Source organism: Balaenoptera ricei, chromosome X, assembly GCF_028023285.1.
Source record: "Balaenoptera ricei isolate mBalRic1 chromosome X, mBalRic1.hap2, whole genome shotgun sequence".
Lineage (NCBI taxonomy): Eukaryota > Metazoa > Chordata > Mammalia > Artiodactyla > Balaenopteridae > Balaenoptera > Balaenoptera ricei.
The window spans coordinates 20,027,267-20,171,445 of record NC_082660.1 but is presented as its reverse complement, the minus strand read 5'-3'; the positions used below and the strand labels follow the sequence as shown (position 1 = coordinate 20,171,445).

Sequence of the window (144,179 nt, the reverse complement as noted above, 5' to 3'; positions counted from 1 at the left end):
ACCTCGTTTTTTTTTTTTTTTGAATTTTATTTTATTTATTTTTTTATACAGCAGGTTCTTTGGCCCTCTTATCTCTTGCTAGTGTGTTTCATTGGCCAAGCATAGTGGGAAGGATGCTGGCAAGGGGAGCCCAGGGGATGTGGTGTCTAGAGGTCCACTTCTTGAGCACAGAGCAGGGTGGAAAGTGGATCCAGAGGGGTAAATGGGAATATCCAGCATAGCTTCCAGTTCAAATTGTGATTGGCAGAGCCTGGATTATTTAATCATGGCTTGGTTTCTAGGGAACTTGGGGAAGCAAGCCACTGACATTTTCAGAATGCATACTTGGAGTCAGGCTGTATTCAGATGATCAGGGAGAAAGATCAGCCATAAAGAATGACAACTGTCCCCTCAGTGGTCAAGGTTAATGCCCTGGGAAAAAACAAATATTCAGGATAGAGGCATGTAAAGAGCATACTTTGAAAGGCAAGTAAAATGGTGCAGCTAAAGAGGAAGGAAGGAAAACCAGGGAAGACCATAGTCAGATAACCAGAATCACCAGTGTCAGAGGCTCAGAAGGGTTGATTGAAACAAGAGCTGTTTCTCTGGGGTGGTAGGTGTGGAAACTATATCACCAAAAAGTGAATGAGAGGTGATGAGGTGCTGAAAGGGATTGTATATTACTCTCTTTAGAATGTTATGGTTTATGAGGAAAAGGAGAGAGACAAAATAATCACTTGTTTGGGGATGATCATGAATTTGGATGAGGATTTTATTTTTTTAAAGAAGAGAGAACTTGAGTGTTGCTTATGTGTGTGAAAAGAGCTTGTAAAAAGAGTTGGTGGAGGTATACTATGCACTAGCAAGAGAAAGCCCTCTTGCCCTCTTTCTTTTTTCTCATTTGGGTATGCTTTATCTTTCTACCTATCTACCTATCTATGTGTATAAATTTTTAATGGGATTATCCCAACTATGCTATTTATGGTTCATATTTTTTACTTATTTATATAAAAATAACTACATATTGCTACCATAATTTTTCCAACTTATTGAAGGAAAATTGACAAACATATTCGTATTTATTTAAAGTATACAATGTGATTATTTGATATACATTGTGGAATGATTACCAAGACCAAGATAATTAACACATCCATCACCTCACATAGTTACTCTTTTTTTTTTTTCTTTTTTGTGGTGAGAACACTTAAGATCTATTCTGAGCAACTTTTGAGTATACAGTACTGTATTATTTATTAAGTCACCATGGTGTACTTTAGATTCTCAGAACTTACTCTTATAACTGAAAGTTTGTACCCTTTGACTTACATCTCCCCATTTCTTCCTCTGCTCAGCCCCTGGAAACCACTGTTCTATTCTCTGTTTCTATAAAATTGACTTTTTAGAAATCTCCCTCCACCAGTTTTATTGAGATTTAATTGACATATAGCACTGTATAAGTTTAAGGTGTACAGCATAATGATTTGACTTACATACATCATGAAATGATTACTACAATAAGTTTAGTGAACATTCATCATTTCACATATATACAAAATTAACGAAATAGAAAAAATATTTTCTCCTTGTGATGAGAACTCTTGGGATTTACTCTCTTAACAACTTTCATATATAACATACGGCAGTGTTAATTATATTTGTCATGTTGTACATTATATGCCTAATAATTATTTATAACTGGAAGTTTGTACCTTTTGACTGCCTTCATCCAATTTCCCCCTTCCCTTACCTCCCCACTTCTGATAACCACAAATCTGATCTCTTTACCCATGACTTTGTTTGGTTTTGATGTATAGTTGACCTACAACACTACGTTAGTTCTTGTTACTCAATATAGTGATTCAGTATTTCTACACATTTCAAAATGATCACCACAGTAAGTCTACATGGCTCGTTTATTTTGCAGTTGGAAGTTTGTGCCTCTTAATCTCCCTTACCTATTTCTCTCCCTTCCCCCCCTCCCCTCTGGCAAACACCGTTTTGTTCTCTGTATCTATAACTCTCTTTCTGTTTTGTTTTCTTTGTTCCTTTGTTTTGTTTTTTAGAATCCACATATAAGTGAAATCATACAGTATTTGTCTTTCTCTGTCTGACTTATTTCACTTAGCATAATACACTCTAGATCATCCATGTTGTTGCAAATGGAAAGATTTCATTCATTTTTATGGCTGAGTAATATTCCATTGTATACATGTACCACATCTTTATCCATTCATCTATCGATGGACATTTAAGTTGCTTATCTTTTCTTGGCTATTGTAAATAATGCTGCAATGAACATAGGAGTGCATATATCTTTCCTAATTAGTGTTTTTGTTTTCTTCGGATAAATACCCAGGGATGGAATTGATGGATTGTATGGTAGTTCTGTTTTTAATCTTTTGAGGAATCTCCAAAATGTTTTCTTTAGTGGGTATACTAATTTACATTCCCACCAATAGTGCACAAAGATCCCCTTTTCTCCACATCCTTGCCAACATTTGTTATTTGTTGTCTTTTTGATAATAGCCATTCTGACAAGTGCATGGTGTTATCTCATTGTGGTTTTGATTTGCATTTTTCTGATTATAAGTGATGTTCATCATCTTTTCATGTGCCTGCTTGCCATCTGTATGTCTTCTTTGGAAAAATGTCTCTTCAGATCCTCTGCTTATTTTTTAAAGTAAGTATAGTTGATTTACAGTATTGTATTTAATTGGGTTGGTTTTCTTTTATAGAGAGTTGTACAAGTTCTTTGTATATTTTGGATATTAACCCTTTATCAGATGAATCTAAATCATTGCAAGTATCTATCTGGCCTTTATTATGTTGAGGTATGTTCCCTTTATATCCACTTTATGGAGAGTTTTTAACATTAATGGATGTTGAATTTTGTCTGAAGCTTTTTCTGCATCTATTGAGAAGATCATATGATTTTTTTCTTCATTTTTTTAGTGTGGTGTATTACATTGATTTATTTGCAGATATTGAACCATACTTGCATCCCTGGGATAAATCACACTTGATCATGGTGTATGATCTTTTTTAATATATTAAATTCAGTTTGCTAATATTTTGTTGAGGATTTTTGTATCTATGTTCATCAGTGACATTGGCCTGTAATTTTCTTTTTTTGTGGTGTCCTGGTCAGGTTTTGGGATCAGGGTGATCCTGGCCTTGTAGAATGAGTTCCAGAAGCATTCCTTTCTCTGCAGTTTTTTTGGAATAGTTTGAGAAGGATAGGTATTAACTCTTCTGTAAATGTTTGGTACAATTCACCTGTGAAGCCATCTGGTCCTGGACTTCTGATTTTTGGAGTTTTTTAAAATTACTGATTCAGTTTTATTACTGGTAATTTGTCTGGTCATATTTTCTATTTCTTCCTGGTTCAGTCTTGGGAGATTGTACATTTCTAAGAATTTGTCCATTTCTTTTAGGCTGTCCATTTTATTGGTGTATAATTGATCATTTATTGGTGTATAATCTCTCTGGATTTTTTTTTATTGTTATGTTGTCAGTTGTAACTTCTCCATTTTCATTTCTGATTTTATTGATTTGGGCTCTCTCTCTTTTTTTCTTGAAGAGTCCTACTAAAGGTTTATCAATTTTGTTTATCTTTTCAAAGAACCAGCTCTTAGTTTCACTGATGTTTTCTATTGTTTTTTAGTCTCTATTTCCTTTATTTCTCCTCTGATATTTATGATTTCTTTCACTAACTTTGGGTTTTGTTTGTTCTTCTTCTAGTTCCCTTAGGTGTAAGATTAGATTATTTGAGATTTTTCTTGTTTCCTGAGGTAGACTTGTATCACTATAAACTTCCCTCTTAGAAGAGTTTTTGCTGTGTCACATAGATTTTGGATCATTGTGTTTTCATTTTTATTGGTCTCCAGGTATTTTTTATTTCTTCTTTGATTCCTTCACACTCATTGGTTGGTTAGTAACATATTGTTTAGCTTCCATGGTTTGTGTTTTTTGCATTTTTTCACGTCATTGATTTCTAGTCTCATAGTGTTGTATTCAGAAAAGATGCCTGATATGATCTCAGTCTTCTTAAATTGACTGAGACTTGGTTTGTGGCCTAGCATGTGATTTATCCTGGAGAATGTTCCATGTGCACTTGAAAAGAATGTGTATTCTCTTGCTTTTGGATGGAATGTTCTATATATATCTCTTAAGTCCATCTGATCTAATATGTTATTAAAGCCAGTGTTTCCTTATTGATTTTTTGTCTGGTGTTCTGTCTATGCAAGTGGGGTGTTAAAGTCCCCTGCTATTATCGTGCTACTGTCAGTTTCTCCCTTTTTGTCTGTTAATATTTGCTATATGTATTTAGGCACTCCTATGTTGGGTGCATATATGTTTACAATTGTTATATCTTCTTCTTGCATTGATCCCTTAATCATTATATAATGTCCTTCTTTGTCTTTTGTTACAGTCTTTGTTTTAAAGTCCATTTTGTTTGATACAAGTTTTGATATTCTGGCTTTCTTTTTCATTTCCATTTTCATGAAATACCTTTTTCCATCCTCTCACTTTCAATCTGTGTGTGTCTTTGGATCTGAAGTGAGTGTCTTATAGGCAGTATATATATGACTCTTGTTTTTGCATCCATTCAGTCACTCTGTGTCTTTTGGTTGGAGCATTTAGTCCATTGACATTTAAAGTAATTATTGATAGGTATGTACTTTATTGCCATTTAGTTAAATGTTTGGGGTTGTTTTTGTAGTTCTTCGTTCTTCTTCTTTTGCTCTCTTCCCTTGTGATTCGATGACTATCTTTATTGTTATGTTTGGATTCCTTTCTCTTTTTTTTTTGTCTATATCTATTATAGATTTTTGGGTTTTGGTTACCCTGAGGTTTATATATGGGTATCTGTGCATATACATGATTATTTTAAGTTGCTGATCTCTTAAGTTTGAATGCATTTTAACAACTCTGAATTTTTACTCCCCTTGTCCCCCATTTACTGCTCTTGACATCATATTTTACATCTTTTTGTTTTGTGTATCCCTTAACTACTTATTGTGGATATAGATGACTTTGCTGCTTTTGTCTTTTAACCTTTCTATTACCTTTATACACGTTGATTTACTAGCTTTACTCTATATTTGCCTTTACCAATGGGATTTTTCCTTTCGTACTTTTCATATTTCTTGTGGCCTTTTCTTTTTCACTTAGAAAAGTCCCTTTAACATTTCTTGTAAAGCTGGTTTGGTGGTGCTGAACCCCTTTAGTTTTTGCTTGTCTGTAAAACTTCTGATCTCTCCTTCAAATTTGAATGAAAGCCTTTCTGTGTAGAGTATTCTTGGTTGTAGATTTTACCCTTTCATCACTTTATATATATCATTCCACTCCTTTCTGGCCTGCAGAGTTTCTGCTGAAAAGTCAACTGATGAGAGTTCTCTTGTATGTAACTTGTTGCTTTTCCCTTGCTGCTTTTAATATTCTCTCTTTATCTCTAATTTTTGCCATTTTAATTACTGTGTGTCTTTTTAAAAAACATTTATTTATTTATTTATTTATTTTTGGCTGCGTTGGGTCTTTGTTCCTGCACGGGGGCTTTCTTTAGTTGCGGTGAGCGGGGGCTACTCTTCATTGCAGTGCGCAGGCTTCTCATTGCGGTGGCTTCTCTTGTTGTGGAGCATGGGCTCTAGACACGCGGGCTTCAGTAGTTGTGGCACGTGGGCTCAGTAGTTGTGGCTCGCGGGCTCTAGAGTGCAGGCTCAGTAGTTGTGGTGCACAGGCTTAGTTGCTCCGTGGCACGTGAGATCTTCCTGGGCCAGGGTTCAAACGCGTGTCCCCTGCATTTGCAGGTGGATTCTTAACCACTGCGCCACCAGGGAGGTGCCTTACTGTGTGTCTTGATGTGGTTCTTTTGGGGTTGATCCTGTTTGGGACTCTCTGTGCTTCCTGGACCTGGATGTCTGTTTCCTTTCCCAGGTTAGGGAAGTTTTCAGTTATTATGTCTTCAAATAATGTTCTCTGCCCCTTTCTCTCTTCTCCTTCTGAGACCTTTATAATTCAAATGTTAGTATACTTCATGTTGTCCTTGAGTTCTCTTAAACTATCCTCATTTAAAAAAAATTATTTTCTTTTTTCTGTTTGGCTTAAGTGATTTTCACTCTCTCTTACAGTTTGCTGATCTGTTCCTTTTTTTTTTAAAATTTATTTATTTATTTTTGGCTGTGTTGGGTCTTCGTTTCTGTGCGAGGGCTTTCTCCAGTTGCGGCGAGCGGGGGCCACTCTTCATCGCGGTGCGCAGGCCTCTCACTGTCGCGGCCTCTCGTTGCGGAGCACGGCTCCAGATGCGCAGGCTCAGTAGTTGTGGCTCACGGGCCCAGTTGCTCCGCGGCATGTGGGATCCTCCCAGACCAGGGCTCGAACCCATGTCCCCTGCATCGGCAGGCAGACTCTCAACCACTGCGCCACCAGGGAAGCCCTGATCTGTTCCTTTGTATCATCTAGTCTACTATTGATTCCTTCTAGTGTATTTTTGTTTTAGTTATTGTATTCTTCAACTATTTTTAAAAGTGTATTTTCTGTCTCTTTGTTCAAAACTTTTCACTCTGTTCATGCATCCTTTTTCCAAGTTCTTTGAGCATCTTTATGATCATTACCTTGAACTCTTTATCAGGTAGATTTTTTAATCTCCACTTCACTTTGTTTGTTTTCTTGAGTCTTATCTTGTTTATTTGGAACATATTTCTCTATCATTTAATTTTCCCTAATTTGCTGTTTTTCTTTCTGTGTATTTGGTCAATTATGTTTCCTGATCTTGTAGAAGTAGACTTTTTTAGGTGATGTCCTATGAGTCCCAGCAGCTCACTCCCCTTTGGTCACCAGACCTATATGCTCTGGGAGTGCCCTGTATGTGGGTTGCATGTACTCTTCTGGTATACTGGCCTGACTTCTGTGGGTTTTCTGGAAGCCATGGCTGGCCCCTGGTCCAGTTGGTTGCTAGGCTTTGCCTTGTGTGGAGGTTGCCATTCGCTAATGCTAGGGGCTGGGTCATAAGGCAGCTGGACCCCAGCATGGGTCCCGGGGCTAGTGCTGGCTCACTGGTGGGTAGAGCTGGGTTTTGGAATGTGTGGTTTCAGGGCCATTGGTTCCTCATCTAGTGTTGGCCTGCTGGTGGGTGGGGCCAGTTCCTGACATGGCAGGCTGCAGGGTCTGTGGTGGCCCAGAGCTGGAGCCAGCCTGCTGGTGTGTTGGACCTGATCCTGGGGTTGGGTGGCTGAGGTTCACAAGGTGTCTTGGAGGTGGTGTTGGCCTGCTGGTAGGTGTGGCTGGAGCCCAGTGGATCCTGGGGCTGGTGCCCACCCACTGGTAGGTGGAGCCTTGTCCTGGGGCCTCTGTTTGCAGGGCCCTGGGTGTCCCAGAGCTTCTGTTGGCTGGCTGGTGGGTAAGCCTTGTTTCTAATACTGCTCATTGTGGAGTCTGCGATATCCCACAGCTGGTTTTGGTCCACTGGTGGGTGGGGCTGCAACCCAGTGTAGTTGGTTGAGGGTCCCAAGGTGTCCCAGAGCTGGTGTAGGTACACTGGTGGGTGGGGCCAGGTCCCTGGGGGTTCCAGGGCTGGTGCTGGGCTGCTGGTCAGTGGGTTGGGTACTGACATGGCAGGCTGTGGGCTGCAGTGGTCTTGGAGCTGGTGTCCACCGACTGGTGCGTGAGGCCGGGTCCTGGGACTAAGTGTTGGCCCACTGGTAGGCGGAGCCAGGTCCTGGGATCTCTGGCTGCAGGGCCTGGGTATCCTGGAGCTAGTATCAGCCCAGTGGTGGTCACAGCCTGGGCCTAGGGGTTCCTGGGTCTAGTGCCAGCCTCTGGTGGGTGGAACCAGGTCTTGGGGTCTCTGGTTATAGGGCCCTGTGCATTCTGGCATTCGTGTTGGTCTGCTTTTCAGTGAGGCCAGGTCCTGCAGGGGGCAGCTGGGGGCTCAGGGAGTCCTAAGGCAGCTGGTCTTCTGGTGGGTGGGGCATTGTCTCTGCCTGGTTAACTGCTTGGCATGAGGCATCCTGGTATTAGTGCCGACAGGCTGGTGGATGTGGCTGGGTCTGGTGGTAATAAATTAGAGGGAGGATTCCAAAATGGATTCCAGCACCAGTGTTCTCCCCAAAATGGCTGCTGCCAGCATCTATATCCCCAAGGTGAGCTCCAGTTGCCTCCTGCCTCTCCAAGATCAGTAAGTAGGTCTGATCCAGGGTCCTTTCAAGTTATTGCTTCTGCCCTGGATCTTGGAGCATGCGAGATTTTGTGTGTGCCCTTTAAGAGTGAAGTCTCTATTTCCCACAACCCACTGGCTCTCCCAAAAATAAGCCCCTGTGGCCTTCAAAGCCAAATGTTCTGGGGGCATGTCTTCCCAGCGCAGGTCCCCTGGTCTGGGAAACCTGATGTTGGGCTTGGACCACTCACTCCTTAAGGAGAACCCCTGCAATTGTAATTATCCTCCCATTTGTGGGTTGCCCACCTGGGGCTATGGGTCTTGACCACACCCCATCTCTGCTTCTCCTACCCATTTCATTGTGATTCCTTCTTTATATCTTTAGTTGTAGAAGACCTTTGCTGCTAGACTTCAGGTCTTTCTCGTCAATAGTTGCTCTGTGAATAGTTTAATTTTGGTGTGCCTGTGGGAGGAGGTGAGCTCAGGGTTTTCCTACTCTGCCATCTTGGCCACAACCTATGAAATTTACTATAAAAACTGATTCTACATATACGTGATACCAAACAGTATTTGGCTTTCTCTGCCTGGCCTATTTCACTTAGCCTGATGTCCGCCAGGTGCATCCATGTTGTGACAAATGGCAGAATTTTCTTCTTTTGTATGGCTGAATAATATTCCATTGTATCATTATGTACCACATTTTCTTTATCCATTCATCTATTGAAGGACATTTTAGGTTGTTTCTGTATCTTGGCTCTTGTGAATAATGCTACAGTGAACATGGGAGTGCACATACCTCTTTGAGGTACTGATTTCATTTCCTTTGTATATATGCTTGGGAGTGAGATTGCTAAGTCATATAGCAGTTCTAGTTTTAATTTTTTGAAGACCCTCTGTACTGTTTACCATAATCACTGTGCCTATTTACACTCCCACAACAGGGTATAATGGTTCTCCTTTCTCCACATTTTTGCCAACATTGGTTATTTCTTATCTTTTTGGTAATAACAATTCTAACAGGTGTGAGATAGTATTTCATTGTGGTTTTGATCTGCATTTCCCAGATGATTAGTGATGTGAGCACATTTTCATGTACCTTTTAGCCATTTGTATGTCTTCTTTGAAAAAAATATCTATTTGGGTCCTTTGCCCATTTAAAAATTGGATTATTTGCTATTTTGCTATTGAGTTGTGTGATTTCTTTATGTATTTTAGATATTAGCCTTTTATCAGATATATGGTTTGCAAATATTTTCTTCCATTTGATAGGTTGTCTTTTCAGTTTATAGATTGTTTCCTTTTCTGTGCAGAAGTTTTTTAGTTTGATGTACTCCCACTTGTTTATTTTAGCTTTTCTTGATGTGGTTTTGGCGTCTTATCCAAGAAATCATTGTCAAGACCAATGTCAAGGAGCTTTTTCCCTATGTTTTCTTCTAGGAGTTCTATGGTCTCATGTTTTAGACTGCTAAATTTTGGGATAATTTGTTACACAGCAATAGATAACTAAAATAGTGGATTGAAATAGCATGTCCCAGACTTACAAAGGGTGAAACTCATTTTCAAGTGAAATTTATTAACTATTTTAACATTAAAAAGCACCTTAATCTGTTAATTAAAAAAATACTTGATCCCCAAAGCTACTACAGTTTCACAATTGCTTTAAAATGAATATGTGTTTTATTAAACAAACAGTATCTACATATATCTGAAAAATATCTATATGTATGAGACATGTGAAAGTGTTCAGATTTTAAAACTTCATACCTGTTCCTCAGAACCCCAAAGATCTATGGCCCATTAGTCTTAGAGATCAAACTAATTCTACTTGTCTTAGTAGGTGTAAAAAAATTGGATATGATTTGGGAGCTAGTGGAACCAGCCCTTTGAAGCCCATTGATGATTTATCATTGAAAGATTTTTCTCCATAGGCCTAAGTTCATACATTGACTGAAAAACAATTGGTATCTAGGCAATGGGTAAAAAAAAAATACAAATATATATACATATATATTTATATCTCACATATACTTATATTTCATGATGTTCAGAAATGAGCACTGTGATTATTTTCATCTTTATATATTTCCAGGAATTATTTTCTGAATACTCTAGTTTACCACTGAACATACTATAGGTGGTAATAAATTCTCGTAATATCATTTGACCTTTGACACTTGTTTTGATCAAATGTTGCTTTAAAATGTCTCATACTGGAGAATGGGAAGCCTTATCTAGAAAAGTAAGTTAAGGAAAATATTAGGTTTTTTCCTTAAAGGTAGAGTGTCTGATTTTAAGCTAGTTCAGTGTTGTAGTTGCATCTAGTATCAATGTAATTTCTTTCACATTACTCGGTATTATGTGTCTGGTATATTTTCAGAGCAGTTTGGAAAGCAATTGAGTAGACTATGTAAGTGTTCTTTCTACTGAGCATTACCTGGTACGAATGGATTATATAATAAGACCATTTACTTTTGTGGAATTCAGTGTGTGATACATAGATCTACTGAATTTACTCCTGGCCTCCCATACCCCAAAGGAAGTAAACTTAAAACTAGAAGAAAAAGCAATATCCGAGACTAAATTTACTGATGTTGAATCCTTACCTACAAGATGAATGTAGCTAAACATATGAACCTATCTGAAAATAAAAGGAGGATAGCTCATAAAATAGTGTTGGGACATTTGACTGTCCATTGGAAAGAAAAAGTTGGTTTCTTCCTCGTACCATTAGCAATAGTAAGCTCCAGGAGGATTAAATATTTAAATGTGAAAAATAACATCATATAATTATTAGAGGAAAAATTAGGAAATCATTTTCAGTTTTTGGAGGGGGTGAAGGATCTTCTCAGTTTGGCCCCAAGGTTTTACCATATTAAAGAAAAATTGTATCACTTTGACCGTGTAGTAGTAACCATAGTAATAATAATAGTAGTAGTAGTAGTAAAATCATTGACGTGACAACACTAAAACAAATTTTGAAAACCCATAACAAACGAAGATGTCACAGGGTTAAGAACATATTCTTATTATATAAAGATATTTTAGAAATTAATAAAACAGATAAACACTTAAATAGAAAAATGGGCAAAAGATTTAAATAGGCGATTTTCAAAAGTAGAAATTCATATAGAGGCCAATAAATGAGAAGATGCTTAATTTCACAGTAATTAGAGAAGTACAAATTAAAATGGCAATATCGTGGTATTTTGTTCAGGTACCATACTGTCAAAGATGAAAAAGATTGATCATAGCCAGAGTGGATGAAGGTGCCAGGAAACAGGCAATCTCCTGCACTGTGGAGGCAGTCTAAGTTGAGTAACCTTTCTGGAAGGCAAACTTGCATTAAAATTTATTTACCATTTTTCACTGAAGAATTCACTTCTAGGTAATTAGTCTAAAGAGGTAATCATATAAGTATCCCAAAGGTGTTTTATTTCAGTGTTGTATAGAATAGCAAGTTTGGCATGAACCCAAGTGTCCAGCCATACAATAGAAAAATAGGTGTTTATTTTAAACAAATAAACCAGGCTATATTTATAGGCATTGACGTGGGAGTAATACCACAATCTACTTCATAGTTTTTAATTTTTATCTATTTTTAACATCTTTATTGGAGTATAATTGCTTTACAATGGTGTGTTAGTTTCTGCTTTATAACAGAGTGAATCAGCTATATGTATACATATATCCCCATATCCCCTCCCTCTTGCATCTCCCTCCCACCCTCCCTATCCCACCCCTCTAGGTGGTCACACAACACCGAACTGATCTCCCTGTGCTATGCAGCTGCTTCCCACTAGCCATCTATTTTATATTTGGTAGTGTTTGTATGTCCATGCCACTCTCTCACTTCGTCCCAGCTTACCCTTCCCCCTCCCTGTGTCCTCAAGTTCATTTTCTATGTCTGCATCTTTATTCCTGTCCTGGCCCTAGGTTCTTCAGAACCATTTTTTTTTTAGATTCCATATATATGTGTTAGCATACGGTATTTGTTTTTCTCTTTCTGACTTACTTCACTCTGTATGACAGTCTCTAGGTCCATCCACCTCACTACAAATAACTCAGTTTCGTTTCTTTTTATGGCTGAGTAATAGTCCATTGTATATATGTGCCATATCTTCTGTATCCATTCATCTGTCGATGGACACTTAGGTTGCTTCTATGTCCTGGCTATTGTAAATAGAGCTGCAATGAACATTTGTACATTTTTAAAAGGCTACAGAATAGTGTGTATGGAATGAGAACATTTAGTTTACAGGCATATAAAAGTTAGGAAGACTAACAGATAGCAGAGAAGTTTCTCTTGGCAGTGGATGGGGCTTTGCTTTCATTTTTTTTCTTTTTTGTGTTGTTTAATTTTTTGTTTACAGTGAACTCATATTACTTTGAACTATGAAAAGACACTGAAGGTTTGCATTTTGAGTAAAATTGAAAATTAAGAGTAACTTTTCCATAAAGTACCCGCATTTTATATAGTTATCTTGGATCCCTTGGGCCTTGTTTTAATCACTGTAAATAACTAAGGTAGACAAGAAATCCTTAGCCTGAAGAGTCTTCACAGAAAGAAAAATGGGGAAGGACCAAAAATTGTCTGAGTTTAACCCCTTTTGAAGGACACTCAGCTTTGTCCATATCAGATTGGAGTGTTGTACACACACCTTGACAGTGACACTTTTTGGGAGGGGATGTAGCTGAATTCTTTCTTCCCTACTCCTTCCCACTTCCCTGTTTTTCCACTTCTGTTTTTTTGTGCCCTGTTAAACAGTAGCATTATAACAAGAACAGATACTTGAGACCTTCTTCTCAAGGACCTCTGGACAGCACCTTGTTTTGCATATTCAGAGAATCAAAATGAATAAATAACCCATTCCAACTTCAGTTTAAGGCAACTGTAATGACTGCAAACCTCACCTAAAATATTGGTGAGCTGAGGCCTTCAGCAGGTTAGCCTTTGCTGCAGGAAACATTTGTGAATAGCTGCCATTAGAGAAAGGAGGTCACCAAAAGCTTGGCCTTGCCAAGTCCCTCTGTCTCCCTTCACTTCTCCTCTCAGTAAATAATCAGAATGCTGCTTTTTGCTTGGAGGTGTAAGGTCTATGCAGTGGTTCTAAATTAGGGATGCATATCAGAACTTTGGGAAGATTTTTAGAAATAAAGGTGCCTGGGAAGTACCTCTAAGAGATTTGGCTGGATTGCTGGAATCTATTTCACTTTAAACATTCCTTAGGTGATTCTCATGGTCAGCCAGCACTGGGAAACATTGGAAACCGTAGCTTATTGCATACATCTGCAAAGCTTTGAAGACCTGGAGGCTCATTATGCCCTTAGAGATGTCTCAGGAGTCACTTCTTTATAAATCATGTAAAAATTGGCTTTTGGTGTTCTCTCCAGTTAGCAGTGAGCTCTCCCTTCTCTGAGTGCTTATATTAATTCTCGTATGTACTACATTACTCAAATGGTACCCTAATCCAACATTATGTCCCTAATTCATGTATTTAACATACTTATTTAGCACCTACTACATTCCAGGCTCTAGTATAGGGATCATTTCATATTTACTGTTCCTGATTATGTGTTGCATCTATCCCTGTAGGTACTGTGTTCATCTCAAACCATTGTAATAAGGAATTTACATGTCTGTCTGCCCATCCCACTATGGCTGAGTTCAGAGATTGTGTCTTATTTTTAATTGTGTTTCTAGTGTTTAGCGCCTCCCCTGGCACTTAGTGAATGCTCAGTGAATATTAGCTTATGTTATTATCCTTGAGGGAGCTGGGAGAACTGATGGTGTGTTCTAGGACTAACAGGTCAGTGATAACTACTCAGCATGGCTAGTACATAGCAGGCATGGGAAGAGGTGGTGGGAGTAGAGGTTGAATAGGCAGGTAAGATGAGACCATGAAGAGTCTTATATGCTATGTTAAGAAGTTTTGATTTTATATACAATGGTCAGTACTATGATCTGAATGTTTGTCCCTCCAAAATTCATATGTTGAAAACCTAATACCCAAGGTGGTGGTATTAGGAGGTGGAGACTATGGGAGGTGAGATTAGTTTCTTTATAAAAGAGATCCCATAGAGATCCCTTGCCCCTTTCCACCACTTGAGGACACAGTGAGAAGTCAGCAGTCTGCAAACTGGAACAGGGCCTTCACCAGAACCCAACATGCTGGCCCTCTGATTTCGGACTCCCAGCTTCCAGGACTGTGAGAAATGAATTTCTATTGTTTGTAAGCAACTCAGTCTCTGGTATTCTGTTACAGCAGGTTAAACAGACTAAGACAGCAAGTCACTCAAAGTTTTATGCACAGAAGAGGCACGATGAGAGTGCAGCTGGGAGGAGGTTAAGAGGAGAACCAGGAATAGGCCGTGGTTGGTCACTTAGGGTTTATTGCAGTAATCTAGATGAGGTATGATACAGGCCTAAACACAGGCCATAGTGGAGGGATAAAGGAAGAGAGGATAAAATAATTCATGAGGCATTTTCAGTGGGTTGCTGGAGCTGGTTTGTACTAGTTTGTGGTAGCTGATTCTGTACCTCTTTCCCCAACTCCGTGATCCGTGACTTCACATTAGTAGCTTAAAATTGGCCATGGTGGGAGTATTTACACTATGGAAATTGGCAAACACTACAAATCACGGCTTTTGCTTTTTTACCTGGAAAGCCATTTTACCAAGACATCACTGCGTTTACCTTGGTTTAAAGGTCATTTCACCTAGAAAGCCTTACCTTATTGCGGTGCGTGGATAAGGTGCATCCTCTGTGTGCTCTCATAGCATCCTACTCCATGTACGTTAGAATACTCAACACTCTGTAGTTTAATAACCTGTTTACTTATTTGCATATCATGCTGGGGTGTAAGCTTTGTGACAGCAGCAACATGTCTGCCATGTGCACAACTCTACCCCCACGCTTATCATATAAATAAGTGTTCAAAGATAATACTGTGTGAATGAATGTTTTTCCCAGTAGTTAGTGTGGCAGATATGTTTCTACAGCAATTCCAGAACTGATGTATTTTCACAGTTCATACTTTTATTTCTTTAGGATAAGTTGAATGAGTCAAAATTACAATGTAATTATCAAAAAAGCCATATATGTCTTCAGCTCTTGAAAGAGAGTAGAAAGAACATATCATTTCTCTGATCATAACATAAAAGAAGTATTTTAAGAGAGAAATTATTTTTCATTTTGTTTTAATTTTTTCTTCATTGCAGATATGAAGACTACAATTTTCTTTGCATTTTTAAGTGTAGCATGGGAAGAAAGAGACTTTTGAAGATCTAAGCCAGCATTTTATAATAGCTAGGAAAGTACTCTTTCAGTGTTGAGATGTGGAGAAGAAACAAAAGGTATTGGGAAAAAACTGAGACTTTCTTTTGCTTTTTCATGTTGTTAACATTACACCTGTCAAAATAGACAACTTTCTGTCAAAATAGGTATGTACTGTTGCATCACATGTGGCCCTAAAACTTAGTGGCTTGAAACAGTACACATTATTGGACTCAGTTTCTGTGAGTCAGAAATCTGGCAACAGCTTAGCTGTGTGGTTCTGACTTAGGGTCCCTCTTGAGCTTTAAGTCAAGATGTTGATCTGGGCTACGGTCATCTGAAGCCTTGAAAGGAGTTGGATGGAGGATGAACTTCCAAGGTAGCTCAGTTGCATGCGTGGCAGGTTAGTACTGGTTTTGTCAGGAGACTTCTCCATGGGGCTGCCTGAGTGTCCTCATAACATGGCAGCTGACTTCCTCCAGAAAGACTGATGTGAAAGAATGAGCAAAGAGGAAGCCACAGTGCCTTTTATTGACCTAGTCTACACCTTTTGTTGCCATATTCTGTTCCTTGGAAGCAAGTCACTAAATACAGCCTACACTCTCGAGAGAGGGGATGGTCAGGCTCTACTCTTTGAATGGAAGAGTATGAAAGAATTTGTGGACATACTTTAAAACCACCATGATGGCAAAATGGTTGTGTTGTAATTCTGAGTGACAAAAGTCAAATTCACAATTACTTGTGTAATATCAAAATTGGGTTAGAAAAATAGCATAAAAAGTTAGAGATGATACTTATTAATAGACCAATAATCACATAAGAGGTGTTTGAAAAGAGAATAAAAAACTTATGACTAAGAAGGCAAAATAATTGAATCACAGGACTTTAATGGGTTCTTACAAAAGAGTAAGAAAATTTTTTTAATGACTTAGGATAGCAATCAGGGCATGGGGAATGGACAGAATCCAGAGGTGGAGGCAAGATGTGAAGACAGCTGATCAGATTATGGTAAGGAGATCCTGGAACAAAGGCACATTTTGCCCCAGCCAAAAATCTATATGTGCTTTCTTAAGGGCATAGGCTTGTTTCAGAGCAAGCCAAATTAGGAGAAAACAAGGTGAGTTAATTAGCATGGAGGAAGAACTGTGAGTGAGGCTGGAGGTGAGGCCTAATTCTGGTGTTAATGGTTTATCATTAAACAAGGTATCTCCCCTAGGTGTTTGACCTTCCATACCCATCCTGTCTTTATTCCATGTGTATGTATTACATAATGTTTTCATGCTTTCTTCTGCCATATTGAGTATTGATTTTCTGTTAATCAAGTCTCCAGCTTTCCAAAGCTGGACATTCCAGGTGAGGGGATGCAAATATTGCAGGTGAAGGGGAAAAGATAATTGCCCCATGAGGACTCAAATGAAATTAGAGACCGTATTCCTGAGGTATAAATTGGGAACTGATGGCAAACAATGGAATAAAATGACTTAGAGAAATTAGAAATCAGTGCTCTCAACAGTCAAAGCACAGGTCCCAAAGATAGACAGTGACACTTAATGTTCTTTCTGGCAAATTGCTTTGCAGCTTTGAACATTTAGTGTGAGTCTGCTTTTTTGGAATCATGGCACAGAGCATAGCATATTCTTAACATATGCAGACTCATCTAAGTGGCCTCTTAGGAAAAGAAGGAGTCTCTAGAAAGACAAGTTGAGTGGTGTCTTTCCCAATAAGCTCTTGTATGTATTGAAAAGTAGCTTTTCAGTGTAGAAACTGGCTACACCTCAGTGGAGTGGATGCACGTTGCTTTGTTTCTCAGAAGAGTTGGTAGTCTTAAAATATTTCCTTCTCAGATGCTGCAGTGATGTATTCTAGTTCACTTCATAACCTTCTGATGAAGCCAAGATGTTTCCCAGGATTGTCTTCCCTCTGTAGCCATGGTTCTTACTCTCTCCTCTGCCTTTGGGCCTTGCCCCAACCCACCCTGTCCTTCAGTTCTCTCAAAATCTGGCCAAAAACTTACCCCTTCACAGAGTCTTCTGAGATGAACTCCCTCTCTCTTCCATCACTACCAACTTAGAGTTGTAAGTCTCAAGTCTTTAGTTGATGGTGTATTATTAATAACTGGTTGTTTTTAATCATTTCCAAGCTGTGCCCTTTCTATTGTCCAATGTAGTAATATAGTAGTAGTTGAGACCATGGGCCTAGATCCTAAATTGCAGCTCTACCACTTGTTCGTTACCTGTGTGACTTTGGGCAAGTTACTTAACTTCTCAGCATCTCCGTTTTCTCATGTGTAAAATGAGAATAATATTAGTGCCTCTCTTACAGGGTTGTTGTGAGTATTGGAAGATAATACATATCAAATGCTCAGGAAACCCTCAGTAAATATTAGTTATTAATAGTAAGAGAAGCTGTATCAGCAGGGCTAGTATGTGTAGAGGAAAAAGCGTGATATTGTTGAAACCCAGATCTGCAGTTTAGTAGCATACTGACCTTGGGCATGTTATGTAAGCTCTCTGAGCCTTAATTTCCTTGCAGTAAATGGGGAAAATAATAAACACACCTGCTCATGGAATGAACGTAGGGCTGGTACTTAGAGGTGCTAGCAAATGCCTGTGTACTTCCTCAACAATAACAACAACAACAACAACACAACAATTGCTCATTTTAATGAAGCCAAAATCTTATTTCCTCATCACCTCCCCACTCCTGCTGATCAGGTAATTTAGTGGCGCTTTAATGAAGAAAAAAATTAATCAACCTGTATATTCAGCGTCTCAGAGAGTGAACACACAGCTGCTTGAATTTTTCACTCTGCAGCTGGCTGGATTCACATTGCTGGCATTATTGTCTAGGTTTGTTTACTTCTTCCTAGGGAACATTCACATTTCCAGGTAATATTCTTGTGTCCACAGAACTTCCTGCCCTAAATGAAAGAATAGGGATTTGTGAAATGGAGGCAGGAAAGTAGGTAGTCAAAATTGACCTGAACCAAATGGTCAACCCTTTCCTTGGGCCTATAGTATTAACCTAAATAGCTGATTCTGGAACCTGATTTTAGTGTTGCCATTGCTTCCACATCCTCAGTGGATATGGTCATTGTCTCTAGATGCATCCCCTATAGCTCTCATGACAGTGACAATGAGAGCAAATACTGCATTTGCTTTTTTCTTTATCCTTATTATACCCCATGAAAAAACTGTAAGGAGTTTGGGGCTTCATCTTAACACATAATGTAGACCCCAGTTTTGTGAGGAATCCTTTAGAGTCTGTGATCCACGGGCTGACAGCATCGGCATCAACTGGGAGTTTTTAGATATGCAAATTCTTGTGCTGCACCCAGACCTACTGAAGAGTCTTTGGGGGTGAGGGACACCCATCTGTGTTTCGCATCTCTCCAGGTGATTCTTGTGCCAGAGTTTGAGAAAGCCAATAATCCAGAATCTTGCCAAATTTGGGTGACTTGTAACAAAATGCTTTAAAGAAAGAGTCAAACTCTATTAGCCATGAAAACCTAAAGAACGTTGGCCTAGTTTAAATTTGTATTGTTTAATTCTTGAAACTCCGAATCACTGATTCTTCACTTTAGATTTTATGACAATCCTGGAGCTTTCAGTGACCTTGAAGGTTGTCATGGAATTCTAAAAAAATTAAACCTCAAAACAAAATTAATTTTAATATAATTAAATAATCCACTCTGGGCAGATTATGGAGCCATTGGAAAAGAAACAAACAAAAGGATGGCATAACTTTGTAAGTTTTAGAATCACTGTCCTCAGTATTGGCCAGGAATATTTTACGATTATATCACTAATTCATGTAAACATGACTTGTACTGTTGTTTTCACTTTAAACCCATGCTCAATTGTGATCTGTAGAATTATAGTTCTTAATACAAAAACATTTCCTCACAAACCAGACATGATAAATAAGTCTGGATGGGACCACATAAATACACAGCATGCTGGACTTCCACGGTGCAGATCCCTCTTGAATTAGCTTTCACTCCTTTGGAGTAATACATAATATCAGGGCCGCCTGCTGTAATGCAGCCAAAACAAAAACAACCCGTCAGCTGCCAAGCACACCTCTGTTGCAGAGGTGAATGATTCAGGTAGACTTCAGCATTTAATGAAGCCCGTTGTTTCCTATCAATTAACTGAGTGCTATTAAATTTTGCTGATAGAAAATAACTGTTCTGACCATGAGCCCCTCCATTTATCAAGCTTGAAAGACAAACAAGGATCTGGAGTGGCACAGACAAGAGAACATAGAGAAAATCCCCCTAAAGGAAGTAATTCTTTTTATGGCCTTGTAACACGTTGGCCTCCGTATAGAGAGATGCTGTTGGTGATCCTGTCACTGCCCTAGGATAGGTCATGTGAGTAGTTTTTCCAGTGCTAGGACATAGAGTTACAGGCATAAATTATGGCTTGGACATTCACTACCAGCTGGCTTAACTCCTTTCAGAGGGAAGTATTTTGGAAGCAAGGCCTGATGTGCATTGTGGGCACTGGAGAAATGTCCGTCCAGAGCAGAAACCACAAGAGGGGCTGGCTTCCCCCTTCTTGCCAGTGAGGTATTCCTATGACTGGTGTTATAGCTTCTTGCTCCTCGGTAACTTCATCTGTTGATGAAGTGGGACACCTGTAGGTCCTCCAGTTTTTGCTTGAAAAATAAGTACAAGGATTAAAATATCTGGTGAGGCCATGGCTGATGAGAGAGCAGAAGAGCAGTAGGGTGATGCCCGCTCTATTGATGTGGGTGCTCTTGTCCTTCTTGCTGCTGAGAGGTGAAGCCTTCGGAGCAGGAAGTGGGGAGGATGGCAGGGAGGTGGAGGATAGATGACGGCCACAGATGAGAGTGGCGGGCTCCCAGACAAGCAGAGCACTTCGGGAATTACTCTTCAAGGGTGCCTGCCTCCATCCTTTGCTGTGGTACAGAACTCTCCTACGTTCTTGAGTCCTTCGACAGCCGTTCTGCTGGGCAGCTCCTTTCTGTGTGCTCATGGTCCCCAAATCACTGGTGTGTAGAACTGCTTGGTGTGTTGTATGTGTCAATCATAGTCCTGTAGTAGCCACAGCCCCTGCTGACACTGTCTAGCCTGTGACCCACTATTGATTAAGATCATCCAGCTTAAAAAAGTGGCTCATTTTGTTAAACAGGAAAGGAATATTTCTGAACTCAGGCCTGTACGTGCCGTGCCCTCACCCATTTCTTATCTTTCAAAACACAAAACGCCCAATCTGAGCTCTCCTGACGCTTAGGTATGAGGAAAGCAACGAGGAAGGACGAGTGTGGATGGTGGCTTCTCCTCGCAGGAGAAGAGTGCTCCTCTGCGGGCTTCCTTCTTCAGCCTAGTAACCACAAGTGTATTTCCGCAAAGCTTTTGCTCAACCATGAGAGCTTTGGTTCCATTCCCCCAATTGCTTTTGGGGAAACTGACCCTACCCTTGGCACTAGGGGTGAGACCTGTCACTTAGGCCTGAGCTCCTCGGAGTAATCCCATTCCTTGGTCATAGATATTGGTTCACGGGTGGAATTGTGACACAGTAATAGGTATTCCTGGGTAAGCAGCTTCCAGGCCCTTTAGAGCTAGGTTGACTCTCTCCGTATCTTGAAGGGGATGTAGCTTTGGGAGTCACTAGAGTTATCTTGAGACCAGAAAGGGGAAACAGCCTGAATATAAAGTTGACACATGGAGGAAAGAACCTAGGACTTCAGTTTCGCTGTTGAACTGCTGAGCCAAACCTGCCCTGAAACCTACATGCCCTAACACTGAACTTTCAAATTACACAAGCCTTTTATTGTTTAACCTATTTTGAGTTGGCTTTTTGGTTACTTGCAACCTAATTCATCCTAATAATACAATGGGTGGAAATGGGATTTGAGGGGTGTGGTTAAATTAAGACAAATTTCGACTATGCTTCCAAATTAACAGAGGAGATGTCTTGGGAGTGGAAGATTTCAAGGAGGGGAAGGGGCTAGTAGAAGACATTGCAGACATGAGTGAGGCTCTTGGATGCTATTATTGATGTGCATATCCTCTTTTTCTGTCTAGGTATAGGTTCCCCTGTAGGCTGAATGTCTCCCATAGCTACCTATTATTGAGCAGATACTCAATGACTATCATATACAATTACATGAAACCAAAGCTATGCTACTGAGAAAGCATGTACACCTCCTCCATTCACTTCTTGGTTTATTTAGTAGTGTCACAAAAAGGTCATATTTCCACAGTCCATCAGATTCTGAGTCATTTGGACTTTTTAGTGAAGAGTAGATCTTTGGGATTATGGGTGATGACCCTTTGCAGGACACTGAAAACAGATAGTGCCACAGAGCAGAGGAAGGGCAGGCAGCACAAATTAAGCCTTCATTCTTGCTGTAGTTGCCTCCAAAATGTTTTGTCACTCCCTTGCCCTCTTTAATTCTTTTCTGAGCTATATTGACCCCCGCATCTTTCAGTGTCACTTGTACTATATACTCATTATTCCTGAATGAGTGTGTATCAGGGAACTTCCACTTTGTGTAAAACCAGTCAAGAACAAATAACACAGTGTTCACTCCTGTAAGATGCTGATAGTACATACTTGCTGCCAGTAAAATGACTGAGATGTGTTTCTCTTGGGTGAGGGGCTCCCATGTTACCCTTCACACCCTCTTGTCCTCACCATGGGTCCCATCACAGTTCATGCCCACCACAACATAGGGCCAACAGTTGATCCGAGTAGACTTGCCTTTAAAAATAATCTACTTAGTATCTGTTTTTGAAACAAATGGTACAGTAGGCCTCCAAGTTAATGATGCAATGAATGTAATCTATTTTATGGAATTACCAGGTTAGAGGCAAGCAACAATTTTAAGACTTTTAATATATAAAGTATCCAAAATATCCCCGTTTGGTTTGAATTTTTCATAAATTTACTTCTATATAAGACAAACAATTTATAAAATGTAACAGAGAAAGCTTTTATACAAGATTTAAATAAAATTGTTAATGCTTCATTTGTTATAACATTTATTTTGACTTATATTCATAGCTGTATACAAATGTATCAGAAATGATGGCAGAAATGAAAGCTAACATTGCTGTAATCAAATGAGCTAAATTTGGAGTTTTCCAGCAGTGGCAAAAATTTACAAATATCCTTTTCCATGAGATATGAAAACTTCTTTGATTTCAGAGAATTTTCTCACTTTTCATCATCTGAAGCAACTTATTATATTAGTAGTAAATGAGAAGCTAGTATGGGCAGGAGAAATATTTAAACCCCACTTAATTTCCCACTGCATTTTTCTACAAGTCTCGTAGATTCTGAGTATCCTTTGTGTTTTCTTTGGTGAGTGATTTGAGGAAAACTTAGGTGACTTTTATGTAGGAGCTTGGAATGTTTCATGGGTGAGTGGATGCAAGGAGTTTAAGAGGAATTGTTAATTAGTAGTAGCAGAAAATTATGATTTGTGTGCAATAGCTAATAATCAAGTTCATTCCTTAACAGAGGACCACTTTGCCAGACATGCTATTTTTCACATGGACCAATTAAGATGTAAAGCTTGAAATCAGATCAACAAAGTGTTTTTTTTAATCTTCCTGTCAGTTGGGGAAAATAACCTTACTCCATAGAACCTCTCTTTTATAGTGATACATGTTGTGATTCCATTTAACCAAGGGATTCTTTGAAATAGCAGGCTCCCTAGTTCATTAAGGAATTTGTCTGGCAATCATTAGTCAAAAGACTGGTGAGCAGAACAGTTTAAACCCAAGAGGAACTTAATTGAAAATTAATTTGAAATTAAGAAAAAACCTTCTGGGATGATAACATAAATCATTTGGGTTTCAACAGAAAAAAAATCCATTTAGGTATCTTTTTTATTGACGTATAGTTGACTTATAATATTATATTAGTTCCAGGCGTACAACATAGTATTCAATATTTTTATAGATTATATTCATACAAAGTTACTATAAAATATTGACTACATTCCCTGTGCTGCACATTATATCCTTGTAACTGATTTATTTTATACCTAGTAGTTTGTGCCACTTAATTCCCTTCACCTAAAAAAATTAGGTATCTTTTAACAATATTATATGTTTTTTAAAAAGGTATTCTTCCACCATTGACAAGTTCTAGGATAGAGATGACAGCTCCAAACAACCAAACACCTGATGAGAAAAAAATACTGTAAAAAATACTGTGTTAAGGAAATAATGAAGTTTATTTAAATACAGATTAGGCGCTCCACTCTTCCTCTTCCCACCCCCACCCCCTGTCTCATCTCCTTCTTGCCTATCCAGATACTCTAATCCTGTGGTGATTCCTAAGTGACAGCCTGCTATCTTGAATCCTATCACTGTCCCTCAAGTTTAGTTCAGTTTTGAGGTGAAGCTAGGGGTTTAGAAATGTTGCCTTGGGACTTAAGATGCTGGGAAATGTTAAAGCTGACACATTCTTGCTACCTGGAACCAAGAGTGAGTAACAGGGAAAAATATATCAGGCAGTATTTCTCAGTGTTCAAAGGCCAGTTGTTCTTGTCTGATTATTTCTTTGACTAATAAGTACTGTCGGGCTGCTGTGGACAGAAGGATGGGAGAGATGTAGGAGAAAATGAAATATTTTGTAGGTCACAACTTCTCCAAAGGAAAATCTGCCAGGGAATAGTAAAGAAATACTTCTCTTTGAATGCATCTTGAGGAAATGTTGGAACTTAATTGAAAAGTTCTTGTGAATGACATTGCTATTTCCTGCTACTAGGCTTCAGATGAGAGCAGAAAATTATACAAAGAAGTTTAAAATCATAGCCTTGATTAGAGGCTATGATCAAGGGGCAGCTACCATGAAGGGAAGCCCTAGAAAGATAAAGAATTGTGAACTGGATGGTTCCTTCCTCTCCAGGCCTTCCTTGAGATGCCTTCTGAACGCTAGAAATTGCAAAGCAGCAGTGTACAAATAATTGGAACTTTGTAGTCTTTTATCGTATAGTACTCCAATAGACATAATTTAAAAGTTCTTTGTCATAAAACATGGGAACACAAGAATTCAACTCCAGTTTGCCACCTTAGCAGGGGAGAGGTGTGAGGAGAACTTACTGAGGTGCAAAGAAATCTGAAGAGTATATGAGAGGTGTCTTAGTAACTTTAAACTTATGGAAGACCAGAGAAAGACAGAGAAAAGGGAATATTTTACTTTGAAAATAGATCTATCTTGCTTTCTGAATAGAGGAGAAACAACCAAGAAATTGGAACACAATTCAGCATGAATCCGGAACAGAACTGGTATGGCTCTCAGGGAGTTTATAAAAATGTAGAACTTAATAGTTAAAGAAACACAGGTTTTTGGTGATATAAATCACTTGGAAGGCAATAGTTATCTTAAAATGTGAAAGCTGTGGTGAATGCCAGTTAGTGGCATGCAGCCGTTTGAGCCATTGCTTGCTTTTTTTTTTAAAAACCATTTTAAAAATTGAAGTATAGTTAATTTACAATATTGTGTTAGCTTCAGGTGTACAGAAAAGTGATTCATATATATTCTTTTTCAGATTCTTTTCCATTATAGGTTATTATAAGACATTGAAAATTGTTTCCTGTGCTGTACAGTAGGTCCTTGATGTTTATCTGTTTTATATATAGTAGTGTGTATCTGTTAATCTCATACTCCTAATTTATCCTTCCCTCTCCCCCTTTCCCTTTTGGTAACCATAAGTTTGTTTTCTATGTCTGTGAGTCTATTTCTGTTTTGTAACTAAGTTCATTTGTGTCATTTTTTAGATTCCACTTATAAGTGATATCATATGATACTTGTCTTTGTCTAACTTACTTCACTTAGTATGATCATTTCTAGGTCCATCCATGTTGCTGCAAATGGCATTATTTCATTCTTTTTTATGGCTGGGTAATATTCCTTTTATATACACACACACACACACACACACACACACACACACACACACACCATATCTTATTTATTGATTCATCTGTCGATGGGCATTTAGGTTGCTTCCATGTCTTGGCTATTGTAAATAGTACCGCTATGAACATTGGAGTGCATGTATCTTTTCTTTTTAAAAAAAATTATTTATTTATTCATTTTTGGCTGCGTTGGATCTTCGTTGCGGCACGCGGGCTTTCTCTAGTTGTGGCGAGCAGGGGCTACTCTTCGTTGGGGTGCGCGGGCTTCTCATTGCGGTCGCTTCTATTGTTGTGGAGCACGGGCTCTAGAGCGCAGGCTTCAGTAGTTGTGGCATGTGGGCTGTAGTGCGCAGGCTCAGTAGTTGTGGCACACAGGCTTAGTTGCTCCCTGGCATGTGGGATCTCCCCTGAGCAGGGCGCGAACCCGTGTCCCCTGCATTGGCAGGCAGATTCTTAACCACTGCGCCACCAGGGAAGTCCTGGGGTGCATGTATCTTCTCAAATTGGAGTTTTATCTGGATATATGCCCAAGAGTAGGATTGCAGGATCATATGGTAACTCTATTTTTAGTTTTTTAAGGAACCTCCATACTCTTCTCCATAGTGGCTGCACCAATGTACATTCCCACCAACAGTGTAGGAGGGTTCCCTTTTCTCCACACCCTCTCCAGCATTTGTTATTTGTAGACTTTTTAATGATGGCCATTCTAACCAGTGTGAAGTGGTACCTCATTGTAGTTTTGATTTGCATTTCTCTAATAATTAGCGATATTGAGCATCTTTTCATGTGCCTGTTGGCCATTTGTATGTCTTCTTTGGAGAAATGTCTATTTAGGTCTTCTGCCCATTTTTTGATTGGGTTGTTTGTTTTTTTGATATTAAGCTGTATAAGCTGTTTGTATATTTTGGAAATTAATCCCTTGTTGGTACCATTGTTTGCAGATATTTTCTCCCAGTCTGTGGGCTGTCTTTTTGTTTTGTTTATGGTTTCCTTTGCTGTGCAAAAGCTTTTACGTTGACAGTGACTCTGATGGGGGAGAGACAGGAATCCCTGTCCTCTCGGTGAGGTAGAAGCTAGATGTTGTGTGAACTGAACATGTCTCTCAGTTGAATTGCATGTGCAACATTTTGTTCATGGTTTGGGGCAGATACAATCTGCATCAACTACAATATCCAGAAGAGGGCTGTGCACAGGGGTGTGGCAGTAAGAGTTCATTAACTTAAGTACTCATGCCAGTCCCAGGTTCTTCTGCTTTTGGATATGACTATAGTTTGATTTTCTTATAAATACATGGTGCAAATGTTAGGGAACAAGCTATTGGAACAGACATGGAATGAAATAAATACATTATAGATGCCCATGTGCAGGTGGGAGTAAAGGACTGCCACGGTCTGACCCAGAGGCACTTCTGCCAGCATCTTAATTTCAGGCACAAAGGGCTTCAAAGGCTCTAAGGAAGATAACAGTGAAGGGGAATCAGAGAGTACCAAGAGGGCAGTCTCCACTGAGGAACCCCAAAACCCAAATCAATAGTGTCTTCTACCCACAAAGGTACTGAGGTAGTTACAGGATAACCTCTAACTTTAGGATCTGGATATGTTCTAGTGGTTAGCCCTTAGCCCTTCAAACCTCAAACAGTGGCTGGATGTTGGGTGGAGAGCAATACGCAGTGGTGTGCTGGAGCCGGCTCATGCTAGCTTGTGAGACAATTATTAAATTTTTAGGAATTTTTGAGCTAGTTACTAAACTGTGAATAGCTTGAAATTGGCTATGCCCGCCCCCCACCCTGCCCACTTCCCCAGAAAGCCAGTTGTTAAAGTTTTTCAGCACACCACTGGATATGAAACTTCTTGTGTATACAAAGGTAAACCCAGAATTGGAACTCTTCTTGGTCCAAACACTGAAGACCTGGTTTTTCTGGAGTCATCCGGTTTCTTAATTTTGTTCATACTTCATGATGACCTAGCTGCCATGGCACCTGATGGGCCATGATCTTTATCTGCGTTGACCGTGCCTATAGCCTTAGATCTTCCATATCCTTAACCAGTTTTTAGTTTTCCCTTGGTGGTGTTAACTCTGCTGGAGACCTTAACTAGGCCTCAGTTTGCCTGCCTTGAGTCCTGGCTTATGGCACTACAGCTTCAACACCCATGATGTCTCAGAGAATTAAATAAGATTCTGTTCATTATCTGTGTGTATCTTGAAGAATATTCTTCATTGTAGCAGACATTACTGGTGCTCTGTCCATATCCTTTGACACTCACTATTTTAGTGTATGCCAACAGCATCTACAGAGAACACCTGCACTCCAGTGTCTGATGGCAGTTGTAAGGTAAATCCCTCAGCTTCCTCATTTCTCAGGTGGAACAATTCTGGCACATTTTCCACAACTATCTCCCAGAAGTCTCCAGTGGGATTGAGCCCCAGTTGCCCAGAGAGGTAACCGGTTCATTTACATATCCCCTATTATCTTCCTTCCCTATATCACTTTCCCTCTCCCCTGCTGGTGCTCCTGGAATCACCTCCTAAATAAATGACTTGTACCCACATCCTTGTCTCTGGGCCTGATTCTGGGGAAGAACCAGCCTAAGACACTCATCCCCCTCATTTTTATGCCAACAACAGAATGGAAGGCACTTATGAACTACATTCTGAAAAATTCTTGAGTTACAATACCAAGACAAAGAAGATTCTTGATTGGCAGATCACATATTAATAAATGTTCAACTTGGCATCTCCTTATTTTTAATGCTGTGTGATGGTCAAACATTTTTGCAGTGGTGCTTGTTGCTTTCCCTTTGCCATCATCAAAGTGAAGTAAAAGGGACACACACATATTTGTTTTTAGTCCTGTGCTTTATTTTTAATTCTGTATAAATAAATACAAAATGACAAAAAGATATACGTTTACTGAACATTGCATTGATTGTGTGGCATTACACAGTGTGTCACAATATTTCAGCTTATAATTGTGTCCTTTAGCTGTTGATGCATAATTCTATAACTTGTAGGATACAATTCGTCTGGAAGCTTTAGTGGAACCCCTGAGTGCTTACACTTGCAAAAGTTTGTTTGGGGAGTATTTGAGCCACAATGGCTCAAGTCTAGGGATATTTCTGGAACATCTAAAACAGTAAAAGAGTAAGGGATGGAGAGGATATTCTTTTTGCGTTCATGAGAGGCATGCAGGGGTACAAATCTCAGACTACCACACTATAGTTATTTCAAGTTTAAGCATTGGATTCAGTATGTATATTTATAAAAATTATTCAGTAGTACTGATTCTTTCTAAAATTTGCGTTTTAACCATGGGAGGTCAGTTGGCAAGGCCTGTTAACAACATTAGTATTACTTTCAGGGTTTTTTCTTTTTCTTTTTCTTTTTGTCATTTTTCTACAATACAAGGTCAACAAAAGTGAAAGATTAAGTGGGACCCTTTGCCAACAACCTCACATTTCTTAATTCATATAAATGCAGACAGATAAAACAGCCTGGGATCTTTTATTTAATGACCTCCAGTTCATGGGACTCAACATTCTTACAGATTCCACATCTGTGTTCCTGTTCAAGCTGTTGTGATAAGTATTTATTACACATTCTTTTAGGGCTCCCTCTCAGTGGATCCTCTTGAGTTTGGTGAGTTAAGTGCTATGACTCAAGGGAATTTTTTAATATTCTTGTGAATCAGTGATGCCTTCTGCAGAAATGAAGATTTTCATGTAGATGATGAAATGTCATCTCAACGTAATACCCTGGGGAAGATAACACTTGCTCCCAAGAGGGAGGGGCCTGGCATCTTGAGTCATGCCTTGGTGATGAGAATTTTTAGTTTTTCCAACCCTCACTCTTGATTATTTTTTTAATCCTAAGAAATGACTTTTCCATTTTAAAATCATTGCCTACCCCTCCCCCCAGGTTTTGATTACAGACTGTCAGCCCCCTCATCCCTGTATAAGACCACCCATTCAAGTATAAAGCACAAATGAGAATGTGGTGCAGTGAGGTTGAAAACAAAAGTCTCATGTTTAATATCTAACATGAGTTTTGTCCTGATGCCCTGTTGATCTTTGCCAGCTAAAACATACAGCTTTCCATCCTGTTTTGGATTCCAGCAAAAGCTAAATACTTCGTGAGTTACAAAACTCACCACCTTTACTGAGGGCTGTGGTAAAAGAATCTACTTTGAGCTCCAAAATTATCATCTACAATTCATTTTTAAGTGAAATTCTTTAAAAATAAATCCCGTTTTTATCTTTTCCTATGGAAAAAAGACAGAAATGGAAAGTAAAATATTTCCCCTATCAGAAATTGTCCATGTATTGAAGGCGTCCAGGTTGCCTGATGACGTCTTTGCAGGAGTATGGAGAGGGGCAGTACTCGTTCTTCTTCCAACCTTACTGAAAGTTTTAGCAGTGCCCTTTTATAGGCAGCAGCTTGAGTGTTGGTCTATTTTTAAGGGAGATTTGGACTAAGATGGAATCATTTACTAAATATCTGCATAAGTCTGGAATGTGCACATATTTTGCCATTAGGATTGAAACTTAACTAAGTATATGTTGAAATATGAAAATGAGCTCATTCATGTTCGCTTTTCCCTTGGTCCTTATTTTCTGGGCTATTTAGGGAAGTGTCGATGCTTGAGAGTAGAGCAAAGTGGCAAAAATCCAAGGGATTAAATTTAGTTCTTATGTATGTCTTCCTACCATAAAATATTTCCAAGTTAGTTAACTAAATTAATTGAACATGCAGTTATGAAGTGGAATTCTTCAAGGATTTGCTAGTGAAGGCCTGGTTTTCTGACCTAAGTTTTTTTATCTGCATTACAGATTGGCTTCTGAAAAAGGAAGCCGTTCTGGCCTTTCTTCCACTTGTTGGAGAGCTACCACTGATGAGAGAGTGTCCACACAGAAATTAGCCTGTGGATGTTTACACACACACACACACACACACACACACACACACACAGGCACCCACCAAACTCTAGACAGCTTTTTTCCCGTGTGTGTGTGTGTGTGTGTGTGTGTATGTGGGGGATGTGAGAGACAGAGAGACAGAGACAGAGAGAGACAAAGAGAGAGAGAGAGAAACAAAGGGGGTGGGGGCAGAGAGGGAGAGAGAGAGATCTGATTTCAGTTTCCATGGAAATGGGCTAAATAAGGACTTTAACAGACAGGAGTATGAGTGCAACTTCTTTGCTATTCCCAGCTCAGAACTATTGAGAGAAAATCTGAAATCGTTCCAATCCGTTACATTTTTACAAGATCAATATTGTAATTTGGTACCTGTGACATATAATTTTGGATTCAAACTTTCTTTGTGATGGTGAAATCATGCATCCATTCAGTAGGCCCTGTGAAATAAACTAAAATGAAACCCCACCACATCCCCCAACCACTGATTTGACACTGCACGCATATATACTGCTTTGTCACTCCCCTTGCAGGCTTTTCTCCTCCCTCTCCATGTAGGTGTTGACCTACACCGAGCATTTCCTTCTCAACTCTAAATGCCTGTGGGAGATCAGAATTCTATGGAAAAGAGAGGCCACATTTATATTTTTCTTTGGCCTCTGTTGACTTCCTTTAAGCCCAGGCATGTAGGTACATAGGATTCTTCCTGCTACAGTTTTATTCGACTGTTTGTGATCATATGTTAAACTGAGGCCAGGAAATGCGTTTTTCTTTTCTTTCTCCAGAGACAGAGATGTAACATTGTGACCATTAAAGCCAAAGAAGGCACCATATGCAGGGTTTTTATTAAACGACATCTGCTGCTAAACAAACAAAAAACCCAAACCTCTATCTGTAAGACATTAAGTCATATAAACTTCTTTGATTGCTCATCTGGAAAAAACAAAACAACAAAAAAGAACACATACTAACTGCTGTTAAAAAGCACTGAAATATCTGAATGTAAAAAAGAAAGGAAAGGAAAAAAAAGTAAAACTGAAGATATTTCCCTGGCCCACTGCCATTTCTCTCTTTGGTTGTGTCTATCAGAAGATTAGAAACCTGTATGAAAAAGTGAAAGCAATAAGTTTGAAATCTTCTTTACCCTTGGAATTTGCTCTCAAGATTGAAAACAGGATGCTTTATTGGAAGATGGGGTTTTAATATGAAAGGATAGTCAGCTAAGGCCTCAATGTATTTGGCATGAGGCATTTCCCAGGTTTAGTGTGCTAAGTGGCTCGGGGGCTGCTACAGCCTATAAATTCCTTGTGTAAGCCTGAAGTATTGCCCTCTGGTGAAAGCTGGTCAGATGGAGAGGAACTGTGGGATTGCCAATCATCAGTGGGATGGTCTTCCCTGCTGATTTTGTTTTTGTGTAGGTGTGAGATGACGTAAATACATATTTCAGGTGTCAGAGAAACTCAAGTGGTACAGAATATAGGGCATCATTTTTTGTTTCCTGAAGGAGTTGGTCATTTTTTATTCCTAATTTTCTTTAAACATCTTTAACATGCCTTGACTTTAGGTAAAAAATATAGTTGGTTAATTCTCCTTGATAGACAAGTGTTTTAACTCTTTGTGGGAAATTCTTCTGGGCAAGTTTTCAATTAATTCTACCTGAGCAGGTGTTGCCTGCCATGGATCAAAGTGGTGTGACTCACACTTTGTCAAGCGCGGGGTGCAACTGTGGTATTTTTCCCAGTAGGGTTTGATGCTTATCTGTCTCAAATCTGACCAAGCTGAACTAATTATGTGCTCTAGGATTTGAATATTCCTTTTTAATTTAAAACGAATTTAATACTGTCAGAATCACCTACTTTCCTGTTGTGAAGAAACCCAACTAAAATAGTGGGAAACACAAGGTAACACTGGGGTCTCTGTTGAAGAATAGATAAGACTTCTGAAGGCTGAATTTAGTGATTAATCTGACTGACAAGATGTAACCTTCAGATCAATTGCCATGGATACAACTTTAAAGTTCATTGTGATTTAGCCCAAAACTTTACAGAATAATATGCAATTTCAGGAACTTCTTTCATTAGCGATGACAATAAGAGAGGGACCACATTTTGCTATCTAAACTATTTTATGTCTAGGGTGAGGATCTTTCCCAGCATCACTAAATGTTTGACATAGATTCTCTTCCCTTTTGTCACCCACTGAAGTTGGACTGCTAAAGGAACGTTTAGCTGTTATGACTATTTCATTGTTAATAATTGTTGCAGGAGTTACCTTTGATGTTAAAAAAAATGCATGGGCTATCTAGACACCCTTTTTATAGCTTTGAAACATCTGCACATTTAGAGGAATGAGAGAAATTTGGCCAAGGAATTATTAAACCCAAGTTGAAACTGTCCTTGTTTGGGCCTAGCATTCAACAACTCTGCTCACAGCATCTAAGCTGGAGTGTGAATATGTAACTGTGGGTGGGTGAATTATGGGATCACAGACAATAAAAATAGAACCTGAGTGTGTTCTCATAAAGTTACTAAGGAGGAATTATGGATCGAGAAATCAAAAGAAAATGTGGGGTCCTTTTACTTTATTTAAAAAGTATAGATTCAGGCTCCATATCTTTTATCTTATAGAGATTCCTGAACAATTCCATTATTCTCAGCTCATGTTTCTATTCATTGCACACAAATTTGATTCATTTCACCATCCCAACAATTACCTTTTTTCCTGCCACACTCTGTCTAAATCTTAGGAACTGCACTAGGGCTCCTCTCCCCAACTTCTCTTAATGTCCACTCCCTGTGTGTGTGTGTGTGTGTGTGTGTGTGTGTGTATGTATGTGTTTGTGTGTTGTGGGGTGGCTATAAGTTTCTGGTGTTGGATAGTTCTTTCTGTTACTTGTGTGACTTTTCTCCCAAACTGATGTTTCTTATCACTAGGCTTCCCTGGGCGGCACCTCCTTTCCTTGAGGTGGATGAAAGGTACTGGCTTTCCCATCAAACTAATGCTGCAGATAAACGGAAAATGCCCACTCCTTCTTAAGACTGGGAGTTGGCAAAACGGAGTGACCACCCCGTATGTACTTCTTCCTTCCTCTCCACTCCTTTCCTCCTTGTCCGGATTGCAAAGCAAAACTTCTAGGTAAATTTCCACAATTCCAGACTTTGGGAGAGATCTCTGTGGTTTGCGGTCACTGCTGTTCTCACCTATGACTTAGAAAAATTCCATCAAATGCAGTTTTCCACTATATAGCTGTTAGTTAGCACTTTGTAAATTCCAAGAAACATTCACTTCCTTAGGTTTCTTTTTCTTAAAGTGTATTATATGGCTGGTCTCAGACAGGAAACATATAAAAGGGGAAGATAATATTTTTTATGGTTCCCTACAGATAGCTGAAGCCTTTGGCTTGCCAAATCCCACCGAACCACAGGGCTGGGCCTGCTAAAGCATTTTAATGTGCCTCAGATGTGTCAGGTATGTTGTAAAAGGCAGTGTGTATGTGCATGTATGTATTTATATGTGTACATGTGTTATAGGTGTGAGTGTATGTGCATTATGTGTGTGTGGTGTGTGTGTGTGTGTGTGCGTGGTGTGTGTGTGTGTGTGTGTGTGTGTGTGTGTGTGTGTGTGTGTGAAGCAGCGCTAATGGGTCATTACCTATGGTCCTGGGAGGCATCATGGAATTTGCCTTGGTGATTCTGGAAGGGAGCAAAAGCAATTCTGGCAGAACGTTAATTTAAAGAATAAAGATGTGAAAGTCTGAGCCAGACATGTTGAAGTTTCACCCTGGAAATTAAGTACATTGTTTTGCCAAAGAGAATCATATGGGTTTTCCCCAGGATGAGCCTGGAATGGGTGGGTAATAGGAATGGGCCGAGTCTTTGCCATTTTGTGGGAATTAAACGAAGCACTTTATAGATCTCAGTGAGCAAAGTCTTCACACTTCATATCACATGCTACAAAGTGGGGCTCATATTCCTCCACCTCAACAGAAGGCTTCCCTTTTCACGGCTGGGCAGAGGGCTCTGTAAATGGCACGGCTCAGTCACCAGTGTCTCCTTTGCGCTTCAGGGAGGGCTAAGCAGTGCTTCCCCAGCCTTGCCCTTAGGACAACCCAGGTACATTCCTTGTGCCTAAAGTTATGCCAGAGGAAGCACAACTAACAGGTACAAATAGAGTTGTTTATTCTCTAGCTTCCTCCATCCATGTCCACGATATCTAGCTGATGGTTGGGAGTCAAGAGAACCGGGCTTCAATTTGTATATCTGTGTCCAAGACACATCTGTCCTTAAGTGTAACCATATGTCCATGGCCATGATTTCCTATGTGTTCACTACAAATATTACCGAGATGAATGAGACACATTCTCTCCCTCTCTTGAATAGGGATCACTTGGGAACACCCCTTCAAGGATGGCATGCTGCTGCCACAAGCATAGACCTGTAAAGCTTGGAAATAGGCTGCTCTGCTTCTTCTTCTTTAACAGGGCCCATGTCCACATGTCACCTCTGCTGGCTGCCCCCTCTGTGTGTGTCTATGTGTGGGGAGTGGTTACTGTAGTTTGAGGCTATATATTCCTTTGTTGCAACAGTAAGAATGTGGTAGTGGCCTGGCATTCTTTCTGCCAATAAGAGCATGCTGCAGAGGGGTCCTTTCCCCGGTCTTGCCCTGGAGAGTGTGTTTAAGTGGTGCTAGAACATAGATTGGACAGTGAAAACATGTTTGCACATTAAATAAATGAATGAATGAGGAATAAAGGAAGAGTAGTAGGCACTTGGCTGGGCCTGAAGAGACCAATACCTAGAAGCAGTTTTGGCTCCTTGGAGAAAAGATGGTTGAGAAATTCTTGATTGCCCATTAGCCAAAATGAGGACACCAGGATCACACTCCCAATGAGGTCTTTATTAATTGAGGACAGTGGTTCTTCACCCTTTTGGGGTCGCAGACCTCTTTTGAAACCTGATGACAACTATGAACTCTCTTCAGGAAAATGCACATATGGAACATATATACACATTTTTGCGTATAATTCAATTTTCAGGAGTTCAGAGTCCCGCCCTCCCACCAACTCATTCATGGCCCCCAGGTTAAGACCCCGTAATTTAGACACATAGAGTTTGGCAGTAAAGTGGCAGGATGGAGAAAGGACTGAGGCTAGGAGCTAGGAGCCTTCAATCATAGTCCTGTATCTGCTTCTAACTGGCTCTGTGCATGTAATTTCACTTCTCCAGGTTTCCATTTTCCTAAGTGAAAAACAGGAGGGTAAGCTTAATTCTATCCAACGGTTCATCTGGTGTCAACATTCTGGAGGGGGAAGAGGCTGGCGTGTCCCACAGGAACAGCATTCCTTCCACCAAGGGCCCTCTGTGGGTTGCCTCCTTGGTACACCTTGCTTTCTTTGTACTTTGAAAAGAAGCCTCTTTCCCCGGGCCGGCTCCTCCAAACCTTTGCCGTGCTCATTTTAATCTAACCTGAAAATTGACACACAGGCCGTAGCTGTCTGCTCACCTCACTTCCTCTTCCTTGCATGGCGCCCTCACAGATATCAGAGGACTTCAAACACATCACCTGGGCAGAAGGGGGGCAGGTGAGAGGCGGGCTGGGGAGGACAGCCTGACACTGCCTATTCAGGTGAATGGATTTTAGCTCATTCACTTTCCTCTTTGCTTTCTCCTGGACTGGCGTGAAACAGAAATAAACAGTTGTAACCACCACGGGGAGGTACTCTGCAATGTGTTGGCTGAAGCCATTCTCAGTTCTTTGCCAGAGAATCTGGTAGTACTAATTTAATATTTTCCTTCGTGTTGCAGATTTACCATACTTTAAAAAAATAGGAACTTTGTCTTTAAATACCTGGTGCTTTTTATGTAGCACAGACTTAAAAGCAAATTACCCCAAAGGAATGTTCAAATGCCTTCAGACAAGCCGGGCATAGTAATGAAATAAGCGCCCTCCCCTCCCCACTCCATTCCCAACTGCCTATATCCCTTTCTTTCAAGGATTACAATCCAACTCCACCATCTAGGGCTTGTGCCACCTTCACACTCGCCCCACTAAGTGATGATCCAGCCAAATTTTGAATGTCTTAAAATGACCAGGACAACTCTGTATTTTTACATAGCCCTAATCCTGGGCTCTGATCTGCAAAAATCTGCTTCTCTGTAGCTTTACATCCTGAGCTCTAGTGCTACTGTGTGGGATGGGCAAATTACAAATAATAATGTCTTGAGTTCCTTCTCTGTGCCAGGCCTTGCCATGAGTGCCCTCTGAACATCTTCTCATGTTAATCCTTACAGTAAATCCACAATATCACTCAAATGTAGGCTCTCGAGGGCAGATTTTTTTTAATGTGATTTGTTCACTGCTGTCCCCAGTCTCTAGAACAGTATCTGGGTGATATTAGGCACTCAGTAAGTATTTGCTGAATTGAAAGATAGTTACTGTTATTATCGCCATTTTACAGATGAGAAAACAGAGATTCACAGAGATCAAACACTACTATAAGCTGCAGGGCTACTTTAATAGGATCCGAAGGAATAAAAAGCCATTATGAGGAGGATATCATTTGTGTCCAAGAGGCTCTGACTCATGCCACACCCCCAGGGCGGCTGCCCAGCCCACTCGTTCTTGAGACAGACACAGCCACGCTCCATTGCTGGGGCTGGAGGAAAGTGATGTCATGGTCCCAGAATGCCACTTAGAACAATTGGGTGGTGGTTAGTTAAAATAAAAGGGTTATCAAGGGCCTTGTTCAGAGCAGCATATTGCACAAATAACTGTAGCCATGGAGGATGGCATCTGATTATCTCACTTCTGCCTGAAAATTGAGGGGGTAAAAATGGTAGAAAAGGTAGGAGCAAAACAAGCAAACACAAACAAATGTCACAAACCAAAGCAAAGCAAAACCCCAAAACCTAAAACCCCCCAAAGCCAAAACAAAACTTATGAGCTGGAACAACGGCGAAGGAGTTTCATCAGCGATTATCTTACTTTTTCTGTGGAACAAGTATGCTCCTTTTAGCCCGAGGAGCCCTCATGCTATTCATTGGGCCATTGCTATAGGACTTAACAATAATACCCTATTTCAAGTGTCATTTTCTTTCTTGCAAACCCCAAGCTTCTTGTGAATTTACATCTTCTGCTGAGTTTCACTCAATGAGAGAATATCACCCTTACCCTGACTTTTCCTTTTTTCCTTATGAATGGCCAAGAAAGCCCAAGTATCACAGCTTTTTTTTTTTTTTTAGTTGAGCAGGGGAAATATTTTTGATGAATGGAATATTTTCTTTGGTAAACAAACAATAAATACCAACTCAAAACCAACCAAATAAGTTTTTTTGGTAAAGTGGACATTAATGTCTTGGTTGGAATTAATTGAAAAATAAAACTTTTGCAAGTGTTTGCTAGGATCGTTCCTTCCCTCTTTATAGCAATTGAAAAAGTAAAACTTCATGAAGTAAAGACTTAAATTTTGGGGGGATGTGATTCTGAGCTATTTTTAAAATGTCTTCTCCATGGTGGGGCTAAACCAATGCTATCAGAGCAATTATTAATAATGAATATTAACAAATAATAATGATCTAACAATAAATAATAAGTAGTCAGTCTTGGCATGCAGACTCCCCCCAAAATAATTCACTCATTCCGCAGTCAGAATTCCATAAGCTTTGATTTCAAGTGCTGAAAAGAGAAGTTGACAAGTTTGAAAATGCCCTTCATTTAAAAATACAATATCCCAAGGTGTACAGAGACCCAATCAAGAGGGAAAACTACTATCTGTCATAAAATAAAGTTCCACAGTAAGTCATTCTGGTTGACCAAATTGAATGGTTAGATTCTCAACAAAATCCGCTTAATTGGTGTGTGTTGTATCAGTTTTGTGGAGTCACTGTAACCCAAGGTGCTCCACGTGGCCGGCACTAAATCAATGGCTGATTTAGAACACGCTCTTCAGAAAATGATTTAGCAACATATGATTTAAGAATAAAACCAATCCCCTCTTTAGCTGTGTTTTATCAATGATAGCCTAGTTGCAGGTCCCTTGGAGAGAGAATTGATCGCAGATCTATTATGCGAACTTGCCCTTTTTCGAGGAGTGCATTTGTCTTTAGATTAAAGCTCATTATCTCTAGTAGAGTGCATAACACATTGGTATGATCACTTAGTGTGTTTGCAGGAGAGATTGAACAAGTGTGTAATGCACTAGCTATGATCCCCTGCACATATATTTAGAACTGGGTGAACAACAGTACATGAAATAGAAAGCACAGGTTTGCACTTGGTGTAGTTACATCTGAATCATTTGGGCATTTTTGCTGTCTGGAAAGACAATGGTAAACCTAAATCCCAAACAGTACCCAGACATTAAAGAAAAGTCTGCCTTGTGGCCAATAAGTCCTATGTTTCTTCCTTGGAAATGTACTTTGAAGGGAGTAGTAGCCCTCTTATGAGAAGATCTAAAATTGGCCTGCCCTGTCTTAGGCATGCGAAAATGATGGAAACCCTCCGGTGTTGTGACCCTGGGTGAGTCACTTTATTCTCCTAGGTCTCAGTTTCCTCCTCTGCAGGGGATGGGGAAGTTGCACAGTACATCCGCTAAGGTCCAGAAAGGTAAGGTGCTTTGGGGAAATGCTTACCACTACAGATGTCTAAATAAGCTACGTCTCTAAAAGGGAAAAATACTGTAGACGTTTACCTCAAGTGTGACCAGGTTTTAGCTTCATTTTTATAGACTTAAAGAAATGCAGGGGTCGGGGGCAACATACACAGCCTCTTCAGATCAAACCATTTCTGTTTAGATCCTGTAGATACTGCAAGTCAGCAGTATAAACATCTAGGCTCGATAATGTACAGAAGGGCCGTGCAAGGAAGTAGAGGGGTACCAACGAAGGTGGGGGGCGTGGGGACCCGGAAGATGAAAGTGCAGCCAGGTTAGCAGGAAAGCTTGACTGTCATCGTTGATAGATTTATGGTGGTGATTACATCTTCCAGTCATTTCCATTTATCTCACTTTCAGCCCTTTATGTCTGCCTGAAGTTCTCAGTTTCAGGACTTACAAAGTTTCAGGCCTTTTCTCCTCTGTATCTCTGAGCAAGCACGTCTCCTGAGCGAAGGCAGACTGGCACTGCAAGTGGGAAGCTGTGGCAGATAACCGTGTCAGTGTTCATTTCTCCTTCCTCAGCTTAACTCTGCATTGCTGGAGCTGTCATTGGTTTAAAGGTATATTAACCAAACCATACCAGTGTTAAAAGTATATTGATGGTGGGGTGGGTGGGGCGTATGATAAATTCATTCTGGACAACAAAACTGCCTCACCTGGGTGAGTTTAGAGGCGACTCAGTTTCAGCCCATGGGTGATGGCCACCCCGCCATGTGTCTGTTTCTGAGGTTCTGGCTTGCTTTTGGTGGCCAGAACTTTCACAAACATCTCATTGGGGTGTTGGGGAGCTAGATGAGATGGCAAAAACCTTAGACCTTAAACCACAGACCCTGCTTGGAGCTACCGCTCTGCAGAAGTTCTGGAAGCTTTATTGTTTGAGCAATGCTCAAAGCTATTTCCGCCTTGGCAGCTGACCTTTCAATCAGAAGGTTTTTGTCACGATACCAGCAACATCTGCAGTGTGAATAAAAGAGGATTCTGCTTGCTAATAAGCTTTTGCTTATTTGATCTTAGTTTAAGAGACTATGAGTCTCCTAGGGTGTGTGTGTGTGTGTGTGTGTGTGTGTGTGTGTAAATTTTCTCTGATGACAACCTTTTGTTTTAAAGATTGAAAATATGCAATGCCCATTTCCCCACCTTGTCCTTTACTTTTTTTGGCAATGCCTATTTCTTATTCTTAAAAACCAAAGAACAACTTTCAATTTGTTTCCATTAACATCATCCCTTTGCTCTTGATAAGACCTAGGGTGAAAATATAACAAGCAGACGCTATCACACTGTTGTAATTTGGTCAACCACTCTGGTACTATCGATATCCACCATTTCTACACACTCAATTTCCTCCCGATTTTCAGGGTTTTTCTTCTCTTTCCTTTTTTTCTTAGAGGGTGGCAGGAAAGTCAGTATCACAGGTAAAATGGCAAAGCAGTGAAAGAAGGTGACAAATGCTATTAAAAACAAGCACCTGAACAGTGTACAGGTCAGATTTGAAGGCACAGCTGCAAGAGGAATCAGACCAACAAGATAGCAGAGGTAACTCTGTAAAATAGCTACCCCATGCACTTCCAGGGCATTTTTTACCCACTTCGTTCTTGTGAAATCCTTGCCCAGAACAAAGGTGGATAATAGTGGAGCACAGTTGTCAATTGTGTAGTTAATTCCATAAATTAAGCATAGCACAGAGATGCAGTCCAGTTCTACTTTCCATAATGTCATGAAACCTATAACTCCAAACTCCACGGACACAACCGTTAGAGTGAGCCAGACATTAATCAGAGAGTCTGCCACCAGGAATGCCGAGAAGAAGAGCAGGAACAAAGCACTGATGCAGGAGTTGTGCAGGGGGGCTCCCAGAGAGGAGGCGTATCGATCCATGTACACGAAGGACGGATTGAAGACGATGAACTTCACCTTGGAGGTGACAGAAAGTCTCCTCAGGGTCTCCAGGAGATCATAGAGTTCTTCTCTGTTCGTTTCCATGGTCTTGGCCACCAAAAACATTCTGGAGGCCACTACATCAACCTCATCATTGTACTTTTTAGAGAAGATGATGTCCTCTTGAAAATGTGAAAATTGGGGGGCTTTCAGGAAGGAATTTCTCAACATGTCTGTGAAATTTTTCTTAGGCAAGCCAGTGGTCACATTGAGTTTCCGAAGGTAATTTAAATAGCTCTCAAACCAGGATATTCGCACAAACCCCTTGGTGTATTCTAGCACGTCTTCTTGGACACTAGTGTTCCAGTATTCTATAGACTCGTATATGTAAAACCCAATCACCGGACTGTAGTTGCTAAAGTACTTTTGCTGGGCAGTAGTGTACTCAATGGTTTGTGTTGCCGTTGCTACGATGTTACTAAGGTCTGACCCTTCACTGACCTGCAGATAGCCCATTAAGGCAAAGGAAATATAAATAAGGTAAAAGAGAACTACAAAAGGCTTGACATAGGTGTTGGTTATCCAGTCACAGTAATAGCGTTTGAGGAAACATACCAATAGGTGACTCTCGTAAGTGTTCGCCTCCTCGCCGTCAGTTGTGTCCTCGCTGAACCTGGCCGTCAGGAGAAACCTGTACCATGCGGGCTTCTCCTGCAATGCCTCGGGCTTTGGGACTTTCCTACAGAAGATACTATGCTGGTAATTGTTTTCTATGTAGCCAGTGAATACCAGGCTGGAACCATAAAACGAGAGTACATAGAGGTAGTTGAAGAAGATTGCGATACAGGAATTGCAGCAGAAAATCCTGGCTGCCTCAATGTTTGTGAAAGGGCTGGCTCCTATGCCAAAGGTGACCAGGTACATGGCAGTGGTGAGAGAAAAGGAGAGCATTGAGTCTGCATAGACTGCTGCAGTTCTCTCTTTAACGTGTTGGTCTTCTCTAGTTTTCCTCCAGGAGGATAACATTTCAAAAGTCCCATATAATCCATGACCTGAGGGGGCAGAAAAAGACCAGATCAAAAATTTAAAAGGCTACTCTCTCTAAAGAGGGGAAACACCTTGGTCCTGGGGAACTACTGGGTCAAAGGAAGTATAACCCGTCCTAGGGGTGACAGGTGACAGTAAATGTCACTGATTTCTCCTGTGGAGAGAGAAACTCGTGTTTTAGTGAATCATAAATGTTAAGGGATAGAGGGAAGATAGAGGAGCTAAGATCTTCATGCTTCCTTCTGGCTCAAGAAAGCTGGGTGGACTTTTGCCTATAAAAATCTGAGTAGACGTGTGCCTATATCTTTTGGGGATTATGCACATTGATAGTTTAGGGTTGTTGGTGCAGTTTGCAGAGTATTTGTTCGCCTTGGTTGGTGGAACATTCCAGAGAGGATGCCTGGCCACTCATCATTTTGCTTGTCATCCCCACAAGTCTGGCTGGAGGTCAGCACAGACGAAGGCGGTGGGCAGAGGGTTCTGAGTTAACGTCTCATCACCTCATTTAAGTTTGGCCAAGTAGAAGGCTTTAGGGAGAAAGAAGCACTGCATTTAATCTGAGCCTTCACAGGAACCTAAATCACAGCCTCTTTTTTCTTCTTCCCCAAATATCAATGCAAGAAGCAATAAATCTGCGAAACAGAGGAAAGCAAAATAAGTAGAGATAAGTTTCAGTGAACAGGAAGGATGGAAGAAGGAACAAGATTCGCATGAACTCAGTGGATAAAAATGAAAATTCAGGTTGAAGGTTTGTGGCGTGTCTCTTGTCTTCAGGGATGTTTGACCCGTTTTGGTTGTTTATGGATGGCGTCTCAAGCAGGCGGTGGCTCTGCCGGCTTCTCTGCACTCTTTGGCAGTGGCCTCTGAGGGACCGGACCAGATCAGTAACCTCCCTCCCGAACTACTTAGTGCCTTTGGCTCCTTGGTTAGTATTCCAGTAACCTTGGAACAGCACAGGTACAGTAAGTGCCCGTTTTGACTTTATTCTACTGCCTGAAACCAGATCTAGTTAAACTTCTCCCATCTTTCCTAGTTGGAGCCAGACATTTCCTGGACGGGCCTCCCCAGGTTTCCAGGCCGCTGCAACATTGAAAAGACCCACAAAGTGACCTGTTGTGGCTTTCTATCACCCCTGTCTTGGCACTGAGTTCAGCAGATCTCATTTTCTGCTTCTACGCCTTGGCATATTCAATCCCATTATTGAGGATAATAAAATCTTTACCCTGTGGTACAATAGTCTTGTTTTTAAAAATGAATTTAAAATCTCCAGCCAATCGTAATACTGAGTAAAGTGAGTCACTGTTATCTTGTGTTCAGTCATTGAGCGCTCGTCTTCCCTCGTGCCCAGGCTGGTATTTATATATTTATTGTGAAGTCTTGGCCTCAAACCCGAATGCCCATTTCATAGTCACGATATAGGCCTGTTTTCTCAGAGAGATTTGGCATTTATCTTAATTTACTAGGCACTGCTTTATAGCCGCTTTTAGAGGGCAGGTCAAGACTGTCAATTTGAGAACTAGCACCGTGGCCCCTATTAAACTGGAGGCACCTAAACTCCCCAGACATGAAGTAAAAAGTGCACTCGTTGACTGGCATACTGTTGCTAATTATGTTTTAGATAGTTAACGTCTAGTGTTACTAGGGAAAACTATTTATCAAGTTTGTTGCCACTGTGTTCTCAGGAAGGACCAGCTGATCTTTGTTTAAAATAACTGATCCCTTGAAATGAGGGTAAAAAAAGTACCTCCGAGGCATCTGCATCCTGGGGAAACAATACTGACCATTTCATCTGGCGCCATGTAGAATAAGTTCTGGTGGGCAAAACACACTTCAGAGTTTCACTGAAAATGGCAAATGGAATTTTATGTGTTTTCTTGCTAGGAACAAACAAAAAAAAGTTTTAAAACAGGGCTTTGGTACTGAGTCATTAAATATGGTAAGAAAATAAAGATGCATGGAGCAGGATTAGAATTACTCATATAGTAGGATTTGAATTAAATCTGTTTTGCAGTCCTTTTTTACAATTGGTGTGATGTTTTATGATGGCATTATCTGACCCTGATTCTTGTTGGAAAATACAATAAGAATCCTTTTCTTACCTTGCTGTTCGATGATCTTAGAAGCTAATTGACGAAAGGAATTTGAGTTAACAGAGCTATTAGGTGAAAAGAGTAAGGCATTTGAGGGTCCAGAATGAAAATAATCAAACTCAAGGAAAGGTGGAAGTAAGCTGTTCGCCTGTCTCTTGAGATCTGTTGCTGCATTTTAAATGCCTTATCCTTCTATAGTTTGACCATTTTTATTGAGTCCTGACTCCTTTTGCACATCACGTGTTCTTGGTTCTGGGGGCAGTTCCAGAGGATTCTGATTTTATTCATAGGGGCTTATGCTTCTCCTTCATTCCTCTCGCTACAGGGGTGTGCATACAGATACAGAGGCCAGAAGAGGAAGCCCTGAGAAAGAATCTGTTTTACCTGATCACTCAGCATTTGTTGCTAGTCACTGTTGGCCTGGCCTGCAAAGGCTCCCACCGTTATTCCTGATAGGCTAGATTCTTGATTCTCAAGCCACACCCCTCTAGCAGATGCCTACACCCTAAACTCCAAATTGCAGTTGTGCACTGTCTTCAAAGAGCTCTTTGGATTTCAGGGACAACTGCTAACACCATAACTGGGCCTCCTTACTGAAGCTCAGTCAGTCAAGGGAGGGGTGAGTGCCAACATAGCTGCGGGCGCCTCCCAGGGATGAATAGCCTGGACTGCCTAGCTGGCACCAGACCTGATTCACAGCTGGGTATTTATGTCGAAGAGGTTGATCTGTTACCCTAATGGAAAGCTGAACTGTGGAGCCCCTGTTTTCTGGCCTGGACTCAAGGGGAGACATGTTCCAAGAGCCGTAGGACATGAGGAATGCTCTGCCCCCCAAGAATGTCTGCTCTGCCCATCATCACAGCTGAACTCCCTGTGGTTTGGCCTTCAAGGGTATTCTTTTAAATGCAGCCCCCTCTGGAATAGTGTGTCTACTGAAGCAGCTTCCCTTTGGTCTGGGGAATGGGACAGAGAATGGAGATGGGGAGGGAGTGCAGAGGAAATCATAGGTAAGGAGGATCTCACAGAGACTAACTCCTTCCCAGTTTTTCCTCCAGCCAGCCCTGGTCTTTGTTTTTACATCCATTTCAGAAACTGGGCCAGTGAAAACCAAGGAAAGGCAGGGAAGAAAGATTTTGGTACATTCTGTTCCTCTCCACTTTCCTCTCTCAGCAGCTGCCTCCTTTCTTTAGTGTCAACAAATAGATTTAGCCCTTGGTGACCAGAGGCCCTACACGTAATGGGAGCCTGGGCTCATCATCCAAGGGGCAGGTCCAAGACCTGGGGCAGCCTGAGACCTGGAAGTCAAAGACTGCTGTGTGGTAGTGAGCCTGCCAGGAACTGACCAGCATCCTAGCGCGCTCCCTCTCTTACAGTCACAGTGGTTAAGGCTGATGAATTGCCAGAGGGAACTGCTAAACAATACATACTGATTCTATCAAATTCTGAAGATAAAGAAGCTTTTAAAGTATTCACTTAGTCTTTGAAAAGCACATTCAAGATGTTTGTTTCTGTTTTGATTCATCGCATGTCTGTATAGTTACATGCATATGAACACATGCCTATCAGTGTGTCAAGACGCACACACAGGTCCAAGTTCTGATTATTCATGAGTGAATGCTCTGTGGCAGCGTAGGCTTTTAGCCAGGCCCTGGGATAAGGACAGTAGAGCTCTTCACCAGTGTTCAGATACAGTTTATACCAGGAGTGCAATTTAAATTTTATTAGCAGTAGACTTTGGGATTTTCATCTAGTAAAGTCAAATACCGAAGGATTTAGGCTAATCATTTTTCTTCTTTTCCAAAGAATTTTCTATCTTTATGTGCAGTTAACTTGCAGGCTTTGGAGGCAATGAAGAGACAAGGCAGCACAGATGATAAATAACACTAATGGTGGAAAATCCTCCAGTCACTTAGGGTGAGTCTCAGGAATACTCACAGATTAAATCTCACTCTCACCCACACTCTTTTCTGGGACCTGACCCAAGCCTTTGGGATTGTTTACAATCCACTGACGCAGGAATCGACAAGTGAATAGTTGAGAGTTAACCTAACTTTACCCAGTAGATACACTTCCGGAAAGTTGTTCATAAAGTCAGTTATATTTTAAATGTATTTAATGGCTTTGCTATCAGAGGCAGTCTGGGTGATTTGTTTATTTTTTTTTTTTTTGGCCAATGAATATCACAGGCAAATCGATCTACTTTGTCCATTTGGACTTTGTAAGGCAGATTTTTCTTCAGGCCCAGATCCTCCTGCCTTCCCCAGCACACAGACCACAGCTCGGAGGCTGATGCCTTTGGACGCTCCTCGCATTTTAATCCTTTAATCCTAGCAGGATTTCCTCATCCTGAGTTCCTAAAAGTAAGGAATAACTAAGAAGATGGAGGAGGTAAAATGAGATGGCTTTCAGTTTCAATGGGAAAACATTTAATATCAGGAGACAATGAAGCCATTTATAGCATGCCTGGGCAGTGCCAGATTTCATATATGGAAATAAAATGACTACATTCTTCTAGAAAATCCATGGAGTATAATGAATGCATGAGCAAAATCTGCTTAAAACATATTTTATTCTTCGGCAAGTTTCACTAAGTAGCTCATGTTTATAGAAAGCTTTTCCTTCCATGACATCCACATAAATTCATGATTTTTGTTTTTCTGAGAAGAAATTTAAAGTGTATATATGTCTGGCTTGAGTAACATCTGTTTTAAGGGAGAAGTTCATTAATTGGGTTACATTTACACTTTGCCTGTTACAAACATTTACTTTCTATGCTGAATTGTTTGGTTTATCACAGCCTGTTTTGTCTCACAGTTAAGAGTGAGAGTAAAGGTGTACTCTGTTTAAGTTAAGACAGATGCTCACATCAGGGCGAATACACACATCTTACTCTTTCTACCAGAGGCTTGTCACATTTTGGTAATTCTAATCACAGCATTGGGTTTTAAACTGAGAAATGATTTTCCTTCATTTGAGAGCTGCAAATAAGAGTCCAAGAAATGAATTGGCTAATAGCTCTTCCTTGTTTAAAGATAAAGTATTTACATACTCTGTGTGTGTGTGTACGCGCGCGCACGCACTATATAAAATCAGTGTGTACAACTGTGGCCCATAATATATGCTATGGTCATTGTGTAATATCTCTTCATATAGAAGACACATGTAATATATAAATATATGTATATGTGGCATATCTTATTCAAACACATTTTATATATTTACATATAAAATGTGTGAATATATACTATGTAATATAGAGAGAAATATATAGTATTTCTATTCAAACATTTAAACAATATATGTAATGTTATAAACACATAAAAATATATATAAACATGAACTTACTGCATAATATATCATATTACATATGATATATAATATAGGTAATGTGATATATAATATGTATTATGCACCCAGATTACACAGAGACACACACACGTGTACCCATATACACACACACATGCATCCACATACACACAAGATGACTAGTAGGTTGATATGAAATTTATTTTGCTGGTGCTACACCAGTCAGTGCAGCGGAGGGGCTAGAATCCCTCCCTTAGGTTCCATCTACATTTTGGTTCTTGGCTGGTGAAGTAGCCTAGGTGAAATGCAGGGTTTCCTTGACAATGACTATGAATCTGCTGGCGTTGTGAGCTACTGTAGACCCATCTGGTCAACACTGCCGGGCCCCAGCAGTGACTTTCTGAGATGCTAATCCAAATGCAACAACAAGCTAGGTGTCTCTCCTCATGGTCTGTTTTTTTTTTTTTTTTTTAACCAGCTCAGTGTCCTGATGTTGCTTCCAGCTGCCGGACCTCCATGGAATTGGCCACTCTCCTATTCCCTAGACTAGTTGAATTGGCCACTCTCCTATTCCCTAGACTAGTTGGCTAGGCCACCCAGAGGATACCCAAGAGACCTGGGTCAGAGATGAAGCACCCTTGCATTCCTCTGCCTAACTGAGCTCTGCCTTCCTGGACTGTGCCCCGGTTCTTGTCTTCCTTTATGGTTAAGGATAGAACAATAAAACGTGTTTGATCCATCCCCTCAAACCTATTTTTCCCCACCCACCCCTTAACTGTAAGGAGTGGTGGAGCATAAGAATAAAAAGCTGAGAACTAGCCACAAAACTTGCTTACACAGCATCCTTGTAAATTAGTCCCACAGTGAGCACAGGTCATTAGAAAAAAGCTATTCAGGAAAAAACTGTGAAAAATTACTCTCTTATTTCAAATCAGATGTAAACAACAGTGGGAACAACAAAACCCCTATAAATCAATTATTTTTCTAGAAACTACTGAACCTTTTAGTGATTTATATCTACGCAGAGTATTTCCACAGCATTCTAACATACTTCTACTCCATCATGTAGATTGTCCTATTGTTGCAAATAATGGACTTCTACGATAATGTAGTAGGTTGAGCCATAAGAAATGACCACGTCTGCCATTCAAAAATGGTCAGATATTGGTACCAATTTTGTAGGTGAAAAATGGTTGAATATTGACAATTTTGTATTTTATTATTATCTGGCTGATTTTTCCCTCCCACATTTCTCATGACTTTAGAAATATACCAGAATACTCATCAGGAAAGCAAAACTTTGCAGGTTTGCTTAAGTTTAGAGCCAAGATAATTATGAGTTCCAATTTCTCCGTTAGAACGAAATTTCTTGCACAGGAACTTTTACCTCTTTATAAGCCTGAGCTCCATATACTGCATCAGATTCTAGGTGGCAGCAAATAAGAACAAATTCTCAGAGAACTGAACCTGATCTTCTGGTTTCTGCTACACACAGATAATCTTAGAATATATACCTGAACGAAGCCAAACATCCTTGCTATTAGTCTCCTCCTAGCACTTAATCACATCCTTTCTTCCTTTCCTACCCTTGAATTTGAGTGGCCTGGCTGGATAATTTAGAAGGAAGAGGGAACCCTGGATCTGACATTAGACTGTCTCAAAATCCCAAACATGTGAAAGGGCTTGAAGAATATTTTTCTTGAAGAAAAGTTTTTGTCTCAACTGGTCTCTGAGGCTCTTGTATCTTAATAAATGCAAAGCAACCCTTATAAATTAGATTACCACATATAAAGTAATATCCAAAATATCTTTCACCGCAACTTCAATTCTCCCGTTTTAGCTGTACAGAAGGTACATGAAGCACCAAACCTGCCAGATGAAGAAGGAAGAAAACCTTCCTTCTGTTCCCTTCTATATTCTCCAGCATTCCATTCCTTTCCTGATTTGTGTCTGATCAGCAAAGCTGTGGAAATATTAAGCCTGTAAGGAGAGCTTGCATGTACAAAATCTGTGCCAATTTCTTAAATCATACCCAACTGCAGGGCAACGTTGTAAATCCTCATCCTTTAAAGGAAATTCCATAACGGATTAACATGATGAGTGTCAGATGTTTACAAATGGCAGTTCAGGTACCTCAATACCTGGTGTTAACATAGTTTGGAAAGAAAGGATATTACTTTACGCGTAAGGGGTATGGATGAAATAAACTCCTCTCCAAATTATAACAACTAAAAAATGTCAATGAGCATTTATGATACTGTAGACCTTTAAGAATTTCAGCTCTAAATAAACTGATCTGACTCATATGGACAGGGGTTTTGGCAGAAGTGGGGTTGTCTAATATGCATGACACTGATTAAAAACATTCTAAATCCTGATGTATGTATGCTTACATCATTGCCAAAATGATTCATCTGTGTAGGATATATTCTTATTGCCAGAGATGTCACGTATCGTCTTGGCTAGAAACGCACAGTCACATCCCATTATGGTGAACTCTCAGAGTTTATCCAAATTCTTTCCTATTCTGGAATTTTGTCAGGTTAATACTGCTTGACACACATGGTCTTAAAATTTTCCATTCTAAATCTACTGCCATTTTGGCATTTGGCTGGATCTGGCCTTATGTGACTGGCATCACACTGAGACTGTTTAGTTTGTTGAATTTTAAATCTATAATTGTTTACCACATTATAGACCTATTGTCGGCCAAGGAAATGTCTGGAAAGGAAAAAGAGACTTTTTCTAAGATACTTTTCCTTCTAAAGGAGGCCATATATTTTTAAAAGTTTTATTTGATAGTATATTAATATCACAGAAAATCAAGAAGTTTTGCTTAAATCTGCTTAGTTTAGAAACTGGACAAGTTTACTGACTCATAGTGCAAAACGCTTTGCACTGCATTTCTTCTTGGTCATTTGAAATATTTACTGGCATTTTAGGACTGGTCATCAAAAAACCAGAATTAAACATTGGTCCTGAATGCCACATTTATGAGCATGCTCTGGCTTATATTTCATTTTACAATCAAATCTGAGAACGAAGAGTTTATCTGAGAAATACAGAAGGGCAACTATCCTAAATCCAGACGCTGTTGGCTTTACGAGCATATTAAGCATCCATTACGCGATGCAAAGTATTTATTGCAAATGGGCCTTAGCTACTGAAATGCGTAGCTTCCTTTCATGTTGTGACTAAGTAATTTGAGATCTCTTTGAGCTGAAAATGTACAGAAAGGTTGCCTACTGACTGTCAGCAGGGAAAACTGCCATCAAATCAGTGCATGTAACATTCCTCACAAATTACAAGCAAGGGTGTGTGGAGCACTGTGGCGCTTGATCTCTTTCATGACAAATGCCAGATTTTTCTGAATTGAATTCATGTGAAGTTCACTGATACTGGGTCTCCCTTGCTAACAGCATCTTTCCATCTCTTCCATCCCTCCCCACACCAGTACTACCTGCTGTATTCCTTTTTGTGTTGACTTTTACTTACAATATTTAAAACTTAAAAAAGTACAAAAATCAGTTTTAAGAAATTTTAAATATTATAATTTATTTTACTTAATAAAATTCAAGAAGTTTTGAATATTTAATTTCATTTTACTTATAGTGAAATTGATTTTTTAGTGAAATTAATTTGAAGAAGTTTTGAATATTACTGTTTAGTTTTACTTAAAAATTAATTTTAAGGACCTCTAAATATTGTAATTTTGTTTTATGAATGCAGTTCATTTTCAGGAAGTTTTAAATATTGTATCATTCTTTGAGCTCACTGGTAACTACTTAAGAGTGTCATAAGACCAGGAATAATAGTCCTTTTTCTAGCCCTGACATCCTTTTTTCCTCACCTTAGGAACCTGTCTCCCTTCAGTTTCCCATAAACCCTTATCCCCATTTATCTTCCTCCCACAAAAACAATCACAGCAAAAAAAAAAAAAAAAACACTGTATTTTTAAAATGAAAAGCTAAAAAACAAACAAACAAAAAAACCCCCCAAGCATCTGACTAATCATGAGCAGAACATTTTAACTGAAATCTTGACTCAAGCCTCCGTGGAAGCTCCTCATGACCAGTCCTTACTCACGCTTCAAGGAACCGCCCTGTATTCCACAACTGACCCACATTGTCTTGGGGTTACTTAAAGAGGCAAGTGATGCTGCCATCTTAACAGACTGAGTTCAGGAGGAAGTGTAGCAGCCTCCTCCGGTGCTGAGTTCGGCAGTGATGAGTAAACCGAGCTGGTAAATTCGCAGCATGCTCAGTCTCCGCACGGTGCCCCACTTTTCCACAAAGGCTGCTAGTATGTGTTTATTGCCTGGGTCTTGATTCCCACAGGCCGCAGAGCATGGGAGGCCGCCAGCCCCGCACGTTATCATTTAACCATCATGCAGCTGAGATTTCCCGAGTAAATTCCTTTCTTCTCTACTACCCCCAAACGGGACATAAGGCATACTAATGAACTCCACCATAGTTTTTTTCTCAGCCAATGAGAAATGTCACTTCATTTGCCATGTCAGTATCTGATTGCAAATGACATTTTAATTTTGCTAAAGGGATTGATGAGAAGTTGCCAAAGAAGAGGGGGAAGCTAACTGGATCCTTGGCCCACGAGAACTCTGACATCAGGTTTGCTGGGCATGGCACCTTCAAGATCAGATGGACAGAGCAAGTGACATTATGTTATGACCACTATGGCTTTACGTTGACAATTATCTCTATCAGGAAGTTCCTGCAGCCTCCAAGAGAGAACATAGTGGGATTCTCACACTATCATTTTAAAACGTTCTCCTGAGTTCATAGCAAAGACAGGAAAAAGTTACCTTCTTATTTATGTCTCACTTGTTGCCTTCGAAGTTCTCGTACGTTTACCATATCCTTCTGTGTGATGTTCGCATCCCCTCAGTCCATCGGGTAGGGAAACCGAGGCCAGTGGACACTGTTCGTGCCCAACCCGTGCGCCCTCCCGTTCCCCGTGCTTGAGCTCACGGAAGTCTTCTTACTCCAAATACTGGTAGCCTGAGGGATTTCTCCAGCTGCAGGAATGTGCTTGGTCTTCCCTGGGAAGTGCTGGGGAGTAATGACTCGGGGGAGAGCCCTCAGTGAATCATACATAGGGTTTCTGGGTACACTGTGCAGCTTTCAGCCTCCTCACCCCTCAAGGAGACCTCTGAGGTCTCAAAGGTCCCCAGTGGGACTAAGCCACAGGTGCCCACAGCAGTAACCTGCTGATTAACATACCCTGAATTGTCTTCCTTCCCTGTTTCGTGTCCTCACTCCCATGCTGGGGTCTCAAAGTACTTGTATCTAAATCCTTGTCTCAGGGTCTGCTTCTGGGGAAGCCCAACCTAAGGCACTGGAGCACAGAGATTAATATCTGCTAAACACCACGCAGCTAACTTAACGGAGAACCAGGGCTGGAACCCAGGACTTTGGACTTCCGGCACATTTACCAGATAAGGCTGCCTCTTGTGACCCAACACCACCTTATAGAACTGGCCCCAGGGCTTCTGGGCAAGAGGAGGATGCCATAAATGAAACAGACTTGTTAGGCGGCTTCTCCTTGCCTTTTAGGAACCCAGTCACCACCACCAGAAGGAGGAAACAGAAGAACAAAGGGTAGTAATTACCTAGCATGATGAAAGGGACTCCCAGGAAGGTGGAATTGTATTTCCCACCAGTCAGATTGATGATCCCGGCCGCAGTGAGAGTGGCCAGGCTTATGGTCACCAGCCCGAGCAGGCCCAGCCAGGGTTTGCTGCGGACGCAGTCCTGCATAGAGCAGCAGAGGATGGCCATGGTGACCACCAGGATCAAGCTGGTGACCAGGTAACGTTCTGATACGCGGCTGGTCTTCTGGAAATCTTCCCTCAGTGAGGAGGACGTGTAAGGGTACATTTTGACTTTGCTGTTAGATTTCTGGAACAGTCGGACGGTGTCGCAGAAGCTGGACTCCCACCTCTCTGCCACCATGTCGTTGAGACTGTTGATTGACTGCAGGTAGTAGGTGAGCTGGACGGCTTCTGCGGATTTCACTCGGTCCTTGCTGTGCACGGTGACGCCTCCAAGCTGGTGCCCGTTGTAAACTGCCCTCCCGTCCTTTAAGTGAGTGATCGGGTACGTGATAGCAAAATTGGTCCGGTTGGTGGCCCGAGCATTCTTTAGCTCCTCCAGGACATGCACTATGTCGTCCACGATGCAAGTCTTATCGTTATTCAGGATACATATGTGAGCAAATGTGTAATTAAATCCAGGCCTTGGAACCTGGATCCTGGTCACAGCAGCATGCAACTATGGGGAAAAAAATGAGAGTCAGTGTTTATTACCAAAAATAAGACATTACTAAGTGACACTAGCTCTGTGGATTCAAACGTCTCTATTTTTTGTGGCGGAGGGGAAAGGGAGTCACTCATGCCATCTCATCTCTAAGCTAAAGAGTTCACATTAAATGTTATAACCTTACATCAGAAGTGGGAAGTAAGGATGTAAACCACAGATTTGACTAGTGGTCCTCACAGTGTGGTCCCTGGGCCAGCAGCATGGGCACAGCCTGGGAACTTGTCAGAAATGAAAATTCTCAGACCTGGCGAGTCACAGTCTCTGGGGTGGGGTGTGGCCTAGGAATCTGGGTTTTCACAAGCCCTCCGGGGGATTCTGATATAGCTAAAGTTTGAGGAGCACCAGCATTATTGTGTGTTCTTTATGTGTGATTCAGTTGGTCTATAAATATCTGAAAATCTTATATTGGTCCACCCCAGTATAAGGTCTCCCCCTTGAAAATGTAAAGAGTGAACTAAGGTGCAATTCCAAGTGCACAGATCCCCTGTAGGCCCATCCCTTGCTGCCGATTTGTAGGGCAGCTAAATGATTTCCCCATTCAATGTAGTCACTCTGTGACATAAAAGACAAGCGGTTCACCTCGAGGGCCCTTGTATTCTCTGCTTCCGTGGGAAGGGAGCTGTAACTGCAGAGCTAGGCTGGGATACGTGGCAGTCAAGCTCAGGGGACACAGTAGGATTTATTCGGCACACCTTGCCCTGAATCAGATTTGCTGTGCCCGGGTTCTGTATGCCTGTGATCCAAGTGCACATGGGAATACAGACACTCATTTAACAGCCCCGACTGCGTGCCAGGCACAGTTCTAGGCCCTTTATATGGATTAAGTCATTTAATCCTTATAAGAAACTCTAAAGTAGGTACAAATACTAGCCTCATTTTACAGACGAGGAAGCTGAGACACAGAGAAGCCAAGTCACTTGCCCAAGGCCACACAGGGCTGGGCTCTACCAGGCAGTCTGGTTCCAGAACCTGTGCTCCTAGCCCCTCACCATACGCCTCTAGGTTGGCAATACCAGAAGCTAGATGAAGGTTCTTGCTAGCAACTAAATCCTGGTTTTGTGCTTTCACTGCCCCACCTCTAAAAAATTACAAGGGCTCAAGTTCAGATATGTAGGAGCGTGTGTAATCTACAGTCTAAGGTGAGAAAATAAGGCCTTCTCTCTGTGAAATGAGGCCATTAGTGGACATGTAGCTGAGTGTTAAACAAATGAGCACATCTAGGTCCGTGTCTGGCACTGAGAGGGCTCTCCCAAGAGCAGAGCTAGCCATTATTACATACCTGATGAACGAGGAACATTTCACACTTAAAGGGAATAAAAGCCTCATATCCAGAGTTGCCATACTGTTGCTGCGCCATTATAACTCATAACCTTCTGAGCGTCTCCATGACCCTGATAGATTTGCTCTTAAATCTGCTGTAGCTGGATTATTTGCTGAGACATTTTCCTGTGCGTGCATGTGCCAGGGTGAGTGGGATACTTACTATGTTTTTTGAAAATGTCTGAGGGGCACCAGCTGTCAAAGTCCTTTAGTTAGCACAGAGCATGGGTTATTAATCCACATTCTCAGTGCCTCCTTCCTCACATCTCCTCATGGGCCCCAACCCTGAGGTTCAGGAGACACTTCATTGTATTACATTTGGCTGAAATATTTTGAGTCCTTTCCTTCATACACACACACACACACACACACACACACACACACACACACACACGAGTTGATGTCCCAGGGATACCAAGGAGACTGTTTTCACAAAACTCTAACCGTATGCTAAATTTTTGTTTTGGTGCTTTGGGATTGATGAAGAGCAAAATGTCTTGAATGGTTCTAAACACTGAGAGTGTGTTTTCATCCATTCTTCTCTAAGCTTGGCCCAGTGAATTTTGATTAAAAGAACTCCTAACTACAAAAAAAATTCCAAAATATGAAAAGTTACTTTGGAGGAGAGAAGAACCAAGAGGAATTTAAAGACAAGAGAGAGTTAAATGAAAGACTTTGGGGGAAAGATTCAGAATAGGCTAGAAAAGGAGTGGTATTGAAAGCATGCATATGTGTAATATTTAGTGCATTGTTTGTTCCCATGAACAGCCTAATAAATCTCCCTTAGAGTGATTACCAAATATGTCAAGAGAAAAAGATTGCCAAATAAGATGGTGCTAAGCCACAGGGCTGAACCCAGTTATAGCAAGGGGATATTTTCCATCCATTCTCTAAGGCGACCATGCCATGCTGGGTGGGGAGTTGTTAACTATTTAGTGATCTGCCAACTCTGCCGATCTACTGCTGGGACCCCCTGGGACCACAGACCAAAGAAAGCAGACATGCTGTTAACCCCTGTACCACCAGCTCATAGGAGGGAGGCTTGGAAAATAAGAACCTTACTGAAGTTTGAGAGGGAAGATTTCTTAACTCTCAGTACCAGAACTGCTGTGAGATTCACCTGCTTTGAGTTTCCGAAGGGAAGGTGGGTAGAACGTGTGTCACTGTTGCTTCTCAGTGGCGGGGAGATGCTGGGTGAAAAAGCAGCCAGAGAAGGGGTGTTGGCTGAGGCTACCCACCTGGCAGGGGGAGTCTACTGGGATTCTGCTGTGGGATAAGAGGTGAGAGGATAATGAGAGGTATGGGAAAGGAGAATGGAGACTCCCTCCTGAGACTTTTGGGATTACTCAGTTCTGATCTTTGGTTCTTATGCCTACACGTCAAGTACACACACAGTCTACTCTTGGCTCTCCACACTGCACACTGCACGTGCTACTTGGACATCTACCTGTACAGGGTTTTAGAATACCTTGATTTACTTTCCTAAAGGAGCCCCACTCAGGACAGCAGAGGCATTAGTAGGTGATCTTAGATTATATTCACAGGAGAAAACGGAAGCCAGAGATCAAAGCTATGCTTTTTTTTTTGGTTTATACTCACTTTAAATTTCTGCACTGAAAAAGAAAAGGAACGTGAAAACGATGACAAGTTAGTTTACAGTGACTTCATCTTTGCCTTTAAATTAATCTTTGCTCTTAGGGGCAGAAGGGGGAAAGAAAGATAGGAGAACATCATAGCATGATAGTGAGATGGTGACCAAGACACCTCAGTCCACGAAATGGACAATCTCAATCCCTGTAAGCTTATTATTGGTTAGAGACCCTCAGAAAAGAAAAGGAGAGGGAAATGACATAAAGTAATAGTCCTGACCCTTAATATAGTCTGAATCTGTCATGTGAATCAGCATATAATCCACGTTTCTATAACTATGTATAGATTTTGGATTATTCACTCAACACACATTCAATAAGTACTCATCAAATCTACTGTGTTGTCAAAATAGGCTAATTTCCCTGAATTTAGGGTGCTCACACTTACACATGGAAAATCACATAAGAGATCTGACGTCCAAAACAAAGGGACTATCCTAACAGTAGACAATGCCGAGCGCTCTAGTAAAGCCTAATCCAATGTCAGTCTTGATCACAATATGTTTATTATTATTGTATTTGCCGCCAAAGAGGCCAAACTGAATGTTAAATTGAGATTCATTCTAGGGCTCTGAACATACTGTTTAAATTGTTAGATTCTTTTCTCTCATCACCCTTCAGGCTAAGAATGATGACAGTAATAGTAACTAGTCTGCTAAGTACTCTCTATATAGTTTTCAAAATTTATTCAATACAAGACTCTATGGACATGGTTAAATCATTATTCCCGTTTTATAGCTGGAGCAATTGAGGCCTAGAGAGTCTAGACCAGGGCAACTTTAGAACTTTTGGGGAAGAATAAAGAATTGTAAGCCCACCTGGTTCAAATGACCGGCCTTGATGTGACTGAACTGTGGGACGGCCACATTTGGGGATCTGGGGTCCATTAAGAGAGACCAGAAATAATCCAAACAGCCAAACTTCATCTTTAGGCAGCAACGGAACATGGCAATGTTAACAGGTAATGAAGGGGATGGGTTTTGAACTTACTGAATTTTCTTATTCTCCATCCAGCCTCTTTAGTTGCCAAATGAAACTTCTAAAACCGGCTTCCCAAGAAAAAAGACCGGGGGGTATAATGGAATCCAGTAATAAGAAGTTTTGACTTCAAGTCTGGCTTTTGCTGCTTAGGTAGGAGTGTCGGAGACCCTAGGAATGTCACTCTGCCTCTTCATGTCTCAGATTTTTCAGTAAAAAAAGGAGGTTGGTCTAGCTAATCTCCACGGACAATTTGGTTCTAACATGACATGATTTGAAGATGAGTGACACCCACAAAGTATACAATCAGATCCTCAGTGAGAGAAAGTTAACTTCATAAATATCAATTTGAGATTTGTTACAGCTGCTTGAAGTATGCTTTTCCAACACATTGAAGTTCTTTTTAGGTCAGTGACAGATTTGATAGTACATGAAACCCAGAAAGAAAACCACAGGATAGGGAAAATAGGTTTACTGGAAAAAAAAAAAAAGATTCCCTTCTCTGAGTGATTTCCCGTGCTGGGGAGGCACTGGCTCTTATAATCCCCTTCTGCCAGAGCCTGGGACAAAGCCAGTGTGGGCTGCTGGTCACGACAGGCCAGAGTCTAATTTCCTCTCTGCCTCTCCTTGGCACACTCAGATCTTCCTCAGAAGACAGCAGGGGCACCTTGTAGAGGAGAGTACAGAAGGGATCTGGGAGGAAGGAAGTGTCTGCTCCTGAGTGGTAATTAACATAGGAAAAATACCTGTGGGTTCAGAAGAGCTTTTACCATACCTTCCAGCTCTTTTTGTATTTGTTTCTTGTTGAAAAAGGGGAGAGAGAAGGCAGGAAGGCCATTCTGCCAGGCAGGGCAATTAACACCTCAAGCTGTCCCCCAGCAAGCTCAGCTGTGCCGGGAGGCTCAGAGGAGGTGGGTGGTCCCCAGGGGGGATCAGTCTGATGGCACCACCTTTATCAGCTGCCTTCCTTTCCTTATCTCACCTTCCTGCCCCCTCCTTCTGCCACTCCCAAATAAGCTGCACACATGGAAACAGTTTAAAAGGGGAGCTTATTGGTTTGCCTTTCTAACCTATATCATTTGCCCCCAAGTATTACCTTCAAAGTGACGCTAAATCAAAATTGCTTTAAAATGCTTTCAAGGAATATCTGGTTTTCATCCCCGAATGAAGTGTTTTCTTCACTGAGTCCCTCCAAATTCCAGGCCTTGATCAGGGTCTATATTCTGCCACTGTAAGTGGGTAGGAACTGACTGGCAAGGTATCCTCACCCAGGACACAAGAAAGCACCTTGAAGTGGATGGATCTGGTCTCTGCAGTTCATCAATTACTCTAGCTCCCTCGGTGTTATGTTCTGTCTCTGCATGATCTCACTCTCACCCACTCTCTTTCCTCTTCTTTTAATAGAAGTGTATTACATCAGAACATCAGTCGCAAGTTGGGGATTGTTACTGTGATTCATTTGTAGTGCAGCCAAAAGCAAGTTAGTCATGCCTTAATAAGTGGACAGAAATATCATTCTGCCTTTGAAACATAACATGTTCGGAGGACACGGAATTTAAGCTGTGGATATAGCTAAACAAGTGACTATCCACACGCTTCCTTTACACACAGGTGCCTGGTGTCATGCTGGCCTGCTCCAGTGACAAGAAAACCAAATGGTTACCTTTGTCAGTGCTGCAGTGCCAGTGCAGGTCTGGGAGAGTGGAATGTTTCTGTTTTTCTCCTTGCTTCACCAGGGGGTAAACACTGTTTTGCGGGTGCTGACACTAAAAGCCCCACATTATAATTCCCGAAACAGGTTGTTTGTCTTTGCAGCCTTGGCTGAAAAGACATTGCAGCTTTGGATTTGAAGTAAATAAATCTGCGATTTTCGAAACAAAATATAGTAATGACGAAGGAAAAGGCAATTGCAATATCTCATTGCAACTTTTGCCTGATTCCACGTTGGTCTGGATGAGATAGAGTGCAATGAACCACAGGTTCAATACTCTCTTTTTTCCCGTAGTCTGGGAGAAAATTTGACTTGCTCTTGATTACCAAAAAAAAAAAAATCCTTGATATGAAGACTCCTGGAAATCTGTCAAGTTAAACTTTCTGATTAGAGTGGTTATTTTTGAATCCTGCTGTCCTCACTTGACTTTCATGGTCAAGCTTAAACTCTGCTTGAGCAAGTTTGTGGGTCATGAGTTTTGCTAGGTAACTAAGAGAACAGGATGCTCTCAGAAATGGGAGAATATTAAAGCTGACTGGCTAAGAGGCAAAGAGAAGTCCCAAGGAGCCGAATGCCTGGGGAACTGGCGACAACCGTTTTAAGATTTGGTCAGGAGACCACAAATAACTATGCAAGGGGACAGAAAAAATAAAAAAAGGAGACCAAGGACGTCTAGGTCTGGAGAACAACTGTGAACCTAAGTGGGAAAAGCACTGGATCAGGAGTCAGAAGACTTCAATTTGAGTCCTTGTTCTGGGTCTTGCTGGCCACATGAGTTAGAGAAAAATAAAGAATGAACTTTTGAAAACACATACCATGCCACTTCCCTGCCCTAAAGTCTCCAGTGGTTCCTTATCGTGCTGAGAGCAAAAACCCAAGTCCTGACTGTAGCCAACAAGATGACCCATTGCCCTTGGCACTTTCTACGGGTTCATATCTCACCGTGCCCTAGTCACACTGCCCGTCTTTGTCATGGTTCTGCCTGGAATGTCTTTCCTTCAGATAGCCTCACTTCCTTCACTTCCCTGCTCAAATGTAATCATCTTCCCTGACTCCACCCCCAAGTTAAAAAATAGCATCCCTTGTCATCACCATCATCTTTGCTTGTTTTAAGTTTTTCATGGCACCAATTATGATATGGCATTACATTAAATGCAATATATACGTATTTGTTTCTTTATTCTGCTGTCCCCACTAGAATATGTGTTTTACCACGCTGGAGTGTTTGTCTCTTTGGTCTACTTCTATATCTCCATTACTTAGTTCCTGAAACATATACTCAATAGTTATGGAGTAAACACATGACTATAATAATCTTGTGAGTGAATGGATTTTAGTCTGTCTCATGGGCATGATGAGGGCCAATGAGGTGACAGATGTGCATGCATACTGTAGACTCTAGAGGGCTACACAAATGTAGTTCTTATTCAGCAGGGAAGCATGGAGTGGTTAGTATCTTCCAGCTGTCCAGACACAACCCTACAATTGATTCCTGATTCTCCTGGAGCCCGTGATCTTTCCCACGATTTGGCAACATCTTGTGCTGTAGTGGGAGGGACATGGGTTATGAGGTCAGAATGCCACCAGTTCAAATCCTGCTGCTTAGTGCTAGCTTTCAGGGCGTAGATAGCTGCCCCTATCTCCTTACCACTTCAGTGCACACCAGCCCTATTTCCAGCCTGATGTGGAAATAATGAAGCATTAACGTACTATCTCAATCCCAAGCAGCCTGGATCGATGACTAAAAACAGTTTGTGTATAAATAGCCCAGCTCCCTTGTCCCCAAGGTGGGCTGACTCTGCGACATGTGTTCCTCATTGGCTCCTGGAGTTGCCCAGAGGGATTAGGCTTCAGTTGCCCACAGAGTAACCGGCTTGACAATGTCCCCATAACTTACTTCTTCCCTTCCCCGTCTCATGTTGCCATTCTCTTACCAGTGCTTCCTGGGGTTGTCTTCCAAATATACTACTTGCATCAGTTCCTTGACTCTGCGTCAACTTTAGGGGGAACCCAAACTAAGACAGTTACTTCAGGCATTTAATTCAGTTTCATTATCTGTAAAATGGGGATAAACCTGACCTCATAGGGTCATTATGAAGATCAAGTGTGATAACATAAAAAAGGTGTGTGGTCTGGCATTTAATATTGGGTTAAACCATATGAAATTTCCACTTCTATAGGTAAAAGAGTGGTTCAGTATTGGCAATTTTATGTGGATCACCTAACTGACCTTCAGCAAGGGTCTGTTCTTTCCCCTTTTAGCCCCTCCTCCTTTCCAAGAGTCCTGCCAGAACCCCCCCTGGGGGGAGGGGGTCACAGACAATTTTATTTGGTTTCCAAGGACCAGTTTGGTGGTACCAGGACAGGCTTTTAGGAAAAAGACAACAGTTTGGGGCTAGAATATCCACTCATTCCCTTTTCCACGAGCAAAACTGAGACTTGCAGATACTGTGGCCACGAGTCCCTGCATGCAACTGGAATGCACACTTTTAGCAGTTTTCAGCTTAAGGGAAAAAAATGCCATATAACCCACATCACTGAACTCTTTGGAACTGCAAATAATTGATAACAATATTAAATCTACAAAATTATGAACAAGCGTCTTCATCAGATGAGATCTTTGGCAATTTTTTTTCCTTCAGAGGATTCACTAAGTTTGTAATGGGCACTGAGCAAGGAAAAAGTTCCGCCTGATGACATGGCGGCGGCACTCCTGAGTGGTGGACCGTGAGCTTTATAAGAGCGAGTACTTGATTTAATTCATAAAAGAGTGTGTTACCTGATAGTGCATTTTTTTCCTGGAAATTGTTTTTTTTCTGTTTCCCAAACTGCTGACCTTACAGAGCTACTGACCTTAAAAATCACAGGAGTGTCTCAGCTGCTGCCCTCCTTTTCCAGATCGGAAAAGAAGTCTTACAGAGCAAATGGTCAAGGCCATGATAGTTTCTGTGATTCAGCTTGCTAGGGCCTTGACCTTTCTGGGAGGTGCCATTGTTGGTGGCCTCATGTGGCGTGGAGAAGACAGGCTGCCTGGACTCAACTGCCAGCTGTGGCTCTTAGTAGATATGTGATCCTGAACACTAAGCTGTTACTTAATAGCTCTGTGCCTCAGCTTCCTCATCAGTAAAATGGGGTCAATCATAGTACCTATCCCCTTAGGATTGTTGGAGGATAAGTGAGAAATTGAATGGAAACTGCTCGATATAGTCTCTGACACACAAGTGCTACCCAGTAAAGGTCTGTTAGCAAAAAAACCAAAATGAACAAACAGAAAGCCCCCTTTCTAGCCTCTGTTTTGCCTTGTCCCCCTTAATTTTTTTCTTTTACCCATAGAACTTCCTCAGTGTTTCTTGAAAAGTATCTTCAATGAAATGTAAAGGTGACAGATTTTTGCTCACATCTTTACTAGAGACTAAAGGGTAAATGGGGTTAATAGCGTGCATCAATACACATAATTGAAGAGAAGAGCTGGACTGTATGTGTTTACAAGTTGCACTCCCTAATTCCAGGATAAGCTCCCAGCCTGAAACCATTCCGCCTTTTTCAGGTTAGCTGCCCAATTAGATTACCGTGCACATCCGACTAGGAAGGGGACTGTGGTGTGGGCGGAAGAAGGAAACTAAAAGGTGTTAACTGCCTATGAAGGGTTGGGCTTTGTGCAGAGAATGCTGCATCTATCATCTCATTCAATCCTCACAGCAATTCAGAGAGGTCGATGTTACATTGCATTTACAGGGGAGGAAACTGAGCCTCAAGGAACTTAACTTGCCCACGGTCACAAATTTAGTAAGTGGATCAGCCCAGATTTAAATCTTGGGCTCATAAGATTGTCTCCCAATGGGGGTTTTTTGGCACAGTAAAGACTTTACCCCTTCATCTCTGTGCTTTGGCCATTTGGATATTGATAAACTTGTTCTGGGGTGTTAGGCTTAAGCATGGTCAAGCCACAGAATGACATGGTTAGGGGCGGTTATGAATTAAAAGTGGTGATGACGTAGCAAAATCAAGGGGTCAAACGTGACAAAGCAGCCTAGGGGAAGCAGCAAGACTCTGACCTGTACTGAACAGTGAGACCCAGCAAATGCCAGATATCTATGATAGAGACCTCAGAGAGAAGCTACAATCTCATTACTAGTGACAAGCACATGCCACTAGCTGGAGATGCGGAAAACAGATGTATGAAGACAAGCCTTTCATCGGTCCAGATAGCATCCTTTGCATCTTGTATGTTTTCTATGTGACTCTCCCCCCACCCCCTACACACACACGCAGAAGGAAAAAGAAAAAAATACGTTATAGAACATATTTGTGAAAAGGGCTGGCAATTTGGGGATTTATTGCAAAACATCAGATTTAAGTTGGGGCTGTACAGGATTTGGGTATCACTCCTCCACAAAGGCAGTTGAACATTAGAATATAAATGCTCCATGAGGGCAGGGACTCTGTTTCACTCCATCCTGTATGGTACATAGAGGAAGCCCAACAAAGCCGTGCTGACTGAACCTTCAGTGTTTGTTCCTTCTTGCTGATTTATATTTTCTCTGGTAACATTGAATGATACTTCATTTGTACCCAAAGGCTACTGTTCTACCTGCATATCATTTCCATCTTAAATAAACAGATGACATTGAATTTAGTCCTGTCACTTACACACTGCAGACAAATGGCTGACCTCATTAGACAAATGGATATGGTTAGAATATAATCTAAAAAATGTAAGAGCAGAGAAACAATTTAGGTAGGAGATTAGGTACTGAAATAATTATGTGTTATGCTTAATTATGGAGTAGTTTGAATTTTTTCTAGTGTTTTTGTTTGTTGGAGGGGAAAAGTTTTTTTAAATACAGAAAAGTTTAGAGACTAACATAAAAACTCCCATGTACCTATATCCAGTGTCATGTCTGTTTGAAGCTTCTGGCCCTGATGTTAATGCTGTCCATGTAGGTGACCATATAATTTATCATGCAAACTGGAACACTTTTGAGAGTGCAAGAGGGCACTAGTAATTTCACAGGAATACCAGGCATAGAGTGGGACCATCATAAGCAAAGCATAGAGTGGGACCATCATAAGCAAAGCAGGATGTTCTCCCTATCTATGGGGGTCTCAGAGGAGGTAAGCACTGATGTGACTTCATCCATTTATGCCTCACAATGGGCATGAGATGCCAGTCCTTTGGTTTGCAGACCCATCACTGCTGATGGAACCTAGACTATTGCAGGTGATGCTATCCTGTCATCAGACAGGCCTCTGGGAAAGGAATCTGGAGAAACTCCTTCCGTCTCTAACTACTTCCAACCACACCTACCTTCCCACCGTTGCACCTTCCTTCCATGTCAAGGCTCTGATGTTTTGCAAGATTCAGCTCTCACATAGCCTAGTTCTGTTCACTCCTGCAGAGGCGGAGTGCATCCATAGTACCCTTAGAACATTCCATCCTCCTGCCCTGAGCACACTGGCCTTGCTGGAATTGACAGATAGCTTCCCCTTGGTTGTCTTACTGACATGTGGCTTCGTCCAGCCAGGAGCCGAGGTTGCTTTCCATGTCCAAAGGTGTCACTCTGGGTGATTCTATCTTGCTTTAAGGCCGACAGTGGCGCTCAGACTTGGCTGATGAAATTTTTCAAGGCTCGCAGATGTGAAGTCTGTGATGGGTCTCAGGCAGGTGGGAGGCCAGAGCATTTTTGCTTCGTTAGGAGTTAGAGGTCATACAGAGAAAGTCTTAGGCATTTCATCACCAGTTAAAGCAGTGAACCATCTACTCAACATGTACTAGGTGTCTACACTATGCTGGGCATTAATATAAGCCCTGGGGAGATAAAGAATATTGACATAGTTTTACCCTCAATAAACTTAGAGTATTGTAGAGGGACTTTAGGCAGATTGTCAGAATTGGTTAGCACAGGCGAACCACAGAGTGAAGTAAAGTGCTAAAGTTCTATAATAGGAGTAAAGGGGGGGTACAGGGAGTCTAGTATGTTGGTGTGTGTGTGTGTGTGTGTGTGTGTGTGTGTGTGTGTAGCAGTGGGGGGTACAATGAAATACAAAGTTGGAGAGGAGACGGGACAGATGAGGGAGGATTTTCATATTCAACAAATATGTATTAGTAACTATTAGTAAATCTTACATCAAGCCATGTGAACAAGATAGGTATGGCTCTGCCCTCACAGAGCATTCAAACTATGGGAGATACAGACAAGCAAAGAGGCAATTACAAAATCTGCATGGAGTTCTAAGATGGGAGAAATACTGGATATTAAGGGAAGGGCACCTACACCAACCTTGCTGGCACCAGGGAAGTCTTCTTCTTGAGGAAGTGACTTCTAAATTAGCACCTGAAGAATGAGAAGAAATTAACCACAGGCAGAGGCTTGGCATGGGTTATGGAACTGGTGGGGAGAGTATATCAGGTGGAGGCTACAGCATGGGCAAACTCGAGGCACAGAATGGATGTCGGGGAAAAGGACGTGATTCAGGCTGGTCCGGGAACTGAGAGGAAAGCTAAAGAGGCAAGCAAGGTCCAAACCACACGAAGCCTTGTCTGCTGAACCTGGGAGACAGGCTTTGTCCTGTCGGCACTTGGGAGCCAATGAAGGGTTTCAAACAGAGAATGAGGTGACCAGAACTGTGTCTTAGGAAGACCACTCTGTCTGCAACATGGTAGCTGGAATGGGAAAACTGGAGAGTGGAGGTGGGGAACTGGACTAAAATATCAATGCAGTAACTAGGTCATTGGTGAAATGAAGATCTGAACCATAGTGAGTAGTCATACTGGCTTGAAGGAGGCAGAAGGTTGATGTCTCTACCTTTTTACAGATCTGGACAGCTTAGCCCAGGGAGTAAGTCAGGTAGCAGAAGCCGATGACATCTTTTAAATCTGCAGTACTGATTAAACACTTGAACTGCATTTCTTAGGTTTGAGTCTTAATGTGTTGTCTATCAACTGCATGTTTATAGATGTGCAGGTCTAGCCGATGTGTGGCCTTTCACTTTTCTGTGTGTATGATTGTAAAGTGCAGTCATAGACCATACAAGTGCAGAAGTTCTTGGCCAGTTGCTTCAAGTTCCTCTGTAGCAGATGTGCTTGGCACCCTGTTCATATCCTCCAGCCCTTAGCTCTTGAGAACATACCTACCTAACCTTGAATCCCAGTACCCACCCCTCTTTGTCAGAGAGCCCACTTTGCCATCTGCTTGGCAGGCCAAAAGTTCTGGGGAATTAACATCCCCTGGGAGCAGACCTCAAGCAATGACAGATGGGAGTTGGCACAGAAATACCCAGCTCCCTCCCCATGGGTGGGATTACTCATGGGTGAGTGTGTTTTAAACAGGTTCCCAGAGCTTCCCCAGTGGGTTGTGCTCTAGTTGCCCACAGCCTTGGTCTGCTTGATCACATACCCTTTGAGGCTCCTTCCCCTTTGTCTCACTGCCCTGCATCCCTTCTGGTTGCCCTTCAACTCCCAAATAAACTACCTTTACTTGATTTCTTATTTTAAGGTCTGCTTCTGGGGAAACCCAAACTAAGATGTCTAACAACGCTCAGAGCCTCTGGAATTAGAGTTTCCTAGTATCCTCAAAATACTAAACCATTCTAAAACCAACCCCCCAGTTTCTTGTGTATTCAAATAATGGTTATGTCAAAACTCAACCCTTAGGGAGTAAATTTATGATCTTTTGAGCTTCTCTTCATATTGTCTTTTGATGGTGGACACATTTCTTTGATGTTGCCAACTTGCATGCAGTAGGTAAGCAGCAAATATTTCTCAAGTGGCTCTGATGTGTTCATGAATGTAAATGTCCAGATGCTAGCAACAGCACTTCTCCCTCATTTGGGGCATAGTCCATTCTCTTCATTCAGGTTTATAGCTAACCACATGTTGGGTCCAGGGTATACTGGTGACAAGAATGCACGGTAATCCCTCAAGAAAGGATTAGGCCTACGTCCTGCCAGGAATGAACTGTGAGATTACATGACCTCTCATCTTTCTTGCTGATGGTAAAGGAAGCAGGCATTTCTTTGGCTTTTCTTCATTTGAAAAAAAAAAAAAAAAACCACTCAGAGACACAGTCAGCAGCCTCTTTGCATGCTTCTGGAACATCTCAGCAGGTAGGGTCTCAGGCTTCAGTGTTCTCTGTTGACAGCAAGTGCTGGAATATCGCCAATGTTGGATGAGAGTCCCTATCTTTACATTTCTGGATTTCTGCTGTTATGGTGGTAGGTGTGTGGGAGAGACAGCTGATGTGTTCACTGGATTCCTTCCCAGGCAGTGATGTGCCCAGGGAGCATGTGCTGCCAGTACAGGTGTTGCAAGTCTCCATGATGGTGGTGTGTCAGATGTCAGTAGAACTGAGCTGATTTGTCTGCCAAGATTCAGACTGCTTTTCTTCATGTCGGTACTCACCACTGTTGGATGCTCTGCTGGGATGGTGGTCTAACGCTTCCGCCTTATTAACAGGGTCACTGAATAGAATGTGTATGTGTGTACAGTGTTCATTATTGAGGTATAACGTGTATATAGGAAAGTGCACAAATCTTAAGTGTACAGCTCAATGAATTTTATATGTACGTACCTATATAAACATTGCCTGGATCAAGACACAGAACATCTACTGCACCCAGAAGGCCCCCTTGTGTCCTTTCTGGTCAATACCCCTACAACCCCCAGGGGAAGGTTATTCTGACTTCTATCAACATTGATTAGCTTTGCTTATTCTTGAGTTTGCAATAAATGGAATCATGCAGTATGTATAGCTGACCCTTGAACAACACAGGTTTGAACTGTGTGGGTCCACTTACATTCGGGTTTTTTTCAGTAAGTATATTCTACAGTATTACATGATCTGTGGTTGGTTGAATCTGTGGATGTAGAACCACGAATCTGGGGTCCAAACTGTAAAGTTATATATGGATTTTCAATCATGCGGAGGGTCGGCATCCCTAACCCCTGTGTTGTTCAAAGGTCAGCTGTACTCTTTTGTGTCTGCCTTCTTTTACTCAGCCCGTGGCCTCTGAGGTTCATCCCTGTTGTGTTTATCTATAGGTTGTATTTTAATTCTTGCTGCATAGTATTTCATTGCGTGAACATGCCACAGTGTATTTTTTCATTCTCTTATCGGTGGTCCTTTTGGGTTGTTATCAATAAAACTGCGATGGGCATTCTTGTACAAGTCCTTTTGTGGACATCTGTACTCATTTCTCTCAGGTATATGCAGTGGTGTGTTGGTAAATGTGTAACAGTAAGTTCTCTAACAAAAATAGCTCTGACTTGGCCAATTTCAAGCTACCAAGGGGATGTGGGTTAGGAAGAGATGTGCCCAATCAGCTTTCAGGAGCCAGTGGGAGCCAGTTTCAGCATACCACTGGGTACAGAGACCAGGAGTGGAATTTCAGAATCAGAGAGTAGGCATATATTTGGTTTAAGTTTTCCAAAGTGATTGTACAATTTTACATTCCCGCCATCAATGTGTGAGGGTTCCAGTTGCCCCATATCCTCAGCAACACTTGGTATTATCAGTCTTTAAAATTTTTACCATTCTGGTGGGTGTGTACTGGTACCTCATCTTGGTTTAAAGTGCATTTCCATGATGCCTGAAGCTTAGCACCTTTGCATATGCTCGTTAGCCATCTGGCTATCCTCTTTTCCAAAGTGCCTGTCCAAGCTGTTTGTCCCTTTGGTTATTGGGTTGTTGGGTCTTTTCTTTATTGATTTTTAAGAGAATATGTAAGTTCAAGACAAGTGGGGCTGGCTTGTAAAGAAAGCCAAAAAGAAGAGCTCCAGAGGCAGCCTGGCATGCTGAAAAGAGCCTGACATTGGGGTCACACAGACTTGTGATCATATCCAACCAAACTGGTGACTACCTGATAACGTTGAGCATATCCCCTTCCTGAGCTTCAGTTTCCACATCATCAAAATGGGCTTGCTATCTAGAGTGCTGTTGGTTTCTGAATGGGTCAATATAGATGGAATGCCTGGCAGAGGAACACATCACAGGTTCTTAGTAAATGTTGGAGCCTCTCCCCGTAAATGTTGGAGCCTCTCCCCATCTCAGTCAGAATCACCTGTGAGCTTCTGTTCACGAGGCACATGATGGTTTTAATGCCTAGAAATCCCATATTCTTCCTGGCTGTCTAGTGGTGTCTTGTCATAAAGCTACCGCCTGTCTCATGATGTGAGGGCTTTATTCTTTGTGAGAAGTAGCATTTCTCTTTTTGTGGGAGGCACGATGGCAAGGTTTCCTAAGCATGATATTTTGCAGTGCCTTATTTGATGTGAGGCAGGAAGGATCTGCAGGGCACTTTTTAGAGCCATGTTCTCTATTTAGGGGGAGAAGCTGCTGCAGAGCAGGACCAATAAGAAAGTGAGGCTGCTTTGGAAAGGGCTGCAGAGTGAGCAGCCTACTTGTGGTCCCCAGCCCTCCCTTCTGGGAGTTCGGACTTGTGAGGAGCGATGGACTCAGCTCAGGCACCACCCCCTCCAGGAAGCCTGCCCTGGAAATGCAGACAAGGTCCTCTCTGGTCCCCTGCGTGTGGACACATCTGTCTCATCACCTGCCATATTATAAGGACATCTTCTTTCAGCTCTCTGAGTCTTATTCTTTGTTATATCCCCACTCCCAGCACAGTGCAGGCACACAGTACTTAAGACAGAAACGTTCTGGACAAGCCAACACACTCTTGCCCAGTCGCCTTGGCATCACCAGCATGCTTTAAACAGCTTCCACTTGCATGGCCTAAAGCCTAGTTAAATAATGAGAAGTGATCAAGCAAAAGAACTAGGTAGTTCTCAAATACTCGGGGGGGAAAAGCAAAACAAACAAAAAAGCAAACAGACAAGCAAGAGGAACCAGAACACGTGGGGGAATGATGGTCGCTACAATGAGTATATGCACTTTTATGTCAAAAAGTAAAGATGCTGTGACAATTTAAACACAAAACAAAACAGCACTGTAATGCTTTTCCAGCCCAGCTCTCAAGGGAATACACAGGCAGTTATTAATATAGGCAGTTCTAGAAAGAATAGGACATTGGAATTTGGAATAAGGAGATTTTTAAATTCTGAGTCTATTATTTCCTCTCCCCTTTTCCATGCTGAAGTAGCTTTATCAGAATCAATATAAACCAGCCTGCAGATCTCAAAGTTAGTTCGGGTTCATTTAAGAAATGGATGAGCCTAGGCATTACTCTGTTACCTTGTAAATAACATAGCTAGTAGAAAGCTGAGACATAGACACAGAAGTATCCCTGTAAATGTCACCTTAGTGTTTTCCATCTCACATTAACCACTTAACTCATTGTTACACGCTGTAATGTGCTTATTATATGTTATGAGGTGCTTCTGCACTATTATAATGGATATCAGTGAGCTTTGTAACTTCTCTTTTTAAGTTAAAAAAGGGGCAAAAATGTCTTTAATGGGGAAAACAGAAATGCTAAAGAAGAGACCATTTTGAGATGGAAACATCTTCATGGTGCTTTGCACACAGCTTTATGAAGAGAGATCCCAATAGGCAGCAAGCACCTCTCAGTGGGGAAACCCCAGATTGTTTTTACGAGCTGGAGACTGGTGGCATTGGCGGGTCACCCTGAAGAAGATAAACCACTAGCCATCGGCTACTTCTGACTTGAAGCTCTGAGGGCATGGTGCACGGCCCCAGAAGCCCTTCTACGGAATCCGGGGGCTTATTAGCAGTGAGCACTGACTGCGGAGGCTCCGTTGCACCTGCTGGCCTGGTGACCCAGGTGTGGTGGTGGCGGCGAGGGTAGTGGGTGGGCAGGAGCAAGCGTTTGGATGGATTCCAGAAAGCAGCCTCAGCAACCCCAAAGGAAAGACTTGTTCAGAGGAAAACGGGAACAGCATCTGCGTGGATTTGGGAGAAAGGTTGGGAGGGGCTTCCAGAATATGCAGAGGGGCCAACGGCAGTAAAAACAAGGAATTTCACCTTGTTCTCAAAGCATTTAGTCTAGCCTCCTGAAGATTTGTTTGTATAAATCCTTCAAAATTTGGGGTTAACAGAAAGTTGCTGTTGTCGTTGGTTTTTTTTTTTTAATTGAAGTATAGTTGGTTTACAATGTTGTGTTAATTTCTGCTGTCATCATTTTTATTTTTTAATACATTTATTTATTTATTTATTTGTGGCTGCATTGGGTCTCTGTTGCTGCGCGCGGGCTTTCTCTAGTTGCATCAAGTGGGGGCTGCTCATCCTTGCGGTGCGCGGGCTTCTCATTGTGGTGGCTTCTCTTGTGGAGCTCAGGCTCTAGGCGCGCAGGCTTCAGTAGTTGTGGCACACGGGCTCAGTAGCTGTGGCTTGCGGGCTCTGGAGCACAGGCTCAGTAGTTGTGGCTCGCGGGCTCTAGAGTTCAGGCTCAGTAGTTGTGGTGCACGGGCTTAGTTGCTCCGCGGCATATGGGATCTTCCCGGACCAGGGCTTGAACCCGTGTCCCCTGCATTGGCAGGCGGACCCTCAACCACTGCGCCACCAGGGAAGTCCCTGTCATTGTTTTTAAATAAGCTGAAGTTATGTTTGGATGGCACAAACGAACTAAGGTTTTATTTTCATTAAAAAAATATATGTTTAGACAAGCCATGGGAAGACAGCTAGGTTGCAAGGATAATGGCTTTACACATTTTAACTCAGAGTCTTACAGTTTTACTCAATGTACAACAAATGGAAGAGGAAGGGCTACCTCCCTAATTTCTCCTGGCTGCCTGTCTGCTGCCTCCTCGTCATCCTCTGTGGTTCCAGCACGACTGGATTGAAAACCTGTGAGGTTTACCCTGCACTTCCCGCCTCCTCAGTTGGAGCCGGCTGCTTTCAACCCTGCCCATGTGAACCACCTGTGGAACTCTACAAACTCAGCTGCCTGGGCTCCCCCTCACACCTTTAAATCAGAATCCCTTGGCAAGGGCTCAGGTATCTATTTGAAAAAGCTTCCCAGGGGCCTCCACACACAGCCAAGGTTGACAAATCCTTGAATCATTCATCACATCCTGTGGATTTTACCTCCAAAATCTCTCAAATCCACCCTCTTGTGCTCCATTTCCATTGCTCCTGATTTGGTTCTAGCCCTTATAATCCATCTGGATGACAGAAGCAGGTTCCTAACTCATCTTTTTTGTTTTTAGCCATTCCTCCAAACTGCCACCAGATTTATTTTTCTAGAACACAAATCCAAACCTGTCATCCCTCTGCTTTAAATCCTCCAATGGTTCCGCTCCGAATGAATGATGGAGCCTGTTTATTTCTTAGATGATGATGGACAACAGCTGCTCCTCATCCTAGGCAGGTGTTCTCTTAGCTTAAAATGTTTTCTTTTTAACTTTTTAAAGTAATTTAAGACCCACAAGAAGTTGTACATACAGTTCAGAGTTCCCATGTGTCTATCACTCAGCTTCCCCCTAATGATAATATCATACATAACCATAGTACATGATAAAAAGCATGAAACTGACTTGGTACAATCCTATTAACTCAACTACAGGCCTTGTCTGGATTTCACCAGTTTCTACGTGCACTCTTTGTGTATGTGTGTGTGTGTAATACTATGACACTTCATCACATGAGCTTAATTAATACGGTTTCAAAAGGATCTCTTTTTCTATGTAGCAGTGGTTCTCAAGTCTGGTTGCACGTTAGAATTTCCTGGGGGAGTTTTAAAAAGTACCCATGACTGGCCCTGCTCTAGGCCATGCTTTAGTCCAGCATTTCTCAGACTTTAATATGTACACAGATCAACTGGGGATCTTGTAACAATACAGATTCAGATCTTGTAGGTCTGGGTGGAGCCTGGGTGGAGTCTGCCGTCCTAGTGAGGTCCCAGGGGTTGCTGCTGCTGCTGCCAGTGTGAGGACCACATTTGGAGCAGGCCACCCTGTTGTCAGAGCAGTGGGATGAGAATCTATGGGTGTGAGACCTAGGCATGGTATGTTTGAATTCCTCCAGGGATTCTACCATGTACCCAGGGTTGAGGACCACTGAGATATGGGATGGAATTCTAAGGCCATGTTACCCTTGGAGATCACACCATCCCAACCTCTCTTTGAACCATTCTAGGTCATTTCAGTCTCCTCTGATGAGCCATTCAGATGCCAAACAACCCTTGGAGTTAAGAAATCCTTGCTTCTATATAATCCATATTCTTCTGAAATGTAAATGTAGCCAGTGTGAGCTCTCTCAGCTTGCCTCTCACTTCCACTTTAATTTCTTCTCTATACTTTTGCCCATCTTGAGACAAAAGGGAGGAAGAGACTGTCTCTTCACATTCATACCCAAGTTCCAGAGAGATTGTTTCCAGTTTACCACCTAGTCTCTTTATTCCCTTGTCAGTTAGCCTCCAAGCCCATAGATATTATAATGACAAACGCTCACTTTCTTCAGCACTTGACAAGACTTTCAGCTACTGACCTTGTTTTCTATCTTGCAGAGAAAACCCCAAGCCATCAGATGGAAATTACCCTCAACTTGCTGCCACCATATCTCTAAAAATACCCACATCCATTCGTTTCTATCCTCCCCCTCCTGTGAAAATCAAGGCCATGACCCTTCCTCTCTCTAAGATCAATTGCTTCCATTGGGTTCTGGCTTTCCTTTCCTTCTTCCTAGTATTGCTTATCCCCTCTTCTCCCATGTCCTCAAACTTTCTACTAGTTCCTTCCCATGAGCTTTGAAATAGGCTTATGTCTTTCGCATATTAAAAAAGGCCTCATTGACCCCACTTCCCTTCCAACTTCTGCCATAGCTCCCCTTCTTTAAGAAGCTCTTTACATATGCTGTCTCCAACTACACTTGAAAGAGTGTTTCACGCTTGCTAACTTCATTTCCTCACCTCCCACTCACTTCTCAAACCACTCCATTCTGGACTGTATCCCAGCACTCAACCAAAAGTCCACAATGACTTCTAAGCAGGTAAATCCAATGACTACTTTTCAGTCCTCATTTTTTTGAACTCTCAGCAGATTCACACAGTTAAGTCAAAATAGTACTTTAAACATATCTAAGATGGCTAGGCATTTTTGAGATTTTCGTGGGAATCCAATAGGTTCCATTAAGGCATGGGCATGGTTTCTTCACTGCTGCATCCTTGATTATGTGCCTGGCACACAAAGGTGCTCAATATGTGTGGTTTGACCAAAACCCTCTCTCTCTCCCATGGTGAATTCCATGACACAATTTTCTCCTCTCCTCCTACCTCTCAACCTGGTTTTCCAGTGTCTATCTAACCGACTTCTCTACCTTTACCTACCTTGTAAATTTGATACTACTCAAGATTCTATCTCTGGCACTTCTGATCTTGTCACATTCATAAACTCTTCTTGGGCAATGAGTTCCATCTCCATGGTTTGGCTTGTCATTTTTATGCTGACCAATCCCCAGTTCACATCAGTGCTTCACCTCTCTTCCAAACTCCATATCTGAATTTCCATCTGCCTCCTGAAGATTTGCAAATACATATTATGGCAATATTTCAACTGGCATATGTCCAACAGCTGAATCTTTTCTTCCAAATTTGTTCTTCCACCTGTTTCCTGTTATGGTTAACATCCTTCTCCTCTTTCTACTTACCCAGGTGGGCAACTTCTAAGGTGACTTCACCCTTTTCCCTTTGTTTACTCACAGATCCAGGGAAGCTCAAATCCTATTGATACCATCTCCCTATTTTGGGGATAGTATTTTCAGTCTATATTCTGAAGCACATTAGTTCCTTGGGTTGTTAATAAGGGTCATCAAAAAAGTAAAAAGTATTCATGATCAAATGAATTTCAGAAATGCTGAACTGGATAGAGTTAAATAGATTTCTTTACAGAGGAGCTTTTAAAAGCCTTTGATATGCTAATGTGCATTCAATATGGGGCTACTACATGCATTGTTTCCCAAAGTTATTTGGTCACAGAAGCCAATTTTCTTTGCCGCATCACAGGAAATTTTTACTAAAGCACATTTTGGAAAATGGTGGTCTAATTTAGCCCCCATCTTTTCTCCTTCTGCAGCTTTTCTACTCAAAGCCTCTTGCTTACAAACTTACATATGTCTCCTGGGTGGAGGAGGGGATCTCCCCCTCTCCAATATCTTGCCTCTCCAACTTAATCTCTATACTTCTATAAGAACTGTCGTTATAAAATTTGGGTCATGACTCTCCCCAGAGTATTAGACATCCTGGCCCTTACTTCTGTCCATGTCACCCATATCCTTACTGATTTTCTGCCTGCTTGCTCTATCAATTACTAACAGAGGAATGTTGAAGTCTCTAGCTATAATAGTGGGTTTGTCTATTTCTCCTTTCAGTTCTATCAGTTCTTGCCTCCTGTATTTTAATACTCTGTTTGTTAGTTGTATACATGTTTAGGGTTGTTATGTCTTCTTGGAGAATTAATCCTTTTATCATTATGTAATGCCCCTCTTTATTCCTGAGAATTTTCCTTGTTCTGAAGTCAGCCATATCTTAAATTAATAATAGCTTTCTTTTGCTTAGTGTTAGCATGGTACATCTTTCTCTCTCTCTTCATTTTTAACCTATCTGAGTCTTTAGATTTAAAGTGGGTTCCTTGTAGGCAACACAGAGTTGGGTCTTGTTTTCTCTTGATCCACTCTGATAGTCACTGCCTTTTAATTGGTATATACCATTCATGTTTTAAGTAACTATTGATATGGTTGGGTTAATATCTACCATAGTTGTAACTATTCTCTATTTGTTGCATTTGTTCTTTTTCTAAAAAAATTTTAGTGGTTGCCCTAGCACCTACAATATATATCAATACCTAATCTAAGTTCACCTTCAGATAATACTGTAATGCTTCATATGTAGTACAGTTGTTAACACAGTAGTTCCAATTCCTCCCTCCTGTCCCTAGTGACATGGCTGACATTCATTCTACTTATCCATATGTTATAGTCAATCAATATATTGTTACTATTATTGCTTTAAACCGTTATCTTTTGATCAATTAAGAATAAGAAAGCTAAAAAGATTTTACTTTACCTTCATTTATTCCTTCTCTAACACTGTTCTTTATATAGATCGGAGTTTTTGATCTATGTAATTTTCCTTCTGCTGAAGAGAATTTCTTGTAGAACAGGTCTGCAGGCAATGAATTCCATCAGTGTGGTTTTTTTTTTTGGTCTGAGAAAGTTTTTGTATCTCCTTCACTTTGAAGCATAATTTTGTGGAATTACAGAATTTCAGGTTGGTGAGTTTTTTTCCTTTCAACTCATTAAACATTTCATTCCACTATTCCTGCTTGTGTGGTTTTTGATAAGAAGTCTAATGTAGTTCTTACCTTTGTTTCTATATGTAAGGTGTTCCCCCACCCCAATCCCCTGTCTTCTTTCAAGATTTCCTCTTAGTCTTTGGTTTTCTGTAGTTTGAATATGATATGCCTAAGTGTGCTTTTATGGGTACTCGTCCTCCTTGGTGTTCTCTGAGATACCTGGATCTGTAGTTTGGTGTCTATCATTAATTTTAGAAAATTCTTGGCCATTATTATTTCAAACATTTCTTCTGTTGCATTCTCTCTTCTCCTTCTGACATTTTAATTACGTGTATGTTATTTTGATATTGTCCTACAATTCGTGGATGTTCTGGGGTGTTTTCACTCTTTTGTCTCTTTGTGTTTCAATATGTGAAGCTTCTTTCATCCTGTATTTAAGCTCACTGATTCTTTCCTGGGCTGTGTTGAATGTACTGATGATGGTCCATCAAAACCATTCTTCATTTCTGCTACAGTTTTGATTTCTAGCGTTTCCTTTTGATTTATCTGGAGTTTCCATCTCTCTGCTTACATTATCTATCTGTTCTTGATGTTGCCTACTTTTTCCATTAAAGTCAACAACATATTAATCATAGTTACTTTAGATTTCTTGTGTGATAATGCTGACATCTGTGTCATATCTGAGTATGGTTCTCATGCTTCTTTTGTCTCTTCAGACTATGTATTTTTTCTTTTTTGCATGCCTTGTAATTTTTTCTCCAGAGCTGGACATGTTGTATCAGTTAGTAGGAACTGAGGTAAATAGAATTTTATAGTAAGGACTTAGGATTTATTTAATGTTTGTTGTGGCTATAGGTACCAGAAGCTTCAAATTTCTCTATTGTCATTCTTTTTGTCTTTCCTCTTAACTTTGGCTTCCCTAAGTACTCCTCCTCAGAGAGAGTCTGTGTCTTGCAGCTCTTCGGCTATAATCCACTATTATTATATTGGAGCCCTGTTGGTGTGGTGGTAAGGTGATGGGAGGGTAAATGGTATATAATCTTTTGAAGAAATCTCAGTCTTTAAGTGGGCCTGTGCCTTGGGGCTATGACCTTCACAGATATTTCTCCAGTGGTATAGTTTTCTTCCCCTGCCTCCTACTCCCTTTCCTGGCTGCTGCACTCCTAATCTATTTCCTTGAAGCCCTGACACCTGTGGACTCTGCACCCCCAACTTACATGAGACAAAAGCTAAAGGGGGCTCCAGTGGGAAGGAGGAACCTGGGATAAAGTTTCAGAATTGTGCTCTGGCAAAGTCTTCTTCCCTGGAGAGTAGCCCTTCGTTATGGAGAAGACTAGGTGAATTTCAGGAGGATTACTTTTCTTCCACTCCCTGCCAGCAGTATGTCAAAATTACCATTTAAATGTTTCTACCAGAGACATGTGCTCCAGGTCAGCAGATTATTTCCATGCCTCTATGGATTTGGGGATGGCACTTTGCCCTGTGACCTCAGTTCTCTGATGGGCTCGAGAAAAATCACTGATTTTCAGTTCGTCTAGGTTTTTCCTGTTGTAAGGATGGGGATGACAACTTCCAAGCTCTTTACATGTCGAAGCTGAAGCCGAAAGCTCCTCCTTACTCTGTTACTGATTGAAATACTACTTCAAGGGCATCTGGCACCAGGCGCCATGCCTTGCTCATCTATTTCTGTATTTCTTGGGGGCAATGTGGTGGAGTTAATTTTTTACTGATGCTTTAGAAGCCAGATCTGTGTTTCCATCTTGATTCCTCTGCTTATTAGTTAAGCTGTATGATGCATCGGTTATTTATTTGTGAAAAGCAGTGTTGTCGAATAGAACTTTTCTGATGATGAAAATGTTATCTGTTCTGTCCATTACAGGAACATGTGGGGCTATTGAGCACTTGAAAAGTGGCTAGTGCAAGTGAGGAAATGAATTTCTTATTTTAATTAATTTAAATTTAAATCAGATAGCCACATGTGGCTAGTGGCTTTTGAATTGGACAGTGTAGGTCTAAGGCTTTAGAAGTGTAGACGGTAGGTGATCAGATATGCTATTTTAAAATTCTCCTTGAGTAATTCAAAGTAAAAATATAGACTGATGTAATATTACATCATCTGGGAGCACGAGGCCATGTCAACAAAGCTTCTGGTTAGTAAAAGGTAGTCACGGACTGTACAGACACTTTTTATAAAAGGAGACGGTGATTTGGAATGTGTCAACTGAGTGACTAAGGTGGTTAGTCTTCTCCCCTGGGAATCCCCAGGAGGTTGTTCTCTTGCCCCAGACAAACACGTGTGCGTTCAGTGCAGATATTGGGAGGTTTGTGTGGCTTTAGGCATGCTGCACTTTACAAAGTTTGTTTACACACGTTATATCTCCTTCTGTCTTCCAACACCATGATGATGATATTGCTGATCCCATTTTATGGGTGAGGAAATGAAGACCCCAGAGAGGATAAATGACTTTTATCACGGACACTTTGATGGTTCACAGCCTCAAACACAGAACTTTGGGGCTCTGAAACAATGCTAATTCCACTATGCCAAAATCAGTACTCACTGAACTTCACTCCAGTTCGACTTCACCTCTCTCTAACAGAACTGACATCAGTCAGTAGTTGAAACTGAACATTAGCTGCCAGGGTCCTCCCCATGGACACCTCACCTCTGGCAACCACAGAGCTGGGTCCTTGTCTCAGAAACACAACATGTCGCTCCTATTTGTACCTGCTGCGCCTTCTGGTCTGATGTAAATTATGTTTCTGCAAAGGCAAATGGCAGGTGACCCTGTGTGGGAAGTCTTTGGAAGGAAGGAAGCTTTGGCCATCACACAGTGATGGTAGTAACAACATCCACACTGCATGTGTGTGGAGTGGGGGGCTATCTCTCTCCTCCTCATCTCTGAGCATCCTTTCTTCTACTCAGCCCCTTTCTCCTAAACTCCAGCTCCTGGAGACAGGCAGCAGGGGCAGGGCCCTCTGTCCAATATGCTTGCCTTAAACCGCAAACTTAAAGGTTCAGGCTTATGTAGTCTCCTTTGAATGACAGCATCATTCAAAATTAACGGCTGAACAAATAACTTTTTCACCCTGCTGTATCTGTTGTCCAGGTTTCTACAGACAGAGAGAAACTGCATGTTTAGAATTAGTCCTGGCAGCTAATTACTAGGATGCTTTATAGCAGTGGTTCTCAAAGTTTGGTCCCTAGACCAGCAGGAACAGCATCACCTTGGGAGCCTGTTTGAAATGCAAATTCTCAGGCCCCACCCCAGACCTACAGAATTGGAAATTCTGGGGGTGAGATCTGAAATCTGTGTTCGGACAGGCCCTCCAGGGGATACCTACTCAAGGTGGAGAACCACTGCTTTAGCCTATGGAGGCAGTTAAATGGCACTAATTAGTCAGGATATATTATACAAAGGTTCTTCAGGTCCACCAATCCACTGATCTAGTCAGTGCGGTTCTCAGACCAGCAGTAGCAGCAGTAGCCCTGGGAGCTTGTTAGAAATGCGGAAGCTCAGGCCTGCTGTCTCAGACCTATTGAATCAGAATATGAACATTAATAAAATTCCCAGGGAATTCCAAAACATATTCAAATTTGAGAAAAATTGCTAATCTTCACTTAAACTGAGGTTAGTTTTGTTTGAAGAGTTTAGGCATAGAGAACCAGGAAAGTAGAGAAATTTTCTTTGATCCTAAATAATTGTAGATTTCTTTTATAACCCTATGAAAAGAAATTTTAGACAAGGGAAGGTGGAGAAATGCACTGACCTAAATGACTAAAACCCCCAGTCAGCAAAATTTTACATTTCACAGTTTCAAGGGGCTTTATTATCACTTGGCCTGGTTCTCCTGATCTCTGGCAATTCTGACACACTCTTCCCTTTGAAGTGCTTGTGGATCTACTTATGTGGGGAAGATTTCCCAGGGAAACAGTGTAGTCATGTCAATTAAGTGAGAGAGGAGAGTTATCAACTCGCTCACCTAAATTGCTGGAGAATCCCTTTCTGGCATGCTGGGCTGTGAGGAGCGGTGAAGAGAACCTTGAAGCTGGAGCCCACAGACTCCCAGAGCTTTTCATTCCAGAGATACTTCTCGACAAGAAGTGAACGCTTCCTTTGTGTGCAAAGCCCTGTCAAGCATGAAGGTTCTGAGCCTTGCTACTCAAAGTGTGCGCCACTGACCAGCAACATCACCATCATCTGAGAGCCTGTTAGTAATTCAGAATTGCAGGTCCCACCCCAGGCTGAATCAGAATCTGTATTTTCCCGAGATGCCCAGGTGATGTGTGGACATAAAGAGCCTAAGAGCAGTCAGTTTACTGAGCATGACCGCTTGCCTACATGCTATACCAAGACCAGAATAAAAACGAGACAACAGTGCAAAACTCAAAAAATTAAGGTACTGAGTATTACGAAGATTTTTTTTTTGAGCACTTATGCTAGTTGTATAGCAGAGATGCGGTTTTTATTGAGACAACTGGAAGGAATTGACAAAGCCATGGTATTTGACAAATTCGTGGAGCCCATGGAAGAATGAGCAAAGGAATCTCCCCTTTAATGCTGAGAAATTAACAGTTCTAGTGTTTCTGTTAAACTCACCAGAGATACACTGATTTTGTACCAGCATCATTTTCTAAGTTCACCTCTTAGAACAAGTCTTTGTTACCCTGGGCTCCCTCTTGAGAAATTCGAAGCTGAATGACATCAGAATGGTGATCTCTTGAACACTGATGCTACAGCTGGGAAAACCACTCGTCCTTGATTTTTAAAAAATGTGTTTCATGTTTACATTTGAGTATGGGTTAGGCCAATGTTTTGAGACTTTACTTCATGTACATAAGGACACGTGTAGTGGAGAGCTGACTTTGACGGTACTTGCTGGGAACTGCAGAGTGCTCTGCCCTCCCGGATGGGAATGGACCACTGGAGACTGAGGTCAATTTACACCTTTCCAAACTACTTGAACCAAAAGAGGTGGTCAGGCGTTTGGTTTTGGTTTTTCTTTGTATGAGTTTCTCCCCATATAAAGTAAGTATCAACAGATCCTAAGGCAGAATGGATGCTTATTGCGTATCATCAAGTTTGAAACCAAAATTTATCAAGGATGAGAAGTGAAGACAGATCTAAAGAAATCACATGGTCATGCTACCCGGCAAAATTATATTCAAGCAAAATAAATGAATAGGGAAGGCAGAGCGTGTTTTCCATCCTACAAGCCATCAACCAGCGACAATTTATTAAGCACCTGCTGTACATTCCACATTATACTAGTTTCTAGGAGAGATGTGGGAGTATAAGACATTGGTCCTGCCCTTGAAGAGCTTTATGATCTTAAGAGAAAGTATCACATGCCAATAGAGCAAATTATAGAATAGTATCTAGTTAAGCATTAAAGAATGTGGGTACAACTGAAAGCCAGATAGATTTAAGGGAGGGAGGGAGCCATGAATTTGGGAAGGCCTCACAAAGTAGGAGACATGTGAGTCTGACCTCATAGTAAGCAGCGGGTGCACTTCTAGGGGGGGAGAACAACACAGGTAGATGTGTGAAGATGGGGGCTGTGAAAGGGGGGCCTGAAGGCTCCTCCTGTATTCCTGAAGGGAAGAGGGGCTGGACACAGGCCACTCAAATGTGAGGGCTTGATATAAAACCACAAATCCAGGTGGCATCCAGGTCCAGCTTGGAATCATCTTTACCACCATCCAGTGGCAAAAATGAAAATGGCAGTTACTTATCAACTTCAAGAATAACTGAACAGCTATGCTGGGTCATTCTTGCCTGGGTCATGGCCATCTTGTTGAGTGAAGGGATGAACATCCCTTAGCAATGTGGGCCCTAAACTCCTAGAGGTATATCTCTAGATGGGGGTAAGACCCTTAGTGCAGATGCTCTCAGGGCTCCACCTGTATTCTCTCCACTCACACTCACCTCTACATGTCAAGGCTGCTCACCGTGAGCACCTGCAGCTCTTTGCCTGTGGCTTTTATAAAACAACAACGGAAAACAATTCTGATTATGGGAACACATACAGCATCTGGAATTGCTAGAGATTTATTTACTGTGCCGGGCTGCAGCCGGATCAACTAATGATGGCTGGAGACTTGGGAGAAGAATATCCAGGTCCTTCACCCACAGTTGGGATAACTTGGATGGAGGTTATCCAGTGTCTCCCAGAGTTCCCCAGTGAGACTGAGCCCTGGGTGCCCGCAGTGGACACTGGCTTGAGAACACTCCCTTGACTGGCTTCCTGCTACTCCCTATTTCATGTCCTCACTTCCTTACCGATGTTTTTGGATATCATGCCCCAAGGTAACTGCCTGCACTCAAATCCTCATCTCGACTGTACTTGAAGCCCACAAGTTAAACCTAAAGTAGAAGACCTAACAATGGGGATCTTTCAAAATACCAGAAACAATATTCTCAAGAGGATTTCCTGGAGAGCAAGAAGATAAAAATAACTTCCCTGTTCCCTCATTGCCTTCTTTTGTTCAAAATATGACTTCTGAAGTTGAAGGCATGACATATTATTCCCATATGAAATAACAACTGGTGTTGATTTTCCTTTTTTTTTTTTTTTTTTTTTTTGTCTTTTAAAGGTTAGAGATTACTCACCTCCCCTGCTGGTCATTAAATCAGTCTGGCAGGGTACCTCGGAAGTTCTGTGGCCTTCCGGGCATGTGGCAGCAGCACAGGCAGTGTGACTTCAAAGGCCTGCTTCAAGCCTATCTCAGGTATCACTTGGGGCTCATACTGAGCCCCAAAGTCAGGTACCAGATGGCATATACCACAAAGTCAGAGCTGATCAGATCCCCTAGCTCCTGTGCCAAGGGATGCTGCAACCTCTCAGGTAGGAAACAAATAACTTCTTTTAGCTTACTTCTTCTCTTAGTTATCACAAGAAGTCACCGGTTAAATGCTCAGCTGTTGGATGAGGTTTGTAAGTCTGGTGAATTCTGAGAGGTTCAGTCTTTGTGTTTGTTAAAAAAAAATAATCATCCTTCTCCAACTCTAATATGGCATCTGTCAAGATACTCTGAGTCATTAAAAAGGTGGGCTTCCTCTCACACTACAGCTTTATATTTACATTTCAGTTTAAATTAGCAGTTTACCCAAAGTTTGTTCCAAATGCTTATCTACATGGGCAAGTAAAAGATTGCTCCCCAAATCTAAATGAGACAAACAGAGTGGGCATTGGAGGATACTAGTCACACAAATGACATGTGCTTAGAAGTCAGACAACCCTAGAATGATACTGAACTTGGATTATTCAGATGCACCTCCCATGAAATGCAAGGAGAATGAAACGAGATCTCACCCTCTCCTTACTTTGCTCCTAGTGCAAAAATAAAGTGCAAAAGGCAACTGGCTGGTCCAGCAGATGCACGAATGCTGCCCTTTCAGGCCTGGCCTCAATCTTCTCTAAGAGTCCATGCCACTTGGATAACTCATCGAAGTGACAGGACTGCCCAAGGCATCATAGCACCTGTCACCAGACAAAGCACCCTGAGATGCTAAGAGCACATTCCAGTGTCTGCGGAGATGACCTTTAAGGTGCCTTCCAAACCCAAGGGTCTTTGATCCCCTGTCCTTTGGATGCAAGCTCTTCGTTTGTCATTTTATGTCCAGAAAGGCAAAGCAGCTGGACTAGGCAACAGAGCACGGCCTCCTGTCTCCTCGGCAGGTCACTGTTCACAGTGGGGTCTTACGCAGTGTCAGGAGAAGCCCGGCCTAGTGGGTGACTGCTACGGACTGAGGGTCAGGCCTGCCAGTAGTGGGCACTCTGACGAGTCCCAAGGCCAGCAGCAATTCAGCAGCTTTATCATTCAAGCAGTTAGACCGTATTCAGTTTCCTGGGTTCCTCTACATTGGGATTTAGACCATAAAGGACAGAGCTCTAGGCGAGCGAGATAAGTGCATCTTGGCGAAGGTTACGTTGGAAAATCTGGTCTTTGGCCAATTGCCCGAGCGAGCGTCTCCTCACAGGTTGTAGTATTTGTCCCCAGTCAAACTTCTATAAGATTTTTGGATGTGAACTTCTCTTTGGCATTTTTTTATTTTACATAATCAATGCAGATGAAAAAATCCCAGCAAAACAAAAAGAAATACACACATGAACCCTTTCAAGCAGGATTTGGGGCCAGAGAATTCTTTGCTGTATGGGGCTGTCCCGCGCACAGGGGATGTTTAAGAGCGTCCATGACCTCCACCCACTAGATGCCAGTAGCAACTCACCCCTGGTTGTGATGAGCTAAAATGTCTCCAACCATTGCTGAATGTCCCGTGCAGGGCACAATCGCCCCTGATTGAGAACCACTGCCTTAGAGATTACTTAACAGCATTAACTTCCTGAAATTGCTCCGGTAAGGGGGTTTTGGAATATAGTATAGGAACTTCTTTATGTAAAGGACCAAAGAGTAAATATTTTAGGCTTTGAGAGTCTTAGACTATCTCTGTCTCATATTCTTCCTTGTTTTTGTTTTGTTTTGTTACAATCTTTAAAAAATGTAAAAACTCCTACGCTCAAAAATAGGCTGGAATTTGCCGATCCTTAGACTGTAGAGAAAGACATAATGGCGATTCCTGTAATGATTGAAAGTGCTGAGACAGTATTTGGAAAAATTGGGATCTTGATCCAGCTATCAGGTCTTTGTGACCCTGAGCTAGCTGTTGTGCTGCCCTTCGTGGAAAGCTTGAATTAAATAATTCCAAGTTAAATTCTATCAATCTCATTTTGCAACTTAATTCTCCTTAATATAATTAAACATGAAAAGTTTAAATAAAGTAGAAATCAATATTTGAACAAAATGAGATTCCCCAGTAAAAGGAAGAATGTCTGCATAGTGAGTATGTGTCCTTCCCTTGGTTTAGAATAAAACAGCCTATGAGGTCCCCCTGAAAAAGAGGACGTTATGCAAAGGAGACGCCCCTATGCAATTGCAAAACTGAAAAGTGTTTTGATATGACTACAGAGGTGATCTTGGAAAACGAGAAAGGAAGAATGGTATCTTGGAAAAAGAGAAGCCTTAGAATCTGCCTATAAAGTTGTACACATAAAAATGTCATTTTGAAAATACATTTCAGAGTAGTTTCTGTGGAATTTTCTTTGCCCATCACGTAAACGTCTGAGCAAACTAGGGCAGGTCCCTTGGACAGATATTTACTGAAGGTCTACTCTGTGCCAGGAACTGTGTGAGTGAGGCATTGGAGTTGAATTCACCCGGACCTGGCCAACGAACAGCACTCAAACAGGAAATCGCTGCATTCAATCATCCAGAGATTTTTTTTTCCAGCAAAATAGTCTATCTTTCTGTCTTTGTATATTGCTAATTACAAGTATCTTATGCTTTACTTTGGGCATGCAGAGTTTCTGTAAGTGGATTTCCATTGACACTAGGCAGCATCAGTCGAGAGAATGTCCTTATGATCCAACTGCCACTGTTAGAACAACGGTATAGGATGGGGATGAGACTTTGATTGAATATACCTCATTTGGATACCAAAAATGTACATTTAAAATCATTCAAGTAGTTTATCATATGGGAGGCAGTAAATGATAGTGAAAAGAGCACTGGGCGGGGAGTCAAAACCCTGGGTCACAGTCCTGGTTCTGTCCTTGTCTTTTTTTCTATAGATAATTCGGTTAATTTCTAAGGCGCAGTTTTCTCATCGGTAGAATGGAATCACACCATTTCTCCTGCCTACCCTTAGGTGTTTGATGTATTTAAACATACTATATGCTTATAACTTATAAGCTGTTATAAAGGTGATATCATTATTATAAGGAATGGGCTAAATTGGTTCTTTACACAGATGGAACAAATCAAGTATTGTCTTGGTCACAGCCAGATCAGTTATCAACTAAGACCTGCTTACACTTCACTTTGGGTGATCAGGAAGAAACATATCCCTAAAAGCTCGGGAGGCACTACTCTGAAATTTGCTCTGAGATGAACATCATGGATTTTTGTTAAAATATAACAATGAGCTAAATTTAATATTCTAGTGAAATGAAGACTTTTGAAGATCAACATGTATTTAAAGGGGTTCAGAAATTAATGGTTGATCCTTTGCCAGTACCATCAGGCCCCACCTACTTTCACCCAGAATTACATCTTTGCTTCTGCAGCGTTAGAGTCTGAAGCCTCAGAGGAAACCATTGCTAGGGAGAGTCACCTGTCTCATAGTCTGTGGTCAGACTCTAACGCTGCAGAGGTCAGAGTATGGCAATCATGTCACTTGCATGAATTTGAGAAAGCTCCTGCAAAGCAGATCAGCTGGGTTGTCAAGGGTGGATTATTTTTTTCTGTGATACTCTCAATTATGTTTTTGAAAAAAACCAACCTGGATTTTCATTTTTTTGTCATCATCCCTTCCCAGTCTATTTTTGATCAGAAAGTCGTTGGACTAATATTGCCAGGAGGATCGCCTTCACTGAACAGGTACAACCCCGGAGCACTACGAGGAGTGAGTGACACAGCCCTGCAAGTTACTTCCTTCAGTTTTGTCGTGGGGCATGAGAAAGCCTCAAGCCCTGGTTATGCTGTGTCCACTTTACTTCCAGTGCGATGTTATAAAACAGGCAGGGGCTGGCCGGTGTTGGGTACAATGTTAACTGTCAGTGCTCTCCTTGGTGCCAGCAACAAAGTATCAGAATAACACTAGTAAGGGCGGAAACAGTGACTCTTTCACTCCTAACATCTTGTGTAAAGGACAAATCTTTCATGTCTCTAATAGAAAAAAAGAGGAAAAAAGTAAGTGCTTGTTCCCACACTTTACAGTACCATGACTACCGAGGGTCCATTTTTCTGTCCCCCTGCTCCATACCTACCAAATATAGGCGTTGGATATAAGAAGAAAAAGATGGATATATAGAATTGAAGGCAGTTCCCTCAGTTTCATGAGTCTGGGTTTTCATAAGCTCTGTGAATTCATTTTCACCAGAGAGCCATCAGCTAGAAATGAGTTCTGACCACTATGCCACTTGGTTTTGATCTTCCCCAGAAACCTAGAACCTGAAAAACCATCCCATTTCTTAAAACAATTCACTCACAAGACCGCCGTCCTTTAAAGTTACCCTTTAGATATGAAGGCAAAGCCAGCCTCCCTGGCTCTCCAGTCCCAACTTTCTCTTCTAATACGGTTTTCTGTCCTGAACAGATCAAAATCAAATAGGAGAGAAACGGTCCAGTTGAAAAGACATCTTATGTGCCCGTTGATGTCTCATTAACCTTGAGAGTGAGCAGAACTGGTGACTGCCCGTCAGAGTGGCGTGACGGTTTGTTAGGGGGAAAAAACACCCAAAAAACCAGCCAGTGGAAACATCACCTCAAAAAACAAAAAACAAAAAACAAAAACAAAAACAAAGAGAAACATCATTTAGTAGCTCATCTATCAAAAGATGGGGCAGCCTTCTAAATGTCAGGACTGGCTAAATTATAGTTTCCTTAAGCCTATGATGAAACTACTACATGTTTTCTTGGGAAAGCATTTGGAGCAGTATTTATCTGTGTGTCAAAATACGGTAACTAAAGTATCGGGGGGGAAAAAAAAACCACTTCGATGTTGGAAGCATAATCATGAAAAAAGCAAACAACTCAGGATTAATGTTACTAAGGTTCTGTGGTGAGTATGTGTGATGCTGTGTGTGCCATGAAAAATACCACGAGCCACCAATGTGCGAAGGTCTTAACTCCACTGAGTCTCTAGTCAGATTCTGCTCATTACTAATTGCTGATTGATAACATGTCAACAAATACAGGGTGGAAAATTAGCTTGTCTCTAGGGGGTTACCTGTAGAGTAAAAGAGAAGGAAAGAGTCCCCCAGGTTCACTGGCTGACTCCCGGTGGGATAAGTAGACTAGAAATCTAACCAGCCTCCAATCCTGGATCTGGACCAGAGACCCACACAAAACCAGCACCTTCCATCCCTGGGCCCCAGGGCTCCAGCTGGGACTGGTTCCTGTCTGCCCTCCCCAGAGGAGTACCTTAAGTAAACAAGACCCAGAATCCCCACCAGGGCTTGGGTGGAACATTCTCACCTCTTTCTGCTTTTCTCTCCCAAGGTCTCCACTTTTCCAACTCTAGTCCTCACTCCTCTGCTTTCCTTAGGAACTTCCTGAAAGTTATCACCATTAACCTCACTTTTTACATCAAATTCCCACCTCAGGCTGACAGCACAGCCTGTTTCTTTGAGTGTCACCCTCTAAGCAGCTGCTCGGTTTCCTGTGCTCTTCTCAGGGCCACACAGCGTGGCTTCTGTCCTCACCCTTCTGGCTCTGCCCCTCACCCTCACGCCCAAATACACCCAAATGAAAGTGCATCAGTCGAATCCCTCATTTCCCAAAGAACTTTTTGCATTTCAAAGGAGAGGAGCTACTGTGAAAGATGAAACAACTGCGAATTACAAACGTTCTCTCTCACCCTATAAGTCAGAGATGGCTACCTCGCCCGGGGAAGAGGGCAGCAGGGCAGCCCCGGTCCTCTCTCCAGGACCATACTTCTTTCTGGTGGATGGGAGGCATTTCCTTTACCATCCCGCTCACAGCCCCTCCGAGCAGCCTTTTCCAAAACACTCCCGGGTCAGAGGAAGGGAGAAGAAATGAGGACAGGGGAGAGGGGTCTCTGAATCCCCCCAAGATAGTATTTTGTTTTCAAGTAGCAGGACTTTCTAGAATGTCTTCTCTAGTTCGGTTCCTTCTGGCCCAGTTACCCCAAAGCCTCCCCGCCCCCAAGACCACTGCAACCAAAACAAGCGCACGGACCACAGCACCGTGGCCGCCGCCGCCCCAACTGTTGCAGCGGCTGCCGGGGTGGCGGCGACGGCGGCCAGGGCAGGGCCGGGCCCGGACCCGGACGCTCCCCGCCCGGGAGGCTGGGAGGCTCCGGGCGGCCTTCGAGGGGCGCGCGGTGCAGCAGAGCCCCTGCGGCAGTCGCCTGGGATGGGAGAGGCGGCGCTCTCAGCCCGGACCCCCGCGCTCAGTCAGCCCAACCGCGGCAGCGGCGCCCGCAGAGGCTGCCCGTGCCCGCCCCCCTCTCACCTTTAAGATCAGGTCGGTGTGATGCTGGTCCAGCATGTTGGCTTTCTGGAAGGAGGTGACGATGACCCGGCCGTAGCGCCCAGGGGTCTGCAGGTCCGAGTAGAGCCGGTGCTTGGAGCGGTTGACCGGGAAGAGGCTGTTGACGAGGTTGCGCTCGATCTTGGCGAGGCTGTGCTGGGGCGCCAGCAGGTGCTCCACGCTCTCCTCGACCTGGTAGCGGCTGAAGCTGGCGCCGAGCAGGATGGAGATGAGCACCGGCGCCGAGGCGAAGAAGACAGGGTGACTGGCAATGAAGTGGCCGAGCCGGGAGAAACACGTCCTCAAGCCCCTGTGCAGAACCTGCCGCAGCATCCTAGAGCAGAGCGGGCGCGGGAGGAGGGCGAGGCGCACGCTCGGCGCGGGCTCGGGCGGCGGCGGCGGCGGCGGCGGCGGTGGTGGCGCCCGCGGCGGCGGCGGCGACGGCGGCGGCGGCGGCGGCGGCGGAGGCGAGACCCGGTGCTCTCCCGGAGCCGCGGCACCACCATCGGGGAGTCCCGCGCCGCGCCTCGGGAGGGTCCCCTCGGGCCGGAGACACGCCCTCCTGCCCGCGGCCGCGCCGGCCCGGAGAGCCCCCCAGCTTGGCGGCCTCCGCGCCGCCCCCACCCCGCCCTACCCCGTGCGCCCTCCCCACCCCCCGCCGCCTCCCCGCCAGAGGGGCTCGGAGCGGCGGGGCAGCGTCCCGGCTCAGCGCCGGAGGTGCCCGGGGCAGCCCCCGCGGCGCGTCATGACCCCACTCACCCGACCCCCGAGGCCAACGACGGGGTGGCGCGGGGAGTGGCGGCGGCGCTATCGCGGGGAGCTTCTGCGCGCCAGCCTAGGAGCACGAGGACGGAGAATTCCAGGCTACACCCAGTCCCTTCCCCTCCCCGCACTCCCCTCCCCCGGCCCGGCCCGCCGCGCACGCCCTCCCCTCCCCTGTCCTCCTCCGGGGAGACCCAGAGATGAATAAAGAAATGGCCCCGATTTTCCAAACAAAAAGTAAAGAGTTTTCCCGGGGGTCGTCGGGCGGACCCGCTCAGAGCCGAATCCCCCCAGAGGCGGAAAGGAAGAGGCTGAAGACTGCGTGCGCCCAGGCTCTCTCGCCAGGCTCAGGTGGTGGCGCGCACTGGCTGGTGCGGAGAGGGGGTGGGGAGCGAAGACGCTCGAACGTGGAAATCACGCCTCCTCTCAAGTAAGAGCCATTTAAAATATCCCCAACATTGCAGCTTCCGCGGGACCAGAGAGTCCGGGTGTGCGTCTGGGGCACGTCCACTCCAGAGGCGCCTCTGGCGAGTCTTCTCGGTCTCAATTAGGGTCACTCCAGAGTGGGTTGGACAGTTCTGCTGCGCGCCCCTCAACCTCCCCACACCGTCCCCCAGTAATAAAAGTGCTGATAATGATGGTCAGTCGGTGGAGCCGCCGGTCGCCAGGGCTCTGTTGCTCCCGGACTCCCGCCTCTCCGCACTGCCGCCGCCGCCGCCGCCGCCGCCGCCGCCGCCGCCTCCTCCTCCTCCTCCTCCTCCTCCTCCTCTTCCTCCTCCTCCTCTCTCTGTCGTCACTGGCGGGTCTGGGGGACCTGGTGCGGCGGGGCTGGAGCGGGCGCCCCTGCGGGCATAGAGTGTTTGTGAACAGCTGGTTAGGGAGTCTGTAGCGTTACTCCTCTTCTCTCCTCCACCCCGCCCTCTCCTCCTCAAATGGGCGAGTGTGGGAGTGGGGGACACCTTAACTCAGACCTGGAGAGATGTGGTCTCCGAGAGTGCCGAGCCGCAGGGGGCGCGGGGGTACCCGGGGGGCGCCGACGGCTCGGCAAAGTTGGGCGTGTGCTTGTGCGCGCCAGCCGTGAGCTAGAAGGCAGCCACTGTGGTTCCCCTCGCACACCCCCTCCAGAGAATTCCCCGAGAAGGCGGGCGCCGGCTTCGGGCCCGGGATAGACCTGCGGCGGCGGCGGGAACGGCCACGCACAGGTACAATTTAGCGCGGTTCGTTGCGCGCTCCAATCCCCGGGTCCATCCATTGCAACGCAGACCGAGCGGGATCTCGGAGTCTGGGCCGCTGAGGCGCTCCGTCCGGCCAGGGGGGTGGGGACCGGGGCGCGGAGAGGGGTCCCCAGGCTTCGCGCTTTGAGCGCTCGGCCTTCCCATCCCACGCCTCCGGTCGCTCCTGCTTAGCTTTTTAGTGCCAAGGGTCAAGCGAGACGCGGCGGTGACTGGAGGCGCGGTCCCTGGAGTGTGGCCCGCACTACTGAGCATGGGCATGCATATTAATCAAAGCTGAAGGAAGACGGGATAGGGAGAGGGAGAAGAGGAGGAGGAGGAGGAGGAAGAGAGGAAGAGGAGAAGGAGAGGGAGAGGGAGAGGGAGAGGGAGAGGGAGACCGCGACTAAGGGAGGTGTTTCCCTAACGTTCCCAGCCCAGATTCCCCAATGCCAAGCGGCCCTCCACTTCTCAAACTGAACTTGGGAACTTGCACGTCAGAAACAGGAAGTCGTGGGCCGGGAAATCCTCCTTTCTTGGTTCCTCTTCTCCCTTTCCCCACACCAGACCCTCCGTCCTGTATTCCCTCAGCAACACGTGCAGCTGCTGCGCTGCCCACCCCGGGGGCGCACCCTCCGCTCTGCCTGCGCTCCCTAGGTCCTTTTACCCAGCCGTACTCTCGTCCACTTTCAAAGCTCCCCCTCGCTGTTCCCCACACCGCTCTCTATTTCCAAAGACTCCCTCTGGTTCACCAGCAGCTTCCAGCCGACAACGCTCCCCCCCACCCCCTCAGAATTGCCATTCCCGGGAGGGGCTAGAAATTCCCCTGCAACACTCCACTTGTGCCCTTCCCCCGTCATCTTAATTTCTGCTCGCGGAGACGCCGCTGCTCTGCAGCGCTTTGCTGATTCACGATGATCGCGGAGGGAAAAGCCTCATTGACTTGTGCCCCTGCTAGCGGCGACTCGAGCGCGAGCGGCTGCGAGGGCACACGCTTTGGGAAACCACCCACCACTGCGCAGCCGAGGTGCTAAATGGCAGGGTGGATGCCTCGCCTGGCTCTCGGCCGGGGCACACGGAGAGAAGGAAAGGGCCGGCGGAGGGAGGGGGGTACGGTGGCAGTGGGAATTACTGCGAGCACTGTTCTCTGCGGCCGAGCCGGCGGCAGCTGGTGGGTGGGCACCTCTCAGGAGGCCTAAAGTCGGTCTCTGCGCGGGGAGCAAACAAAGATGTTTCCTGTTGCTCTGGTGCCAGCGCAGCGACAGAAGTAAGAGAAGGGAAACCAGCCGACAGGTCTGCTGGGAAGCCTTTAACATTTCGGCAAAGCTCTTTGCATTCTGAAGTCTTTGTCCCTCCAAATGGTTCCCTCCTAACCTTGGTTCGCTCCCGTCCCTAGAATTTTCGGCCTTTTAATACAAGCCTTCACGCGGGCTGAAGAGCTGGCATCCCCGCTCTCAGTGCCTGGGCTGAGTCCTAGAGCGGGACAAACCCGGCGGTGCTCACCGGGCCGGTTGGGGGTGTTTTCTCCCACAAGGAAAGGGCCTTCCCTTTGAGACCGAGGCATTTGCCTCTAGTCCTCCCAACTCGGTTCCTAATTGTTCTTCTGTATGCTGGGGGGAACTTACCCTACCGGCTTTAACTCAGACACACGGACCGGCCTGAGAGTGGGTCTTCCTGCCACTTTTTAATGCGGGAAATCCAGTTAGTATTGTCTAGATTGAGTTGGAGTAAGAGAAAGAGAGCGCGCGCGCAGAGAGGGCGTTGCCTCCTCCCGATTTGATTCGTCTTCTCTTGATTCAGGCGTTCAGGGGAGCGTTGCCACCACCAAAGACTTGAGTTTGCATTAGGACGATGACCTTGGCTTGGGTACAGAGCTGCCATAAGTACATTTGTAAATTATTCCTTTTTCTGATTAAAGATTAATACATATTAATTGTAGAAAATTTAGAAAATAAGAACAAGAAAAAGAAAAAGACACCTGTATCCCTGTACTTTCACCACCTTTCAAAGGTGACCTCTATTAATAATTTATTGTACACATAGACAACATAATGTAGAGGTTAAGGCTATTGGTCTATAGCCACTAAGTTGAATCCTTGCTCTACTACTTTTGTTGGATAAGTAACTTAACCTCTTTATGCCACACTTCTCTCTTCTGGAAAATGGGAATATTGATTGTACTTACTACATAGAGTTGCCATGAAGGTTAAATAGGTTAAAAATGTGGGGCACTTAAAACGGTGCCTGGAATATCACAAACAGTAAATGATATTTGTTACAATTCTAGTTTTCTCTGACTGAATATGTGTGTATGTGAAAAAGAAAGTCAGTCCCTGCCATGCAGAAGCTGGCCTGGTATAATCTGCTGGGACTTGGGGTTGCTAGGACCTGCTCACAACTAAGCTTTGGTGTTCTCCTGTTGAGCAAAAACCATTCCCCCAAACACTAATGGCAGATAAGGTCACTCTGTAACTGTGATGGATCCAGACAAAATTAGGAACACTCCATAATCATGTCTGAACACAGACAAAACAGGAACCTTGTCCAAACCACAAAAATGACCAAACGTGTTCCTACCCTGGCTAATATGAGTGACTGTTGTGGTGTGTTGAAAAACAAATGACAGCTTTAGCCTTGCTCTAGTCTTCTCTCCCTCTAGATGAAGATTTAGTAAGACACAATCAGAAAACTATGCCTGCTTCCCGAGAGCATCCAAACCAGAGCCAGCCCCACTGCTTTAAACCTTACCCCAAATCATTAACACGAGCCCAAATCCTATGATAAGTCCTCTCTAACACCTTCTTATTGAGACGCCCCTCAGTTCTCCATGGTGCGTGTTCTCCCTGGCTGCAATGAAAAATAAAGCCAGCTTGTTCAATTATTGGCATGTTCCTGGTGGTCTTTGGCAGGAGGGCTTTGGCAGTGCATATACAATGTTTATACACTGCCTTTTTCTAAAATTGAGGGTTATAATAAACATTCTCTTTGATAAACATTTTTCCCATTAAATAGATTATGAGCATTTTCTCATGTCAATTAATATTGCTATAAGACATTTTAATGGCTGCATAGAATTCTGTCATATGGCTGAAACTTCAACTTGTACCATATTGCTGGACATTTAGGTTTTTAAAATTTTTACTTTTGTAAATAGCAGTGAGATGAACAGCCTGTAGATAAATGTCTGACTGCATCTCTATTTTCTTAGGGTCAAATATCCATCACTACATTTTAAGTGGACAGCTCCTAACCAATGCCTTTCTGATTATTGTTAAATTGGAAGGGACAAGGGCATTCCTTCACACGGATTAAATTTCTTGGTCAAATAAATGAAGTATTCCTGCTTGGGGGCAGGGGATTTCTATCATCTGTTACATTTGGAATCAGTCTCTTGGCTCAGTATGGCTCAGAGATGCCAGAGGGATTGATCATGGTGTGGAAGGAGTGTGGACCCAAAGGAAAAGCTTATTTGGTTTGAAAAGGTTAGAAACAAGGGTATTCTCTGGTCTAGCAAGTATGTCAAACATTAGCTTTCAATAATCACACCACCATTTTCTGCCTGAGAAACAACAAAATATTTTCATGCATATATCTTAAATCTAAACTGTTCTATATCCACCATGAAATCATTGTACATAGCAGGATCATGCAAAGGAAAGTTGGGTGGCTGCAATTTAGGGTAGTACTTAGCATAGTGTGTTTATCATCACTTTATACTATCCTAATCTCAGTAACCCTGATATATTTCTAAGTGGTGGGTGCTTCTGCCATCCTAAAAGATGCCATCTAGGTAAGATTTCTTGGAGAATGGAAACAGATGCAGGGAAGGGAAAAGTGTAGCAAGCATTTTCCTTTCAGAGTGGGGAGGGTCCCCTGTTTTTTGCAGGGATGCCTCCGTAAAATATCTCCTGGGACTCAGCCCTATTTTGATCAAAAAACCGTTTTATGCAGAGCAACACTGTATTCACAGAAAGTTTACACAAAGGGAGACTTCGACAGATAGTTTGAACTTGCAGTTGAAGAGAGAACACATGTGTGTGGCAAGTCCTAATAGGTTGCTTAAGATAAAGAGGCACGCTGCTGTGTGTAGATGATCCCCTCTGAAAAGTGTGCTGATTGGATATCTGAGTCTTTCAGGATATTCCGCCAACTCAGTAGGCTCTCAATATCATCATGAGTCTTGTAGAAAAATGATCAATCATGACATAAGGAAAAAAGTCATGCAAAATAATTTTCTTGAATAAACATAGGACTCAGGGCTAAGAGAGGGATATTTCATGCATCGATTCAGGGAGAAACATTTTGAAAGACGCTATTTGGGTGTCTGGGCTCACCACGCCACCAGTAGGTTGAGGTGGCCAGGTCCAAATATTTGCTTTGCTTTTTTTCTCCTAAAAAGCAGAAAGCATGGCCTTGCCCTTTCTCCATCTTTCAAAATCCTTCTGTCCTTCAAGGTTCTCTTAAAATCCTAGCTCATATATCTAATAAGCTTTCTCTGACTGCCAAAACAACATTGATTAATTTAACTTGATTGAACAATTTTATTTGAATTATTTCAGTGAGCAAGTTTCTACTGAGGTCAACAACTAGGAGAAATTGAGTGAGGGATTCCCTGCTCTCTAGAAATTTTTAGTCTAATAGATGGATAAATGGATAAATATACTGAGAATTAAAATAGGAACCAGAGTTAAGGGTTAGAGGAGAGGCAACAAAAAAGGCATAGATGATATCTGGTTGGTTTCCAGCCTTAGAATACCTTTAGCCTCGAGTTAGCATCTTGCTGTTTTGAGCTTCTTCGTTAGCTAATGTTATAGATATCTATGCGTTAATGAGATGTAAATATTATGTATCAATTTTTGATAGGCTTTTGACCACTGGGCTGGGCTGATAGAGGTCCCCTTTTCTCTTCCCTTGGGATGGTCCTAAAGTTTTGAGCTTGGTCAAAGATGACCGCTCCTCATTCTGGGAATTCCTGAGTGCCACTTTCTTGAAATCTAAGTGCAGCTCAGGTTTTTCATTAAGTGAAGCTGGCTTTCCTTCCACTGCATCTAAATGAGGAGAGTTTAGGTACTTTATTCACTTTCAGCACCAGGGACAGATCCATTAAAACCTAGTTACTCCTCCCCTTTCCAGCCTCTATCACTTCTAAATTGGTTTTACGGAAATTTTAGAGCTAAAGAGTTTCTTTAAACTAATATAATCAGGGAGTTGATCATTTTTTCTAAGCCAGGTCATTTAAAATGGAAATAAATTTAAACTGGTAGACCACTAAATCCAATATGATCATATTTAAAATTGTGCCCAATAATTTGATGCATTTGTGGTGTGTTTGTATTGGGGGGGGACATTTAAAGGAAAATGTTAGAACTAATTCTAAACTACAATCTCTTGAATTTTAGGAGTGATTGTGCTGAAAACTCACAGGAATGATAGAAAATGAGGAAAAGAATACTCTCATGTGTTTTATGTGCTAAGTTTAGCCTTAGGCACTTTCCCGTATCTTAGCCCATGTAATTTGCAAAATCACTCTGTGGGCTATAGGTATTGTCAAACCCATTTTAAAGAGAGGAAATTGAGGATTAAGATAAACTGTCTTGTTCAGGGTTGCACTGTAATGGAAGTATAAATAGAATCCAGGCCTATCTGATATCAAAATCCATGTTTTCCTGTTCAATCATTCTTTTAAGCAGAAAACTACCTGATTCCTTTTCTAAAATGCCTTGACTGAATATCATAAAGTGTAAAAAAATCATAATCAGCTAATATAATGTGCCATGAATATTATAAACAATTTCATGCTATTTCTGTATTTATTATTCATTTAATAGTGTTGTAAAGTGTCAATATCAATGGCCTATCCATTAGTCAGGTTTTCAGTGTTTGTATTCATTTCTGATGTTGGTATTCCTTAGAGGAGTTCTGTGGACCAACAAAAATATTGTTATGGAACCCAAAGTGTTTGCTGATCTAATCCAACCCACTGTTTTTGCAGATGGCAAAACTTCTGCAGTCCTTGTCTGGATTCTACCAAGAAAAATCCCTCAAAATGTTAAAATGGAAAACTGTCAAGTGGTTCCAAAATACATAGCAGAAAAAGCAACCAAATAGACTCTGACCTTATGCCTGTTGAAATTCTTCCATTTTTTAGTGGTTCACCAGTAGTCATTATACTGCAAAGGAAAGATTCTTTAATTCTCTTCCTTTACTTACTGTGTAAAGTGAACAGAGACCCTTATAATCACCAGATCCATTGTCTTATGTATGAGCATAGGGGACATAAGAAAGCAGGGGGTTTCCTGATACAATTCTTAGCTTCGGGGCAGTCTTTCTTTGATGTTTATATATTTAATCCCTTTAAAAATTGTACTCCAGAGCATAACCTAAGAACAAAGCACTTCATCTCTTCTGTTATTAGAACTGTGTACTTCTTGCTTTGACTTTTAAAAATGACAGAGCTACAAGGCATTCTGTTCCCCATGGCTGATAACTTCCTTCTAGTGAATGGCATTATGTTGGTGAATTAATTAATAGTAAAATCTGATTGACATGTTCACAAATATTAGAATTCTAGAAAAGTTACATCGGAGGCAGCTCCTAAGAGAGTCTAAGTGAGAGAAGAAAAAAAAAATCAAAGAATCCTTTTTCAGAAAAAACACAAGACTTGGCATTTCTGGGGCTGCTTTGCTTCCACCTTCAGGCATCTTCTGAATATTGTAAAGGGGATTATTCTAGTTGTGGAAAAGCTTTTTCTTCCATGAGTTGAAAGGTTTAGCCTCAGGTGAATGCCATTGCCTCCTGTGGTCCGCCTAGCAGCAAAAACTGAAGCAGTTTGGCTACTGGCCTAGCCATCAGCAAATATGGTCCTCCATCTAGCTCTTTCTCATCACCGTATTTCAGATTTCTCTTCATAAAAATCAGAATGATAAAGATGATGATGCTATCTCCCAGGTAAGGAGATTTTCAGGTATAAAACATGATAATGAATGTAAAGTGCTTTGAAACGACCATACCCATTATTGGACTTGATAAGTCCAAGGCATCTTGCTAAATGTGGAGAACGAAGATGTGTAAAGACCTTGCTTTTGAAGTGTCCACAGTGCAGTGGACTGAGGCCACCAAGTGAAACAACAAAGTTGTGTAGTGTGGCAAGGACATTGGTGCTATGAGACCAGTGAGAAGGTTCCTCTAACCCAATCTGAAAAGCAGAGGTAGGGTTTGGAAAGGCTATGAAGGGTATGTGTAGAGGTGCTGTCTGGTGCTCCAACCTTAGCCTCTTGGCCTGCTCTAGAAGTTCACTCGAGGTAGTTCCTATATATGCTGATGGCTTCCTACTTCTCTCTGTCTGAGATATTCTCCGGCCACGGGGGGCAGGCTGGAAGTGCCAGAGAGCTAACAACCCTAGGAGTGACCCTCAGTTAGTGAGGGATACGAAAAAGAAAGAAATACCCAAATTTCTTTGCCTCTCTGTAGGACAACTCAGAGAGATGTTTCACACAGGCTCTCAAAGACACCACAGCAGAGCTGACCCCACTTGTGAACACACCTTTTATTGGCTTTTCTCTCTTCTCTCTCTCCCTTCTCCACTCCCTCACTCTGCTTTCTGGAAATCCCCTCCCAAATAAACTGTTTGTGCCCACATCTTTGTTTCAGTATCTGTCTTTGGGGGAGCCCATCTGAAAACAGGAGATGACATCCAAATGGCATCTCAAAGGTTAGCAGTTAGTCAAGCCTAGTGAATTTAATGGTATGTACATTATACCTCAGTAAATTTGTCTAAAAAAAAAAAAAAAAAAGGAGTTGGCCAACGCATCATGGAGGGAAAGAATATTCCAGGCAGGGAGAATAACGTTTGAGATTATAAAGATGGCCATAGAGAGCTTAGCTTGTTTTGGTAACTACAGATAGTTCAAGATGGATAGACAGTAACTTGAAAAAGTAGACAGGGGCCGTGTTAAAAAGGGACTTATAAGCCTAGATAGAGAGCTGGGTGTTTATTTTGAAGGCGACGGGGAGCCATTTCAAGGCTTTAAACAGGGGAGTTTATGGCCAGGTTTATGTTTTATAAGGTTACTCTAGTGGCTATGTGGAAGGTGGATAAAGGGAGGGCAAGACTAGAGGCAAAGAGACCAGTTAGGAGGTCATGATAACAATTAGAACAAGAAGAGATTAGGGCCTGAAGCAAGGTGGAGGCCAGTGGGATGGAGAGAAAGGGAAGGATTGATACATTTTTGGCGGGGGGGGATAGAATTGACAGGACTGAGATGATTGCAGAATGGAGCTAAGACACTGCATCATGGTTTCTGAAGACACAGTTTCATTGCAAAGAGCTATGCTAAACCATATCCAACCTTAGAGATACTAGTTTATTGTTACCAGATTCTACTGGAGGACAGAGCTTCTTGTCAGGGTGAGGAAGAAGGAAAGATGGACTGTGTAAGCTCTAAGCTACAACAAATGGGGATTGAGTGTAATGGTTTGGACATGAGAGTTGGACAAGAGAGGTCAGTAGCCTGGAGGAGTCCACAATGTGGAGGCTAAAGTCAATTAGGTCTGTAATATGGTGATTCATGTGGATTAATAAATGTCCTTGCTCCCTAGGGAGTTGAGTTATATCTTAAGGCCAGTTGCTTAAATGAGACAACTTCACTGGGGGGAGAAGGAAGAGGAGATAAATGAGGAGGAGGCAGTGGGGAGAGGGGCAGTGGGAGGAAAATGAAATATATGGCCTTCATGGGTGAGATTTCCCAGAAACCTCCCTCTTTGGTTTATCTCAATTCTCTTCATCTTTATAATGCACCCCTGCAAATTTCCCCTCTGATGACCCTCTAGAACCCATCTCCGAAGGTGACCAAAAACCAGACCCTATACATAAGGCCCTCATTCCTTGGCAGAAGCTTATGTTTTTGTTAGGAAGCACACACCCCCATATGCCACATGTGGGTGCTTTAATTTACACAATTAGCAATCACATTGAAGAAAACGGGCACCAGCATTTTATAGTATTAGACACTCATTCTTTCACTGACGCCTATATGGGAGCACTGTAAATATTAGACCATTTTAATGAAATATTTTTAGTCCTATTATGAGTTATGCTGCTATTAACATTTGTGCACAAGTTTTTTGTATGGATATGTGTTTTTATTTCTCTTGGCTATATACCTAGAAATGGAATAGCTGGGTCATGTGGTAACTTTATGCTTAACATTTTGAGGAACTACTGAACTGTTTTCCAAAGGGCCGGAACCATTTTACATTTGCAGGGGCAATGTTTTTTGATTGTTTGCTTGTTTGTTTCAATCATATTTATGCTAGTTTTTTCTCTGCTTATTATTAGATGGTAGTTTCACGAAACCTTTCTGCAATCTCTTTCTGGATTTGTCTATCTTTTATTTATTGGGGTATAGTTGCTTTACAATGTTGTGCTAGCGCCTTCTGCACAGCCAAGTGAACTAGCCATGAGTATACACATGTCCCCTCCTTTTTGGATATCCTTCCCATTTAGGTCACCACAGAGCACCGAGTAGAGTTCCCAGTGCTATATAGCAGGTCCTCATCAGTTACCTATTTTATACCGTGGTGGTGTATATACGTCAATCCCAGTCTCCCAATTCATCCCACCCCCCCCACCCCCCGGATTTGTCTGTCTTTTAAATTCTCCCTTTGTGATGAAAGACATTTTTTTTTACATCTCAAAATGTTACTTGAAAATCCCAATAATATCCTAATAAAAATTCGGATAATGAGATTGTCTGGAAAATATACTTGATTGGACTAGTGTATTACTTAGATACATGTGGAAGCTCATTGTTTGGGGATTTTGAATTTCAGATTGTGATGTCCACATCTTACCAGGGATGCCCAAACCTTCCACAGAATCTCCAATTTGGGGGGGATTTCTTTAAGCCATGGAACAGCAAAGATGGCAGTTGGGGCCACTAGGATGCTCTCTCAGTTTACACTCAGAAGGGGAAAGAAAGGAGAGCGAGGCCAAAAGGAGATGAAAGACTCAGAGAGAGCTGTGGGAAGGCCACAAAGACATAATGTGCCAACTATGGTTTATAGCTCTGAGGGTAGCCAGAGGCGGGTAGAGCCTGAGGTACAATAGTGGGTCTGGTTTGGACCCACTTGGAAGCTTGTCAGATTCACTTTATCCCCTTTCTCCAGTTGAAACTACTCACCCCAGTTTACTCCTTCCAGTTCCACCCTACATTTATCCATCTGGTCCCCGTCAATCTGGCCAGTGGCTGGTGAGGAAAATTAAGGAACGGGGAAAAGAGAACAATAAGAACATATGTATTCATGACCCTTCGCCCACTTCTGCACCTCCCTATTTATTATCAGTCCGGTAGGCGTTCTGTTTAATTTGCCTCACCTGAAGTGATAACACTTTGGTCTCCATAAAGCAGTAGTATCACCTAGGTCATGGTAATGAGGTAATGAACTCCCCTATAAAGAACAATAAAGGTGAAATTAAGTGGTGACAGAATCCCACAGGAAAGACTAACTGTTATTAAGTGATACTTTCTTAGTGAAGGTTCCCTCCACTGTAATATTTCATTATTAATAGTCCTTGGGAATTTAAAGAAAAGAAATACCTTTTTATGTCTCTGGCTTAGTCTCCTGGTACTCATAAAGGAATCCAGGCTATGCTTTATGATGCCAAAACCCACCGCTCAATCCAGTCAATATGGTAATAGAACAACAACCAACCACATGATTCGGCATTATATAGACAAAACAGCTAATTGTTTGACTGAAATATTCACATGCAAATCGGTTATTTTGACATCATATGGGCACAATCCAAGTAAATATTTAAACGGTAATTTAAAAATCATTAATTGGAACCATATTTGTTGATTATCTCATATATACAGGGATTTTTCTCATTTAACAGATGGCTTTGCATCAAGCCCATCTTAGAAATTAGTAAACACAGATTTTTCTAACTGTGGAAAGAAATAAATACGTAAGAAGGGGCCAGAGGCAGAAGGCAACTTAAAGATAACTCTGAAAATGGTGGCAGTGGTAGTTCTCTAGCGGTCGTAAGATAATGTATGGAGGAGCTGGCACTTGGGAACTCAAATATTGGAAGCTTCAGTGATTAATCTGGTGTGTTAGATTCCTGGGGTTGCCATAACAAAATACGCAAAACTGTGTGGCTTGAACAACAGAGATTTACTGTCTCACCGTTCTGGAGGCTGGAAGTCTGAGATCAAGGTGTTGGCAGGGTGGGTTCCTTCTGAGAGCTGTGTGGGAGAATCTGTTCCACGCTCCTTTCCTACCTTCTGGCAGTGTGCTGGCAACCTTTGGCATCCCTTCATGCAGTCTCATCACATTCACAGGGTGTTCTTCCTGGGTGTGTGTGTCTCTAAATTCCTCCTTTTTATAAGGACATCAGTTATATTGAATTAGGGGCCCATTCTACTCTGTATGACCTTATCTTAACTAATTACATCTGCAATGATCCTACTTCCAAGTAAGGTACTAGGGGTTAGGACTTTAATATATGAATTTGGGGAAGGAGGTGGACAATTCAGCCTATCACATCTGGTATAGATTACTGTTCCAGTATAGAGATTAATACCGCCTCCACAGAGGCCCCAGAATTCTCCATAAGCTCTGGCAAGAGTCATCTTTTTTTTTTTTTTTTTTTTTAGTTTATATTGGAGTATAGTTGCTTTACAGTGTTGTGTTAGTTTCTGCTGTACAGCAAAGTGAATCAGCTATACGTATACGTATATCCCCTCCTTTTTCGATTTCTTTCCCATTTAGGTCACCACAGAGCATTGAGTAGAGCTCCCTGTGCCATACCGTAGATTCTCATTAGTTACCTATTTTATACAGCCACTATGGAGACCAATATGGAGGTTCCTTAAAAAACTAAAAATAGAACTACCTTATGACCCAGCAATCCCATTCCTGGGCATATACCCAGAGAAAACCATAATTCCAAAAGATACGTGCACCCCAATGTTCATTGCAGCACTATTTACAATTGCCAGGACATGGAAGCAACCTAAATGTCCATCGACAGAGGAATGGATAAAGAAGATGTGGCACGTATATACAATGGAATATTACTCAGCCATAAGAAGGAACGAAATTGTGCCATTTGCAGAGATGTTGATGGACCTAGTGAACGTCATACAGAGTGAAGTAAGTCAGAAAGAGAAAACAATGATCATATATTAATGCATATATGAGGAGTCATCTTTGATTGGATGTTTTGGGGTAAAGATAAGGGCAAAGTAGAAATCTGCTGCCAACTAGACACTAAGAACATAAAATACTAATTTTTCACTTAATGCCCTCTTGATGCCTCCTCTCCATATTTGAGAGGACTGGCTAACAGATACCTTAAGATTGGGGGTCCAAGAGAAACTTGAACATCGGTGACTCCCATGTTTTTTGAGAGTGCTTTAGGTCTCCCCTTGGCTTGAAGCTTATAATGCAAGAAAATTCCTACTTTGTATGTTTTGTATATTTTCCAGTCCAATTTGAAGTTTTGTGTCAGATGACTCCTGGGTATTTTCCTTTTTTACTTTTTATAAAATTACTCTCTCCAATAAGAGATATTTCCCCCCCATGAATTTTCATATTTTTAATCTAACAATTATGCTTTCAGAGTCTTCCCTTCTACCTTGTTTGAAAACAGTTTACCTGCCAATGTCCCCTTCCTCAGGCAACGCCGTGGCCATCTCTACCCCATCCTCACCCTTGTGTGGCTTTCTATTTGGATTCGGGAGAATCACCTGACAACCATTTCCCACCTGGAAGAAAGGGGATGGAGGTCATCCTTTTAAATATCTTAAACGTCTCGGTTAGAACCATCATGTCTCAGTGGTCAGCCCTTGATGTGAGTGATGGATTATGCTTTGCAAGGTTATCTCTTTCCTGAGAACATCACTAGCAAAGCCCTGGTAGACTTTTTCTGAGTAATGTCACAGGATATTTGTATCAGTGTTAAACTGGCCTTAGAAGGCACCTTGCTCTTACCAGTGATAAACCCTCTTATCTTGCTCTGCTTCATTTGGGAACTTCTTCAGAAGTGGCTCCTTTTAATTGTTGATGATTTTTGTTGCAAAGCTTTTAGTGAGAAAATAATAGAGGCTATGTATGCATGCAGGAAGAACAGTTGGAGGGTTGAGTCAAACCACTAGGCAGTTTGGTGGGGAAAAAGTTGTCAGGCCAAGCTTTCATTTGGCACCTCTTGGCTAAGTGTTGTACATACATATTTCACGGTTACATGTTTGTATATGTGCATATACAAGCAAAATCATGTTCCTTAGTTGTCAAGTAGAAGTTATTGAAGTAAAACATGGTTGTCTATACAAATCAGTGACCAAATATCTATTATAAGCCCACCGTGTGCATCACTAGAGGGGTGGAAGGAGGCAAAAATCTAGATTCCTGTTCTCAGTGAGCTTGATATGTTGGTAGGGAGATGAGATTCTTCATTCATTCAACATAAATTTATTAAGCACCTAATATGTACTGTGTCCAACTTGAGAACTGATAAATGTTGTAAGATAGCATCCCTATCTAAAGAAGGTCATAGTTTACTGGAGGATGTAGAGAAGGTGACAAAAGCCTGGTGAGGACTTTAGTAGAAGAATGCGTAAGGCATTGCAAGAGTTAGTATTAGGGGTGACTAACTCAGACTGAGAGGGTTGGGGAGGCTTGCTGGATGTGGAAGATAATTAAGACCAACGCATAACAGTGCCATAAGTGTTCAGTACTAAATGAGTGGTGCAACTGTTAGTGGCATTCAAAGATGAGGAAGTCACTTCATGTTGGGGTGATGAGGGAGGACTTCATGAAGGAGTGAGGTTTGAGTGAAGATCGATGTCAAGAACTGCACGTACTTGGTCTTTCTGCAACTATGTGCTGTGGAACCTCTTTGTAGGGCGTTGGGTGGTAAGACAAACCCAAGATCTAGTATAGGTTGGAGCTAGATATTATTAACCAGAAGAGAAGGATTTGACATTGAATGTGAACCCAGTTAGTAGTGCTATCCAAGGGTTGTCACCTGTGGCGTCAGTGTTTGGGTAGTCTCGGCGGTTGCTAGGGAGGGGTGGGCCTCACAGTAGATGGGTTTGGGAATGGAGCAGAGCTGTTACTTTGAGTTGATGGATAGATATTGGAAGGAGGAGACTATTCTGGTGTATGAGTTAGGAATGCTTTTGTCCGCAAGTTCCAAAACGCAACTTCGAGTGGCTTTAACAAAAAGGGACTGATTTTTTCCTGCATAATCCAAAATCTAGAGGTAGCCGCTGGGCTTTGGTTCAGTGGCTGAAGAACATTTGAGATGGCATCTCTGCCCTTCTCCTGGCCTTCCCTTTGTGTTTGTTGCCTTATGGTTGAAATATGACTATCACAATTTCATTTCAGGCAGGAAAAGGGGGCAAAGTTATGTCTGTTCCTTTAATAAGGAAAGGGATATTTTCTCCAGAAGACCTGTAGCACATGGCTACTCCTAAAATCAAGAGAGGTTGGGAAAGAGATTAGGGTTTTACGCTTGTCAGAAAAGGGAGAAGGAGGTGGGAAATGTGTGTTGGGAGGACCAAGCAGGAACTAGGGTGTATGTGTGTGTGTCTGTGTCTGCAGGCCTGGGCAGGGCTACCTGTACCCTGGCTGGGGTGCAGGACTAGCTGCAGTACCACTAGTGGCCTAAAGGGGGGACCAAAGAGAAGGACACTCGGCTGGGCCCCCGCACAGTGCTCGTTTCTTGACTGTTTGGGGTGACTCCTCTCCACCGTTGTTGCTTCTGTACTGCTCCCTTGAATCCAAATCCTCGGCCTTCCCTTCAAATGTTGGCTTTCTTTTCGACTCTTGTCATTGGCCCCCTTCTTTTCTCACTCTGCCCACACGTGGAGGGGAGTCAGGAAGCTGACATTGGCAGGGCCTGACTCCTGCCAGACCTAGAGGCTGTGCCAACCATAAGCTCCCTCTGGGTAGGGTTCAGAGTTGCCAAGTCTCACATCCCAGCCAGACAGAGGGAAGTAAAAGAACAGGGGCTTGAGTGCCCCATGATCCATGCCAGGCCAGCCAGTGTGCAGCCAGACTGCACTCACCCTGGGATAAGAAATCTGTTCTGTGAAGACAAGTTTGATTCTGTACGTTCGCATTTTCTACATGGTTTCTACCTTTCTCTTTAGTGTCTTAGTAAACTTTTCCAGAAACCCTACCTTTGTCATCTCAGAACTAAAGCAAAAGAGGAGTTGCCCACATCACACCAATGAGCCCCTCTCCCTTACATCCTGGGCCAGGAATGGGAGAAGCCAGCCTGCGATTCTGGTCGGGGTAGGGTGCTTAGTGAGGTAAATACCTTGGAGAGGGTAGCCAAGGACGGGGTGATCTCTAGGTGTGTGTCCTCTCCCAAGGGCATTCATTTAGAAGGTTGTTGGTGAGATTGGGGAATCAGAAGCTCTGGCAAAGTTGACATGTGATGGTTTAAAACAAAGCAGCACTTTGCCCCACTGAGTGGTTTTTAATCACAGTGTTTAATTTGTTTTGCATTTCAGAGAGCATTTCATTTGCATTTCAGAGACCATCATTAAAGGTGGTCATGAATGTTTATTAAAAGGTGGCATGGCCCACAAAAGCTAACAAACACTGCTAGGGACAGTGACACAGGACAGAGTGGGGTGTGGTGTGGAGACAAGTAAGATAAACTTATCTGCATTGCAAAGTTGCCTAAGGCAAAAACTTCTCTGAAGTATCAGTGGGAGGATTTGGCCACTTTAATATAGGATCTGAGGTGGGAGCTAGGCTTTGGAAGTCTGGCAAAGCTTGTGGCATTCCTCTCAGAAAATGTTCTTAAATACATAAAATAAAATACATATAACAAAGGAAATCAATTATATTGAAATACTGCTGTATGGGAATTCCCTGGTGGTCCAGTGGTTAGGACTCCATGCTCTCACTGCCAAGGGCCTGGGTTCAATTCCTGGTCGGGAAACTAAGATCCCACAAGCCGTGCGGTGTGGCCAGAAAAAAAAAAACAGAAATACTGCTGTCAAAATACTAAAAAAAACCCCCAGATTTGTGCTAGAGTAATATGTGTCCTTCTTTATCAACGTGGGAAATAACAAGATCTAGTGATAGGTCTAATAACTGTTGTAATGTTGAAGTAGTGATGGATGTTCACAGTATTTTGAGCTCTGCAACAACCAAAATGTGATATGACAACAACCTTGAATTTTATTGGTGACAAAGTCACAGGCAGTGCTAGTACTGCTGAGGTTTCCTGCCTATGTTGAGTTGAAGGAAATGCCAAATTTCATTTAGAGAATGAAAACAAAAAGGTAAAAATTTCCCCATTCAAGTCATGGACGCCCTGGGACTTCCCTGGTGGTCCAGTGGCTAGGACTCCATGCTCCCAATGCAGGGGGCCCGGGTTCGATTCCTGGTCAGGGAACTAGATCCCACATGCCTCCACTAAGATCCCGCGAGCTGTAAATAAGACCTGGCACAGCCAAAATAAATACATAAATAAATAAATATTTTTTAAAAAGTCATGGACCCCCTGAAATCTACCCATAGACCTCATGGGGGTCCACACGTTTAGAACTTCTGACCACAAAGAGGAGAATAGCAGGTTAATGTTGCCATTAAGGAGGGCAGACAGAAGCCTAGACACTAACAACGGGGACAGCTTTGTCATTTGTCCCATGCACTATCCACGCTTTCGTGAACGGCCTGGAGTAGAAGCTGTGCTCCATTTTCTGGGCCTGTTTGGACTCTTAGATAATGCCAAGTCCAGGAAATGGTGCTGTTAATGTTTTATTGGCAGTGGACTTGGTTATCTTGCAGGAGATTAATGGATTTAGAGTCTGGTCCAAGCCTGTGGGGATTTCTGGGGACGGTTTGCTCCCAGCCTTCCTGCCCTGACTGAATCTGATGCACGTTCACACAGTGTCAGCCAGTGTAATGTTTATTTGCCTCCTTCCCGAATGTGCTAAATGCAAACAAAAAGCCAACATCAGATGCAAAGGAAAGGTGCAAGATAAAGATTTGGCTTTGGGTCATCCCTCTTTCTGAACGTGGCACTGGGAGTCTGATCGCTGACAGACATTGAGTCCTCAGTCAGAAGGTCGCCTGAAGACTCACGTTAGTCATTATTCTCATTTTGCAAACAGAGAACGAGGCCTGGCGATGAGTTCAACGCTGAAGAGCAGGTCGGGGTGTGATGGATAGAATTTCCAACCAAAGAATCACAATCCTTCTGGCCAAGGACACAGTTACACTTTTAAAAGCATGGCCACCAGTAAGCAAGTGGTGACTGAACGCCGGGCACTTGACCAGCAAGGTGGGGATGGGGGCCTCTTTAGCTCTGGTGGCCAGGTGAGGCCTCCCTGAAGAGGTGACAGTGGAGTTGAGAGCTAAGTGAGGAGAAGCAGAGGGAAGAAACGGCATGCAGGGACACCCCGAGAGGGCAGCAAGCATCGCAGGACAGGTGAACGGCCAGGCAGAGGGAGAGGGATCACTGCAGGAGCTGGAGCTGGAGAAATCAGTGGGCCCAGAGCTTGGAGGGCCCCGAGGTCACGGTGAGGGCTCGAGATTGTGGTCTGGTTGAAATGGGAAGGCCCTGGAGGGTTTGAAAGGGAGCTACCTGCTTGATCAGCACGCTCCGATTTCGATTTCTCTTTCCCACCATAGCTCACACGGTCTCCTGGGAGGGAGTCGGGCCGACTCGGTCTAGGGTTGTAGCTGTGCGGAGAGTGAGAAGTTGCTAGATCCTGGAGATACTTGACGAGCGTAGATAATAGGACTTAACTGATGAATTAGGGACTTCCCTGGTGGTCCAGTGGTTAAGACCCCACGCTTCCACTGCAGGGGGCGAGAGTTTGATCCCTGGTCGGGGAACTAAGATCCCTCATGCCGCGAGCTGTGGCCAAAAATTTAAAAAAATAAAAAAAAAAAGAGTTAGAAAAAACTGATGAATTAGACGAGGGGTGTGAGAGAAAGAGCGAATATCAGGGATGACTCCTCGGTAGCCCAGGGAGAGGTTTCTGAGTCAGGGGAGGCTGCCTAGAGGTCTGCCAGAGCTGGCAGCACTGTCCGTGGGATAAACAGTGACTTATGGAAAGTATGTCTTGTGTCCTCTGATACTTCCCTCCGTGACCCTTCTCAATGCCACCACCTTCTCAGACTCTAATTTCCTTTTTGGCTTCTCAAGGGTCTCAACCATCCACCTCTGTCTTAGAAAGCAGTATGGGGGTAGCAGACAGATGGTAGGATTTGGAACACAAAGGGACTAGAGCTTGAATCCTGCATCTCTCCCCTCATTTACTTGTTGTGTGACCTGGGCAACTTGCTTCTCTGAGTATCAGTTGTTTTTCATGTATGAAATGGGATGAAAAGAGTTGTCTCATCAAATTAAAAAAGAAAATTTTTTTTTTGGCCATGCGGCGCAGCTTGCGGGATCTTAATTCCCCGACCAGGGATTGAACCTGCACCCTCAGCAGTGAAAGCACAGAGTCCTAACCACTGGACCGCCAGGAAATTCCCTTAATTTTTTTTTGAATTTTTTTTGATACTGAATAACACAGTGGGTGAAAAATGCCCAGCCCAAAGCAGGCTCTCAGCAAATTCATCCCAACTTCAATCTGCCCCTCTTGTAACCCATTTGGGCTGGGAACAGACTGGCTAGCTGTTTAGTCATACACTAAATCATGTTAAGATGTCCTGGTTCTCAAAGCTGGACACATATAAAAGAAACTGGGGAGCTTTCAAAAATACTCAGGTTCACACCCTACCTCCTAGGGGCTTTGATTTGATTGGTTGGAGGATGTCAAAGAGTCATTATTTTTTTTTTTGAATTTTTGAATTTTATTTTATTTATTTTTTTATTCAGCAGGTTCTTATTAGTCATCAATTTTATACACATCAGTGTATACATGTCGATCCCAATCGCCCAATTCATCCCACCACCACCCCCACCCCCAGCCGCTTTCCCCCCTTGGTGTCCATACGTTTCTTCTCTACCTCTGTGTCTCTATTTCTGCCCTGCAAACTGGTTCATCTGTACCATTTTTCTAGGTTCCACATATATGCGTTAATATACGATATTTGTTTTTCTCTTTCTGACTTACTTCACTCTGTATGACAGTCTCTAGATCCATCCATGTCTCTACAAATGACCCAAGTTCATTCCTTTTTATGGCTGAGTAATATTCCATTGTATATATGTACCACAACTTCTTTATCCATTCTTCTGTTGATGGGCATTTAGGTTGTTTCCATGACCTGGCTACTGTAAATAGTGCTGCAATGAACATTGGGGCGCATGTGTCTTTTTGAATTATGGTTTTCTCAGGGTATATGCCCAGTAGTGGGATTGCTGGGTCATATGGTAGCTCTATTTTTAGTTTTTTAAGGAACCTCCATACTGTTCTCCATAGTGGCTGTATCAATTCACATTCCCACCAACAGTGCAAGAGTGTTCCCTTTTCTCCACACCCTCTCCAGCATTTGTTGTTTATAGATTTTCTGATGATGCCCATTCTAACTGGTGTGAGGTGATACCTCATTGTAGTTTTGATTTGCATTTCTCTAATAATTAGTAATGTTGAGCAGCTTTTCATGTGCTTCTTGGCCATCTGTATGTGTTCTTTGCAGAAATGTCTATTTAGGTCTTCTGCCCATTTTTGGATTGGGTTGTGTGTTTTTTTAATATTGAGCTGCATGAGCTGTTTATGTACTTTGGAGATTAATCCTTTGTCTGTTGATTCATTTGCAAATCTTTTCTCCCATTCTGAGGGTTGTCTTTTCGTCTTGTTTGTAGTTTCCTTTGCTTTGCAAAAGCTTTGAAGTTTCATTAGGTCCCATTTGTTTATTTTTGTTTTTATTTCCATTACTCTAGGAGGTGGATCAAAAAAGATCTTGCTATGATTTATGTCAAAGAGTGTTCTTCCTGTGTTTTCCTCTAAGAGTTTTGTAGTGTCTGGTCTTACATTTAGGTCTCTAATCCATTTTGAGTTTAATTTTGTGTATGGTGTTAGGGAGTGTTCTAATTTCATTCTTTTACATGTAGGCATTAGTCCAGTTTTCCAAGCACCACTTACTGAAGAGACTGTCTTCTCTCCATTGTATATCCTTGCCTCCTTTGTCATAGATTAATTGACCATATGTGCGTGGGTTTATCTCTGGGCTTTCTATCCTGTTCCATTGATCTGTATTTCTGTTTTTGTGCCAGTACCATATTGTCTGGATTACTGTAGCTTTGTAGTATAGTCTGAAGTCAGGGAGTCTGATTCCTCCAGCTCCATTTTTTCCCCCAAGACCGCTTTGGCTATTCGGGGTCTTTTGTGTCTGCATACAAATCTTAAGATTTTTTTTCTAGTTCTGTAAAAAATGCCATTGGTAATTTGATAGGGATTGCATTGAATCTGTAGATTGCTTTGGGTAGTATAGTCATTTTCACAATATTGATTCTTCCAATCCAAGAACATGGTGTATCTCTCCATCTGTTTGTATCATCTTTAATTTCTTTCATCAGTGTCTTATAGTTTTCTGCATACAGGTCTTTTGTCTCCCTAGGTAGGTTTATTCCTAGGTATTTTATTCTTTTTGTTGCAATGGTAAATGGGAGTGTTTCCTTAATTTCTCTTTCAGATTTTTCATCATTAGTGTATAGGAATGCAAGAGATTTCTGTGCATTAATTTTGTATCCTGCAACTTTACCAAATTCATTGATTAGCTCTAGTAGTTAGGTTTCTGGTGGCATCTTTAGGATTCTCTATGTATAGTATCATGTCATCTGTAAACAGTGACAGTTTTACTTCTTCTTTTCCAATTTGTATTCCTTTTATTTCTTTTTCTTCTCTGATTGCCATGGCTAGGACTTCCAAAACTATGTTGAATAATAGTGGCGAGAGTGGACATCCTTGTCTTGTTCCTGACTTAGAGGAAATGCTTTCAGTTTTTCACCACTGAGAATGATGTTTGCTGTGGGTTTGTCAAATATGGCCTTTATTATGTTGAGGTAGGTTCCCTGTATGCCCACTTTCTGGAGAGGTTTTATCATAAATGGGTGTTGAATTTTGTCAAAAGCTTTTTCTGCATCTGTTGAGATGATCATATGGTTTTTATTCTTCAATTTGTTAATATGGTGTATCACATTGATTGATTCGCGTATATTGAAGAATCCTTGCATCCCTGGGATAAATCCCACTTGATCATGGTGTATGGTCCTTTTAATGTGCTGTTGGATTCTGTTTGCTAGTCTTTTGTTGAGGATTTTTGCATCTATATTCATCAGTGATATTGGTCTCTAATTTTCTTTTTCGTAGTATCTTTGTCTGGTTTTGGTATCAGGGTGATGGTGGCCTCATAGAATGAGTTTGGGAGTGTTCCTTCCTCTGCAATTTTTTGGAAGAGTTTGAGAAGGATGGGTGTTAACTCTTCTCTAAATATTTGGTAGAATTCACCTGTGAAGCCATCTGGTCCTGGACTTTTGTTTGTTGGAAGATTTTTAATCACAGTTTCAATTTCATTACTTGTGATTGTTCTGTTCATATTTTCTATTTCTTCCTGTTTCAGTCTTGGAAGGTTATACCTTTCTAAGAATTTGTCCATTTCTTCCAGGTTGTCCATTTTATTGGCATAGAGTTGCTTGTAGGAGTCTCTTAGGATGCTTTGTATTTCTGCGGTGTCTGTTTTAACCTCTCCTTTTTCATTTCAAATTTTATTGATTTGGGTCCTCTCCCTATTTTTCTTGATGAGTCTGACTAATGGTTTATCAGTTTTCTTTATCTTCTCAAAGAGCCAGCTTTTAGTTTTGTTGATCTTTGCTATTGTTTTCTTTGTTTCTATTTCATTTATTTCTGCTCTGATCTTTATGATTTCTTTCCTTCTACTAACTTTGGGTTTTGTTTGTTCTTCTTTCTCTAGTTCCTTTAGGTGTAAGGTTGGATTGTTTATTTGAGATTTTTCTTGTTTCTTGAGGTAGGCTTGTATTGCTATAAACTTCCCTCTTGGAACTGCTTTTGCTGCATCCCATAGGTTTTGGATTGTCGTGTTTTCATTGTCATTTGTCTCTAGGTATTTTTTGATTTCCTCTTTGATTTCTTCAGTGATCTCTTGGTTATTTAGTAACGTATTGTTTAGCCTCCATGTGTTTGTGTTTTTTGCGTTTTTTCTCTGTAATTGATTTGTAATCTCATAGCGTTGTGGTCACAAAAGATGCTTGATATGATTTCAATTTTCTTAAATTTACTGAGGCTTGATTTGTGACCCCAAATGTGATCTATCCTGGAGAATGTTCCGTGCGCACTGGAGAAGAAAGTGTAACCTGCTGTGTTTGGATGGAATGTCCTATAAATATCAATTAAATCTTTCTGATCTATTGTGTCATTTAAAGCTTGTGTTTCCTTATTAATTTTCTGTTTGGATGATCTGTCCATTGGTATAAGTGAGGTGTTAAAGTCCCCCACTATTATCGTGTTACTGTCGACTTCCTCTTTTATAGCTGTTAGCAGTGGCCTTATGTATTAAGGTGCTCCTATGTTGGGTGCATATATATTTATAATTGCTATATCTTCTTCTTGGATTGATCCCTTGATCATTATGTAGTGTACTTCCTTGTCTCTTGTAACATGCTTTATTTTAAAGTCTATTTTATCTGTTATGAGTATTGCTACTCCAGCTTTCTTTTGATTTCCATTTGCATGGAATATCTTTTTCCATCCCCTCACTTTCAGTCTGTATGTGTCCCTAGGTCTTAAGTGGGTCTCTTGTAGACAGCATATATATGGGTCTCGTTTTCGTATCCATTCCGTGAGCCTGTGTTTTTTGGTTGGAGCATTTAATCCATTCACGTTTAAGGTAATTTTCGATATGTATGTTCCTATGACCATTTTCTTAATTGTTATGGGTTTGTTTTTGTAGGTCCTTTCCTTCTCTTGTATTTCCCACTTAGAGAAGTTCCTTTAGCATTTGTTATAGAGCTGGTTTGGTGGTGCTGAATTCTGTTAGCTTTTGCTTGTCTGTAAAGCTTTTGATTTCTCCCTCGAATCTGAATGAGATCCTTGCCAGGTAGAGTAATCTTGGTTGTAGGTTCTTCCCTTTCATCAGTTTAAATATATCATGCCACTCCCTTCTGGCTTGTAGAGTTTCTGTTGAGAAATCAGCTCTTAACCTTATGGGAGTTCCCTTGTATGTTACTTGTCATTTTTCCTTTGTTGCTTTCAATAATTTTTCTTTGTCTTTAATTTTTGTCAATTTGATTACTGTGTGTCTCGGCGTGTTTCTCCTTGGGTTTATCCTGCCTGGGACTCTCTGCGCTTCCTGGACTTGGGTGGCTATTTCCTTTCCCATGTTAGGGAAGTTTTCGACTATAATCTCTTCAAATATTTTCTCGGGTCCTTTTTCTCTCTCTTCTCCTTCTGAGACCCCTATAATGCAAATATTGTTGCGTTTAATGTTGTCCAGAGGTCTTTTAGGCTGTCTTCATTTCTTTTCATTCTTTTCTCTTTATTCTATCCCATGACAGTGAATCCCACCATTCTATCTTCCAGGTCACTTATCCGTTCTTCTGCCTCAGTTATTCTGGTATTGATTCCTTCTAGTGTATTTTTCATTTCAGTTATTGTATTGTTCCTCTCTGTTTGTTTGTTCTTTAATTCTTCTAGGTCTTTGTTAAACATTTCTTGCATCTTCTCGATCTTTGCCTCCTTTCTTTTTCTGAGGTCCTGGACCATCTTCACTATCATTATTCTGAATTCTTTTTCTGGAAGGTTTCCTATCTCCACTTCATTTGGTTGTTTTTCTGGGGTTTTATCTTGTTCCTTCATCTGGTACATAGCCCTGTGCCTTTTCATCTTGTCTATCTTTCTGTGAATGTGGTTTTTGTTCCACAGGCTGTAGGATTGTAGTTCTTCTTGCTTCTGCTGTCTGCCCTCTGGTGGATGAGGCTATCTAAGAGGCTTGTGCAAGTTTCCTGATGGGTGGGACTGGTGGTGGGTAGAGCTGACTGTTGCTCTGGTGGGCAGAGCTCAGTAAAACTTTAATCCACTTGTCTGCTGATGGGTGGGGCTGAGTTCCCTCCCTGTTGGTTGTTTGGGGTCTGGCGACCCAACACTGGAGCCTACCTGGTGCTTTGGTGGGGTAATGGAGGACTCTGGGAGGGCTCACACCAAGGAGCACTTCCCAGAACTTCTGCTGCCAGTGTCCTTGTCCTCATGGTGAGCCACAGCCATCCCCTGCCTCTGCAGGAGACCCTCCAACACTAGCAGGTAGGTCTGGTTCAGTCTCCTATGGGGTCACTGCTCGTTCCCCTGGGACTCAACGCGCACACTACTTTGTGTGTGCCCTCCAGGAGTAGAGTCTCTGTTTCCCCCAGTCCTGTCGAAGTCCTGCAGTCAAATCCCCCTAGCCTTCAAAGTCTGTTTCTCTAGGAATTCCTCCTCCCATTGCCAGATCCCCAGGTTGGGAAGCCTGACGTGGGGCTCAGAACCTTCACTCCAGTGGGTGGACTTCTGTGGTATAAGTGTTCTCCAGTTTGTGAGTCACCCACCCAGCAGTTATGGGATTTGATTTTATTGTGATTGTGCCCCTCCTACCGTCTCATTGTGGCTTCTCCTTTGTCTTTGGATGTGGGGTATCTTTTTTGGTGAGTTCAGTATCTTCCCGTTGATGATAGTTCGGCAGTTAGTTGTGATTCCAGTACTCTCGCAAGAGGGAGTGAGTGCACGTCCTTCTACTCTGCCATCTTCAAGAGTTATTATTTTGGGCTTCCCTGGTGGCGCAGTGGTTGAGAATTTTCCTGCCAATGCAGGGGACACGGGTTTGAGCCCTGGTCTGGGAAGATCCCACATGCCGCGGAGCAGCTGGGCCCGTGAGCCACAATTACTGAGCCTGTGCGTCTGGAGCCTGTGCTCTGCAACAAGAGAGGCCGCGATAGTGAGAGGCCCGCGCACCACGATGAAGAGTGGCCCCCGCTTGCCACAACTAGAGAAAGCCCTCACACAGAAACGAAGACCCAACACAGCCATAAATAAATAAATAAATAAATAAATAAATAAAGCGTGACACAAATTAAGCAATGTGAATACCATCAAGCTTTCATCATCATTAAAAAAAAAAGTTATTATGTTTAAAAGCTCCCCAGGTAGTTATAATGAGCAGCTAGGTTTGAGATCCCCTGTTAAATTGGTAGACAGTTTTAAGTTAATTAATGACCATCAAGGAGACACTAGTATTTCTAGAAAAATGTTGGGGGTTGTAAAGATTTACCCCAAGATGGAGTTACTTGAGGAGCTGAGGGCTTTTCTATTTAAAGAAAAGTGTCCTTCAATAGCTAATATTTACTGCATACTTACTATGTGTCAGACAGTGTTCTAAATTCCCTTTCTCTCCCTCTCTCTCCCTCCCTTCCTTCCTCTCTCTCTCCCTCTCTCTCTCTCTCTCTCTCTCTCTCTCTCTCTCTCTCTCTCTCTCTCTCTCCCCCTCTCCCTCTCTTTCCCTCTCTCTCATCTACCTGTTTCACTACTGTGGCTCTGTGGCTGACATTGGCGAGGACCCTTTCCTAGACCCTGAATTCCTCTATGTGGAGCTCCCAGTTAAGACCTCTTCAGGTGCTTCCTGTTGGACTTAGGTTGAAGAGCAAAACTTTAATAAGGTTGTTGTCTCTCTCTCTCTCTCTCTCTCTTTCTTTTTCTCCTCACCTTAACTGCATTGGCTTTCTTTCTGTTCCTTAAAAATCCCATCTTCTCTGCCCCCTCAGGACTTTCACACATGCTATTTTCTCCAGCCTGCTTCCTTTACATCCCCTTTGTCCTGAAATTCTGACTTCTGATATTGTTTAGATACACCTTTTGTAGGTATCTACCTGTTTTCCTGCTTGTCTAATATGTGTCTTCCACACTCTACTGTAAGGTCTGCAAAGGCAGGGACACGTCTCTTTTGCTGGCCGTTGAATCCCCAGTACCTCGCCCAGCGCGAGAGTATTTGTTGAGTAAGTGCAATGGTGAATGTGTCTTCCCTAAGTGTTAGACTCAATCAGGAGTGCACTATGGGTGGAGATGGATTCCAGTGCCAGCCTCCCAGGGGACTCCAAGTGACGGTCCTCTTCCAACATGAGTCCTTGCTGCTAAATCCAGTCAAGTGGTCACTCTCGGCCACCCTTCCTTATGACCTCAATGCACTTTTCTGTTATCTGGCCGTGGTGAGGGCCATGAAGTGGCTTCAATCATGTTGAACCTCACACAGAAAGGGTTGGAATCTTAAGCTGTTCTTTCCAAGAGACTCCTCTGCTTCTATGTTAATTCCTAGCTGTGAATTGATCCATGGGCTGAGGAGCGGGGACCATTTGTCCAGCAGTATCACCAGTGTCTTTGCTAGGGCACCTGACTCAACTCTGCCAGTTCAGGCCCTGATTTAGTCAAGGTGTTTCATTATCGAAGGCTTTACTGGCCTATTGGTCAAAAGTGAGGTTATACTGATAGTAATATATAAGATGGTTTTGGTGCCTGCCCATACCTCCTATGGGGGAATGTGTGCTGCATTTAGAAAACAAAGCTCTAAAGTCATTTTTATTCCCCCATTCCCAAATATGAGACCTTTCATTTTTCAAGTCTGTGGGGCAGAAAGACCCATATATATCACTGAAAACATTTGTCGAGTGATTTTAGCAGAGGGTCCCTCATAAGCAGACCTCGAAACAAGATATGGATGCAAGTAGTTTATTTGGGAGCCATCCCAGAAAGCACTGGTAGGAAAGGGGCAGAGTGAGACATGGAAGGGAAGGAAGCCAATACAGAGATGAGCTCACGAGAGCCTTACTGTTGTGGGTGACTGACCATCAGTTCTGTCATGGGCTTCTGCAAGATTGTGTACAACATGCCTCAGAGTTGTTCCACCCAAGGGGTAAGGAAGCTGGGGTGTGTATCCACCCACTCCCATCCTTCATTGGTTGACAGCCACTGGGGGCAGCGTTAACTCCTAGCCCTTCAGGCCTTCCCCATGCGTGGACAGAGCATGCTTCCGTGGCTAGAGAGGCCTTTCAGGCCTTTTACTTGCCTTGAAAGCCACAGGCATGTAAGAGAATAATGGATGGCAAGAGGACGTGGGGAGGGTGCTAACAGCCTCTGCCATATCTGCTATACTGAGGATCTCTCTGTGTGTCATGTTGCGAGGAGTGGCAAAAATAAAAGTTAAATATTTTGCTGGAGGCTCATGGGTTCAAACTGATCATAATTCAGGCAGATATACAGGACGTATCATATAGAGTAAATGTTCAGGACACATGCATATCTTCAGCAAATACAAACAAGTAGATAAATTAAGAAGGAATGTACCCTGAATGCAAATTGAGTCAGCACTAGCTCCCTTCCCTTCTGTAGATAAACTTGCAGGATTTGGGTGGGGGGCAGATTTAAGGAATATCAGAGACATCACAAAACAATTGCCAGAAGGATGTGCATCCTTACATTTATATACTTTACATACAACTTTCCAGCAATTAACAGGGGAAATATGAGTGGATTTAAACTGATAAATTTATCAAAAAATATTTTTTCTTCCTGTTTGCTACAAGTTTAAGAGCTGTCACACTGAATGTAAGTTGTCCTATAAATTAAGGGTTAGCCCTACTTGAAAGACATATAATGAAGAAGAGCTGAGGAGAATACTGGTAAATAATGGAGAAAATATTGATGTGCAGAGCTCTAGATGTGTGAAGATGTGGGTCGTGTGTGGTGGAGGCTAGGTGGGCGTAAAGACTAGAATTGAGGATGAGCCAGCAGCTAGCCTAAGAGATTGGTAAATACAATAGAACTATTGTGAAACATTTGTCTTATCCTCTGTTTCCTTCATATGATTTCATGTGTTTCCCACTCCCCCCCCCCCCCCAACTGAAAGGTAAACGGAAGCAGGGGCTGTTAACTCAAAAAATTATTTATCAGGGTTAAGACCTCATCCTGCCACACAAATGTCAGCTGGAAGTGTAAGGAAAAAAAAACATATTTGCTTTGGCTGCCTTGTATTTTGCTTTGGGTTTGACTGAAAACCATTAGCATTTATTCCCAACTCCCCCCACTGCCTCTAAATCACTGAGCCAAGACTGGTTTTATTTTCTTGAGGTCATATTAGCTCTGGGCATGAGGGGCTCAGTGATGCTCAGAAAGGGAAGCTAAATGCTGCAGTCAACATCTGCCAGAGTTCAGTTTTAAAGTATTCATCTCGATTCATTGCATTAATAATTTCTAGAAGTGATCTTTTTTAAAACCAAAGTTATTTATTTAGGGAATCATCCTCCTACATTTCTTGAAATATTTGTTGGTTAATATTTAATCAAAATACAACACAACCAAAACACTAGAGAAATAAAGATACCCTACAGATACAACAACATAATTATGGCATTCATGTGTAAAAACCAATACTAAAGAGTTTCCAGTTTTCTAAATGATTTTTTAGCTTGAATTTGTTTCTGGGCTATGACCTCTGCTGGGGTGGAAGATGTTTAGTCCGGTTTTGAAAGTACAGTTACTGGTGAGGTTGTTCAATGTCAAGGGTTGGGAACCTTTTCCTAAGCCCTGGGCTAAGGTTCCGTTTACTTAGCTCCTCTGTGGGCTGACTGTGTCCTCATGCCAGAGTATAGGCACAGTTACATGTGTGGCCTCTAATTCTTGTGAGGGTTGGTAGCTCGTGTGCCCCTCCCATGACTGGCTGGGGAGGGCAGCCTTTGAAAGGAATAGTGACAGAAGTATGGTCGTATATGGTCTAGCATCATTACAGATCATCACCACTATTGACACCTGTGTGGTAGGTGGATTGACCAATGGGGTTAATGGGTAAAGGAACTCCTTGAAGACTCCCATAGATCTCTTCCATTGCAGCTACCTTTAGATGCACACAGTATGCCCTTGTAAGACGGCCCAGAAACCACATTACAGTTAAAGGAGGAAGAATGGCAGAAAGAATAATGGTGGGGAATGGCAATATTATCAGAATCACCTCTACAGCTTCCAGAAATAACGTATTGATCCTTTCCCCAATCCCTCACCAGCAATGGAAAACTCCCCTTTCTTTCTTCATTGACGGTCGCTGCCTTGGTGAGAATATCAATTAGGATCTAGTCAAGAAAAACAGAACTACACTAGGAATTTAAATGGAAGGGATTTAATACAGGAATTGGTTACACGGGTGTTGGAAGGCTAGCGAACAAAAGGAGAAGCCTAGGGAGGCCCTAGATGAACAGCTGCAGGAGCAGTTCCCACCCTGGGCTGGGAGGACGAGAGGGGCAAGGGGTGTCTTAGAGCCCAGGGTCTTGGAAAAGGAGCAGGTTGTGACTGGTGCCTGGACCTCCGTGGAGCAGATGCCCTGCTGCTGGTATTGGGGCCAGTAAGGGGGTAATCCAGTGGGTGCTCTGATGGCCTGGGTAGCGTGGCCCAGGGAGTGAGAGAGCACAGATGACTGATTCTCCAGCCGCTCCTGGCCCCTCTCAGGGTGCAGGGTGAGGCTGCTGTTGGAGGGATGCTGACAGAGACTGGGAAAGAAGTAGGGAGTCCCCTTTCCCCTCCTCCCACGTTCCAGTTTTCTCTAGGAGCTTCTCCACGTTCAGTCTCCCCCTGGCAAAACTGGACAGGAAGCCAGCTAGCAAGGGTGCTGGGAAACTGTGGCTTGCAGAGTTCCAGCTCCAGGCTCACAGAGAGGTGATCTTAGAGCTGAGAGGTAATAGGTAAAGGACAGTCACAGTGACCCTCTATCACCAGTAGAAGTGGGCCTTTGTCCTTGACCCTGGTCTCTGCTTTCCATTCCCTCCCTCTATCCTGACCATGAATAACTCCCCAGCCTGGCTTGTCCCTTGCTTGGTTCCCCTGGAAGGATGTTGCACAAAATGAAGATGCAAGGGGCTTTGGTTTCTATTTCATGTCAGCAATATTTTCTCCACTCCTGCACTTCCGGAGGACCTGCCGAAGCTTTGGATGTTTAATTGAATGCAATAGTATCAATTCGATTTGACTTTAAAATATATCATTAATTTGAACAAGATTCAAGAATATTGAGGCTTGAGAGAGACCAGGAATGAAAACAAACACATCAGAAAAGTTCAACTCAAGCAATTGATGAATGCATCTCCCTCATAATCCCTTATAAAGTACTTTGCTGTTTACAAGTCAAAACATTCTTATTCTGATGAATTTGAGGGATTTAATAAGGTCTTAAAATTGTCCTGGTTCATTTTTAAATGAACCAGCAAGCTGTAAGGTTCCCTTTGATCCATGTATGCAAATTGATCTTTGAGGCTGATGCAGGTGACAATGGAATTTTCCAACTGCACAGCAGTATATGCTTAATTATACATGGTATTGTTAGAGACACCCATTTTTCATGGAATTATGAAGGTTTCATAACTTTGGCAAAGTCATTTAGTGAAAGCAGTGCTGAGATTATGGCACTGATATTCTAAGTAACATCTCTAGTCATCAGTGGTTGGGCTTTATGGGGGTTTTAAATTTGTGATAAATAATTCCTTTTATGTCTGAGGGTATGTGCTTTATTAAAAACATTTTCTATTTGTCAGTGAAAGTTTTTGATAAGATAAGCTGACTCAGTGGCTGATGTCATAAGGTACCTTCCAGCAATTAGCATGCTTTACTTTAGGAAATATTTGGAGAAGGAAGGAAAGAAGTAGAGAAAAAGTTTATGGGGAGAAGGATAAGTATTAAGGTTGATTATATGTCTAAACAATTATTTGTGAAGTGCTGGAGCTGGTAAACTCTTTTTTTGTGTGTCTGGAACTCATGGGCATTGATTTCATATCAAGGAAATTGGAACCAACGCCTAAATAAGATCACTCCACGCTCTAATTTTTTAGGCTTATGCCCTGAGTTCCCTCAATCTATATGATTTTTGGAGTGTTTACTCATCTTTCCTTATCCCCTGTCCTGGGCACATGTATTTCTTCAGTATTCTCTTGAATCTGCGAAGACTGTCACTTTTCTGCTGGTCTGGCAAGCATCATTGCTTCTTTTTTCTATTTTAATTGGATTTTCTCAGAATGATGGAAACAATGGTGGCACATGGTTTGGGGTCAGGGTATTCCTCCATTCACTTCAAATTGTCTCAGTACCACAGATTTCCTTGTATATAAATTAGGCACTTCTGAAAACAGGATGCAGTCTTCGAGACCTACGGCTATGCTTAATTATAATACCTTATATTTGCATAATGTTTTAAAGTGCATTGTCTCCTATAAAGGCTCTTAACTCATTATATTTTAATTGTATTGTTTACAGGTCTGTCTCTCTGAAGGCCAGAAATATATGTATTTCTCATGTGGCAGGCCCGGTGCCTGGCACATAATTAGTGCTTTAATAACCATGTGTTGAATACGGGGAACATTTTCTACTAGTTTTACTCACAACATTGTCATGAGGATTAGATGAATCATTAGATGGAAAAACCCTGATCACTGAGCCTGGTACATAGATGGCTCTAAGTAACTGTTTTGGAATTAAGTAATAACTTTGTGATACAGATGGGATACTTGAAAGGGGTGGAGCCCTGGGATGCAAGTCCTCAGCTTCTTAAAGTGAGAAATTTTCCATCCTACCCACAGATTCTCACACAGACCCATAGCCAGAAGAGCGGAGAAAGGCTATTCCATTGGTTCTCTAAATAAATTCAATGATTTACTTGAACGAATATATCTATATGAGACATATGACATATGCATGACAACAGAAGGGGAGCAATGGTGAAAGGATTTCAAAATAATGGATAATCCCTCAAAGCACTTATTCCTCCTAGAAATGCAAGGTAAGATAAGGGTAACAGATTTACCTTTATTGTTAAATTTTGATTATAGTTGAAGCAGACTGCAGTAGAGTCTGTGTGGGTGGATGTTTAATGATCAGTTTTTGACTGTAAGCTCTAGCAGGCCAGCTTCTATCATGATCAGCACTGTTTCCTTTGTGCCTAGCACAGTGCCTGGAATATGGTAGGTACTGTCGTAGACTGCGTTCGTGGGCTCAATTCTTCACTCCTCCCATATCCATATCCTTTGCCATCTGACTTTGCAGTTTGTCCCATTAAAGAGGAGGAATCTATTTTCCTGCCTCTTGGCTTTGAGTTTGGTTATGTGACTTGCTTTGGTCGATGGAATATTCGTGGGTCAAAGGCTTGGAGGGCAGACCAAAAGCTTGGAAAACACTTGAAAATGAGGCTTATCTTCCTGTACCTCTACTATTGCCATGAGAGGTACATGCCTGGGCTCACTGTCCGGCCCCAGGAGGAGGAGGAGGAGAGACGTGGAGAAGGGCTGTACCACCACAGCCAAGCCCCAGCCAGGTCAGCCAGTCCATAGCTGCGACCAGCAGAACTGACCAGCGGAGCCCATCCTGAATTATCTACCCCTCAACCAACACATACATTTGTGAGAGTATAATGACTATTGTTTAAAGCCGCTTAGTTTGGGGTGTTTTTTGTAGTATTTTTGTGGCAATGGCTAACTGATTTGTTGAAAGAATAAATGTATAAGTGATATTGCATGGCCACCTTTTCTTAGGTGCTTACTTTTATCTAGCATCACTCCTCAGAAGAAGCTTTCAGGCAATGAAACATGGAAGAAAGTGCCCAGAACTGTGAATTAGGAGGTCCAGGTTTTAATAGTGGCTCTGCCAACCTTGAGTGGCTTCGCTGAGACAAATCTATAAAGTGAGGATAATTGTGCCAAATACTTCTCTTGGCAATTTCATAGGGAGGGTATGAAGATGAAAAGAGATGGTAGACTTTGAAAAACTGAATGTTCTCTACTACTATTGTTACTGGGTTTTATCATAATGACCAATATATCTGACCTCATCAGAGAATGAGATATTTCACAAAAGAACATTTTTCGGGAAATATAAGTTTACATGTGTAAATGCCATTACATTTATTTTTACTTTTCGTAGCCTTCTTAAACATAGTATTTTGGCATGATCATTACTTCTTCCTAATGACCTGGGATTATAATTTTTAGCAGCAATAGTTTTGTCACTTCATCAACTCCATTGTAAAATAAGGAAGGATCTACGGTGACCTCCAATAACCTCCAGTGTCCTTTCTTGTTCTAATATTGTAATATATTTAGGGGCTATTGAAGCATGGAGGACTCAGATGGTCCATTCACTGAATGTCCACCCTCACCCTATGCTCTGCCTGGACACTTCTACTTCTTCTGCCTGCTCTGCTGATCTCTTGTTTCTTGCCACTGGTAGATTTTCTTTAGCTCTCAATGAGTTCTGTATCTAATCCATTGCTGTTTTTCACACATATGGTTATCTGGAGGAGGCCAGTTATCTGGAGGATACCATAGTGGTATCTGTACATATTTCTAATATTATTAACTTCAAAGCTCTTTGGGACATCTGTGGTGCCCAAATGTCCTTTAAACTAATTTTGAGGTCCCCTGGGTTACAACTGGCTGAGGCTGCTGCAAGTCGGACCTCTGAGTAGGTGAGGTTTTCTTCAACTGTTGGCCTCCCATCCACAGCTGTGCGTCAGTATAGTCTTGAGTGTGTACTCAGTTCATCGATCTCCCTTCACTCCACATTGCTTTATCTGCTTTGTAGGGGAAACAAAGCCAACTTTTCAGATGCCTACTTTGCATCCCTTCTGCCTATTTCCTATTCTGCCTTCAGATGGAGGGCAATGTTTTACATCCCACCTCATGGCGATAAACGTGGACATGTTGATCATGGTGAGGCACTTCTGATGTGTGGCCCAATGAAGGTTCTCCCGCATCAGTTATATCACATGGTGTAGTGGAAAGAATACAAACGTAGATTCAGGTAGACATGGACTCATATATTGACTTTGCCACCTGTTAGCCATTCCATCTTTCCAGGTGCAATGAAAAACCTCTAAGTTGTAGTTTTTCCATCAGTAAAATGAGGTTAATCATAGTTCCTACTTTTTGCTCTGTTTTGAGGTTTAAACAAGGTTTAAGAAAGTAAGAAAGTGTATCACAGTGACGGGCAGATATAAGAATTTAATAAATGGTATCATCGTTCATCTCATTATTAATATATATTAATTGTAGGAATTTGTAAGATATGCAACAGCATAAAGAAAACTTAAAAATAACAGAATTCTACCACTTACAGAACTATTGTTAACATATAGACTTATGTATATTGTGCGTGTATGTGTATGTGGGCGGGGTGTGTTTACCTGTCCCACTCCATGTTACTCTATGAAATGGGCATTTCCCAAAGAAACTCTCATTAGAACCTCAGACTTTTGGACCTCATTTGGGGTTTCCCAGACCTGATTTTGGAGAAAAGTATTGACACATTTTTTAAGCAAGTATCTTCCCAAAGGACTGGAGGGAAGGTTCATAGTAAAATTATACACAGCAATTAAAAGCCTCATTTCTTCCAAATAATTTAGCTCAGTTCAATGACATTTTCTAAGCACGTGCTACATGGAATACACATAGCCATTTCTACGTTTATCCTAGATAAAACATCAAGAGTAAAAATGCTCTAAATTTGCTTTTTGCAGGGCTGTATGTCCAAAGGTCAGTAATTTTCCTGGATGGGATGGTAGGAATTATCTGTACAGAATAGTTAGGCTTTTTGATAAGGGACTGCTATTTTTCCCTCGGAGATACCCCACAGATGAGGCAGCCAGAAATCAAGTTAAATGCTCCAAAATGTCAAAGCTTCAGTTGACAAAGAAATCATTTTAGAGTCATGGTGTGAAGTGCAAAGTAGGCTTTCCGTGTAATTTTGACTAGAGCGCACATCTGAGAACAAAAGGCACCAAGTCCCCTGCGTTTTGAGTTCAGGAAGTTGCCAGTCTGTAGGAACAGTCACCTCCCTCCGGAGTCGCCTGCTAAGAGGCCCCGTTTCAGCAGAACGCGCACCAGCATTCCTTCCCTATTTGCTTGCTTCCCCCTCCATCAGGTAAGATATGGCTGTAGGGTGGGAAGCCATCTTTGGTGGTGGGGGGGTAAGGATTCATGGAGGGCAACCATCCCCTCCCCCTCCGCTCCTGTGGGACATGTAACTTACCCACTCCTTCCACCAGATTGAACCACACAACCTCCTCACCCCGAATCTGACAGTAACATTATCTCCTGTACCAAGATTGCTGAGCCACCAAGCCAGAAGGGTGCTTCACTGGTCTGGGCTGATGCTTCTGGGGCACAGGGTAATGGTAAGGGTGAAAAGTCAGAACTGAGAGGTGGTGCCAGCTGCAGCCAACATTCCCACCCTTTGGTGTGACAAGAATGTGGGACTTCCCTGTGTCTGAGTGGGTACCACGGGAGATGGCTAGAATGTAACCTCTCCTGTTGGTATCCTCCAACAGGGCTGCCAGCTTAGTGAGGAAGTCGCATCAGCAAGTCACCATGGGGAAGTTACCAGGGAGGGGTGAGAAAGAGGCCAACTTCAGCTGGATCTTCCCTCCCTGATAATAAAATGAATGTAAACAAACTAGATGAGAATTTTTAGGTTGGAGAATTGATAGTTTTTTAAAATAGGAACTTTAAAATTTAATCAATAAGTACTGATGTGTGTGTAGGTGTATATATACATATATGTAAAGTTCAAACATTTTATCACTGCTTGACCTATTAATTTAAAATGCACCTTGGATGATATTTAACATGAGTCTACATAGAATTTTTCAAGAACTCAAAAATACCTGCTGGGAAAATTTGTACTAGGCTAAAATATATTTCATGAGAGAAGTCCTCAAGAGGAAAGTGCAAAAGAAATTAGAATAACCAAAGTCTTTAAGAGAAAGGCAATGTCATAAATAGAGATACCACAAAATCTTTTCCTCTTGACTCCCTACTTCTGATTGGCATTTCCCTTTTCTTTACTGCTCTGTCAGTGATTTATTTGAGGCTGAGGGCAGATGCCTGGATGATTTGCGATGCCTACCTAATGCCACGGTGATAGGGATCAATGGTTTGCTCTAAGAAGTAGTAAAATGCATCATCTCTATTGAACAAATGATATTTCTAAAAATATTTTGCTACGCATAGGAGTAAAACTTGAGATTTACTGTCAGGAAAGAAACATTAGAAAGTTAATCCATCTGCCTCATGACACGACTGGCATTTCTCTCAGTCAAACTTTATCTGTTGTCCCCATTGAAAGGAAACAGGTGCCTCCAAAAGATGTTCATTTCTAAACAGTCTTCTTTGGAGGAAGAAGAATTTTGCTCAGTACAGTGCATTTTGCTGTATCACTCCTTTTCAGTATGAAGTTGAGGACAAGAGACTCCTAAGACCAACATGAAGCAAAACCAATTTTTATATGTAATTACATACCAAAAGCTAAGTGGCTAAAAGAAGTACTTTATGTTTAATTCTTTATTTTTTACTTTTTCTCTAATTACAAAATGAACTATGTGGTCCATGCAAAAAACTTGGAAAACCCAAATGAACACAAATCAGAAAGCAATCACACCACCCAAAGACAACCTTCTCATCTGTATTCATTTAGTATATTTTTCTATAGTTCTGCTTTAGTTAAAACATTTACAGGCCATGGATTTCAAACCAGAAGCTGGAAACCTGGAAACTTGATACTACTGGATGAGAGAATGGGGCATAATGAAAATGATAAGAGAAACAAAAATTTAAAGAAATGAATCTGTAGAATTGTGATGAGTGTATTTAAAAAATATTGCAAGTTAAATTTTGGTAGAGTTAATTGATACTTTTGCTCTTCTGGTAAAATACATTCATATTTTATAAATAAAATACATTATAATGCATCTAACTACTATATATAATTAGTGAGTAGGGCTGTGGTAGTCCAGGGAACATTAGCAAGTTGGGAAATTACAATTTTACAAATGCTACACATGGAATATAGAAAGAACTAGTCAAGGTAGGAAAAACTGAAATTACACCGAAAAATGTCTCCTGATTCTTAGGAAGATCTAATGGCTTGAATATACAGTGTTAGCAAGAAATATCTGAAGGGTGGTCATGTAAAAGAGTGATTCAGTTTCATCCTATGAATCCCCAGAAGGACAGGATAGAGACTTTGGAGAGTTCCCTTAATTTAAGAAATCACTTTAGAAAAATAAACATTAAGTTAAATGATAATTAATAGCATCCTACCCTCATGAGAAAATTTCCCTTAAATTTCAGCAATTTTACTTTACTTTGGATGTCCCTCTATTAAAGCCCGGGCAGGGCTTTGGGACCATATTGAGTTGTTTCCCTTTTTGGAAAACATTTTGGTCTCTTCATGTTGAGCATTTCCCCCAAGTCAGCCTGTTAAGATATTTCTTTCATATTTGAGTTAGAAACATTTCCAGCACTTGAAAAGCAAATACAGTATGTTTATGTCATCTAAGAAGCCACTAGCGTTTTGCTTGTCACCCACTGATGTTAAAACTACATAATTTGTAACAGCCCAAAATGGCTGAGATTGCAGAAAGTTGAATTGTCTGTCTTTGAAAATTTAGCATTATTATGATTACAGGGTGTTTAGTTTATTCTCTGTATAAATCAGGGTAGAATAAGTGTCATAACAAACCATTCAAAAAATCTCAGTGGCTTACTACAGCGAGATTTTTATTTCTCACTCATGTCACATTCCAACTCAGGTAGGGGGTGTAGGTGACTCTGCTCCACTCAGTCATTCAGGGATCTAGTCTCCTTCTTTGTTGTGGTGTAGATCACTTCCACTCATATTTCACCAGTGAGAACTCAGTAATACGGTCCCTCCTAACTGTGACCCAGCTATATGCCCAGGAGGAAAAGAAATGATGTTTTGTGAATGCACAGAAGTCTCTGTGTCACCTCTAAAAATTGGAATAGTATGCAATGAAAAGTCTAACCTCTTCTAGATTTTTTCTTAAAATAGGAAATTACCATTAAAATCAGAAGAATGGTTATGTGGTTAACATTTTGGCTTTAAGGTGCCCCCAGTATACTTCTGTGCCTCTCAAGTTGCTTTTAGGGAGACCTGTCTGTTGCTGGACTGTGGGGGGCCTTTACTCATGATCATACATCATCACACGGCATGATAGGGGTCAGTGATTTGTGACCTGGGTTCCCTCACCCGTGAAAATTCTGAAAATGGATCCATGAACCCATATGCAAAACTTATTTTGTAAATAAGCCACTGAACCATGTTAGGGGACATTATATAATGCTCAAGAGTGCCATGCTGTTCTTTGCTAATGATACAGTTCTAAGAATTGAGTTGTATTTTTTGGAGCCTGTTTAAGAGGGCTTATAGCCAACGGAGGGACGTTCAGAGAAGAGTGACTAGGAGAGTGAGGGCATTTCACATCACATCGTTCACTCAACAGTATCGAAGGCTTATCACATCCCATTCACTGTGGTGCTGGACATATGGGGAGAACAACAGAAGCAGTGTTTCTGCCTTCATGGAACTTAATAATAGTAATAATGAAAGAGGAAATAAATGTATGAGCATGTTAAATTTTTTCATGCCTGAAAAAAATAGAGTGATGTGCTAGGTAATATCTAGTAAGGATAGGACTTCATTAGACTGGGTAAGTCAGGGAAAGTCTTTCTGAGGAGGTGGGATATTCTAGTGGAGATCTGAATGATTAGAAGGATCCAGCCACGTAGGGAAGAGCATTCCAGATAAAAGCCGTAAGGTGAAAAGGACTTTGGTGTGTTCAAGTGACAAAAAGGCCAGTGTGAACATTAGGAAGTTGGGAAATTATAATTTTACAGATGCTACACATGGAATATAGAAAGAAATGGATTATTTAGAGGATTACCAAGTATTATAACTTGATAATGGATGTGAGCCCCTGAGCCCCTGAGCAAAGGGGAGGAGCGGCAAAGAAGCAGTGAAAGGGATGGGGAGTGGCCAGATGATGGTGTTTGGATTTTACTCTGTGTGATGAGAAGCCACCAGAGAGATTTCAGTAGGAAAGTGACACGGCTGGGCTTACATTATTAAAATGGCATTCTGGCTGCTGCGTGATGCGTGGAATGTAGGGATGCAAGAGTGGAACCAGAGAGAGCAGCTCTGGGCTGCTGACCACTAGGTGAAGGGTGATGGAGCTTGCAGAAACTGGTAGCAATAAGAAGGCAGAAGAAGTTGATGGATCTCTTTTGGAGGTTAGGTTTTTAGCTTGAACTACCGGCTGGAAATCTTTTTGGAATGTTGAGGGAGGATTCAAGTGTTGGATGGGGAACTTCAGGGTTCCTTAAAACTTAAGGGCCAGTGATATGATGAAAGACAAAACAGGAGCTGGGTGGGGCGTTGACCCTAGTGATAGGGAGACGGTGACCTTGCTCCTGGAGGCTCTGTCCTATAAAGCTTTAACCACAGGCTCCCATAGGTACCATGGGCTCTGCTGCTGCGGTCCTGATCCGTGGGAGGCTGCACTATCCACTGCATTAAAATAGAAAGCGGCCATTTTGTAGACTGGAACGCTCCTTCCATCTTACCCTCCTTCTTTCCTGAGCCATATGGGCTAATTGCCGTTCTTTTTCCTTCGTTAAAAAAGCTTAATCTTATTATGAGAAGTCACATTCTGGCTAAAATACATTGCCAGGTTTGCTTATAGCTAGGGGTGGCCAATGAGATGTAAGCAAAACATGCTGGGCAGGACCTATGAGAAGACTGTAAGAGGGACAGTTCTGCTTGGAACACAGGAGTGATGGTTGCAGATTAAGCAACTGTCTTGGCCTGAAGCAAGCTTGAAGATGGAAACCAGGAATTCAGGGACTCAGAAGAGTAGAGCAGAAAGGTGAAAGGAGCCCAAGTCTCCGATGACGGCATGGAGGCAGCCTATGTTTCTGAACGGCCTATCCCCATGCTTCTTTTATGCAAATGAAAAAGAAATGTTTAGGCCACTATGTTTCAGACCACTTATATTTTAATTACTAGCGGCCAAATACAACTCTAATCGATACACTCCTCCTCCCTAGCTGAAACTACCTTTTAAAACAACCTCTTTGGAGATATGGGGATGTATGTATACGTATAGCTGATTCACTTTGTTCTAGAGGAGAAACTAACACACCGTTGTAAAGCAATTATACTCCAATAAAGATGTTTTTAAAAAAAAAAACAAAACCTCTTCTAACTTCTTTGAGCTGCTCGATGACAGTTTCCTTGGGCCAGTGAGTTTCGTAAATGTTGCGTTTTATTATATATACCCCCTCAGGCCTGCCTTACCCACCCGACTGAAAAATGCACCCCCCTCAAACTGTACTCCTCATCCTCACTTCCTGCTTCATTTTTCTCCATGTGACTTATCATTATCTTACATGTCATGTGATTTATATTTTTTATTTATTGCCTGTCTCTTGCACCTCTTCCCACAACTTAGAAGTAAGCTCTATGAGAATTTTTGTCTGTTCCATTCACTGCTGTATCCTCTGATCTTCTGACTCCTCCCAAACTGTTCAGTTTGTAGAGAAATAAACAGGCAGAGCGACAGTGACAGTGACACTTCTACTCCTCTTTTAGCCTGTATTCTCTCTCTCTCACTGTCACACACATACGCACAAACACACCCATGCTGCATGTGTACATTGTTATAGGTTGGCTTCTGTTCTGTTTGGACCATGTCTTACTGGATTAAAACACATCTTAGTCATCAAGTTAAAAAACTAATTGGCAAGGAGGCGAAAGGACAACGTTCCAGATATTTCCCTGTCTCTTGTTATGCTGCAGCTTCTTGTGTGATGTGAACTTGTTGGGGAATGGTCCCCATGTCCCTGCACTAGGCGCTAATGATGACCTGGTGGATCGTCTTGGTAGAGGTCAAATGATGAGGGGAGATAGGCTCTGTCTGGTGTTCTCTCTCTGAAGGGAGCTGGCAGCCAGTGATGCTGAGATTTGGGGCTGAAATGATTGGAGAAACTCGCAAGGATCTTGTTGTTCGTGCCGCCTGCCCGCAACCCCACGTTAGCTGGTCTTGACGCGTTTTCACTGCTCACACTCACTCTTTGTTGCCTCTTGCCTCTGAAGGGTGTGAATTAACAAGAATGAAGGTTTGCTCGAAAAGACAAGGGGCATTACAGAGATCACAAATGACCCCCGCCAGGGCACTACATCTCCAGCTCCAGGGAAAGGAAGAGATGCTTTCCTGGTCTGGGCATAGTGTGTTCGAGGGCGTGCAGAACTTCAGAACTGCCCCTGTTTGTTAGTGAGGCAAGATGGTTGGGAGGCAGGGCCTGGGTCTAGTCTGGGAGGCTGAGGCCTTCGTTCTGGTTCCGCAGTCTTTACACCTCCTCAGGGGAAAGCCATTGGCCTGCCCTTGCCAGTCTCCCTCCTGTTCCTTCTTAGGACTCGATTTGTGCAGTTGTAAAAGGGAGACGAAAAGGTCCGAGATCTGCCTGCTTCACAGCAGTTCGGGGGGATGAATCAAACAAAAAACTCAAATTAACCTATTTCAGTGATATATTGCTTGCTTAACACTACTCTGAGATGCAGTGGCTTAAAAGAAAGCAACTTATTCTTTCCCATGATTTAATGTGAGTGTAAAATGAGTTAATATATGCATAGCCCTGAGCCCAGAGCCAGGCACAGAGTTGGCACTCAATAAGTGTTACCCCTTACAATGCGGAGGATGACCTTGCCCATGAGAATGTCCTGAGGCTGTGTGCCATTTCCAAATTACATAGTCAAGCAGCACAGGAGAACTTTGGGACTGCTTGGCACTAGGGCCACCCCTAAAGTGTGTGGGGCACTGACGAATATTTCGTGTGGGACCTCTATCTATATAAGTGATTCAGTGTAAAACATATTATAAAAATTCACAGACCCATGTGAGGTATAGCAGTGTACTGATGAAGACTGAGGATAGTGGGTAGAGATGCAGTAGATACATATTTGGTTTTTTAAAAACTTTTATTTATTTTATTTATTTTTAGTTTTGGCTGCGTTGGGTCTTCGTTGCTGCGCATGGGCTTTCTCTAGTTGCAGTGAGCGGTGGCTACTCTTCTTTGCGGTGCGCGGGCTTCTCATTGAGGTGGCTTCTCTTGCTGTGGAGCACGGGCTCTAGGCACGTGGGCTTCAGTAGTTGTGGCTCGTGGGCTCAGTAGTTGTAGCACACAGGCCTAGTTGCTCCGTGGCATGTGGGATCTTCCCGGACCAGGGCTCGAACCCATGTCCCCTGCATTGGCAGGCGGATTCTTAACCACTGCGCCACCAGGGAAGCCCTACATGTTTGTTTATTGTCAGATCAATACACCTGAAGATTCTTTCTCGTGTCCAGCTATAATCTCTACTTGCTCAGGTCTAGGTCCCATCTATTAGTGTTTTTTATTGTCAAATGCACCATTCCTAGATAATATCACCTCCCCACCCGCCTCTTCCCTTCATGAGAAAGGGACACTCAGAGTGCCAGCGCTCTTTGGAACCTGTTTATACTGGAACAACGTAGATCTTATTGCCCTGCAGTTCCCTAAAACCCTTTACTCAACGCTTGCTATTTCCTTACCCATGACACTGCATCAGCCATCATGCTGCCATAAATACTGGCTTCCAGTGACTCTCTCAGATGTTGTTTACCATGCTTTGTTGATGCTGAACAGACTTATTCAAAGTATGCAGGAAAGTGTTAATGATAAGTCACTTTCTGCTCATGTTAAATTTACCTTTCGGAATCTTATAGTATAAAGGCACAAAGACACATTGTCCAACCATGTGTTCTCTTGAATTCCTTAGGCCATAATCACTGCATTCCTAGAGTGATCTCTTTCAATGTTGATAACATCTTGGGTGTCAGTGTTGGGGTTGGAGAGGGCAAAGTGTGCCTGCTGCTACCCCAGTAAACCAGAGATACAACAGGGAAGGGGGACTTGACACACATATCCGCACATGTGGCTCAAGCTTCTTTCTGCTCTACCTGTAATTTTCTCTCTCCCCTTGAGTAGACTTACTGGCTGGAAAAATGAAGAAGATTCTGTATCAGTAAGTCATAGCATTGACCTGGGATTTTATTAAAATATAGTGAGGGGATTGGGAGGGGAGTAGTTTCAGAAACTTGAAAGGAGAGTGTGTTTTTCTTATTAGCATTTGGCTGTATTAGCTATTTGACGAGAATACTAGCTTGTCCAGGGACTCCGGTGGTATAGCTTCTTAGAAGTGGTCTCCATTGCTAAGCATGCAGGAAAAAAAATATTAGAACTCCTATTTGTATTTACTTTTGGTAAAAAATGAAGAAAAAAAAAGAAGAAACAAATTAAGCTTTTCTAGTATTTAGGGTTGCCAGATAAAATACAGGATGCTCAGTTCAATTTGAATTTCAGATAAACAATAATTCTTTAGTATAAGTATGTTCCAATGGGGTATACTTATACTAGAATAGTTGTGTTGTTTATCTGGAATTCAAATTTTACTAGGCATCTGATAATTTTATTTTCAAAATATGGTAACTCTACGAGTATTTAATATCCAGATGGACATAGATGCCCACACTTGCCTATATGTTACTTGGCCACCTATCATATATCCTGAAGTGAAAGAGGAGTTGACAGTGGTACCATGACTCATGTATGTGCTTTCAGGAAATTGCCACTTACTGACATTTATGTGTACCTTGTTAAGGGGCTTATAGATATCATCTGTTTTCTAAACATATTATTATTACAGATATTTAGTTATAAAGATATTAGATTTTTTTTTACAGATGTATTATCAAGTTTTACAATTACCCTTACTTCTTCCATTTGGATCTGTGTATCTTTGTGGGCTCTTTCTCTTTCTCTCTTCTTTTTTAGCTGTCATAGCTTTAAAATCCAAGTATCAAAATAAACTGAACTTAGCACAAGACTTTTGAAGTAAGCTAAATTTAAACAAATTTTAAAAAGCATGCTTGATCATATTGCTCCCAAAATTTTCATATTTTGCCAGTAACAGCAAAAGTGACTTTTGTACTTTTAATAAATGAAACAAAATTAAGCATAATTTAAAAATAACATTGCATTTTCATTTTTAATGTTTTTAAGGTTTCAATTTTGGGAGCATGTTTTGTAATGTGATAATATATTAGTGTAAGTACTTTATAAATAAGGGTACATATACTTGGGAGTGTGCAAAAAATTCTTGTATGCTTGATCCAAATAGTTTGGAGGATGCTTGATCCAAATAGTTTGGAGACCCCTGGCTTAAAGTACAGTTTTAGAAAGGGGTGGTGGTAATGTGGGTTTGTCTAAGTGGAAGCAACTACTAGCCTTAAGAAAACTTTCTTATGTTTAAATTGCAATCAGTAACACTCTTGTGGTTGGACAAACTAAAAAATTTCACCAGCTTTATACTTAGATGCCCAAAGGAGAGAAATTTGGAAGCCCTTTAATATCTATGTAAAACCTCTAAAAGAGTGGCCATGCTGCTTGGGAGAGTAGCTCAGAACCCTTTGTTGCAAAGACCTGGAGGTTTGCAAGAAGACCTCATTCCTTAGTTCCTTGTTGCCTCGGATTCATAGGGAACTTTCCAAGTGCATTGTGCCTCTATACACATAAAGAGTTGGTCCAAGGGTACAAATTTGCAGCCATGAGATGAGTAAGTTCTGGGGACCTAATGTATAGCATGGTGATTATAGTTAACAATACTGTCTTATATACTTGAAAGTTGCTAAGAGGGTAGATCTTACGTGTTCTCATGCCGCCCCCCCCCCCCAAAAGGTTAACTATGTGAGGTGATGGAGGTGTTAACTAACCTTTTTGTGGTAATCATTTCACATTATGTACATGTATCAAATCATCACATTACACCACACCTTAAACTTATACAATGTTATATGTCAATTATACCTCAATAAACTTGGGGAAAAATGTGGGTGGGGAAGGGCAAATGTCAATAGGGGGTGAAAACCAAATGCTTTTCCAGAAAATCCCTTATGGGGGCATTAGCATCCTGGGCTCCTTCCTGGGGTCTTCTGTGGAGTGGGAGGCTCTGGAGGACACAGCCCAACCTGGCAGCTATGGAAGGAGGTGGTCTCAGCTGCTGTATACATTGCTGTGGAAATCAGATCCATGGCTGGGTGACATGATTGACTCCAGTGCCCAGAGTAACGGGTGAACCAGGTCCCCTACCACACTTCAGGGCTGGAGCAGCCTCACGGGATGTCTGCAAATACCATTCACTTCTGCAGTTTGGCAGTGCAGTGGTGCATGGAGATGGCATCCTGGGTTAGCTCGGGAAATATTGGCCTTGGAAGCAGACTTCTCAGTTTGGAATCTTGAGACCAAGGCTTAAAACAGTGTGGAAAGGGCCATAGCATTTTCAGAAACCCTTCTCTTTTGCTGGCCAACAGATGGTGACTCTAAATCTGCAGTGCAGTCAGGTTAGGAAAGAAGAAAGTATTTAGAGCGCTAGTAGAGCCATTATTTGAATAGTGTGGAACATAATGGTTTCTTTGGTAACCAAGCCAGAGAGACACCCACACAAAGTTAGAATGCATTGGGCTCCTTTCTGTTCCCCACCCCTCCCCCCAATCCAACAAGATTAAAATAGTATACAGAGAAAAATGAGATGCAGCAGCATTTCATGCAAGACGGGATTCGTTCCCTATGAGAATATATTAGTGATCTATGTTTTATCTTATGGATAACCAGACATAGTAGTTTCTAGCTATGAAACTCTGTTATTATGGTCACTCAGATTATTTACTCTCTGCCCAGACTTCAGCACTTATATGTCCTATCTGGACACTGAGAAATATGAGATGGGGGAAATTGAGAAACATTTAACCCATTCTGCTTTGCTTAGAGTTTCAGAGCTAACCAGGCGAAGGCAGCACAAAAAGGCAAAACAAATGAGTTTGAAAGGAAACCATTTGTCTTTCAAGAACAATCTCTCTTCAGCTCTATGAGTAATTTCTCTTCTAGCTGATAAAGTTCCAAATCACTGCTCTGGGTGAGGGTTTTAAAAAGTGTCAAATAACAGGAGTGACATGCAAAGAGTTGAAAGGAAAAGACCCTCCTAGATTCATGGCTCTCTGTCCAACAGAATTTTCTTTGATGATGGGAATGTTCTAAATCCGCACTATCCAGTGAGGAAGCTGCTGCACGTGTGGCTATTTGCATTTTAATAAATTAAAATTTAATTTAGTTTAAAATATAGTTCCTTGGTTTAAATTAAATGGCCATATATGGCTAATGGCTACTGGATTAGTGGTGCTGTGAGGACTTCAGAAGGAAAGGATGATTTTCATTACTGAAAAATCACCAAATAGCAATTTTGTCTTCAGTGTTTCACTTTCCTTTTTTTTTCTGGTGTCAGCCTTGCTCGTCTGGAAGTCACCCCATGGGTTACCAGAAGCAATGTTTTACTTAACAGTTCTAATAATAGTGTATCTAAGGGGCTCCGAGCACTCCACAAACCTCATCTCATTAATTCCACCAGCCTCCCAATGGGGCAGGTGCGGAGTACAGATAATTATGTTTAATTTTATAAAAGAGGAAAACAAACACTAGTCTAAAATGTAAATTATTAGCAGCAAAGGCCCTTCTGGAATACCACTGTTGCCTTCTTTTGCTTTCTTTGTCCTTTAGAGCAAGAAGTTAGTGTTTTCTCACGTCAGGAAAAAGATTCCTCAAACATGTTAGGATTAAACGACGAAACCGCCACATCCAGTTATAGATAGAATATTGTTTGATTAACATTAGGTTAAAACAACTAAATATTTATTTCCTTCTCATTCCCACTGTAAGACTTCGGACTGTACTTCTGAGTAACCAAGATAATTAGAATACGCTATTTGACTAGAGTAGCAAACCTTCGTCAACTTCTGTTTGCCTTCCTTCATTCCTCTTGCAGGGATATAATATACTGTTATTTAAAAAATATATTGCTTTATACATGGTTCTTAGGAGAGTGACCTGGAAGCATAGGAGTATGCTGACCAAAGATTCATAGGAACTGACAAGCTCCATGAAACCTCTTTATTCATACCATGGATATTTGTGAAGCCCTTAATATGAGTCAATAAGTATGCTTTGGACCGTGTATACAAAGTCAGCAAAACCAGATAAGATTTCAGCACTTATGTTGAAGGAGCTGACTGATAATAATCAAATGGTCAAGAGGGTGAATGTACAATTTCAACTACAGCAGGCGCCAGGGAGGAGGGGTTACCCGTGCTTGTAATAGGGAGAGTTGATGCAGTCAGGGAGACCAGGGGTGGTTTGTCTTGAATAGGGGCCAAGAGCTGGAGGATGAGTAGGAACTGACTCGGCGAAAGACAGGATGAAGAGAGCATTCCAGTTAGAAGGAGCAGCACGTGCAAGGTCCGTGCGTTAATGTGGAGCGTGGTGAGTAGGAGGGACTGTCATTGGGGAAACATACACAGAGAGAACGCAAGTTGGGTGCAAGATAGGTTGGAGAGATTGGCAGAAGCTAGAGCAGGCAGCGCCTGTAGGCTAATTTAAGGAGTGTCTCTTCACCCTGTGAGCAATGGATGTCACTGAAGTGTTCTTGGTGGGGTTTACAACCCATGACAGAATTATATTTTCAAAAGACCACACCGCTTGATTGTGGTGACTAGAGAACAGTTTGAAAGGTGGTCATATCAGGAGGTAGTGTGGAGCTGCTTTATCTTTATTTTTTGCACCTGGATTTATTCTGAGGCTATTGGGCGGTCTCAGAACTTGCACTTGACCATACTTCCCGTATATCGCGTGAAGTCTTTTGGCCTAATGGGATGCCCTTACTTTTCTGAAAGAGCTAAGCACAGCAGTGGTGGGTGCGGGACTGAGGGGGTTCCGGCCTACAGTGTTGCAGTAATACTTTCTGTGACTGATAATTTTAGCATCTTAGGGTCTTTTCTTTTTCCTTCTTTGTTGCTAGTTTTCTCCAGAAAACGTAAACACCATTATTTTCTTTTTCACTTTGATGTCTTGAATCCTTCAACATAGGCTGATTTGAAAGTACTATTTCAAATTCCTGTCCTGCAGGGTTTTTGTCTCATTGTGTTCCAGGCTTTTGAGAGCAACTCCAAATCTAATACAAGCGTTTCTAGGTTCGTGCTTGAAATACGATAATTTCAGGTGATTTATTTAATAAAAAAGGAAAAAGACCCTAAGGTTCTGTTGTGCTTTTTTGTATGTTTATTACAGTATTTGTTCATTCTAATTTGCATTACAGTTATTTACACACGCACATTAAGCTCTTTCTACAGCCCCACTCGCCTTCCCTGTCACCTCCTACTCATCCTTCAGATTTCATGTTATCATCACTTCCTCAGGGAAGGCTTCCCTGACCTCTCTAACTAGGATGCTTCCCTATTTTATATGCTTTTGTGGCACTGTGATCACTTACACTAACTCCTCTGCTATTTGAACATTCCACCTGCTGGATGGGGAGGTTGTTGGGAGGCTTGAGTCTTGCCCTTGACTGTGCTCACCATTGGGTCCACTGCACTAGCACAATGCCTGCCACAGAGGAGGCACTGACTCAGTGTTTGCTCATGAATGAATAACTACACTTACATGAATGTCCTTGAGGTCAGGGAATTTTCACTTCATGGTTGACCTGCCTGTCTCTCCCAACAGCTGAAGAATTGATACGAGCTTCCAGCAGGCTCCTGGGAAACCAGGTCCCTTCTCACCTTGGTGCATGTTGGCTCTGGCAGCCTCTGGCAGCTAAGGCAGCCCGGGGTGGCTCCTGTGGCCCCAGGTAGCATCCTTGGCACCAGGCTCCTGGTGGTTACAGGGCTCTTGAAAATGCAGGCTCCCACATAACCCCTGTGTTACCAGGCTCCCGGTGGATTCCTGCGAAGCCAGGCTCTCAGCTGGGTTCTGGCACTGGCTGGTTGCCATGGCCCTGGGCAACTCTCATGCCACCAGGCTCCTGGAATATCCTAGCACTAGCCAGCTCCTGTGGCCCTGGGCAGTTCCCCAGGTTCCCAATCACCCCTGTGAACCCAGGATCCAAGTGGGCCCCTGTGAACCCAGGCTCCTGGGCAGGCCTAGCACCAAGCCTATTCCATGGACCCAGTCATCAGGCTGGTCCCTGTATACCCATGTACCAGGCCTGCCCACCTACTGATTCAGGCACCAGACTTGCCTGCCCAAGGACTTCAGCAGCAAGAATGCCCACCAGAACCACCAGATGGCCCACCCAGAATCTCTAGACAGGTTGATGGGGGAAGAGCTTTGCCTGCCAAGCCAGTCTGTAAAGATTGGAAGAGTCGTTTACTTCCTCAAACCTGTAGACACCAGTGTAAGACCACAAGGATCATGAAAAATCAAGGAGCCATGACCCCACCAAAGGAAATTCTTTATTTTAAGGAAATTAAGGAATGGAGATATACGAACTGTCTGACAAAGAATTCAGAATTATTCTCTTAAAGAAATTCAGTGAACTACAAGAAGACACAGATAGATAACCAAATGATCTTAGGAAAACAACGCATGAACAAAATGAGAAGTTGAACAAAGAAATAGAAACCATTAAAGATAACCAAACCGAAATTCTAGTGTTGGAGAAAATAGCGACTGAACTGTAGAATTCAATGGAGAGATTCATGAGCAGACTCGACCAAGCAGAAAAAAGAATTAGTGAATTTGAAGACACATCATATGAAATCATTCAGCAGTTAAGCAAAAAGCAAAAAAGAATGAAAAAGAGTGAAGGTAGTAGCCTATGTGAATTAAGGGACACTATTAAAAGAAAGAATCTATGCATTATTGGAATCCCAGAAGCAGAAGAGAGGGATAAAGTGGCAGAAGGCTTATTTAAAAAATAATGGCTAAGAACTTTGCAAATATGGGGAGAGATTTGGACATTCAGTTTCATGAAGCTAATAGGTGACCCCAAAATTTCAATCCAAAATGATCTTCTCCAAGACACATTATGATAAAACTATCTAAACTCAGGCACATAGACCAGTGGAGTAGAATAGAGAGGCAGAAATAAACCCACAGATGTACAGTTTTTTGACAAGGGCGCCAAGAACACACAATGGGGAGAGGATAGTTTCTTCAATAAGTGGTGTTGGGAAGACTGGATATTCACATGCAAAATAGTGAAATTGGATCCTTATTTTTATGCTACTCACAAAAATTAACTAGAAGTGGGTTAAAGACTTAATGTAAGACTACTAGAAGAAAACATAGGGGAAAAGCTCTTTGACGTTGGTCTTGGCAATGATTTTTTGGAAATGATACCAGAAGTGCAAGCAATAAATGCAAAAATAAAGTGGAACTACATAAAACTAAAAAGCTTCTGCACAGTAAAATGAACAGTCAGCAAAATGAAAAGTCAGTCTACAGAATGGGAGAAAATATTTGCAAACCATCTATCTGATAAGGGGTTAATATCCAAATTATATAAGGAACTCATACAACTCAATAGTGAAAAAAGCCAAACAATCTGGTTAAAAAATGGGCAAAGGATTTGACTAGACATCTTTCCAAAAAAGACATACAAATGGCCAACAGGTACATGAAAAGATGCTCAACATCATTAATCATCAGGGAAATGCCAATCAAAAGCACAATGAGATAATCACTTCACATCTATTAGGATGGCTATTATCAAAAAGTCAAGAGACAACAAGTGTTGGCAAGGATGTGGAGAAAAGCAAACCCTTGTGCACTGTTGGTGGGACTATAAGTTGGTATAGCCGCTATGAAAACAGTATGGAGGCTCCTCAAAAAATTAAAAATAGAACTACCATATGATCCATCAATCCCACTTCTGGGTATATATTTGAAGGAAATGAAATCACTATTTTGAAGATTTATCTGCACCCCCATATTCATTGCAGCATTAGCCACAGTAGTCAAGACATGGAGACAACCTAACTGTCCATCAGTGGATGAATGGATATAGAAAATGTGGTATATATTTACAATGGAATATTATTCAGCCATAAAAAGGAAGGAAATCCTGCCTTTTGGGACACTATGGATGGACCTTAAGGGCATTGTGCTAAATGAAATGTCAGACAGAGAAAGACAAACACTGTATGTTCTCACCTATATATGGAATCTGAAAAAGCTGAATTCATGAAAACTGAGAGTAGAATGGTGATTACCAGGGACTTGGGGGTTGGGGAAATATCGGTCAAAGGGTACAAACTGCAACTTTAAGTTGAATAAGTTTTGGGGCTCTAATGTACAGTATATGGTGATTATAATTAATAATACTGTATTATTTGTATTCTTGAAAGTTATTAAAAGAGTAGATCTTAAATGTTATCACCACAATAAAATGGTAATTATGTGACATTGATGGAGGTGCTAACTAACCTTACTGTGGTAAACGTTTCACATTATATATGTGTATCAAATCATCACACAGTACACCTTCAACTACATACGTTATATGTAAAAAACATCTCCATAAAACTGCAAAAAAGGAATTGATGTAAAACCTGTATTATTGATTTCAGTCATCTCACATGTATCAATAATTTTTAGCAGCGATGCCAATATCCAAGTGGACATAGTTTGCCACTTATTATAAATATATTAAATATAGTCCATTTAAAATGGAAACAAAATACTAAACAACATAAAATATACAGAAATATAGTGAAGTGGTCAAGAGCATGGATTCTGAAATGAAACTATTAGGATTCAAATTATGATTCTGGGGCTTATTAGCTGCGTGGCCATGTGCAAGTTATTTAACCTCTCTGTGCCTGTTTCCTCATTTGTAAAACTGAGATAATGATTCCTGCCTCAAATAATGCTATGAGTTGTAAATAAGTAAATTTATGTAAATCATTTACAGTGATGCCTGGTATAAGTGTTAGCTGTTATTATTATGTGACTGTTATTAGGAAAAAGGAAAGGCTATGTCATGTTCATTAGGCCCATAGAGCAAAACCATTCAAGTTCCTCCGTGGCTCCTTTCTAAGTTGAAAATGAGCTTTACAATGTTCTCAGTTTATACTCTTCTTCAGTAAATTGATTTGATTTTTTTCAGTTCCCACATTTTAATATCATGCAGATCGTAATGGAATTATATTGTTTTCCCACCAAAATTTACTGCAAATGCTGTAAACTACGGATACTGAGATGACATTGATGGTATCAGATTATCTGGGAAGCTTTAAGAAAAGGGTATAAAAGCCCCAAGGCTGCTGAATTAGTTTCCCCAGGGGACGTGAGTGGGTGTGTATGTGTGTTTCGGGGGTGTGGAAGCTACTGGGCTGGGAGCAATAGGTTTATGTGTATGTATTTTAAACTTTGTACTGGAGGGTAATATATACACAGAAAGGCACATACACATAAGTGTACAGGTTGAAATTTCAAGAGTGAACACACCCAAGTAACCAACAACACCCAGATCAAGAAATAGAACATAACCAGAAGCCCAGAAACCCTTTCCAGTCACTAATCCCCCAACTCAAATCACCGTCTTGACTTCTAACACCGTAGATCAGTTTTGCATGTTTTTGTTGTTTATTCAGATAAAGTCATACAGTACATACTCCTTGTATCTGGCTTTTATCCTCAATATTAGGTATGTGAGATTCCTCTATGTTGTTGTGTGTAGTTGTTCCATAAGATGTTGTGGAAAAACCCGAACGAACTTTCTGGCCAGCCCAATATCTCATTCATTCACATGCTGTAAATTATTTTTTCGTCTGAGATGGTATTTTCCCTTCTATTGTTGATGGGCATTTGGGTGGCTTCCAGTTTGGGGCTACTGTGTGCAGCTATGAGCATCCTAATACATATTTTCGTGCACATACGTGTGTATTTTTGTTGGGCATATGCCTAAGAGTGGAATAGCTGGGTCATGAAGTATGCGGATGTTCAGCTTTAGTAGATTTTATGTGCCTTTCTTAAGCTCTAGAGGTGATTCTGATTCCTAGCCA

The 144,179-nt window shown here is 42.1% G+C and overlaps 1 protein-coding gene across 1 annotated transcript; it reads right to left on the bottom strand.

Moving 5' to 3' along the window:
- Window positions 1-37,618: 37,618 nt before the first annotated feature.
- On the bottom strand, window positions 37,619-90,271 carry PTCHD1 (patched domain containing 1). The gene is made up of 4 exons (XM_059910249.1): window positions 90,214-90,271; window positions 89,437-89,788; window positions 52,828-53,488; window positions 37,619-41,807 (listed from the first exon to the last, which is right to left on the bottom strand). The coding sequence occupies exons 2-4, from the start codon at window positions 89,785-89,787 to the stop codon at window positions 40,153-40,155; spliced, it is 2,667 nt and encodes an 888-aa protein (XP_059766232.1). The 5' UTR covers window position 89,788; window positions 90,214-90,271; the 3' UTR covers window positions 37,619-40,152.
- Window positions 90,272-144,179: the final 53,908 nt, after the last annotated feature.

Bases quoted from the DNA above. Each gene is read 5' to 3' on its own strand.
- PTCHD1 (XM_059910249.1), bottom strand. From the start codon at position 89,787: ATGCTGCGGCAGGTTCTGCACAGGGGCTTGAGGACGTGTTTCTCCCGG. The intron at 53,489-89,436 runs GTGAGAGGGGGG...TTTTCCCCATAG, and splicing joins ACACCGACCTGATCTTAAAG to TTGCATGCTGCTGTGACCAG. The intron at 41,808-52,827 runs GTAATTACTACC...CTGCCCCCTCAG, and splicing joins AGTCCCTTTCATCATGCTAG to GTCATGGATTATATGGGACT.